General features: G+C 46.9%; 1 protein-coding gene and 1 pseudogene across 2 annotated transcripts; one reads left to right on the top strand and one right to left on the bottom strand.

Annotated features, from left to right (window-relative positions):
* The first annotated feature begins 527 nt into the window (after positions 1–527).
* Positions 528–44529, top strand: LOC121443838 (annotated as a pseudogene).
* On the bottom strand, positions 17299–90519 carry LOC121443839 (uncharacterized protein C12orf45 homolog). 2 transcript variants are annotated; one of them, XM_041645604.1, is made up of 5 exons: positions 90403–90519; positions 88467–88553; positions 87232–87368; positions 85393–85612; positions 17299–17390 (listed from the first exon to the last, which is right to left on the bottom strand). In XM_041645604.1, the coding sequence occupies exons 1-4, from the start codon at positions 90515–90517 to the stop codon at positions 85394–85396; spliced, it is 558 nt and encodes a 185-aa protein (XP_041501538.1). In that variant the 5' UTR covers positions 90518–90519; the 3' UTR covers positions 17299–17390; position 85393. The 2 variants fall into 2 exon arrangements, with proteins under 2 accessions (XP_041501538.1, XP_041501537.1); XM_041645603.1 differs by lacking the exon at positions 17299–17390 and having other exon boundaries at positions 84791–85612.
* Positions 90520–110223: the final 19704 nt, after the last annotated feature.

Raw genomic sequence — 110223 nt, 5'->3', positions numbered from 1 at the left:
AGTGGGGGGAGCGGGAGAAGGGTGGGAGGATGGGGAGGGAAATGGGAGGCTGGGAGGAAGAGGAAATTTGTTTTTTTTTCTCTTTTCTCAATAAAAAAAAAGTTAAAAAAAAGAAATATACCATCTAGGCAATCCCTTTTCCAGGCCAGTTTACCTTGTGCCAAGTTGTTAAAGAAGAGTAACCCTCGCAGGGTGTCCAATGGATCATTTTAAAGTGCATCTCTCTTCCTGACTCCGAGAGATCTGAAGGTCCCACCGCTGGTGAACACCTTGGTTATTCATGGAACAGAGGCGGAGTCCAGGCAGCTTCCAAGAGATGCCCGGGCAGCTGGGCACCAATTCGTTTCCAGACTGCTCCGGGTCACGTGGGAGGGCGCGGGAGCAGGAGCTCTGCCAGCTGAGGGGCGGGACCTGCCAGTTGAGGGGCAGGGCCGTGAGCAGAGCTTGGATTGAACATTCTGCAGCCCTGGTGCCCACTCCCAGCGCCTGCCTCCCGAGCCCGTGGCAATCGCGTGCTGCTCTTCATCATGCGGTGGCCGGGCAGCCAGGCGCTTCGGCACTTCTCCACCCGTCAGGTGAGTCCAACCAAAGCGAGCATCCACGTCCTGGTCTTGCTTTCCAGACCTCAGGGGCTTCAGGGTCAGCATGGCAGACGCTGGGGTGGGCAGTGATGCCCAGATCTTACAAGATGGGACCGCATCATTTTTCATATTGGGCGAATTCAGAGAAGACTGCTGCGGTATCCGGGATGGGGATTGTCAAGTGAGCCTTTGTCTCTTGCAGGGAATGAGTTGCAGACGAGGTTACTGAATGTGTCAGGTCTGGCTGGGATGACGAGCTGGGGAATGACAATGAGTAAAGGAACAGGAGCTAGCATCTGTTTTCTTCCGTTTTGCATTTCAACCGAGAGGTTCCCTGGCCCCGACGTGAACGGTATAAGATCGGGATGATGAATTAGAGTGAGCACTAGGCATCAGCCTTGCACGGTCTGTCAGATGCTACCGTGACTCAGGCAAGCTCAGCACTGCAAGCAGTGACTGCCTGGTGCTTCCCACCGAGTCACAGCGGCCAGATTTCCAGGATCACCCAGCACTGCTGGAGTAGCCACGCTGGAACGTTGTTAAACTGTGGGAGTAAGAATCACCGGCCATGGCCCAGCCCTCAGGCTTGAGATTGCATCAGCGCTTCTAGAAACTGAATGGGAGCCGACACGTTGCAAATGGCTCAGCCTTCAGCACTTGGGTGGGCCTTGGGAGAAGAGCCTTTCTGAGCCTAGACGGTTCAGGCTGTTCAGGCCAAGGAAAGCGGTTATCCTGTGTACATAATCTCTTTTGTAAGCAGTACGTCCTAGCTGTGTTATAAAGGATTTTGCCCCATTTGTTTTTCTCTGACAGTGCCATATGTAAAACAAGTATAAGGCAGAATCTTGAATCGTGCTAAGAATTTGTCCCTGGTTTTCATTCATTTCAAAGTTTTCTGTCTCCTAGATAAACTCAAATGGTCAGAATTCATCTTGCTCCTTAGAATGAACTCTAGTGATTTCGGGGAAGAGTCACAGTTACCTGCCTGCCCGGGGCTTTTCATTGCTCAGCTGGGCTGCCCTTGGACCCTTCCTTAGCTTCTTCAACCACTCACAAGACAGCAAGGGGCTGTCACCTCACCGGCCATTGTCACCACCTGTCAGTGAGCTGCTGGAAAGCTGAAGGGAAGGAGTTTCGAAGGATGAGGATTTCCATGTAGAGTTACAGAAGTTTTAAGTAATAAAAACTGAACAGACCAGTTGACAGCAGAAATAGAAACAAGGCTGGGGGAAGCAGCAGGCTGTCCCAGGGGACCACTGTCCCCAGGGGTACATGTGGGAAGGTGGCCATGGGGAGAGCTTAGAATCAGGCAGAATTCTGCATGGTCAAAAGGAAGATGGAGAAGAACTAGGGACATTTTACTCTAAAGATAATATAGATCACCTCCTTTGGACTTTGATCCGCTCCCTAAGAATTATTTTAAAATAAACACACACAGCTAATAAGAATACAAAATGGTACAACCACTTTAGAAGCTTGCCAGTTCCTTTTGCAAAATTTTTCAATCACATTTTTACTTGAGGCGGTGACATGCCGTAGCACACATGGAGAAGTCAGTGACTTGTTCTTTCCTTCCCTCTTGTTGGTCCCCAGGCTTGGCAGCAAGTGTCCCTACCAGACGAGCCTTCTTGCTGAGCCATTTTGTATAGTGCTAAATGGTATCTCCACCACAGGATGCTGCCTCCGCTCTATCAGGTCTTTGTTTGTTTTCATGGTGTTAGGGATGGGGCCGGAGCCTCCCACGGGCAAAGCACACCCTGCATCCCTGAGTTATAGGCTAAGCTCCACACTTCTAGGTACCTGTTTACCCACAGGAAATAAAACCTGTGTGCAGATATTTATAGGGTGTTTCTATAACCATCCCTAATTGGAAAGATCATTCTCATCGGGTGATAGGATAAACAAAATGTAACAAAACCACGATATAATGGATTTTACCTTGCATGGGGAGAAAAGAACCACAGGAGTCCACACTGGGAATGAAACTCAAATATGTATGTTAAGCATATGAACCCCCCCCCCAAAGGTCTGGATAGTCACAGATCTGACGTTTTTGAAAGAGGATCTAGAGACAGAAGAAGTCACTGGATCTCAGGATCACTAGTCGGATGGAGCAAGTATTGGTGGCATAGGGAAATGGTAGCGAGTGCTGGAATGTCTGCTGGTGTGGCAGTGCCTATGTGTTCTGAATTCATAGGCATGAACACGAGTACATAAGAAAGGGTATGTCTGGTTGCATTTAATGAGTTTGTGTTAGTCTGTTTGCTGTGGCTATTACAAAATGCAGGAGGCTAGGAACTGTATAAAAAGAGATTTCTCTAGCTCTCAGTTCTAGAAGCCCAGGAGCATGGTACCAGTATCAGCTGGGCTCTGGAGAGGCCTCAGATAGATGACATTACAACAATGGGGACACACTGGAGAGTGGAGATGATGCATTCCCCTTTCCTGAAAGTCAGAAATGTTAGCTCTCTCTCTCTCTCTCTTTGTCTGTCTCTCTCTCTCTCTCTCTCTCTCTCTCTCTCTCTCTCTCTTCCCTCCCCCATGCTAAGCATCCCTCTTCAGGCATCACCTCCTGACAGGCCTCTGTGTTGACATTGACATCTTGAGTTGAAAAAAAAAAACTATGATTTTTTTTTTGCGGCGGGCGTGGTGGGGTGTGTGACAGTAGTAAAGCATGCCTTTAATCCCAGCACTCAGGAGGCAGGGGCAGGTGGATCTCTGTGAGTTCGAGGCCAGCCTGGTCTACAGAGAGAGTTCCAGGACAGCCAGGGGCCAGGACAACAGGGGCCAGGACTACACAGAGAAACTCTGTCTGGGGTGACTGTGAGGAGGGAGGGGAGAAGGGGGAGACACAAACGTGTTGCGGGGTGCTTGGGAGCTGGCTCAGAGGATCAGAGCACTTGCTGCATTCACCGAGGATGGGAGTTGATTCCCAGCATCTGTGTGAGGGTCCATGCAGACTTCACAGCCAGTAGGGTGAAGAACAAAACTCTCATCAGTCTGATTTGGTAACCTGACCAAATCTAGGGCTTCTAGGGTCTGACACAGATCATTTGACTTCAGCCATGAGTAACCACGGCCCAGTTTTGGAGGAAAGCATTCAGATAACAATTAGCTCAGCCCTGTGAGTGAAATTGTTGACTTAGAAACAACTCTCAAGATGAGGTCTGGGAGACGAGTGAGGTAAACATAACGGCCGTGAGCCTCAGGACTTCCCGGCTCTAAGATGGCATAGAAATTACTTAGGCTGTAAAGTACAGTGACATCGCTCACAAAGATGAGTTTTATGGCCTAGAAGTAATGTTCAAGGGTTTTTTTGGGAAGCAGGGCAGCGGGGAGTCCGGGATAAACGAACAATATTCTGGGGGATACATGGGTAGCCTCTCCCAACATGTAGTACAGGATTACCAGGTTGTAAACCACATCCCCTCTTAACACCATTCCAGGAAAACAACTATGTATTTTGTTCCATGGAAGAGATAAGTTATGTGTTTAACTTTCTTGGCCTCTCCAGTGCTTTTCTGTGTACAAAAGGATTTTTTTTTTACCCTCTGCAAGTAGCCCTGTTCAGCAGCTCGCCACCAACTGTAACTCTGAGACCATCACAACACTCATGGCATAAACCCATGCAGTCACATACACATTAATAATGTGAAAATAACAACCCTTTGAAAAGCATTTTATTTTATTTTTTTAAAATTTATTTATTTATTATCTATAGAATATTCTGTCTGTGTATATGTCTGCAGGCCAGAAGAGGGCACCAGACATCATTACAGATGGTTGTGAGCCACCACGTGTTTGCCGGGAATTGAACTCAGGACCTTTGGAAGAGCAGGCAATGCTCTTAACCTCTGAGCCATCTCTCCAGACCCTGAAAAGCATTTTAAAAAGTGATGAGGGCTGGGGGTGTAGCTAGAGGCACTGGTCTGCCATGTATAGCAACTCAGCTTTGACCCCCCAGCACTGAGAAAAAAAAATCAGAATGACAATGGATATGAATGCCTTCTTTATGTTATGATGCAATAAGGAAACCGAGTTGCACAAGCTTGTCGCTGATGTCTTAGATCGTGCGTAGGTTCACCTCTATCTGAAGCGTGACACGCTGCTCCTGCTCAGGTGAGAGCTTGTCACACTAGCCAGAGCCTTTGCACACTCCAAATGCATCCTGGGAGCACACTGAAAAGCAGCTGTTATTTTCCCTCTCTGCTCCATTTTCAAGCACGAGAGGCACACCTCGGAGCCGGCTCATGCCTCGACAGAGCTGCCTCAGAGATGGGCTAACCCGGGGAGGAATCCACAGCACCCTCCTGCCCACAGTCACTCAGGGATTCCCACTGTCTTCATAATATGGTAAAAAAAAAAAAAAACTGGAATCGATAAAGCTCTCTGCCGCTCCTGTCTCGATTGCCGCTTGTCAGTACTCCATGGCTCCCCATTCTGGATGCTACCATTTCTTCATTTCCTTCTCCCGGGAACTCCCCCGGGGGTCTCAAGTAATCCTCCCTCCCAACTGATGAAGTCTCCGAGGACAGGGACCACTCTTTCTATGAATCTTGTAGTATGGGGTAGGGGGTCCGAAAGGGAAACGAGCACCGAGAACAAACGAGAGCATCTTCTTGGTGGATTCCGCCAGCACGGACAAGTCAGCACTCAGACTGTACTTGGAGACACAGAAGCAAGAAATATCTTAAGTTTAGTCTTCTGGAATCCTGCGAATTCACAAATAGACTTACAGTCCTGGAATCTGAGCGTTTCCCGGCATTAAAAACTCACGTTGGGCTTGGGTGTGTGTGGGGTGGCTCTGTAGTAAAATGCAAGCTTCAGGTTGAAGGCTGCGCGGTTGTTCACAGCATCAGAGAGGGGGATGGGGTGCGGAGTCACCCACCACGCTCAGAAAGCGGTCAGTGAATGCAACATGGTTGCTTTAGAGTCTTTCTCAGCTGATCTGGAACTGAACTCCAGCTAGCCAGATGACAGTCCAGTCAAATGTAGAAGCACACTGCATTGAAGGACGAGGACTCTTGACTTCTGTGTGCTTTGAAGTTGTCCACGCCCACCACACTTTGGTTGGTAATGTTGGTTGTCGGGCCAAGGGTCTTGCACATGGCGAACAGATGCTCCCCCAGAGAGCTACGGCCTGGCCCCTCTATGCATTTTGAAAGCAGAGTTTCAGATGCCTTAAAATATCTGGCATTAACAATTGTGTGGGGCGAAGTTGAAATTTTTGTAAGGTGGCCAATGGGAAGATTCTGTTTCTGCCCTAATTATAGGATACAGAGTTCAAATAGTTATGGAGCATTTTTAATTTTTCTTGGTGTGTGTGTGTGTGTGTGTGTGTGTGTGTGTGTGTGTGTGTGCTTGCCAGAGGTCAACTCTGGTTTGTTCCTTGGGTACTCTTTACTTTGGTCTGTCTGTCTGTCTTTCTTGCTTGCTTTCTTTTCTTTTTCTTTCTTTTTCGAGATAGGATTTCTCTGTGTAACGGTCCTGGTTGTCCAGGAACTCACTTAGTAGACCAGGCTGACCTCAAACTCACTAGAACCACCTGCCTCTGCCTCCCAAGTGCTAGGATTAACGGTATGTGCCACCACCACCTGGCTGGTTTTATTTCTTAATAAGTGTGTGCATGTGTGTCGTGTGTGTGTGTGTGTGTGTGTGTGTGTGTGTGTGTGTGTGTGTACCCATGGAGGTCAGAAGAGGATCCCCTGGAACTGGAGTTGCAGATGGTCCTGAGCCACCTAACACGGGAGCAGGGAATGGAATACAGGTCCCCTGGAGGAGCAGCAAGTGTGCTCTGAACGACCAAGCCATCAGCTCTTCAGTGCCCATTTACCTTGTTTTTGAGACAGGGTCTCTCATGGCCTGGAACTTGCCTATTCAGCTGGACTGGTGGGCTAGCAAGCTCTAGTAATCCCCCTGCTTCTGTTTCCTCCGCACTGAAATTACACATGCATGCCCCCACATCCAGCTTTTTCAGTATTAACTTTTTGAGCATTTCATACATGAGTACCTGCGTTTATAACACAGGTACTCCTCCTTCTCTCCCTCCAACTCTTCCCATGTGCCACTTCAACTATTATTGTTACATACATGTGTGTGTGTGTGTGTGTGTGTGTAAAACCTTCTGAGTCCATTCATGTGTATGTGTGTAAAACCTTCTGAGTCCATACATGTGTGTGTGTAAAAGTTTCTGAGTCCGTATGTGTGTGTATGCGTAAAACCTTCTGAGTCCATACGTGTGTGTGTGTGTGTTTGTGTGTGTGTGTGAAAACCTTCTGAGTCCATTTAGCATACATGCTTAGGGCTGGTCACTTGGGATTTGAGGTGCAGGCATTGTATTATAGTTGGGGCTAAGCATCCCATGGCCAGTTCTGCATTTTAACCAATCATGTGGCTTTCTATAGTTATCTCCATCCACTATGAATAGAAAGCTCCTTTGATGAGGGGTGAGAGCTACACTTATCTGTGGATACAAGGATGAGTATTTAGGATGCAGTTGGGACTCAGACTAGTTTAGTAAAGAGGCAGTGCTGTAGGGTCTTCTAAGGTTGACCACCTCACTAGCCATGGGGAGTTGGCTAGGTTTATCTTACCAACCATAAATTCCCTATTTAGAGGGTCTTAAGTCCTTGCCCAATCAAGCTGTTGGTTGCACCAAGATGTGAGCACAACCATTGCACCTTTAGGGATATCCTGACATAATGATTGTTGTGTATGCAAATGTCACAGCTGTTGTTGATTTTCTCCCCTGGCTGCTGGCAATGCCCCCTCTAGTGCTATAAAAGTTAGTCCTCAGGGAAGGGGCTGTACCTGGAGGTTTCTCTTCCGCCCGCCAGTTCCCAAATAAACACTCTGAGGATTAATATTAATTACAAACCGTTTAGCCGATGGCTTAGGTTTCTTACTGGCTAGCTCTACATATTTAAATGAACACATTTCTAATAATCCATGTGCCCTGTGACTTACTGGTAATGTTCTGGCATCTTAATCCTCCAGTGGCTGCTAGTGTCTCTCTTGACTCTACCTTCTTTCTCCCTATATTTGGATTGTCTTTCCCACATGGCTATATTCTGCCCTGCCATAGGCCGAAGTAGCTTTATTCATCAGCCAATAAAAGCAACACATATTCACAGCATACAGAAAGGTATCCTGTATCAAGAGGCGTTGCAGCCAAATCCAGCTTGATTTTTCTGAATCCTATATCTGAAGTACATGGCATTTTCAGCAATAAGGTCTGGCCTTCAGCTTCTGAGAGGCAATCAAGGGCACAGTAACAGTGTTGTTTTGGGAGTTTTTTGGACTCCCCTGAGCAACAACTTGACAGAAGGTTTCTCATGTCTGAAATGGTAGTTTTTGTTAGAGTCTAGTTTTCGAGAGCATTATTACCCCAATTGGCCAGCAGGACTGCAAGTCACTAAGTAACCCAGGCTGGTCTTGTACTAGCAACCCTCCAGTCCCCATAGCCACCAGACGAATCATTTTGTGTTGGAGGTCTTGGAACTTCTGGTCCTTGAGTCATCTTACGACGTTTCCTGCGATCTGTCATCCAGTGTTTTCTGCCCACGACGTCAGCTGCTGCCATTACCACATTCTTTCACAGGTCTATTTCAAAAACAAGCTGAAGTTGGCGCTTATTGGCCAGAGCCTCTTCAGAAAGGAAGTCTACAGCCACCTCCAGAAAGAGTGCCACCGAGTAGTGGGGGTGTTCACAGTTCCAGACAAGGATGGGAAGGCTGACCCTCTAGGTGAGTACACCTGGGAACACTGGGTCAAACCCTCCTGTCGTGGCTCCTGGAAATGACCTAGGATGGATATATAAAGGGCTGACATACATACACAGGTACACACACACACACACAACATATACACACACCAAATAAATGAATAAAAATGTAATGAAAGAGCCAGGTGATGGTGGCGCAGGCCTTTAATCCCAGCACTCGGGAGGCAGAGGCAGGCGGATCTTTGTGAGTTCAAGGCCAGCCTGGTCTACAAGAGCTAGTTCCAGGACAGGAACCAAAAAGCTACAGAGAAACCCTGCCTTGAAAATCCAAAAAAAAAAATGTAATGAAAGTCAGTATCTGAAAATATGATCTACTCATCAGCCTCTGAACGCATTATGCTTTTTTTTGTTTTTTTTTTTTTCAAGACAGTGTTTCTCTGTGGTTTTGGAGCCTGTCCTGGAACTAGCTCTTGTAGACCAGGCTGGTCTCGAACTCACAAAGATCCTCCTGCCTCTGCCTCCCAAGTGCTGGGATTAAAGGCGTGCGCCACCACCGCCCGGCCGCATTATGCTTTTAACATAAATGCACGCCAACACATAGATGATGCACGCCCCTCTAGAAAGACAGACGAGCCTGATACAAACGACATCCAACTCTAGTCACAGTCCAAGTTCCCCTCCGTGACGCTTAACCTGTCAAAGTTTTGTGAAACTCTGATATTACTGTGTGGGAATAGAAGAACATGACCTGAAAAAACAAAACTCTTCATTTATTTATTTATTTATTTTGTGCTCAGCTTTGGCTGGAGAGAAAGATGGGACCCCTGTGTTCAAGTTCCCTAGATGGAGAGTCAAGGGTAAAACCATCAAGGAGGTGGCGGAAGCCTACCAGTTAGTGGGCGCCGAGTTCAACGTGCTCCCCTTCTGCACACAGTTCATCCCCATGGATGTCATTGACAGCCCAAAGCATGGCTCCATCATCTACCACCCTTCGCTCCTTCCCAGGCACAGGGGCGCTTCTGCCATCAACTGGTAAGACTTGGAATAGCAGGAATGGTGGCTGTTCCCACAGGCTGTGTTATGTATTTCCTACATGATGCAGACACTGGGGGAGCTTGGGGCTGGAATGATGGCTAATTCAGCAAAGCGCTGTGTAGACAGACGTTTCTATCCCACCCGTCCTGAAATCATTCAGTCCCAAATAAACACACAGAGGCTTATACCAATTATAAACTATTTGGCCTACTGTTCAAGCTTATTACTAACTACTTCTTATGACTTAAATTAACCCATGTTCAGCCGTGTGACTTGGTATGTTTTCTCAACGAGGCACTATGCTTCTGTGGTCAGATGAATGAGATCAGTTTGATCATGCTGGCTTACAGCAGGATTTCTTTGCACTTTTGACATCTACTTTAACGGTCTTCACAGTGTGTGGTGCTCTCGGAAAATTTTTTCCTTTTTATGCAAAGGATCTCAAGTACACTTAGGAAGATGTGAGTCACTTTAATCTGCCTTCTTTATCATCCATCCCCTTCCTTTGACTCAAAGTTGCTCAAAGAGATGGTCCAACATCCTCATGTCTGTGTCGAGCACAGCTCCTGGCACTCCCTAAGCTCCTAACACCACAGCACCCCATGCCGAGGCTGAACTGGGTCTCCCCACCATGTCCACCTTCATTCTCATATCTGCAACCTTCCTGATAAGCTTGGCATTAGCTATCGAGTATATAAAAACATCTACGTGTGGATTAAATGGCTGAAAAAAAAAGAAAATACTTGTTTAAAAGTTGATGCCAGGAATTCATTTTCTTTTGGTCTTATAAATAATAGTAGTAGATACCTTTGCATTTGAATCTTTTCTTTTTCATTTTGAATTATTTCTATATGGAGAATCATTGGGAAAGAGCATATAAGTATTTTCAAGGCACCTGGCAGTGTAATGCTAATTTCTCAAGATTTCTGAAAACATTTAGCGCTTGCTTACTTGATCACTCAGAGAAATGCAGATGATTCAGAGAGGGGGCTAAGGCTGGGGAGACAGCTCAGAAGTTAAGATCACTTGCAGCTGTTACAGATGTCCAAAGTATGGTTCCAGCACCCACATCAGGTAGCTCTCAGCAGCCTGTGGCTTCAATCCCAGGAGATCTGATGTCCTCTTCTGGCCTCTGTGGTCATCTGCACAGACATGGCATGCACTCAGAGACATATGCATAAAAATTAGAATAAATCTAAAAAGACGATTTAGGGTAGTGCTGAACAGACAGTTTGCAACCTCTCTGTGTGTGCCTGTGCTCTGATATCAGCATTAGGCGTTTCCCACATATCCTGCGTATTGTTTTCATTATAAGCCACTATAGAGATAAGTATTTCTCTCAGTCTAGGCTGTATACAGCACGCAGTATGAACAGCTGATTTTATCAACTGACTTTTACTACAGTTTATGCAGCCAGCCTAGAGCTAATTCTAACCTTGAGTGACATTTTACTCTACGATGCAGCCTAAATCAACCACCGGTTTTCCTTTGCACGTTGTGCTGGGTGCCCTCTGTTTTAGTCTCCACTCTGTTCTAACACATGACCAAGCAGGACGTAGGAAGGACAGGCAGGGATGGAAATTACTCAGTCCCAAAGAAGAGGAAAACTGCCAGGGGTGGCAGTAAGGCCGGATTCTGAAGCCTTTTAAGAGGCACCACCAGCCATTACTGCAAGACATAATGCGAATGCATGGACAGCGACCGTGGGGGGTCGCCTGCTGTACCAGCCATTACTGCAATACACAATGCGGATGCATGGACAGCAACCGTGGGGGGATTGCCTGCTGTGAGCTCTGTTATCAACTTCTCGGGCCACTCACTCACTACCTGTTTTTTTCATTGCAATTCCCCTTTCCTTTAACGTGACGTATTAATTCTTGACTTGACACAAGCAACCACCATTTTAAGTTGAAACCTCTTCTTTTCGCAGGACTCTGATCTCGGGAGATAAGCAAGCTGGGTTTTCTGTTTTCTGGGCAGATGATGGTTTAGATACAGGACCTATCCTTCTTCAGAGAGCATGTGACGTCAAACCCAATGACACAGTGGATGCCCTTTATAACCGGTTCCTTTTTCCCGAGGGAATCAAGGCCATGGTCAGTATAATTACACCACCAACACCAACGTAGGAAACCTCTAAGGCTAGAGGGCTGTTTTTTTTTGTCGAGAGTTTGCTAAGCCGGGCATGCAGGCACACGCTTGTGACCCTTGGTGGCTCACGCCTGTAGTGTCAGTGTGAGCTTGAAACTCACTCTGTGATGCTGACAAGAAAGAAAGGGGACGGACGGGACGACAGCCAAAGTGTCCCATCCTTTTTCTTAAATACCTGAATCGTCAACCCTGTCGATAATGGCTGATTATAAGGAAGTATAAAGAATCTTTCAGTTTTTTTTTATCTGAGTAACAGACTTACTGTAAAGGTGTTTTACTTAGTCTACATAACAGAGTGAAATATGATGATTGATTTAATCATTCAGATGTGCTCAGGATGGAGGAGAAAAACTCCGAGCATACATATTGCCCATGAAGTAAAATATTTTGTCCATAAACATATCCAGAGATTCAGCAAGTCATTTGGTCATCCTCTCCCCCCCCCCCACCAACCAGAATTTGGTAGGGAAAGCAGCCAGGTTCTACTAAGTCACCACTGATGTGAGGGATAATTGAGACTTTGTTTATGTCACTTAGTGATCAATTCAGAGGGTCCTTGGTGTTACAGAGACTCATCTGCAATTCCTGTTCTACCACTTACACATGATGCTTTGAACAGACAGCCAGCGCCTCAGCCTCTATGGCCTTGGTTCCTTCCTATGTAGATTGTGGAAAACACTATCTGGCTTGTAGAAGTATTCTCAAAGTTAAACAACATCATTCGTGTAAAGAACCTAGCGCACAGCAGGTGCTCAAAACAGAACATAATAATCCAAACAGCACACAGGCACACGGGGACGTCCCAGTGAAGTGTCAGGAAAGAGAATATAGACACACCCCAAAGAAGTGAAGTCACAGTGGCGAGCATCACCATGACAACACAACAGCCCATTTCCTCCCGCCCTCGCCCTCCCGTCTTTCTGGGTTGAACTTGAGGCCTTGCAGATGCTAAGCATGAGCTTTGCTCCTGAGCTCCACCTCCAGCCCCAACAAGAGTCCATGCTTCAATGCAGGTTGATCTTGAGAGTGGGCATGCCTAGTGGGCACGACATCCTTCCATGCATGTCGAACCTTTCGCTGTTGTGAAATGACACTGAGATCTACAAAGTTCACACTCAAAAGATGTGCAGTTGTATTAGCAAAAAAGAAAAAAGAAATCAGCCAGATAGGGTGACACACGCCTTTACTGCCAGCACCGGGGAGGCTGAGGCAGGAGGATCTCTGAGATCAAAGCCAGCCTGGTTACAGAGAGGGTTCCAGGACAGCCAGAGCCACACAGAAAAACCTTTCTCAAAAACAAACAAACACACAAAAAACCCCAAAACTTTTGATGCTTTAAGCTAGTTTATGTATGAAGTCATGTTTGGTGGCATTCATAACTATCCCTAGCCAAATGTGGCTGGACCTAGAGTTAGTTCTCTGGCTCTTCCTGAGACTCCACAGCTTCCTCATTTGCAAACCAGGATAGTGGTACACACCTGTCAGATACCTGTGATGTCTCCAGGGGGTAACTTACATAAGTAGCCGTATGTGTGCCATGGAGGGCAGCTGTCATCACAGCCTGGCTGACTTCTGAGCAGTTCTGTGCAGTCAGTCTGTTGGACACAGATTTCCATGCCTTTGTGGATGACGGGGATGTAACACCAGCGATGCTCTCGGCTTTAGGTAGAAGCCGTGCAACTCATAGCTGATCGAAAAGCTCCTTGTGTTCCCCAGCCGGAAAAGGGGGCGACATATGAAGGGATCCAGAGGAAGGAAAATGCCAAGGTACCTACGTCAATAACGCACAGCCAGGTCACAGCCCTCTGCCTTTGAGAAGTTCCCAGTATACCATTTCCTGGCCTCCAAGCCAGCTGACCCTACATGTCCCCATGCCTGTCCCTGATGGAGAAAAAGGTTAGCTAGCCCTTGCAGTCTTTATTTGTGCCCACCTAGATTTCTTGGGACCAGCCTGCTGAAGTTTTGCATAACTGGATTCGAGGTCATGATAAGGTCCCTGGAGCCTGGGCAGAGATAAATGGACAGGTATGCGTTCACGGGATACATTTCCCCCATACAAGCTCTCTCTCTCTCTCTCTCTCTCTCTCTCTCTCTCTCTCTCTCTCTCTCTCTCTCTCTCTCTCTCTCTCATCTGTACTACTGGCATTTAAACCCAAGCCTCGCTCTGTTACGAAGGTTAAATGAGTTAATACATGTCCATTTCCTGATATGCAGGAAATACTCAATACATATAATCATTAGAGCTTAATAAATAACGGAATTTATAGAATGATTTTTTTTTTTTTAGTTTTTTGAGACAGGGTTTCTCTGTGGTTTTGGAGCCTGTCCTGGAACTAGCTCTTGTAGACCAGGCTGGTCTCAAACTCACAGAGATCCACCTGCCTCTGCCTCCCGAAGGCTGGGATTAAAGGCGTGTGCCACCACCGCCTGGCTAGAATGATAATTTAAAAAAAAATCAGTGTCCTTTGCTCTTGGTCACCATCCTTTTTTAGTCTTGTTTTCTTGAACTGATCCCCAGAACATCCTGCACAGCTCACCTCTCATCACCCTGCACTGGAAGGGTCCCCATGTTCCTGAGGGCTCAGTTGTAGAGTGACTGCCTAGCATATATGAAGCCCTTGAGTTCAGCCCTGTCTTAGTTAGGGAGATATTGCTGTGATAAAACATCGAGCAAAAGAAACCTGGGGAGGAAAGGGTTTATTTCATCTTACACCTCCAGGAACCGGTCCATCACTGAGGGCCAGGGCAGGAACCTGGAGGCAGGAGCTGAAGCAGAGGCCATGGAGGAGTGCTGCTGACCGGCTTGTTCCTCATGGATTACTCAGCCTGCTTTCTTATAGAACCCAGGACCACACACCCAGGGGTGGCGTGGTCCCTCCCATGGCAATCATCAATTAAGAAAATTCCCCATGACCATGGGAGAGGGGAGAAGGGAGGGGACCAGAGAAAAATATATAGCTCAATAAAAACAAAAAATTAAAAATAAAAATTTCCCCACAGATATACCTGTAGGCCAATCTGATGGAGACATTTCCTCAATTGAGGTTCCTCTTCTCAAATAACTTTGGCTTGTGCCAAGTTAACAAACAAATAAACAAAAAAGAACCAGGACAGTCCCCAGGACTACAGGCCACCCCCAGGGCCAACACCATGCGTGCACACACACATACACACACACACACACACACACACACACACACACCTTTATGATAAAAAGGCTCCACTTTTTCTCTTTTAATCTCAGTCAGTTTGAATGACACACCATATCACCTGGTTGTGCAACTGTTTGAACCTTTTCCTTGTATGTGTATATATGTACTCCTGTGTGTGTGTGTGCATGTGTGAGGGAGTATAGCATGTGAGGCCATATATGTGTGGGAACATGTGCATACATGTGCATAAGTGTGTCTGGAGGGCAGAGACTGGTGTTGATTTCCTCTCTGCTTTGGTTTTGAGATATTTTCTCACTGAGCCTGGACCTCAGCAATGGGCTAGACCGGCTGGCCACTGAGCCTCTGGGATCCTCCAGTCTCTGCCTCTCCAGCACTGGGATTGCAGGCCAGCACGATCACACCCCGCTTTTTACCTGGGTGTCAAACTCAGGTCCTCAAGCTTATGCAGCAAGTGCTTGTATAAACAGAGACTGCTTTTACGTTTTCCAGCCGCCCAGAACCAAATAATAACCCAGAAACTGTATTAATTACAACACTGTTTGGCCAATAGCTTAGGCATATTCCTAGCTAGCTTTTACATCTTAAATTAACCTATTTCTATTATTTTATATCTTACCGCAAGGCTTGTGGTTGTTACTTCTTGCTTCTTGGGCAGCTACACAGTGTCTCCCTAACTCTGCCTACTCTTTCTCTCTCTCTTTGGATTTCCTGCCTGGCTATATTCTGCCCCACCATAGGCCAAAGCAGCTTCTTTATTAACCAAGGGTAATAAAACATATTCATAGCATACAGAGGGGAATCCCACATCACACTTGAGCAGCTGAGAATTTCCCCAGCCCCATCTTTAAGACTTTAAAAAATTATTTATTCATTTTACTTGTACATATGTGCATGCCTGAGTGTGTGTGTGTTTATACCACATGCGTGTAGCAGCCCTCAGAGCCAGAAGGCATTGGATGCCCTAGAACTGGAGTTACGGTGGTTGTTAAGGGGTCACATGGGTGCTAACAGGCACTCTTGACCCTCGAGCTTCTCTCCAGGCATCTCTGAGACTTTGACCACACATTTGCAGAGATTCTCATTTGTCCCCTTTCTACCGATGCTTGGTTCATAAACACACACGACAAAACCGTGTCTCAACGTTACTACACAAATCTGAACTTCGGTGTTTGCACACACACACACACACACACACACACCGGGCAGTGGCTTTACCTCCCGAGTTCACGGGGTTTGATGTCTTCCTCAGATGGTGACATTCTACGGTTCATCGTTATTAACTAGCTCCGTGCCTGCTGGAGAGCCATTGGACATTAGAGGATCCGAGAAGCCTGGCCTTGTTACCAAAAATGGACTTGTTCTTTTTGGTAACAATGGAAAAGCAGTGAGTGTATAAAGTCACTTTTTCTGCCTTCCTTCTATAACCATAGCTCGCAGGGGATAACTCCTCCAGCTTTCACTGGGAGGTGGGAGGGTCACGGTGTGTGCCCTTCCTCCGGAGATGAGAGACCTTTGGATGCCCAAGGACAAGGTTCCTCAGGAAGACCCCATGGACCCTCACCTCTGCTCTTCCACCTGATGGCTTGGGAAGGATAGTTTCCCCTGCTGGTTCTCAGTTTCCCTATCTATAAAGCAAGGAGAGATCCATATTTGTCTCCCCCTGTCAGAGATTGAGATGATCCAGTGAAACTCAAGTGGCCTCTTTCATTGTCCACTACTATCCCCTCCCCAAGCCAGCCCCACCCATGTGGCTATCTCTGGGCCTTCTGGACAAGTTCCCATTAAAAGTATAACAGGGTATTTGTAGTTTACAGAGCTGTCCCCGCTTAACCATAAATATCGTTAGTTATCATTAAGGATAAATGAATTGTTAATGTTACAACATTTTAGTGCCAGCTACTGCTGGGTCTTTTTTATTTGTTTGTTTGGTTTTTGTTTTGTTTGGCTTTTGTCTTTCAAGACAGGGTTTCTTTGTGTGGCCCTGGCTGTCCTAGAACTAGCTCTGTAGACCAGGCTGGCCTCAGATTCACAGAGATTCACCTGCCTCTGCTTCCTGAATGCCGGGATTAAAGGTGTGTGCCACCACCTGGTCACTGGTAGATCTTAAACCAGCTCTGCTATTTACTACCCGGGTGACACTAGAGAATGAATTTCACTAAGCCTCCACTTCCGCAATAGCAAAGCAGGCACAACAGCATTCATCTCCGTCAGATCCCAGCACATGTGTCCACAGTGCACCACAATGACTGCGTGCTGGGAGCAGTGGAGTGTAGCATCCTGTAGGAGTCTTTGGTCCAGGCATCTGGAACCGCAATGCGAGTTTTCCATAGGTGTACCATTTATCCATTTTGAGATGCATCTGGCCCTAGAATTGACTCTATCCTTTTTTCCCGCCTCCATTAAGATGTCATTTGAGTCCTCTTAGACACAGGGAAGTAGTTCAACCATATGTTTGTATTATCCAAACAAGCTGGTTTCCACACCCATCTAACACATTAGACTCTGCCTCCCAAAAGCCTCCCTCTCAGAAGGTCCAGATGCTCAGCTCTTTCTCCTGCTGTCTCGTAGCTGGTGGTGAGAAATCTGCAGTTTGAGGATGGGAAGATGATCCCTGCCTCCCAGTACTTCTCGTCGGGTGAGACCTCAGTGGTAGAACTCACAGCCAAGGAGATGAAGGTGGCAGAGACCATCAAGGTGAACGTGCGTTGTCCATAATGAGACTCTTACCTGGGGAAAAAAGAGACCTGTTTGTAGCTGGTGTAATTATCCTTAGTGCAGTAGAAGCGTGACTTTTTCTCCTGGGATATGGAGGACAAAGGTCGAACCATTCAGAAACCCAGGCTGGAGGTCATTTTATGCTAACGAGAAGGACAAAACCTCACCTATAATTGCACGTCGTTTTTCACAGGACGAGACTGGTGGGGTGGAATGCTCCCGTCCTGTCACTTTTACTGGGCATCTGGGGCGAACAATACCTCCACGTTGCATCTTCATGTAAAGGTCAAAGAGGTCTCTGCCCCGGGATTCCATATGGTCCTTCTTCATGAATGTGGCCCTTTCTGTGCAGGTTATCTGGGCTCGGATTCTAAGCAACGTCCCTGTGATTGAAGACTCCACAGACTTCTTTAAATCTGGAGCCAGCTCAATGGATGTTGTGAGGTAAAGGCACTACCTCTGTGAGTACGCACGCATGCGTGCACACACATACATTTCCCTGGGAACGTGTCCATCATACTTCCCTCTTCTTTGTGGTTTTTGTTGTTGTTTCCATGGCCACACTCACAGGTCTGTTTTCACGTTTCTTTCATGATTCGAATTGTTTGCTATTTTAAAAAAATATATTATTTTTTGTTTATGTGTATGTGTACATGTGTGAGAGTGAGAGAGAGAAAGAGAGAGGGAGAGAGTGAATGCCAGTGTCAGTGTGTGCAGGTACCCAGAGAGTCCAGAAGAAGGCATTGGTCCTCTGAAGCTGGAGTTACAGGCAGTTATGAACTGTTCAAATGGTGCGGAAACCAAACAGGTCCTCTGCAGGAGGATGTGCCCTTCACTGCTGAGTCTCACTGCAGCCCCAGGACACTAATTCTTACACCTTACCTGCCCGTGTCCCAATATGACCGTTTCCCACTCTCTCCACTCCCGACACCTCTCTCTTATTCACAGAGTAACCAAAAAAGTATTCATTTCATGAGCATGTGACATCATCAAAGTCAAGAGGATTGGGCCTATAAACTATAATTTCGTGAGTTCTGAGGAAATTCTGATTAGCTTGGTAAGGATTCCAAGACCGTACTGTAGTTATTGTTGTCTACTGCTGACAAGATGCCTGCAGGAATTGCCCATCTCCTGTTGGTCTAACTTGATCATTCATTATTATCTTTATAAAAATCATGTATGTATTTGTGTTGGTGCACTGGGCAACCACATGCCATGTGGAAGTAGGAGAAAACCAGTGGGAGTCTGTTCTTGCCCTCTACCATTTGGGGTTTTGGGGTCAAACTCTTGGTTTATTGGTAAGAGCTTCTGTCTACTTTATCTTGCTAGCTCTGTTATGAACAATTTACAAGGTATGTCAGCTTCTTCAGGGAATAAATTATTAGAGGACTCTAAATAGCAGGCTTTCCACACTGGACTTGGTGGACCTTTCCCACTTAAGAAAGACTGATGAACAACAGCAGTTCCATGGAGAAGCGGAAGTGACAGAGAAGTACTTGTGAATGACACTGGCCTTCAGGGGTGCTATCTGCAAGGACTTGTGAATGACACTGGTCTTCTAGGGGTGCTATCTCGTACTTAAGTTAGACATGTAAGACAAACAAATTATTCTTATAGATAGTCTACAGAAAATATTCTCTACTTCATTCAGGTATCACGATCTTTCCAATTAGAAAGTTGCCTCTTTTTTTTTCTCATTTTCTGAGTTCATTTGAAAGGTTCAGACTTCTGTGCTCCTAACTATCCGCTGTAGCTAAAACATCTTTCCTTAACTTCCTAACTTACAGCTGCGGGTAAACTTAAAAGCAACAGAACTGTTCTCCAGACTGATTTGTGATTTTCTCATGCCACATTATATTTTAAATTTATGTTTATCTTATGTCTCTGTGCGTGCATGTGTGCATGTTTGTCTTACATGCATCACATGCAAGCAGCCCACAGAGGCCTGAAAGGGACTGAGTTACAGATGGTTGTGAACTGCCCTATGAGGGTGACGGGCATTGCACCCAGGTCCTCTGTGAGAGCAGAAAGTGTGTCTCTCCAGGATGTCCCCCATCTTATCATCATGGCATCTGTACCTGCCACGTGGACAATCTTGTATGATGCAAACAGGACTCATTCTTAAATCATTTGACCAAAATTAGCGAAAAGGCTGTGAGACTCTAACGTGAGCTGGTTCTCACTTTAAGGCTGGTGGAAGAGATCAGACAGAAGTGTGGTGGCCTTCAACTGCAGAACGAAGACGTCTACATGGCCACCAAGTTCGAAGATTTCATCTAGAAGGTCGTGCGGAAACTGAGAGGAGAGGACGAAGAGGTGGAGCTGGTGGTGGATTATGTAAGTGTCTCGTTGATGCTCAACTCCAAACACTTCCAATCCACTGCTACAGAGAGCATGCATATCTGCATTTATACTGATGGCCTTTAGGACTAGTTGTATTGAGATTCTATTCAGGTGTCACACAATTTACCCAGTTAAATTAGCCATTTGGTGATTTTTAGAACATTCACACATTTTGCAATCATCATCAACACTGCTATCTTATTTTGGAATATTTTTATCACTCCACAAGGAAAGACTGGACCCATTGGTGACCATCTTATGCTTCTCTGCTCACCTACTCTGTATCCAGGCCCTCAGAAACCACAGTTTCTTCTCTGTGTCTATGGATTTGCCATAAAGTAAATATTTTATATAGGTATATGTGGGCAGCATGTGGCCTTTTGTATCTGTTCTCTTCCACCTGACACCTGCTCAAGGTGCACCCGGTAGCAGTTATCATCACTTCAACTTTCTTTCTGGCCAATATTATCTCACTGTGTGCAGGTACACTTCCTTTTTAAAATCCATGCTCTCTTTTTATAAATCTATTCGTCAGACTACATGTGTTTAGACCATTTCCCTTGGGCAGCCGTTATTATTATACTGATATAAAACTTCAAGGCGTATGCTTTGACGTGAACACACATCTTCAGTTCTTTTGGGTGCCGTGCTGAGAGTGGAGCAGGGGACTCAGACTGTAACCCTGTGTTTAATCTTTTGAGGAATTGCCAACAGCAGTCATATCATCTAGGAATCCCGCCATCAGTGTAATGGAGAGATCTCACTTCTCCGAGCCCTTTCTCAAGCTCCATCGCTTGCCTCTCTCTCTTTACTTTCTCCACAGGTGTGTGAGAAAGCACCCCAGTATAATTTGGATTTTACACTCGCTAATGGACAGTAATATTAAGCATCTTTTCAAGTATTTGCTGTGCATTTGTTTATTTTTCTTTGTGAAAATGCTTATTCAAATCTTTGTCCATTTAAAAAATTGGCTTTTTTGATTTTTTAGAGTCAAAGTCCTCTGTCAATTCTGGACACTCAATTCTTATCACATAGGAATTTGTGAATATTTTCTTTTACCCTATGAATGGGTTCTCTCTCTCTCTCTCTCTCTCTCTCTCTCTCTGTGTGTGTGTGTGTGTGTGTGTGTGTGTGTGTGTGTGTGTGTGTGTGCACGCTGATTTGTTTTTTCCCTTTCTCGGTAACATCTTTTGACACAAAACAAACTTTTCTTCCAAGACAGGATCTCACTATGTAGCTCTGGCTGTCCTATAACTCGCTCTGTAAACCAGGCTAGCATCAAAATCACAGAGATCCACCTGCTTCTGCTTCCTAAGAGGAACTCCATTCAGTGCAGATGTTTATTTTTGTGAAACTCTTCGTCACTGCGCCTTCTATCTGTCTAGTCTGGTGTCTATTTCTCTTCGCCTGTCTTCCTTGATGTGTGAGCCTTTACCATCCTGCTTTGTTTGTCTTACTACTTTTTTAGTTATTTTCTTTCAATAAGCATTTTTTGCTTAAAAGCAATCTAGGTCAGATTAATACCAACTTAATACCAATTGTACAGGAAACCCCCACTGCCACACATCTCTGTTATATACTCCGCAATGTGGGCTATTATTTTTCATATGAATTCTTTCTGGATTTGCTATAAAACAGACCACAGGTTTTCAATTATTGCTTTATATAAATGTCTTTTTTCTGTTTTTAATTATGTGTATGCATGTGTATCTATTTGGCTTTTGTGTGTGTGTGTGTGTGTGTGTGTGTGTGTGTGTGTGTGTACATGAATGTAGGTATCCATGGAAACCACAAGAATGTGTCAGATCCTGCTGGAGCTAAAGTTACAGGCAGCTGAGCTGCCTCATGTGGTTGCTTGGAATTGAACACGGTTCTCTGCAAGAGTACCAAGTGCTCTTAACTACTGCACCATCTCCTCACAGGCTGATAGCGACTGTTTTTATAACTCAGGTTCTGAGCTTGACGGAAGCAAGTAGAGTGGTTTCAGTCTCTGCTCACCACCTGGCAGCAGAGAGAACCATGCGGTAGCTCATGTGTAACAGACAGAGCGTAAGGAGGAGAACTGGAGATGGTCCCAGATAAGAGAAAACTTTCCAAGGATGGAAGTGGTGCCACAGGGGCGCTGTTGCATCTGCTGCTACAGGGCGCTGTCTGTGGGTGTTTGAGGAATTTCTTCTGTCTGTAATAAAGAACATCTGAGCTAAGCCCAGGGCAGAACTGCCACCTGAGTGCATCACACCATGCCTGTCTCTGTCCCGTGACATCCCTGTGACTTGGCCTTTTTTCCACATCAGTGAAAATTTCTTTCTCTCTCTTCCTCCTTCTCCCTCTCTCTCTTCTGTCCTTCCCTCTCTCTCTCATTTTATGGGTTTTAAACTTCCTTTTTAAACTTGTTTATGTGTGTGCGTGTTTTGCCTGCATGTATGCCTGTGGACCATGTGTATACTTGGCCCCCTTACAGATGAAGAGAGGGAACCAGATGCCCTGGAACTTGCATTACAGAAAATCTGTGAGCTATGCAGGTGCTGGGAACCCAGCCTGGCTCCTCTGCAAGAACAAGTGCTCTTAACCACATGCAGTCTGTCCAGCCCTGGAAATACTTCTCCATCACCATCTACTATCAAGCTGATAAGCTCAGAAACACATTTGTTTTATTCTCAGGTCTCCTAGGAGGTACACAAAATGACCGTGAACATGCCATATCAATGTTTCATAAACGGGCAGTTTGTGGATGCCGAGGACGGGGAGACTTATGACACTGTGAACCCCACAGATGGATCTGTGAGTAATGACAGCCGCAGGGACCACCAGCCATGAGCTTTGGGCTCACAAGGCTGGTCACCAGGCAGGCTGAGGTCACTCAACTCTAGCTCTGCCCCCAAGCTCCTCAAATACATTTCGTGCATTTCTTACCCCTTCAGCTCTAACACTGGCTACTGTGACCCACAGAAACCTCGTTTTAAGGAGACTGAGTATTTATGATGAACTTAGACTGTTGTGCCTGCACACAGAAGATCTCTCTGTATCGAGCACCATGAGGGAGGGGGATACTTCAGACTCTGAGAACTCAGGGCAAACAATCCCACTTCCCTGAGGAAAAACGGAACAGCTGTCCTGAATGGGTTCTTCTGGAATAAGATGAGGCATAGGATGGACCATGATCAGGTTCAGTTTCACTGTCCTAACTTTGCCCTTTTCTTTGCCTCACGTGGATTGGTTTCCTGTCATGGATTTCTCCTGCCCACCCCCTGTGTGATAAGTCACACTCTACTTTTCCTAGTAATAGAATATTAATTCCAAGAGCCATACCGATAGATTCCTTAGGAGACCTATTTTTCGCTTGCCCTGAAATAGACGATCTGCAGAGTGTCCTACGCCTCTTTAGCGGATGTGGACAAAGCGGTGGCTGCAGCCAAGGACGCCTTTGAAAATGGTGAATGGGAAGAATGAATGCCAGAGAAAGAGGAAGGCTGATGTACAGGAACACTTTCTGTAAAAACAACTGTGTGATCTCTGGGTATCTGGGTATTGGAGAAAGAGGAAGGCTGATGTACAGGTACGCTTTCTATAAAAACAACTGTGTGATCTCTGGTATCTGGGTATTGGAGAAAGAGGAAGGCTGATGTACAGGTACACTTTCTGTAAAAACAACTGTGTGATGTCTGGGTATTGATTGATATTGTTAAGACTTTAAAAATTCTCACAAAACAAACATTCTATGTTGAATACACCTGCGGAAGATGTAATGTGTCTCTTGTTACTTGAGTCATATAAAATGCCACACATGTTCCTGATGTTTGCATTACTGCTCGTATCAGTCAGAGCTCATCAAGGATTAAGTAAGATGTGGAGAACATCATGGAACCCCCACAAAGACCAGGGGAAGATAGGGCTGGTGGCAAAGAAAGTTGGTGCTTCCCCGAGGTCTGAAGAGATAGAGGAGTAGATTGTGGCTAGAACCTGGCAAGGTCTATAGTTGCAGAATAGGGCTCTAGTACCTTCTTTAGCTGCAGAAGAGTGTTCTAGAGTCCTCTGTAGCTGCATAATAGCACTCTAGAGTCTCTGTAGCTGCACACACTTCACCATCGTTACAAATGTCCTGAGGTGTCCTAGTCACCAGGTAATAAATAGGATACACAGGTCATTCTCCAAGGTCATGGACAAGAGTAGAGAAAATGGACAAAAGTGCACATGGGGACATGATACGCCTTGTTTTTTAAGACAAAGAAGTAAGGAGGATAGCCGGGTGGTGGTGACACATGCCTTTAATCCCAAGACAGGCAGAGGAAGATGGATCTCTGTGAGTTCGAGGACAGCCTGGTCTATAAAAGCTAGTTCCAGGACAGCTAGGACTATTACACAAAGAAACACTGTCTCAAAAAAAAAGGAAGGAGGAAAAATATCAACACTCTGGAAGAATATTAAAAATGAGAGAGTATTCTAGAAGTAGTTCCAATAATTTATCCTGATTTTTGCTTACACACAGCTAAACGTTTGGCCTGAATTGACAGACCTCTTAGATCTGGATTTAGTAGAAGCATGGAGGCTCCTGTGCAGCCAGACTCCTGAATGTCCAGAACCACCCCAGGGAGGGAAGGATGGAGAGTGGGAGAGGAATGGGGGAATCAGGGTGGGGCATTGATGGAGGAAGGTCATTGGCTAATAAAGGAACTGCCTTGGCTCATTTTATTGGTTAGAAGATAGGTGGGAGGAGTAGACAGAACAGAACGCTGGGAGGAAGAGGAAGTGAGGTCAGACTCGACAGCTCTCCTCTCGGGAGCAGACGCCTGAGAGAGACGCCATGCCCCACTCCCGGGATGAAGCTCCGACCCAGGATGGACATAGGCTAGAATCTTCCTGGTAAGCGCACCTTGGGGTGCCATACACAGATGATTAGAAATGGTCTAAATTACTATGTGAGAATTAGCCTAGAAGAGAATGGGCCAAGCAGTAATTAAATGAATACAGTTTGTGTGTTGTTGTTTCGGGGCATAAGCTAAGCTAGCCGAGCAGGCGGCTGGGTGTTGGGGAAGCAGCCCCGCCACCAGCTCATATTACTACAGATTGGCGCTCCACGTGATGGACTAAACCCACTTAAAAAACCTGAGAAGGCTTAAAAATAAGGGAAAGAGAGTTTAACACAGATGTTTGCTGTTTGTTGGTGGCATGCTGTAGAGAGATTTCCTGATTCGGCAACAGTAGCAGAAAAAATGCTGTGTCATTTTAAAGTGCGACTTCCTGGGGCTGTGCCGCCATTGCGATCTCTGTCTGGCTCCTGCGGGAGGCAGAGCTTTTGAATAGAGCATTTGGAGTAAAGTGCTACAATTTGTTTGATGGCAACTAGACTCGCTGTGTTCTCGGGTCTGCTCTGCTTGTTAGAGGCAAGCATGCGCTTTCTTCTAAGAGAAGCTTCCTGACTCAGCTTTAGCTGCAAAGCCTGCAGCTCATTAAGAGGTCCTGCCACGAAACACTTAAACGGTGTTGACGAAAAGCTGAACGCATGCTTTTCGGTTTTCAGCCGTAGCAGGAAAAAAGCTGCGCTGTTTAAAAATGCCAGCTTTCTGGGCTATCCTGCCAGGACAAACTCTGACTCTTTTATGCAGGCGGTTTGTGCGGTTTGCAAGCACAGGCTGCTGAAGCTCGCTTGCTGGTTACAGCCAGTACCTCAGCCACGAGGCTGGAAAGCTAAGGAATGGGCTGGATCTAGCCGGCAAAGCCACGCCTTTAATCCTACTGATATTGCTTGGTAAATTAAAGACTCGTGTGGTCAGAAAAAGAGAGATATACAGTAAAGAGAGATTCAAAGACAAAGAAAATTTCTAAATGGTTTGAGGTGTGTTAAAAATATATGCAGACTAAAATTTAAAGTTCTTAAAGTAACAAAAAAAAGGAAGAGAGTTGTTGTGTGAGGTACACACCTTTAATCCCAACACTTGGTAAGCAGAGGGAGATAGACCTCTGTGACTTCAAGGTGTGGTAGCACACGCCTTTAATCCCAATGCCTGGGAGGCAGAGACAGGCAGATCTCTGAGAGTTCAAAGACAGCCTGGTCTACAGAGTTACTTCAGGTCAAAGATACAGAGAACCTGTCTCAAAAAGCAAAGAGTTAAAAGTAAAAATAAACAAAATAGAGGTTAAAACAAAGCTGCACAAAGATGGAAAATACACAGAGAATTTTGATACTGTATGCTATTATGCTCTCTTTGAATTGTTTGAATGCTGAGGAAAGAGCAAAAGCTACTAAAAGATATTTATTTATAAATGCTGCTGAACTAATCCAACATAGATATTTTGAATTTGGATCTAAGGATATGATACTTTGGAAAGGAGAATCTTATTTTGTTTTCACAGAGGATGAGACGCTGTTCATTTCTTCTATTCCGATTTGGTATGATGGACCACGCCCTCCTGAAGGATTGGTGTGAACACCTTCAGAAAATTGCTTTGCTCAACTGCCAACTCAGATGAAACTAGCACACAGGTTATACCATGAAAGACCTAATTAATGATGCCCCCATTCAGCAGGAAGCAGTTTGGAGAGAAATAACTGCGCCCATATTCCCCAAAAATGTTTATAAATGTTCTTTTACATTTAAAGGGGGATATGATATAGGTATGAATAATTTGCATTAGTATAGATTTTGCTTTATTGATAGAGATTTAAGGTCAATTTTGTTATATGTATATGTATTTCTGATATTGATTAAGGTATTGTGATTGTGTAGTTCATTAAAAAATGTAATGTATAATTAGGAAATATAAGTTGTTAATAGATAATCATAAATAATAGTCAAGTTTGTAGTCATGTTAGTTAATATTTTCTAGATGTGCATAGATATATTTTAGATAGACATTCTTCATGTCTTTCAAAGATTACAGAATAGGACATTTAATGTTTTAATAACTGAGGACTTTTCATGACAATGAGACACTCTGCTCCTGGCAGCACCAATGTACTTCAAGAGGAAGATGGGCATCAAAGAGGCACCTTATGGAGTTTGATAGCCATTTGGGCAAGAAACTGCTCTTGCCTGGACTATTGCATAAACTGGACACAGAGAACCTGCAGAGAGAGGACTACTGAACTTGCCTAAGGTGAGATGATCTTTCGGGGTTCCTGATTCATTTTGAAAGAGTCTGCAAGACATTCTGCAGGACACAACAGATAGTGACTGAACTGACTTTGAATTTTCCTGCTTTATGGAAATGTCTGCTGGATACCATGGGCCTGAAGGCTGAAGATGAATGCCCCAACGGTACAGAGAAACTTTGGATGACTCTCCAGGCAGCGAGATGTCTTTGTCATTTCTAGAGTTTGAAGTTTCTTAATTCTTGTTTACTTAGGTAATATTATATCTTTCTGGAGTCTTTGATGGAGTTAAGAATAGCTAGTTATAGTTTTCCTTAGTTATGATACAGATTATTGTAACTTTTACTTGATAACTGTTTTGTTATATGTAATTTTGCTATGTTAAAGTTAAAGCCTTTTTTTTGTTTAAATCAAAAATGGGGAAATGATGGAGGAAGGTCATTGGCTAATAAAGGAACTGCCTTGGCCCATTTTATTGGTTAGAAGATAGGTGGGAGGAGTAGACAGAACAGAACGCTGGGAGGAAGAGGAAGTGAGGTCAGACTCGACAGCTCTCCTCTCGGGAGCAGACGCCTGAGAGAGACGCCATGCCCCGCTCCCGGGATGAAGCTCCGACCCAGGATGGACACAGGCTAGAATCTTCCTGGTAAGCGCACCTTGGGGGGCCATACACAGATGATTAGAAATGGGCTAAATTACTATGTGAGAATTAGCCTAGAAGAGAATGGGCCAAGCAGTAATTAAATGAATACAGTTTATGTGTTGTTATTTCGGGGCATAAGCTAAGCTAGCCGTTCGGGCGGCTGGGGTGCTGGGGACGCAGCCCCGCCGCCCTTATTACTACAGGGCATGAGTACAAATGGCTCTTTTGACTATTCCCAACAATCCCACAGGCCCCATTCATGTTTCTGAGGAAACTGGCAGCTTGAAGAATCTGCTGTGGGGTTTGGGATCCACTCCACATGCCTGCTTTGTCCTCTGCAGTTAGTTTTGAAACATTTCTGTACCAACCAAAAAGCCACAAGTGTTCACGGTCCTGAGTGGGGTGCGGTTTGTGTTCTGACCCCTCCCTGTGTGATAATGAACTACTCACTTGCTGCTGGTTCCTTTGACCCGCCACCTCCTATCTGTGGCTGCTCTGGCTCCGCCACCACGCCACTGCTTATACCTAGGAGGCCAGGTTGGCTTTTCCCTGCAGCTTAGTGGTAAAGCACTTACCTAGCATGTGAGGTCTGGGGTTTGATCCATAGCACTGCAAAATTTGTATTAATAACCTGCTGAATTACACCATTTATACAATGATTTATTTAATTGCTGCCTTCCTAGACTATGCTCTCCATAGGGGGAGGTATGTTGCTCTGGATCAGTCTCTGGAATTGCAGAGATAGCATGTAGAACTAGCGCTAGCATGTACAACTAGCGCTAGCATGTACAACTAGCGCTAGCATGTACAACTGACTAGTGCTAGCATATCCAGCTAGTGCTAGCATGTCCAACTAGTGTTAGCATGTACAACTAGTCCTAGCATGTACAACTAGCGCTAGCATGTCCAACTAGTCCTAGCATGGACAACTAGACTAGCACATACAACTAGTTCTAGCATGTACAACTAGACTAGCACATACAACTAGTCCTAGCATGTACAACTAGCGCTGGCGTGTACAACTAATGCTAGCATGTACAAGTAGTGATAGCATGTACAACTAGACTAGCATGTACAACTAGCGCTAGCATGTACAACTAATGCTAGCATGTACAAGTAGTGATAGCATGTACAACTAGACTAGCATGTACAACTAGCGCTAGCATGTACAACTAGTGCTAGCATGTAAGTGCTGAGTGGATTCCTCCCACTGTGCACACAGACTCGCTGATCTGATGGAAGAAAACCAAGAGGAGCTGGCGACCATAGAAGCACTGGATTCCAGGGCTGTCTACACCCTGGCTCTGAAGACTCACATCGGAATGTCTGTGCAGACATTCAGATACTTCGCAGGCTGGTGTGACAAAATTCAGGTAGGCACACACGCTCCTCATCCCTAGAGGGAGGTGGCCTCAAGAGCACTGGTTTGTGGCAGGGCTGGCCTCTAGCTCTGTGGCATCACTTCATTTCCCGTCCTCTGGGGGGGGGGGAGCAGTGTTGGATCCCCGTGCTGCAGAAAAGCAGGCAAACCCACTAGGAGCCTCCTTTAAGAATTTTTCTTTCTTGATCTGTGTGTATACATGTGTTCATGCGTGCAGTGTGCATGCATGCATGCGTGTGTGTGTGTTTGGTGGATGTTGGGTGTCTCTTCCTCAATTGCTCTCCACCTATTTTTTGAGACAGGGTCTCTCATTGAACCTGGAGCTTGTGGATTCGGTTAGACTGTCTGATCCGAGATCTCCAGAAGTCTGCCTGTCCTGCCTCTCCAGTTCTGGGATTATAGACATGTGCCATTTCATGTTTTATACGTAGATGCTGGGGATCTGAACTCAGGTCATCAAGCTGACAGCATTCACTTTCCCGAGCAGGGTCATCTCCCCAGTCCTATCATAGTTCATTTGAAAAAGAAACAGCAATTCATTCTAACACAGGAATTTATTTCCTAGACGTTGAACAGGAGAGAGCATAAAAGCATATTATCTGCGATTAAGGTTAGTAATTTAAGTTAATAAAATATCAACCTCCGTTTCCTTTAGGGCTCTACAATCCTAATAAACCAGGCCCGTCCAAATCACAACCTAACCTTCACCAAGAAGGAGCCACTTGGGTAAGAGGAGAACCTCTGGGTGACGTGGACGCTGCGCCAGCATGGCGGGGGGGCACTAAGGGCGTGGGCCTTTGAGCCTGGGGTGACGTGGACACTGTGCCAGTGTGGTGGGGGGCACTAATGGCGTGGGCCTTCGAGCCTCTGGGTGGCGTGGACGCTGCGCCAGCGTGGGGGGTCTAACGGTGTGGAGCTTCGAGCCTCGGGATGACATGGACGTTATGTCAGCGTGGGGGGGGCACTAAGGGCGTTGGTCGTCTCCCCGGAGCGCCTGCGCCATCATCATCCCCTGGAACTACCCACTGATGATGCTGGCCTGGAAGAGTGCAGCATGCCTGGCGGCGGGCAACACCCTGGTCCTCAAGCCGGCACAGGTGAGCCTCACCAGCGGGCACAGGGCTCCGCTTGCCTGTAAACTTAACACAGACACACATCTGTGAACAGCACACCTCCAAGCTTCCCACGGTTCACAGACAACGCTTCATATGTTATTTGTAAATTCTCATTTTTAGAAATCGCAGGTTGGGGAGGAGCGTGTGCGTGCGTGGGCGCAGAGCTCAGGGGACGAGTCTGAGGAATTTGTTCTCTCCCTGTAAGATCTGGGAATCGAACTTGGGTCACAGGGTTTGGTGCCAAGGGCATTGTCTATGCACCATCTTACTGACCCCATTCACATTTAATTACCAAAAATCTCGCAAATGGATGGAAGATGGGGGAAAGTACATAAGATTAACGTAGAAATTGGGCAACTGTGTAAGGTCCGGGGGTGTACAAACTTCGACTCTGTGATGTAACTCGGTCATATGCACAGTCATCCAGTGAGACAAATGACGGAAGGGCCACAGGTTGAACACGCCTGAAATCATGTACACGCATGGACAACAAGGGAATGCTTAAGAACACACCTCAGGCACTTCTCCGAGAAGCCTACTGATGCTGCAATAGTTTCTGTATGTGTTAAGAACACCTCATGTGACTCAGGCTGATCTTGAACTTCCCTGCACCTGAAGCTGGCCTGAAACCAAAACATCTGGTCCTTCTGCCTCCACCACCCCAGGGCTATGATCACAGGCAGAGGCCATACCCAGCTTTGGGAGTGGGTATAAGCGTTATTCTACCCATGGTGGCTTCATTCCAGGGCATAATAACACACCGTGGATCAGTCCCCTCTTCAACGACAGTGCTGTGGTAGACTAAACAACAGGCTGGCACAGTAGGCTTCTTGGCACTGCAGCAACTGCGGCCGGCTTCTCAAGAGTTTCTCCAGGCGGCCCTGTCTAAGCCTCTCTGTGTAGCTAAGGAACCTGTCACTAGAAGAGGGAGCAGGTGCCCTTTCTCCACGTGGGCTGCGGTATTTGTCATGCAGGTTCCACGCCGGGTCTTTTGGCTACTTGTCCATTCTGTGAAGGTTGCTTAATTTAAAATAATAATACGATCTGTGATTCCATGTAGCCAGGCCTGTTGACTGCACACAGGGCAACTTTCAGGGCAGAGGAACAACTGAGTGGGCCAGTGGCACAGACACACAAAGCGAATGCGGGGACTATGGTGATCTCCCACTCCTTCCCCACCCTCCCACAGGGAGAGAGGGAGAGGGAGAGACGGACAGATGGAGGGAGGGCAGGTCCCCCTTGATTCTGCGTGTGCTTCATTCACAGGACACTGACACCCTCTGTGATCTCCCACCCCACTTCCATTACACTGAACACTACTGTCCAGCCCTAAACGTGAGTCACAGATGGTTTACTGTGTACCTGCCGGTGGAAACAGAAGCTCAGATATTCTCCATACCTCCCTGGGATCTTCCGCCTACCCCACTGTTAGAGGTCAAACGAGAAAAAGAAGCACTCGTTTAATCAGCGTTAGCATAGAGAAAAATAAAAGGATAGAGAGAACAAGAAAGAAACGCAGTGAAGACTTCATATTTGGGTGGCCAGGGTGAACAAGGAATTCTCTGGACTATTTTAGAAACTTTACCATAAGTCTGAAGTTATCTTCAAATTAAAAACATAACAATAGAGAAATGTAAGATACAAAGAGAATGAACTCCCAGGGGCAGGGAAATGGCTCACTGGGCGGGAGGACAAGCTTTGCCAGCATGTACACCTGTGTCTGGATTCTCAGAAGCTGTGTGGTGAGCTGGACACAGATGGATGTGTCTGTAGCCCGTGCAGTGATGGGGAACACGTGGATGCAGCCAGATTGATTATAACCAGCTTGGCTGAAACGCCATGCTTCTGATTCAGTGACAGGCCGCGTCTCAGGGCAATAAGGTGGACGACACCAACATCCAGCCCTGGTTTCCATAAGTGTGCATACCCACACTCCTGTGCACATACCTCAAGTGTGCACCACACCCACAAACGAGGGAATCAGGGCCCTGGTAAGGACAGGACAGGTCTGAGGAAGGCAACGACTGTCTTCACTTCCAGGTCACGCCCTTGACAGCCCTGAAGTTTGCAGAGCTGACAGTGAGAGCTGGGTTTCCAAAGGGGGTAATCAACATCGTGCCAGGCTCAGGTAAGTCAGCAGGGGACCAACGGGTACCTCAGGAAGCTGAATGCTGTTTTCCACTGCAGTCTTGGCCTGAATGAACTGCGTTACAACTGAATACAGTTCACGAAGCGTAATACATTTATGGTGCAATGGAAATATAGAGTTGAAATCTAATGTGTGTGGAGTGTGGGGAGGAATGGCATTGTAAAACCGCCCTAAGGGGGCCATATTGACTTTGGAAGGTAACATCTGGGGCTTCTCCATCAATGGGCACCGCTGCATGGAGGACACTGTTTAAATCCATTTGTAATTAACACAGAAAATGTAACTGCGGGTTCGAATCTAAGCTTAGAAACCTACTTGAGCAAACGCAAACCCACACTCCCTGCACGATCTGAGTCGTGTCTTCCCCTCACTGAATTCTGCAGGCGGAGTCGCAGGACAGTGGCTGTCTCAGCATCTGGACACCCGCAAGCTTGGCTTCACCAGCTCCACGTCTGTGGGCAAACAGATCATGAGCAGGTACTGGCTTTCTGTGGGAAGCCCACTCAATCAGGCTTCGACCTGACATCTAACAGAGTGTGTTGGAACAAAGAAAAGGCTGGGGATAAGGCTCAGCTGGCAGATTGATTGCCGAGGTTGCACAATGCCCTGGATTTGATTCCTATGGCTGCAGAGAGAGGATGTGATGGTCCACACTGCAATGCCAGCACTCTGGAGGTGGAGGTGGGGGGTCAGAAGGGAAAGGTTAACTGGGGTGTGTGAGATGCTGTCTCAGGAAACAAAATAAGCAACAACAATAAAACAAGAAATAAGAGAAACAGTAACGAACGGAGAAACTGCCTTTATCACTGACAAATACTGAGACACACAAATGTAAGACAAAACTCTCCACAGTTGAAACCAGGGCCCTGGGCTGGAGACAGAGCTGCACCAAGACACGGGAGAATTCTGTGGGCTATTTTTTTTCCTATCAATAATTCTATCCACTCAGCATAAGAGTGCTTAGGAAGGCTGGGAAGGCTTTCTCGTGGGTTGTCTCCATCACCATTCAAAAAGCAAACCAACAAAAAGCTACGTAATAAGGAGTGAAGAACTAAGTGTACCTGAACCATTGCTATCCCGCCTGTGGCGGTCTCGCAGGCTGTCTAGTAGCGGATTTGCCTGCAGACCTTGATATACAAAATCCCTAAAGGTGAATTTCCCTTATTTCATTATTTCATTATTAGACCACCGGATTTCTCAAACATTACAGAACACCTCTGAAGTATGCAAACCATGGGAAAAACCACATGAACCTCCCACATTTACCGCCCAGCCGCCATATCGGGTTTCTTTTCTCTTCCCCTCTCCTCTCTGAGACATGGTTTCTCTGTGCAGCAGGGCAGGCCTTGCACTCGCCATCCTCCTGCCTCCACGCTCTGAATGTGGGAGCTACAGGCATGCACTCCATGCCCTCATAAATGAGGTTCTTAATGTTTCTGACGCTCAGTTGTATTTTGCATGTCAAGTACGAACATGGTTAGGAGAGAGAGAGACACACAGACAGACAGATGGACGGACGGACGGACAGAATAACTGCTTGTTCCTATTTGTTCTCCTCTAGCTGCGCTGTGAGCAACCTGAAGAAAGTCTCCCTTGAGCTGGGCGGCAAATCCCCACTTATAATATTCAATGACTGTGAACTTGACAAGGCTGTGAGGATGGTAAGGGGGCCCAGACCAGGCAGAAGGCGCCTAGATCTACAACACGCTTCCCTTCCTTTATTGGAGGACTTCAGATGGGATCTAGTTGAGCTACTCAGAAGCAAATGCCATCTTTGTGTTTATCCTAAGGATGCTTAATTGCTTTAAATGGCTTTTTATAATAGCTCCCTCCTGTCTGCTAGCACCTTGTCTCCTTCATCCCTCTTCTGGTCTAGAAACCAGGCTCTGGCTAAACTCTTTAAAGAAACTCAGCAAAGGGTTTGCCTCCATGCCTGACACCCAAGTTCCATCCGCAGACTCACGAAGTGGAAGAAAAAAAACACTTCCTGCAAGTTGACCTCTGACCTCCATACACATGTTAGAATATTTATGCACCTGCCTCCAAAATTTAACATGTAAAATATTTCTAAAATAAGGAGAAAAATAGTTAGCAGGGCTTGCCTTTGCCTGCAATGGAAGTCAGGGTTTGACTCCCAGCACATCATAACCGGGCATGGCGGTACTCATCTATAAACCCTGCACAGGATCATCTTAGGTGTATCCTCATTGTCACACATTTTAAATAAGTGCTCACGAGCTGCAACTGGGAAAAGTCAAAACAACGATCTCCCAGCAGTCGCTAAGAGTCACTAACAATCTACAGGACTGTCTCCAGTCTCTTGTTACCATGACACTTGCATAAAAACAGGTGAGGCCAGGGCAGAGGGTTCAGTCAGTACAGCAAGTGCAAGGACCAGCATCTGGATTCGTAGCACCCATATAACATAGGGCAGTGTGCACCTGGAGTCCCGGCACTGGGAGAGGGGAGCATCCCTGGAGTTCACTAGCCAGTCAGTCCAGCTAAACAAGAGACTCTGACAAGAAAAAAAAATTAAAACATGGAGAGCAACTGAGAAACACATGTGGTGTTGACCTCATCTCCATGTGCACACACACATGAACATGTTCTTACACGGAGTGCCGCCCTCTCTCTGTGATGGGATGACCGGCTGACCTGAGCAATACTAACGTGGCTTTCTCCTCTGTTGCTGAAGGGCATGGGTGCAGTGTTTTTCAATAAAGGAGAGAACTGCATTGCAGCAGGACGGCTGTTTGTGGAAGAGTCCATCCACGACGAATTCGTAACCAGGGTGGTAAGGCATCTTAGATCTGCTGCAGGTTGTACACGAATAGTTCTCTGGAAAAGCACTTCTGGGATTATTCCTGAATTTCAGATGTGAGATAGCAATGGCAGAGTTGTGATAGTTGAGGTGGCCAGGGGTGCAGATGGTTCAGTGACTACTTAACACACACATGGCCTTGTGTTCCAAGACACACACACACTTAATACACACACATACACACATACTTAATACACACATACATACACACACACTTAATACACACACATACACACTTAATACACACATACATACACACACAATACACACACATACATGCACATGCATACATACACACACACACACACACCGTGCACTGGCACATACCTGTAATCCCAGTGCTGGACAGGCAGTAAACACAAACAGAGGCCAGGGACTGGCTGACCAAACACCATAGACTGACCAGCAGGCTTCGGGCAAAGGAGAAACTCAGCCTCAAAACACAGGTGGAGAACACGTCCGGGGAAAACAGCCATGTTGTTCTCTGGCCTCCGCCTGTGTGCGCACTCACACACATTCACCTGCACCAATACAGACACATAAACAAACACACAAAAGCCGAGGCATCCTTTCTTCACAGAGAGCACGACAGTTTTTCAAAGGCAGTTCGTGGGGAATCAGCAGGCAGTAGTCACTGACTCCTCAGGCTTACAGAGTAATTTACTTTGTGTCTCATTAGAATCCAGTCCGCAGTATAGCCATAGAGAGGCTCATAGGATCTGACACATGAGACATTTCCAAAGCAGAGACCAGAAATGTCAAGCACTTGCTGTATTGGTCCAGCACAGGCCTGTTTTCTAAATGGGCAATTTTTGTATTCATTTATCCTGTTTCCTTTTTTAAGACTTGGATGAGCAGGCTTTCACTGTGCAACTTGCATAACTGGAAGCTTGCTAGGTAGACCAGGCTGCCCTCAAACTCAAGAGATCTTCCTGCTTCTGAGTCCTAAATGCTGGGATTAAAGACACGCACCACCAAAACTAGATGAGATTTATTTGCAACTGTGTGTGTGTGTGTGTGCATGCGTGCACCCTGTAGGTCAGAGGTGGTTGTGAACACCTGATGTAAATACTAAAAACCAAACAGGTCTTTTGAAAAGACAATATGCATTCCTATCCTCTGATCCATCTCTCCAGCCCCTCAACAGCTAAGTGCTGAGCACCCAGCAATGTCATTTGCTGGGCATTGACAATACAGAACAGGCAGGCAGCCAGGGTCACCATCTTCTGGGCGTTGACAATACAGAACAGGCAGGCAGCCAGGGTCATCATCATGCAGAGTATCTCTCCAGCACAGGGTTTGCAAGACACCAAGAGATCAGTAGCAGATCTATATTCAAACTGACGGGGCCATGGGGGCTTCTGTCCTTTCTCCTCATTGAGCTGGAGTTACAGCCAGAAAACAACACAGAGGACGACCAGGATGAGAAGCAGCACACACAGTTGTGCCAGGGAGGAGTAGTGCGACACTTCTCACCAGAACATTCCATCCCGGTTACGGGTCAGGTCGGCCCTGGTTACACAGGGGATTCTAAGACAGCCTGGGCTACATGGGGTCTGTCTCAAAAATACAAAACCCAAAAAACAAAACAAAACAAAAAAACCCAAAACAACAACAAAAAATTTCCAGCAATTCTTCCAACCTGGCAATCTCATGAGAATCTCACAAGGCCGCTCTACCACACTTAAAGAAGAAAAAACACTAGAAATTCTTTTCCCATCAAGAGTCTAAGACGTTAATGAAAACTCCAGAATGTCACTTTGCTCTTCATGGGTTAACCTTCAGGACTTGGATACACAGCACCGGGCTTGTATTGTGACAATATAGTACTTGGGGACTTGACCTTTAAAGTCACAGTGTAAACTGACTGTGTGTGAGAAGACAAACCCATTTAACCCCTTCGGGGCCTCGGTTTCTCCTTCTGTAACATGGAAACATTGAAGACTTGCTTCCAGTGCAGCTGGAAAGAGCCAACCACACATCTGTCAACCGCTCATGACACCACGACACAAATATACACATAGAACACGTTACTGGTAACACTGCTACTACTAACGGCGATGGTGTTTTGTGGATTGGGTAAAATACAGGTGGAAGAGATTAAGAAGATGAAGATTGGTGATCCGCTGGACAGATCTACAGACCACGGGCCCCAAAACCACAAAGCCCATCTAGAAAAGCTGCTGCAGTACTGTGAAACTGGGGTGAAGGAAGGGGCCACCCTGGTATACGGAGGACGACAGGTGCAGTGGTCAGGTAAGAACGTCTCTGGGGAAGTGCCTGGTGCCTGCCCCACCCCCAAAACCCAGAATGGATGGTAATGAACTATGCTTCAGTGCCTCCCCTGCAGAAGAGTGGTGTGTCTGTGTGCACACACACGTGTGCATGTGTGCTTATATGTGTATATGTGCAGTGTGTGCATGTGTGTGTGTGCACACACGTGTGTGCATGTATGCTTATGGATACAGGTGTGGCATATGCGCCAATGTGTGTGTATGTATGTGTGTGTATGTGCAGTGTGTGTATGTGTGTGTGCACATCCATGTGTGCCTATATGGGTGAATATGTATATGTGCAGTGTATGTATATACATGTGTATGTGTGTGTGCATATGGGTGCATATGCGTGTAGGTGCGGCATGTGTGTGTGCATATGTGTGTGTATATGTGCAGCGTATGGATATACATGTGTGTGTGCACATGTGTTTGTGCACATAGGTGCATATGCGTGTAGGTGCAGTGTGTGTGTGTACTTATGTGTGTGAATATGTATCTGTGCAGCGTATGTATTTACGTGTGTGTGTACGTGTTTGTGCACATGGGTGCATATGCGTGGAGGTGCAGTGTGTGCATGCAGGCTTCACCTGCTGACAAGACGGGGCTTGATATGTTGATCTTCAAAACCAGACAAGTACTGATTGGACGGTTACTGTACACAGGCTCTTCATTTTAAATAATGGTGAAAGCAAGGAAAATCAAAGTATTTATCCTGTGTTCCCTGGATGAGCTGAGTTTCCAGAAGTCTGAATAGGTGGTACAGGGACATTTCCAGAAAAGAGCTGATGTAAATCAAAAGAATAAAAAAGCCGGGTGGTGGTGGTGCACGCCTTTAATCCTAGCACTAGGCAGGCAGAGGCAGGCAGATCTCTGAGTTGTAGGCCAGCCTGGTCAACAGAGTGAGTTCTAGGACAGTCAGGGCTACATAGAAAAAAAACTCGTCTTGGGAGAAGGAAAAAAAAAAGACAGAGTAGAAAAATCACTGCTCCGCAATTCTCTAGATGAAAATCACTGATTCAGGGAGAAAATGGTGGTCCATGGAGACTGGAGTCCTTAGACCAAGGAACTGGGAGCTGGAGAGGGATAAGGCATCTACATCACTGCTGCTCCTGCAGAAGACCTGGGTTGATTCCCAGCACCTACATGGGAGCTCACAGCTGTGACTCCAGTTCCAGAGGACTTCTGGTATCTGTGGGCACCGAGCGAGAGCACAGTGGGCACGCATGCAGGCGAACATATAATTATTTTTTAAAAAACTTACTGTTTTTTTTTATTGAGAAAAAGAAAAAAAAACAAGTTTCCACCTCCTCCCAGCCTCCCATTTCCCTCCCCCTCCTCCCACCCTACGCTCCCTCCTCCCACCTTTCTCCCCCTCCCCCCACTCCTTTCCCCCTCCCTCTCCAGTCCAAAGAGCAGTCAGGGTTTTCTGCCCTGTGGTAAGACCTAGGACCTCCCACCTCCGTCCATATCTAGGAAGGTGAACATCCAAACTGGCTCGGCTCCCACAAAGCCATCACATTACATAGGATCAAACCCCCATGCCATTGTCCTTTGCGTCTCATCAGCCCTCATTGTTCGCCATGTTCAGAGAGTCCAGTTTTATCCCATGCTTTTTCAGTCACAGGCCAGCTGGTCTTGGTGAGCTCTCAATAGATCAGCTCCACTGTCTCAGTGGGTGGGTGCATCCCTCGTGGTCCCGACTTCTTTGCTCATGTTCTCCCTCCTTCTGCTCCTCATTGGGACCTTGGGAGCTCAATCCAGTGCTCCAGTGTGGGTCTCTGTCTCTATCTCCATCCATCACCAGATGAAGGTTCTATGATGATATGCAAGGTATTCGTCAGTATTGCTCTAGGATAGGGTCATTTCAGGTTCCCTATCCTCAACTGCCCAAGGAACTAACTGGGGACCTCAGCTTGGGCACCTGGGAGCCCCTCTAGGGTCAGGTCTCTTGCCAACCCTAAAGTGGCTCCCTTAACTAAGAATTGTGGTTCTGTGCTCCCCTGTCCAACCTTCCTTTATCCCAATCCTCCTGTTTTCCCAAGGCCCGACCTCCTTCCCTTCTAACTTTTCTCTCCCCATCTCCCCTTACCCCCATCCCACCCCACCCCCAAGATCCCAATTTTCTCCCTGGCAATTTTGTCTACTTCCCTTAGCCAAGAGGATAACTATATGTTTTTCCTTGGGTTCCCCTTCTTACTTAGCTTCTTTAGATTCACCTATTGTAGACTCCGTGACCCTTATTTATGGCTAGAAACCAATTATGAGTGAGTACATCCCATGTTCATCTTTTTGAGTCTGGGATACCTCACTCAGGATAGTGTTTTCTATTTCCATCCATTTGCATGCAAAATTCGAGAAGTCATTGTTTTTTACCGCAGCGTAGTACTCTAATGTGTAGATATTCCATACTTTCTTCATCCATTCTTCCATTGAAGGGCATCTAGGTGGTTTCCAGGTTCTGGCTATTACAAATAATACTGCTATGAACATAGTTGAACAAATGCTTTTGTCATATGATAGGGCATCTCTTGGGTATATTCCCAAGAGTGGTATTGCTGGGTCCAGGGGAAGGTTGATCCCGAATTTCCTGAGAAACCGAAACACTGACTTCCACAGTGGTTGCACAAGATTGCATTCCCACCAGCAATGGATGAGGGTACCCCTTCCTCCACAGCCTCTCCAGCAAAGGTTATCGTTGGTGTTTTTGACTTTAGCCATTCTGACAGGTGTAAGATGATATCTCAAAGTTGTTTTGATTTGCATTTCCCTGATTGCTAAGGAAGTTGAGCATGACCTTAAGTGTCTTTTGGCCATTTGAACTTCTTCTGTTGAGAATTCTCTGTTCACATCAGTGCCCCATTTTTTAATTGATTCATGCAATCCCCATCAAGATCCCATCAAAATTCTTCATAGATCTGGAGAGGACAATAATCAACTTTATATGGAAAAACAAAAAACCCAGGATAGCCAAAACAATCCTATACAATAAAGGATCTTCTGGAGGCATTACCATCCCTGACTTCAAACTCTATTACAGAGCTACAGTAATGAAAACAGTGTGGTACTGGCATAAAAACAGAGAAGTTGACCAATGGAATCGTATAGAAGACCCGAATTTTAACCCACAAACCTATGAACACCTCATTTTTGATAAAGGAGCTAAAAGTATACAATGGAAGAAAGAAAGCATCTTCAACAAATGGTGCTGGCACAACTGGATGTCAACCTGTAGAAGAATGAAAATAGACCCATATCTATCACCGTGCACAAAACTCAAGTCCAAATGGATTAAAGACCTCAATATCAGCCCGAACACACTGAAAAGGATAGAAGAGAAAGTGGGAAATACCCTACAACAGATGGGCACAGGAGATCGCTTCCTATGTATAACCCCAGAAGCACAGACATTAAGGGCAACATTGAATAAATGGGACCTACTAAAACTGAGAAGCTTCTGCAAAGCAAAGGACACTGTCACTAAGACACAAAGGCAACCTACTGACTGGGAGAAGATCTTCACCAACCCCGCAACAGACAAAGGTCTGATCTCCAAAATATATAGAGAACTCAAGAAACTAGACTTTAAAATGCTAATTAACCCAATTAAAAAATGGGGCACTGATCTGTTTTTATTTTATATGTATGTGTGTTGAACCTGTATGTGGGTCTGTGTATCACATGCTCGCTTGGTTATGTGTGTGTTGAGCCTGTATGTGGACTTGTGTATCACATGCTTGGTTATGTGTGTGTTGAGCCTGTATGTGGGTCTGTGTATCACATGCTTGCTTGGGGTCTGTGACAGTCAAGAGAGGGTCTCAATCTCCAGGGTCTGCAGTTCCAGGTACCTGTGAGTTGCCACGTGGAGCTGGGAATCAAACCCGGGTCTTCTGGAAGAGCAAGTGCTCTTCACCACTGAGCCATCTCACCAGGCCCCAGTTATTTTTTTAAAGGAATAGACAATATAGAAAAACAAATATCACCTAACAAAGCAATGGCAAATTAAAAATTCTAAGATATTCAATGGTACAGCCAGGTAGGGCAGCATACACCTTAACTCCAGCACTTGAGAACCTGAGGCAGGATGGAGGTTCAAAACACGTCAGTGGGGAAAAACAACAACTCAAAGGAGCTGAACTATGAATATATATTAAATACATACTCTTTTACATCCTTAAACTTTCCACAATAGTCATGTAAAAAAATGAGCATCCAGAAAGGCCCCTGCTACACAGAAGACAGTTCTCTTCTTCTTTAGATAAGCCTGGGGTGGGGGCTGGACTACCTCAGTAAACTGGGGATGAAAACAACATCTTCTGTGGCTGATGCTTCTATTCTTCCTCCCAGGCTTCTTCATGGAACCAACTGTGTTCACAGACGTCGAGGACCACAACAGGTACCTCGCCAAGGAGGAATCCTTCGGGCCTATCATGGTCATTTCTAAGTTTCCAAATGGGTGTGTTCCCTACGCACACTGTGTAACATGGGTTTCAGCGAGATGACTCCTCTACCTGGTGCTGTCCCTAGAGCATGCAATCAATGGATGTGCAATTCTCCACCCTAAGAGTAAACCAACGGGTTAATAAGTTAGAAGCACCTGGTGGCTGGGAAATAGCTCACTGGATGAAGGGCTTCCTGGGCAAAGGGGAGGGCCGGAGTGCAGATCCTAGCACCCACTTACGAGGGAGGTGTGGCATCATGGCAGATGCAAACTCAGAACTGAGCAGAGAGAGGAACATCATCCCACAAGCCAATCCAGCCTGACTGGTGAGCTACAGGTTTAATGAGAGACCCTGTCTCAAAAGCTAAGGAGACAGAGTAGCTGCGTTTGGGGAAGAAAGGAGAGCTTTGAGGCTGGACAGTTCTGAAGAGGGGTGAACACAAGAAAAAAGGCTCCGAAAACTGGCAGAGGAAGCACACACATGATCCCTGCAGACTAAAAAAGATGATGCTGGTGAAATGGGAAGAGATACTCCCTGACCTGTGTGGAGAGTGGAATACTCTCCCTGCACATTTAATGGTGTTTTCTGCTTCTGGAAACATCTCACAGGGACATCGATGGAGTTCTGCGCCGAGCAAATAACACCGAATATGGTTTGGCCTCTGGGGTTTTCACCAGAGACATCAACAAGGCCATGTACGTGAGTGACAAGCTAGAGGCGGGAACGGTTTTCATCAACACCTACAACAAGACAGACGTGGCCGCCCCTTTCGGCGGAGTGAAGCAGTCTGGCTTTGGGAAGGACTTAGGTGAGTGTGGCTTATTTTGCTCCTGGACATTCACACTGCACCACACAGAAACATTATTTCCAGGCCACTGCACTCCCTTATTATTTTAAACGGGATCTCCTACACAGCAGTTTACAAAGGACACTGGAATTCTAAAAACCATTAAGTACATTGTAAGACAACCACAACTGTTTGTTTCCATGCATGGGTACGTGTGTCACGTCGCACATGTGCTCGGAGGAAAACTGTCCATGTTGGTTCTCTCCTTTCACCCCATGGATCCTGGAGATTTAACACAGGCCATGGGGCTTGCTTGAGAAGGGCCTTTCCCTACTCAGAAATCTCTTGGGTCAATTGTTTTAGCTAAAACATGTTTTTAAATCTGACTTTCAGTATGAAGTTGGTTTTGTGGAACTCAGTGGAACCAAGACGACAGTCTGGGGGGGTCAAAGTAGCTCTGGGGTTGGTCCTCTCTGTGAGTCTTGCAGAGTCACGGAGATAAGCAGGGTCTCCTGGGCACGTAGGGCTTCTAGGCACAGAGAACACACGATGCTGGACTCAGTTCATGGTGAGCGGTTTTCCTGCCATCTCTCAAGACACAGCTCACTCTGGATGCTGAGGTTGTGCTGGGCCCTCATGGAAGACATTACCTGATGAGCACAACTGAGGAAACCCAGCAGGAAGCTGCTAGGATGCCATTGTTCCGATCAGGGGAAACCAGGCCCAGAACAGGGGGATGAGGTGCAAAGTTCCACACCCACAGGTGCAGACAGAGAAGTAAAAGTCAGCCAGTCCGCCTGCAGATCTCACCTCCTACTCTGTAGTCCTCCATGGCTTAAAAATATCAAGTGTAAAAATACACCTTAGGAAGGGAGAGCATGGTATGGTGGTTCGTGCCGACAATCCAGCACTTAGGAGCACAGGAGACAGGAGGACCAGTTCAAGAGCATCGTTGGCCAAATAGCAAATTTGAAAGCAGCCTATACTTTGTGAATCTCAAAACACTCTGAAATAAAAATACTTGATTTGCTGAAACTTCCCTGCAAATTTGGCTCATTTAAGGCATTAGATTCTGTTTCCTAGAGATTTTTGACAATGTATTTATAGGAATAAAAAGTGGTTTGGGTCTAAGACACAGTTGCAGGTTTTCTTGGAAAGTTTTTGTCACAGAAGAAGCCAATTCTGTTTGTTCTCTGACACTGTAACCTACAGCTAAAGGCTTGTTTGACTATAAAACAAAACAAAATTCCTCATGGTACCAACACGACTGAAGGCTCCTTGGCTCAGTGTAGTCTCAATCTCGGCAATCGTGGGTTATACTTACCTAGGGGCTGTAAAATATCTGATCTGATTGCTCTGGAGAAGGCTGGGAACAAGTTTGCTCTAATGAGGGAACAAGTTTGACAGCTCTCTCTCCAATAAGCAAAGGAAGCTGCACTTCCATTCCCCTCTCAGTGACTGCCCCCAAGCTTCCGTCCCTGTACTCAACTCTGCTTTATTAAATGCAACTGAACAGACAGCACCCTGGTCACAGGACCGCAAAACAAAGAATCAGTTCATAAAGCAGGGAACAGGAGGAAGGTTAGGGCTGAAGCTCACCAACGCGCCAATCCCTGAAGGGCCTGGTAGGCTACTCTAGCCCTCACTACTCATAACAGTCTATGATCTGCTAGCATCCGCACTGTGAGGACTGTTAGCGATGCCTAATGTCAGGGTCTTCCCCTAACTTACTTCAAAGCTCTCGAACATCTCGTGTGAACCTGAGGAGCACAGGTCTAGGCCACAAGTTCTTACCTATCCTTGTGTGTGTTCTACTGCCTAATCTCTTCCCCCAGGTGAGGAAGCCCTGAATGAATACCTCAAAACCAAAACAGTGACACTGGAGTATTAGAGCAACGCTAGCATCAGGAAGCCATTGACCAACAGTCGCTGATGAACAAGGAACGATCTGGGAGCCACAAAAATATACAGAAGGACCAAAGAAAACCAAAAAGAAGATTGCACCACTTGTGCGGCCATTTGCCTGAGTGTTGGGTCTCTTGGGGAGCATTTGCACAAGGACCTCAGTAAATTCCAGTACACATCTTTCTTATCACCGAATGTCTTACCTCCGTCAGGTTTTAACAACGTTGGTTATTGTTGGTATTTCTAAGTGTGGGAGTCTGCTATCTCTCGGGAAGAACTATTCTCTTCAAGGCCTTCCTTCCTCACTCAGCGATAATATATAGGACTTCTGGGTCTCTAATCTCTGAGCCATACATACGGGATACCTACAATTATTTCTTTACTTCTGCTATCAAAGAACAGGCTATCCCCATAGAAAGTGATGGCTGTCCTTTTCATTCCCATAGTAAAGTGATTTTGGTGCCTTTGACTATTCTGTTGCCCATCATGACATGACAGATGAGCACCCAGGAAAACGTCCTCCAGAACTACCAGCCTGGTACAAAGTTAAGTTCTGAGGACACCAAAATTACTGACATTGTCTTTGGTCCTATAATTTAAACCCCAGTAAACATCTTTCTAAGCGAATTTTGGGAGGTGAACAGCGTGAGACAGCCAATCTTACTCGTAATAGACTGCCTTACTGTCTGGCTTGGAAAAAATGACCCACCTTCTCTGAGCTTTCTATGTCTTCCTTGTAAAGAGGGGATCACAGTGCCTTCTCACAGCTCTGCCTACAAGGACTCCGTGCAATAAGCAATGCCCCACCACGGTGCTTCACTGGAAATACTCAATTGAAGTCTTTCTTTCTGTCACTATTTTAGTAGTAAGTTAACTGGCAGCATGAGGGAACTTCTTAGAAGGCTCACTAATCAGTGAAGCTAACTGGTGGGTAAATGAACTACCTACACTTCTCAGTCATCAGTGCTTGGACTCCTCTTCCCGCCCATTCTCCTCACCTATGGAGTACAACACGTCACATACAGCACAATGTGACAACTGTCGTGCTGTAAAAAACGGTGCTCATTTGCAATAGTCCACGTCTGTAACGCCAGACTCAGGAGGCCAGGACAGGATGACCGCTGTCACTTGAGGTCATCTGGACTATGCAGAAAGCTCGAGGCCAGTCTGGGTATCAAAAACAGTAACAAAAGCCAGTCTTTAAAATGTCAATGGCACCAGGGAAAGCATCACCCTCTCCGTGGCTTTCCTCCTAGCTGCCTACTCACCCCCGCACAGGACACTCGAGTCCCACTCTTCTACCTGCTGGCTCTGCTGCTCGCTGGCTGTGGGATGTCAGGCAGGTTGGCGACCTCAAGTCTCTATGGCTTCATTTGGTGTATGAAAGACGGTGATGAACGAACGCCATGACTTATTTGGATAGTGATGGCCTGCATTTGCCCAGCATCTGCATGACATCGTTTAAGAGCTGGCCGCTGCTGCTGTGTGGTGCTCACGTTGTATCCCGCTGTGACACGGGTTAAACTACTGCTTCTGACATGTAACCAGATGATGGGAGACTTCCTGGTCACAGAAGGTGGCCACATCAGTTAGCTTCACTTACATCTTTCTTTTGAAGTGCAACTTCAATGAACACTCCTTCTCCAGCATGGCAGACACTCCTGAGAAGTGCTCGCTCCTTTGAAGACTATACAGGGGTGTGTACGAATAACACGAGAGGCAGAAAACGTTCCCAAGGAAAGACCCTAGCTTGACCAACGCAGCAAATACTGCCTTCCAGCACGTTTTATTACACTACATTCCATTATAGCAGTTAACCCATTCAATCTTGCCAGATGATGGTGAACGAAGCCGTTCTTTACCTGCGCCCATACACGACATCATCTTACAGAATATTGTGTCTCTGCTCCTACCACATGTGGTCCTTTTCAAAGTCTGTCAGCCTTGAATCTCTCCTCAGAACCTAAAGGTTTGTTTAAAATAAAACTCAGTGTACTTACTACATCCATGCATCTCAGTCCTCTGACTTCACCTCTGTTGACTTCTCTATGTTCTGTCTGTCCTGGATGCTCTGATGTTCCTGACACACCAAACCTGCCCACCTCGGGGCTGCTGAAGACATTGCTTCCTTATGCTACCACGGTGATGGTAATAGTTTTTTTTTTTTAATATTTGTTTATTTATTATGCATACAATATTCTGTCTGTGTGTATGCTTGAAGGCCAGAAGAGGGCACCAGACCTCATTACAGATGGTTGTGAGCCACCATTTGCTGGGAATTGAACTCAGGACCTTTGGAAAAGCAGGCAGTGATCTGAACCACTGAGCCATCTCTCCAGCCCCGATGGTATAAGTATTTGTTGGGGGGTGAGCACATGGCCCTCGACGTATAAATATCCTCTTAGAGCTGACTTTGACTTACCAGGTTGCTTCAATGAACGTGGAGCTGGGAAGAAAAGCAATTGAAAAGTCAGGCCTACAGCAGCACACCTCTGCCTCCTGCAGAAGTCTTCTGGCTGGTCATAGCTTCCTGCTGCCTCAGACTGAGGTTTGGACAATAACCGTGTTCCATGACAGCTCTTACCGCTCTGTCATCCTGTGCTTCCCTCTGTGTTCCTTCTAAAGCGCTCGGCACAACCGGGTCTGTACCAACCAGCTCAGTGCAGACAACCTCCGAGAACAAGTGCCGGCTTTGTTCAGTGCTGTATCTCCTGTGCCTAAGATGTTGGAGAGTTCAAGAAACATCTGCTTTCCAGCTGAGGGGTCAGGTGACCTGCCTAAAACACACAGCTGTTGAGTATTTGTGCAGTGACCTCATGATCTTAACCATGGGATTTTTACTCCCAATGCCTGCAATAGGGCATGGAGACTGGAGAGAGGAATACAAATAATGACTTCACAAACTAAAAAAAACCACAAGAGCTTTTCCAGAAGTGGTTAGGATGAGGGGGAATGAGCCGAACCTGCTGCTCCATACTAACGTCCCATGAGAGTGGGAGACGGGGGAAGCCCAGGGTTCACGGAGCAGTGGAAGGCAGGTAAGAATGGCTCATGGGAGGGGCACTATTACTGCTCTTGTGAGGACACTCTAAAAATTCACTTCCGTATCAAATGATGTTTTTTTAGAAAAGACGCAATTTTCTTCCCAATCAGGTTCCAAAAACACAAAAGGAGCTAAGAGCGACTGAGAAGTTAGATAAGGTGGCTCATGCCTTTAATCCCAGCCCTTTAGGAGGCAGGGGTAGGCCTGGGCTAGTAGGGGCTGCAAGGTCAGCCAAGACTACACAGTGGGACCCTGACTCAAAGACAAAATTAAAAAAAAAGGGGGGGGGCATAGTGATTGTGAGGGATTTTCATCCTGACATAAATACTCAAGTGAACCTTCAATAGTATATAATCATGTGAAAACCACACGAAGCTCACTCAACATCAGTTCCTTTTCACAGAAATGAACACACACCTGAGACTGCTGTGTTCACTGATACACTTGTCAATTGAACGTTAACTGATCACGTCCATTTTCAATCAGCGAGGCCATAATCACTCATGTCAATAAACACGTCTTTGTACGGTTTGGTGACTGTAATCCAAGATGTCGACTCATTGTAAAATTGCTTGTGTGATGGATGTCACAACACATCCTACTGAGTAACTTGCTTTAGGAGCCAATGATATGGCTCTAGAGACAAAAGCTCTTGGTGTCAAACTTAACATCCTAAGTTCCAGCCCTGGAGTCCACATGACTGAGAAAGAGAACTGACTCCTACATGTTGACCTTCCTTTGACCTCTGCCCTGCACTTTGTATCTATACGCACAATGAAGAAATAATATTCTTTTTTATTTTCTGTTTTGTTTTTCGAGAAGGGTTTCTAGCTGTCCTGGAACTCACTCTGTAGCCAAGGCTGGCCTTGAACTCTCAGAGATCCTCCTGCCTCCGCCTCCTGAAAGCTGGGACTAAAGGTATGCGCCACCACAACCTGGCTAAGAAATACGATTTTTTAAAGAATTTGTGTCCTTAGGACTGGAGAGACTGAGGGACAAAGGTCTTGAGTTCAAGGCCACTAAAAAATACGTAATGCTACAAATACACAAATAAAAACTCGTGGCCAAAGTTATACTGACGAGGAAATTTCCTAAGAAGGCAAGTCTTGGGTCAAATACACAATGACCGTGTTTCCCAAGACGTCTGCTGCTGTTCTGTAATATTCATCACACAGGACCCAACAACTCAGCTTTTACCGAGCGCTGCTCTACGCACCATGCCTAGAGACCCTAAGTTCTTACAGTACCTCTACAGGGGAACAGATCCCAGGTGATCACTGGCAACAGTGGAGCGGCTGGGCTGGAATTGGGTCAGAGTTTGTGTTCATGGCATAGTGATGCCAAGGCCTCATGGCTCACGTTAAATGTGGAAAAACTGCCGGCAGGGACAGTGAGGAAACGCAACCCACTGCCAGGCCGGGAGTCAGAGCAGCAGGCCGTCCTGTGCAGGGCCACTCGAGGCAGCAACGTTTGACTTGCCCTCCTCTCCCTCCCTCCCTCCCTCCCTCCCTCCCTCCCTCCCTCCCTCCCTCCCTCCCTCCCTCCCTCCCTCCGTCACCTGCTGGGTCTCCCTGCCACCTCTTAGTTCCAGGAAAGACCCTAAGACACTACAGTATCCCTGCACCTCCTGCTTGGAAGGTTCATCTCACACACCCTGTTCTAACACTAATGGACATGAAGGCTCTGTGACAAGATGGAGGGGAATCCACAGATGAGAGTCTCCTAGCAATGCGTTCTGTTTTCTTCAGAACTGTGAGTCAGGAAATGAACCAATGTTTAAGTTCAAGTAATTTATTGACACAAAATTGAAAGAAGAGTTTATTGACACGATATATTCCAAATAAAGGCTCTGTACCAGGCACTGGGAGACACAGAGAGGGCCTCATAACAGCAGTGGACACACAGGATTACACTCCAATACAGCAATACAAACAATATGCGGTCTGGTTACACAATTAAATTAACAATTGAACATGACAATTCGGTACAAAAGTCATTGACCTGCTGTTTTCTAACTCCCTTTCCACAGACCACAGAACAGTTCAAAAAGCACTTTAAAAAAAAAAAAAAAACAGTGCAACCTTCCTTTATCCCAATCCTCCTGGAACCACAATTCTTAGTTAAGGGAGCCACTTTAGGGTGGGCAAGAGACTTGACCCTAGAGGGGCTCCCAGGTGCCCAAGCTGAGGTCCCCAGTTAGTTCCTTGGGCAGCTGAGGATAGGGAACCTGAAATGACGCTATCCTAGAGCAACGCTAATGAATATCTTGCATATCATCATAGAGCCTTCATCTGGTGATGGATGGAGATAGAGACAGAGACCCACACTGGAGCACTGGACTGAGCTCCCAAGGTCCCAATGAGGAGCAGGAGGAGGGAGAACATGAGCAAAGAAGTCGGGACCACGAGGGGTGCACCCACCCACTGAGACAGTGGAGCTGATCTACTGGGAGCTCACCAAGGCCAGCTGGACTGTGACTGAAAAAGCATGGGATAAAACTGGACTCTCTGAACATGGCGAACAATGGCACGGGGTTTTGTTCCTACGCAATGTGCTGGCTTTGTGGGAGCCCAGCCAGTTTGAATGTTCACCTTCCTAGATATGGACAGAGGGGGGAGGACCTAGGACTTACCACAGGGCAGGGAACCCTGACTGCTCTTTGGACTGGAGAGGGAGGGGGAGAGGAGTGGGAGGAGGGGGAGAAGGATGGAAGGAGGGGGAGAAGGATGGAAGGAGGGGGAGAAGGGTGGGAGGAGGGGGAGGGAAATGGGAGGCTGGGAGGAGGTGGAAACTTGTTTTTTTTTTCTTCTCCTTTTCTCAATAAAAAAAAAAATCAAACATATAAAAAAATTAAAAAAAAAAACAAAAAAAAACAGTGCAACAACCACCACACAGTAATATACACAAATATGAAATTAATAACTGAAGAAGGGTTTGTACACATGCGCAGTGAAAGCACTTTGGGCAGTAACTAATACAGGATGGACTGGGGGAGAATGAGCCAGTCTCTTCTACCAAGTCCGAAGGAAATGCAAACAGCTTTTGAGCTGACGACACAGAAACTCACTGCAAACTAATGCTCCCCGATCTCCAAGATGCAGGATATGGCTTTCATGTCCAAGTTCCTGTTTCCACTGATGTCTGATACATCATCGAGTAATGTGGACCTTCACATTTTCAAGTTTCGAACGTGTACCCTGGGTTTTCTAGACTTTTGAAGTCTCTTTCTGTGAAGTTTTACTTTTTTTCCTTTCTGATTTCAGACTTATATGGGGGGGGGAGGTGTTCTCAATTGTTATTTAAACGTGATAACAATTTAGTACTATGCCCTTATAATTTTATTCTTGTGCATTGAAAATTTTCAAGGTGTATATACACATCAAAAGTTAAATACATACACATACATATATAAACATACATACATACATACGACTATGACCTTTGTATAACAGGATGTTAAATATAACGTTTTAGAAACAGCCTGTCCTGAAGAGTCCACTCACATTCACACTGACTTGGGGTAACATAGCCATCATAGCGAGTTTTCACTTTCCCTGACCCATGCACATGTAGGCAGCACTAACTGGATTCAACAGGCTACATATACAGAAATACAAATCAAATGTTAGAGAAGGGAGGACGATCTGGGGTTGGATATAATCTAAATAATTTGTATACATGAAATTGTCAATGATGAAAAATATTCTAAAGTTTCTTTATTATTTCCCCCCTCATCTCTTACAAGACAGTACATTTAACTGGTGGACACCATTATTATGGAGGAAGCAGCCCAGGCAGGGTAATGGAACAATGACAACCTAAGACACAAGTCCAGGCATACCTCGGCTAACAGGACAACAGAAGATCCTCTGCTGGACATACCACAGGCAAAGACGTGGAAATACGAACTGGAGAAACAATAGCAAATGTTGTAAGAGGAAAACATTAGCTCACACACAAAGGCAGGAAAATCAGAGGAAGAAGCACCTCCACCTTCCTTCTTTCCTGGTTTGGACCCGGTGTCTGTGTTCTTCTACTGTTTAGAATGGGGGGTGTTTGTGGTTATTTCTTCTGAAACACTGGCTGCGACCGTGTATGCCCAGGGTAAGGGAGAGGACCACTGGATAAAAACCCACAAAACTACAAACCGAGTGATCAGAAGGGCACTTTTTAGTACAAGAGCTCCTAAGCAATTTTTCTCTACTCCAACCACCAAACTGCATTTTATCTTCATTAATAGAAGGCTACCATCTAGTGGTTTCTGGGCATGCAGAATGACCTTGGTAACTCTGAATGTCCGTGTCTTAGGTTTTCGATTGCTGTGAAGAGAAACCATGACCACGGTGACTTACACAGGAAAACTAAGTGGGACTGTCTTACAGTCTGGAGGTTCAGTCCATTACGAAGCATGGTAAGTGTGCAGGCATGAGATGCTGGAGAAAGAGCAGAGATCCACAGACACTGGAAGAGGAGAAAAACTGGACCGAGTGTGAGCATGTAAGACCTCAAAGCCCACACCCACAGAGACACACTTCCTCCAACAAGGGCACACGTCCTGATCGTACCACACCCTATGAGCCAGCTGTACAATATTTTCTGGTGGTTAACATTGTTTTAAGTCCTTGAATTACTAAATGACAGCAAAAACCACCTTTTGCTTGTGAGCCTCCAGTTTATGGAAATATACCGTCAGCTAATTTGACTAAGATGGAATGAATGTTCCTTCCTGGAACATTGGGGCTATTCTTCAAAGTGTCTACTGTTGCAAAAAATTTTATCTGCCTCTGCTGATCATGAAAAAAAAAAAAAGGTCACGAGACAAAGAGCTGATGCACTACTGTACAAACATCCTTGCATGCTTAGGATAACCAAGTTACCTTCAAGACATCTATTGCAAATGTTAAGCTCTTCTTAAACAAAGACCTCCAAAACGTAATTTTACTTGGCTCATCCCAACATTCACCTGATCTACTGATGGGGAATCTTTGTCAACCAATTATCTCTAACAGGTGGGACCAAGCCAGGTGGCGGTGGTGCACGCCTTTAATCCCAGCACTCGGTAGGCAGATGTAGTCGAATCTCTGTGAATTCGAGGCCAACTTGGCCTACAGCAGCTGGCCATAAGACAGGATCTAAAGCTACAGAGAAACCTTGTGTTGAAAAACCACATACACAAAAAAAGAGGTGGGACTAAGGGTGTGGCTTTTTGAAACGCGGAGAAAAAAAACCAGCACTATGTACCATCTCTCTGTGTGTTTCCCTCGCCACACAGCTGAGCTTGGACTTCTCACTCCTGTTTCATGAGTTTCCCCCTCATAATGAATAAAAATACAATTGTTTTATCTTTTAGCTAGCCTGGTTATTGCAAGGACCAAGATAATTCAACAGTTGGTGAGCAATGTGGGGCTTGGGTCTCCAGCTGACGTGAGGCTCCGCATGGTGCATTTAAAGACAGAATTGCTGTGTGGCGGCCCTGAAAAGCGCTAGACGCGGACACATCTACAACCTATGCCACCAGCAACTGAGCGGCTGGCTTCTGGGTCCAGGTTTCCCGGCCCACCAGCTTCCCTGTCAGCATTGCTGCCTTGCTGTCCTTGTATGCCTGCTGACCAGTCAGGGACCTCCGCAGAGCGCATTCTCAGTGACTAACACTGAATAACTGTTTTTAGTCTGAGCATCTTTCAGTATTTACTGCTAAAACCAGGTTTGAGCCAGCCACGTGGCTTCAGCTGTGTCGTGACACCTACTGGCTGGTAACTGGTACTGGTTCGGGGGATAAGAGCACTAACTTCTCTGTCAGAAAGTCCGGCACAGACACCGCCCAACAGGTACCAGCCACAGTGGCCAGGGGGTGAGTCTCGGAGACGGCCATGGTGATGGTCTCAGGGAAGCGAGCCAGGCTCTGCAGAATCTCTGGACACGGACGGGGAGTAGCGCCACACAGGCGCCGATGTCCTGGAAGGCCAGGCAGAAGCCCTTCCAGGTGAGCGGCCTCGCCGATGCGCTCCACCATGTTCAGCTTGACATTGCGAGCCTCAAAGTCGCTGCTGACTGTGATTTCATCTGGGGCTATGGTGTCGATCTTGGTGAACTGGTGCTTCTGGAAATTGGTGCCATAGTCCACATCCGACTCGGCGTAGTAGAGGTTAAATGTCTCTTTGCAGGAGCTGGCGCCTCCCGGGAAGCTGTTGCAGTCTCGCACAGTGAACTTGAACTCAATGAAGATACGTTCAGCTTAAGTCCCACCCTTTGCCATAAGGGTGTGTGAGCCAGCCGAGTTCTCCTTCCATTGCTGTGAAGTCCAACAAAACAACTTCCTTTCCCTGTGTCGCTGTGACTGCCATCGCGCCACCCCACAGCAGTGCAAGGCAGAAGCCGGTTGCCCGGAGCTCCATGCCGCGCCTCTCGTTCCCCGCAATCTCTGCTCTACCGCTGGTCCGTTATGTGCCTCCTGGAAAAGAAGTTTCTTCATCTTTCGATCTTGAGGGATTTTCTGGAGGCAAGAATCTACAAAGTTGTGAAAATAATCAGACCAGTGATGCCGTTGGTATGGTTGCGTGATGGGACACTTGAGGTGGAGACGGTGGATCCGAAGCTCTTGTTCTCGGATAACAGAACTATTAGACATCATTGTATGGTCTCCCTCCATCGTGTCAAGCTCACTCTTGTCATTCGAGGTATCTGGAAGACTGTTAACACTTGCCCACTTCAGTTTCGCAGGCCCCAGCTGAACCTGTTTGACACTTGGCGTGTAGTGTTTTCACCATCTGGCACTTTTGAACATTGCTCAGAGGGTAACACACTGGTGGATTCCTTTGGGGCAACAAGCTCAGTTTGGCTCTTGCAGGCCTCCTCAGTCCCTACTTTGAGGGGGGCTATTCCTTCCCCCTCAGAGCTGTGTGCTCAGCCTCTCCTTCGTCTTGACTTTCCGGAGAGACGACCTTTTGGTGGTGGGCTTGACTTGAGGGGGTGGTTCCATGACAGTGAGAAGCTCCCCCCTTTTTTGTTTTTTTGTTTGGGATGTATAATCTGCCCTAGACTAAAATGCTGCCCCCGAGCTCACATTTCAAGAGAAGGTTGCGGTTTTACAAGCATTAGCCACTTTGGAGAATGGCGATTCACCCCAAGTATAGTTATCTGTCCTAAAAGGCCAGTAGGTTTGTTCCTTGCATAGCCTTTGCACTCTCAGGGAGAAATTCTCCATTGCACTGAGGAAGGTATGCATTTTTTACTCTGAGTACTGCCTTTGCAACTCCCAGGAGTTTATTCCATTGCACGGGAGAAGGAGGACCAGGAGTTTTGGGCCTCCTTTGATCGGTCCTCGCATCATGAGGTGAGGACCTGAACAGGAGTAAGACCTTCTCACTGGCCTACAGAGAAAGACAGAAAAGGGGAACTGCTGGGAGCCGATTTGAATAGCTGCCATTACAAGATGGCATTTGGCCCCAGCCTCGCTTGATAGATAACTCCATATTAGGGTTGCAGTTCTTCCACCGGAAAACAGGGTGAGTTGTTGTGATCTAGCTGCCCACACTTCCCCTGACAGGCAGGGGAACATCCTGGTCTGTAATTGACAGGGATGTTCCCCTGCTTTCTTTCCTGCCGGTGGGTCTCCAGAAAAATAGTGAAAGTATCAAAGTATCAAAAGTTGCTAGGCAGACTCCCTATATAAGCAGCTATAGTTCAGCGCCCCTTGCCCCTTGCTTTCTGCTCTCCCTACAACCAAGAGGCTCCAATAAAGCGTGATTTGAGAAGAATCCTCGTCTGGTGGCTGTTCCTTCCTGCTGGTCAGGGAGCTCGCCGCAATAACAGAAAGCAGAAAATTCCAGGGTCGCCTGGAAAAGGAAGCTGGTATTTCTGTTGTACCCCGAAGATTTTGGGTTGAGGCTTGGCCTGTTCATGAATCTAGCATAGCTCTCCAAGGTGTAGGCACTGAGCACGCTCCATTGCCAAGTTTGTATCTGCTCCCCTGGAAGGATGAGGGAGACATTCCAGCCTCTTTCAGCCGTACGTATTGCCTCACATCCTATTACCCCATGGAAGAGGAATGTGCTGGAAGGCATGGGGGCGATGCTCACCACTCAGCTAGTGAGAAGATGCTAGAAAAACCCAGTGATTTTTGCCACAACGAAGGCCTAGGGAGGAGATTACAGGGTATTCTCAACCTGTGACAGAAAAGACTCATGTGGCTCGCCAGTCAGGAAATCACGTGTGACTGGGGCATTTTTAGCAGGGGCCATTGCTAAGCAGCCTTCGACCATTACACCCATTCCTATCTCATGGCGGGGTGGTGGACCCGTCTAGGTTGAGCAGGGACTCTTCCTGAAGCTCGTCGCCAGTGCACTAACTGAACAATCCTTGCAGAAAACACCTGTCAACTACGTAGACTGCTCTCAGCCTTTAAGGCTACTCACCTTCCCCACGGACCCACAGGGCATTCTGGCGAGTGGGGCCCATACTCTGGGTACACTCGCAGGCTTCACCCTCCAACAGTAGTGGCTTCCCTAAGGCTCTCATTGTCCTTCTGTTTACAGCGACCAAACTCAGTGTCCAGCAGTTTGGCAAGGAGCCTGATGTAATAGTGACAACTTTTAACAGCTCAACGACTATCCTGGCTTCAGCATAATGGTGATGATTAAACCATATCCCTCAGTGCTGCGATGAGTCATCTGACAAACCCCCCCCCCCCAACAAATACATTGACTCTTTCAGAATGCGCCCTGTGATTGATACTAAAATTGTTAAGGCTCAACCTACACCAGGAGGACGGGTCGTTTTTATAGATGGGTCCTCCTCCAGGCCAAGCAGCCGTAGTGTCCCTTCCCACAGTACAAAAGGCTATAGTGGAGAGCAAATCTGCTCAGGTCACTGAATTGATACCTCTCATCCCAGCTTTGCAGCTCTCCCCGGAGGAGGCACTCAATATTTATACTGATCATCGCTATGTGGCCAGAATAGTTGGCCCTTTGTAAACTGCCGCACGTGACACTCCGGTCTCCAAGATTCAGAAATACCTTCTTCAGCAGCATGAACAGGACAGAGAAAACTTTGCCTTCACAGTGCCAACTTATAGTAACTCTTAACCTACTAGGAGATACCAATGGATCATCCTTCCATGGTGAAAGCTCAATAGCCCCACACTGTGCCAATACTTTGTAAATCTGTCATTGGAGATACTATGTAAGAAATTTCCTAAATCTGTAATTTACCATTGCATGGATGACATTTTGCTGTCTGATTCAAACATAGATACTATAGAAAGTATTATTTAAGAAGTAAACTTTGCAACAACAAAAAAAAATTGCTCCTGAAAAAAATAGAGAGAAACTTCTGTCAATCCTACATTATAAAATAGGTCTACAGAAAATTAGAACATAATGGATGTGTTCTGCTTTCAGATTTTAAAAAATTGAAATATGTATACCATACCATTGACACTTATTCAGGTTTTTAAGGAACTGGGCCAGGGAGGGGAAGATGTTTATCCCTAAACCCAGGACTAAAGACATATGCCCTGACTCTGAAACTAGTGTCAAAGAAACACACTTTGTCCCTAGAATCAGAGCCAGTGAAAGAAATATGCCCTCACACCTGTGAAAGGAATATGCCCTGGTAGTAACATTAGAGTCAAAAAGTTAAGAAGTTCAGCGAAATAAATACACTTTTCCAAGAAGTCAGAGTCATCTGGGCCCCTGACCAGATAAAGACCAATCCCTGAGCAGAATAAAACTAACAAGTCCTCCTCCCCCTGGGAAATCTCCACCCCTAAGAAGCCCTATAAATAAAGGCCTCTCTGGCCCTTCAGGTAAAGGCTGCCCTAAGGTCGACAGGGTACTGCAGTTCATCCATCTCTGGCAGAGGCAGCCACACTGCTGGACTCTTCCTTTCCAAATACATCTTTCTCCAAACAGTCTTTGGTGATGGCCTTGATTCACCTGCCCAGCCCAGACTACAAGAACCTGGCTGGGACGTCCCTTAGGGGACTGAGCTACGAAACCTTGCTGTGAAGCTCCTCAGGTGGCTTCAGAAAGGTGGAGCAGAACAGGAGAACTTGATAGGATGCTGGGGGGGGGGGTGTTTGTGCAAGGCGCAGAGTACAACGTTGCCCGCTGGACCCAGAACACCACTTTTCCCAGGAGCACATGCATCCAACGTCCAACGCAAAGGCCCCTGCAAGCAGGTGCAGGATGCATCGTTTGACTCACGTGCGTGGGGATCCCCTTTAAAAGCCGAAAAGCCGTTCATTCACTCTCTTTCCCCTTTCCTCCCTTCACTGTCGGACACGCTCCACCCACCCCGCAATAAAACCTCTCCATGTGGGTCCATTGTACCTCGTGTCTCATTTCGACTCCGAAGAAAAACAACAACGGTAGAAGAAGAACATTTTGAACTTTTTATAGACGAAAAACAAGGGTTTGCAAAGGGGGCCCTCACTAAAAAATTGGGGCCCTGGAGGAGGCCTATAGCCTACCGATCTAAGAAACTGGATCCGGCGGCCTCAGGATGGCCCCCTTGTTTGAGGATGATAGCTGCCATAGCTATGCTCCTAAAGGACGCTGGAAAACCACCTCTGGGTCAGCCCCTCACCATTTTAGCCCCTCATTCGCCAGCCACCGAGCCGCTGGCTCTCCAATGCCCGAATGACTCATTATCAGTCACTCCTGCTGGGTAAGGACAGGGTCCGCTTCAGCCCAGCAGTCATCCTGAATCCTACCATGCTGCGCCCCACTCCGGATTGCCAACAAACCCTTGAGGAAATACATGGAACCTGGCCAGACCTGACGGACCAACCCCTGAAAAAGGCTGACCTGACCTGGTACACCAACGAAAGCAGTTACCTGCTCAACGGAGAAAGGAAGGCCGGAAGCAGCAATAGTGGACGGAAAGCAGTTAATCCGGGCCAGCGCCCTGCCACCCGGAACTTCAGCTCAGCGGACAGAGCTCATTGCGCTCACCCAAGCCCGATAGCGGTCAGAAGGTAATGCACTCAATGTCTATACCGACAGCCGCTATGCTTTTGCCACGGCTCACGTTCATGGGGAAATATATCAGAGGAGGGAGGAGCCCTCTAACCTCAGAAGGACATTAAAAACAAGGCTGAGTTTTGTGGATGGAGGTGGGTGGTCCTTGGACTTCCCACAGGGCAGGGAACCCTGATTGCTCTTTGGGCTGATGAGGGAGGGGGACTCGATTGGAGGAGGGGGATGGAAATGGCAGTCGGTGGCAGGGAAGAGATAGAAATCTTTAATAAATTAAAAAAAAAAAACAAGGCTGAAATCTTGGCCCTGCTTAAAGCCTTGTTTCTCGCTAAGAGACTAAGTATTATTCATTGCCCTGGACATCAGAAAGGGGAGACTGAGATAATTAAAGGAAACCGCCTGGCAGATGAAACGGCCAAGCAGGCGGCCCTAGGCCCTCAGCTCGACAACAACAATATTAACTGGACAGGAAGGCCCGGAAAGAGACATGGACATGATTGACTACACCAATGAAGATCTGGATATAGTCCAGAAATTAGGGGCAGAGACAACGATGGATGTGCCAAGGAAAGACTGTAATGTCGGTACAGGTAGCCAGAGAGATCATTTCCTACTGGCATAAATTGAACCACCTGAGCACCAAAAAGATGAACATCATGCTCAGCAGACAGGAAATGGGTAGCTATATACCCAAGAAAGAAACCCTGATACAACAAATCGTCAGCAATTGCAAAGCCTGTGCCCAAGTGAATGCTGGCAAAACAAATAGGCCGCCTGGACTCAGACTCAGGTGGCATAGGCCTGGGATCCACTGGGAAATAGATCTAACTGAACTTAAGCCTGGCATGTATGGTTATCGGTATCTGCTAGTTTTTATAGACACCTTTTCAGGATGGGTCGAAGCCTTTCCTACCAAAAAGGAAACCGCACAGACCGCTGTTAAGTTCTAGGAAGAAATCCTCCCAAGGTATGGACTACCCAAGGTACTTGGGACTGATAATTGTCCTGAGTTTATCTCCCAGATAAGTCAGTTAGTGGCCAAGTTACTGGGGATTGATTAGAAATTGCATTGTGCCTATAGACCCCAGAGCTCAGGGCAGGTAGAAAGAATGAAGAGAACAATCAAGGAGGTTTTAACTAAATTAACGCTCGAGACAGGCGCTAGGGACTGGGCACAGCTCCTACCCCTGGCATTGTATCGAGCCAGGAACACCCCTGGCACACATTAACTCCTTTTGAAATCTTACATGGAGGTCCCCCTCCAGCTATAGCCTTTTTTGATTCTGATATTGCTAATTATGCAACCTCCGCCACTTTGCAGGCTCACTTGCAAGCCCTCCAGCTGGTACAACAGGAGATCTGGAAGCCCTTAGCAGCAGCCTACAAAGACTCAGACCAGTCTCCTGCCCTCATGGTCTGTCTCCATTAGGGGCTATAGGAGCCGCTGCTCATGCGGATGTGATTGGATAATTCCCTTTCCACTTCCTTAAAGACTTTCTACGTGGCATTCTGTAAGGAAATAATCTGTTCCTACTTGACTTAGCTCCCCACTGTGTCCGAAACCTGGGGGCTGCATGGTGATACTTCCCCTCCTCAGTCAAAGTCAGTTGCGGGTGGCTGGCTCAATTTAATTTGTTTACAGACGGGCCCCTGCACCATTTCTCTAGGGCTGAGCTGTTCTCCTTAGGCTCCAGCCTCCGGAGCGGTCCTATCACAGTCCTAGCCTGCAGAGCTGTGCTACTGCAGATTTAGGCTGCTGGGGGAAGCTATGTCAACCAAACACCTCTAAGTGGAACCTAGTTAAGGCATGGCTACCTGAGACCCAAGAAGAAAATTGGGGTGGACCAGGTGCTCGTGTGCTCTAGGTGATTCCCATGGGACACGGCAGAACTCGGACTTCCCATTCTTGTGGTGTGAGTTTTCCCTTATAACAATCAAAAATATAATTGTTTATCTTTAAGCTGGCCTGGTTATTTCCCAAATTGAGGGAACAGTTAAGGTTGGCGCCCAGTTCGTGGGGCCACTTGAGTCTCTGGCAGCTCTGGCCAATGGTGGCTATGCCACACTCATTCAGGCATAGATATCTGGCATAGCGGTCCTGACAGCTACCAGCCGACTTCAGGTCCATCCAGCCTTTTCTGCGCTCGCAAAAGCTCAGGCATGGCTTCTGGTCTGCATTCTGTGTCTGATTTGTTAGTCTATTTGTGTTTGTTTGTTTCCCTCCGCTTTCTGTCACAGGGCAGGGACTAACTGGTAGGAAGTCGTGGGCCGAGGCAACAACCAGCGGTGGAGGTCAAAAACAAATATCAGACTCTTTGAAAGACCCCAATCCTAGTCTCTAGTCTCCATCATAAGATGTTTTTGTGAACAACTGGGCCAGGGTAAAACAGATATCTGTGGGCAGAACCTGTCTTGAGAATCCGGGACCTTCAAGGCAGTAGACCAAGGCCAACACCCCAGTGGGTCTGGGCAAGAATCTAGGACCTCCCAAGAACTAGGCCTGAGCCAGGACCTCTGCCAGCTTTGGCGTAAGTAAACCTGGGTCCTCTGAAGGAAAAGGCAGGTACCAGAGATCTCGGGGGGGGGGGGGCATGAGTCTGGGACCTCCGAGAGAGTAGTCCTGAGCCAGGACCTCTGTGAGTTTGGGCATTGGTCTGGGACCTGCAGGTCACAGTGTGAGTCTGGGACCTCTGAGGGAGTAAGCAGGTCCTCTGTCAGTCCGGATGCACCTGAGCCTGAGACCTTTGAGGCAGCAGACTGTAACCAGAAACCCTCCCAGGTCCAACTCCAACCCAGGGATTTCTGCAGGAGGGAATCCCGACCAGGATTTACATATACAGGTCAAAGCCGGTAACCATGAGGAATAACCATCTGAGCTTCAGATTTACTAGCACCTAGGAGATTATTCAACAGAATCTCAGCCAATATTTTGAGTGGGAAGAAGAAAGTAAAAAAAAAAAAAAAGAAAAAAAGAAAAAGAAAAAAGGATCTCCTTAGTAAATTGGGAGCATGGGGACCTTGGGGAAGGCTTAAAGGGGGGAGGGGAAGAGTCAGGGAGGGGAGGAGAGAAAAATTTAGAACTCAATAAATATCAATAAAAAAGTAAACGTTGAGCCATCTCTCCAATCCCATTTTTTTTTTTAAATTAAACTGAGAGTGGTGGAGAGGCGCGGCACACAGTAGCGGCAGAGAGGCGCTGCAATCAGGAATAGGCTTTGGGGGACCGGAGCGGCGGCAGACGCAAGCGGCGCTGATGGGCACGCAATAACAAGAGCACATCGCCCCACAAGTAAATCAAAGAGAAACCCCGAGGGGGGACCGGCGCGGCAGACCCAGGCAGACCCAAGCGGCGGGGACCACAAGGCAGCAGACGCATGAGCGGGGACGGGCATGAGGCGGGGACGGGCGCGCAATAACAAGAGCAGATCGCCCCACTACAATTAAATCAAAGAGGTAGACCTTTTGTAGGCGAGGTCACTGGCAAACGGGGAGCCTGGTCCTGATCCTGAAGACCCTTCGGAGGGGTGAGAGGATTCTTAGCCTGTGGCAGGAACCAGGAAACAGCAAGGGCAGTTGGTAAGCGGAACCCTTGGCCAGCAGGGAAACCTGATCCGATTTTAAAAGACCCATTAGATAGGATCAATAGGAAGAGATGGGCAGGCGCCAAGGCAAAAACTCACCCAATAATCTAAATTAAACTGAGAGTTGCCGAGAAGCTTTCTGGCACTGAAGCTCCAATTTTATAGGACAAAGTGATATGGCTCAGAAGTAGAAAAAAAAAAGTTTAATTGATTATGTCAAATATTATTTATAACAAAATATATATTATAATTGAAAAAATAAACAAGGCAATCCCATACCATCGGGAATCGCTATGGGAAGCCTCTCGCAGGCCCCATGACAAATGTGGTCCAGTCATTGCAAGTTACTGTGGAGAATGTGTCTCGACAGGAAAATTAAAAATTCCAATGCCTGCTGTCAAAAGCACTAATGGTCTGAATGATGGGATAAATGTGGAGGATGAGTCAAGAACTCTGGTGAAGCCGGGCAATAGCACACACCTTTAATCCCAGCACTCGGGAGGCAGAGGCAGGCGGATCTCTGTGAGTTCAAGACCAGCCTGGTCTACAGAGCTAGTTCCATGACAGGCTCCAAAGCCACAGAGAAACCCTGTTTTTAACCCCCACCCCCACCCCCCAAAAAAACCAAAAAAAAAACCTCTGGTGAGAGAGGAAACATATATTCTGGCAGATTTCTAAAAATGAAATTTTAATTGAAGGCTTATTAGACACAGCTGAGTATGTAAGTATCATTACTCCAGAATCTTGGCATCCAAATTGGGCTCTTCAGGAGGTAGATGTTCAGTTCCTGGGAATTGAAACCCTATCTCGTGTAAAACAAAGCATGAGATGGGCTGAATGCAAAGGGCCAGAAGGGCAAAAAGAAAACTAAGGCCTTACGTAGCCAATGTTACAGTGAATTTATGGGGTCGTGGCCTATTGCAGCAATGGAATAGCCAGATTAACATTCTTGCAGCCCCCAAAACTTATGTTTCTGAGGAAAATATTAGAAGATATTACAGGCGACAGACACCAGCCATTTGGGCTGTATAAGAATACAGAGCAATTAATAACCCTTCAGATGTACCAACAGTCCTACCTTTAAAGTGGTTGACTGAGGAACCAAGACGGGTTAAGCAATGGCCCCTAGCTGAGGAAAACGTTGCAGGCTTGAAAGCAGCTGGTACAGAAGCGATTAGATGCTCGACATATAAAAAAATCTACGAGCCCTTGAAATTCTCCCGTATTTGTTGTTAAGCAAACATCTAAAATTCAATTCGTAAGCAATTTGCTAAGTCTATAACTTACCATTATATGAATAACATTTTGTTACCTGATTCAAATACAGATACTTTACAAAGCATGCTTCAGCAGACTTATTTAACCATGGGAAAAGTTATTGGCCCTCCCAGCACCAAGGTATTCCCATCTGTTCACAGTGGCATCTCATGCTCATCTCTGATTGGCTAGGTACAATCAGGAACTCGGAGAGCACAGTCACTATGTCATAGACTCTGTGTGCCTGCAGTCATTGGCCACGTGTTACTGTGCTACCAGCAGGTGTCAAGCTGCTGTGCTGTCAACAGCCACCTTGCTGTTGAGCCCCTCGTGGTCTTTGGAAAATGTGACTCTGAGCATGTGGCCCAATGCACAGCCTCAAAAGAGCACAAGGCGGCTTCGGTGAAGGCTACAGGTGAGGGGACAAGGCAGTATGAATGCTCCTACAGAGGCTTCAGGGAAGAAGCATAGACACTATTGGGGGACGGAGCACTGCAGACTCAATGTGACCACCACTGTCAGCCCTAGCTGGACTGGACCAATACAATGCAGGAATCCTAAGAGCTTGACTAATCTGCCTTTGTAATAAGGCATGGACCAAATACCCCTTAGGTAATCAGTCAAAATGTTATACAGAACCATTGCAACTCCTGCCAGCAGTCAAGTAATTAGCTTGATTCAAGAAATAATCCAAGATGTGGCACAGACGCATACTTCTATTTTTTGATGGTCCAAGCTTGAAACAGTGAAGCCCACACTGAGAGCATATCGTTTCACTACAACTAATTCAAGTAAGGTGTTTTGGTGGCTGGCCTACAGAATGGTAGGCCTTTTGTTGGCAAGATCCCTGGTGAACAGGGAGCATGGTCCTGTTACTGTAGACCCTGCTGAGTGGTGAGAGGGATCTTGGCCCGTGGCAGGAGCCAGGAAACGGATCGGGGGCATTTTGTAAGCGGGGGCCCCTGGCCAGCAGGGAAATCTGATCCTGTTTTAGAAGACCCAATAGATAGCATTGGTAGGAGATGGGCAGGCACCAAGGCAAGAACTCACCCAACAATCTGAAAAACAACATGAAAACACCAGAACCCAACGATCTTATAACAGAAGGACTTGAACACCCTAGCACAGAGGTGGAAAAAATTGACTTTATGAAAGCAATAGAGTCCCTCAAACAATATGTAAAAAATGCCATTATAGAAATGGATGAGAAGTATAACAAGAAATAATCCAGCTAGCTAAATGATAAACAATTGTATTTTTATTTATTATGAGGGGAAAACTCATGAAACAGGAACAAGCTCACCAGTGCCAAACGGTAATCACAGAAAAAGAGCCCACCTAGACCTTGCACCCATTTTCTCTGGGTCCCAGAAAGCCGTAAGTTAAGCAATACCTTAACCAGGACCAACCTCTTAAAGATAATAGGCTAGCAAGGCATCCCCATGAAGGCACTATGTAAAGGTAAATATGCTAGCCTGGCCTGGCACCTGGATACCCTGTTCCTCTAAAGACAAGGCATGCCTACTCCCAATCTCCAGCTTCCAGGAAAGGTAAGTGGATCTCCTGCCTCCTAGTCAGCCTACTTACTTTCTGTCTGCCCTTCCTCTGGATGGAGAGGTAGCTTCTACCTCTCTCCCTTCTCCCCCCAATACCCTTTCTTCTCTTTCCCTCTTTCTCCACCACCCCCCACTAAAGTCAGCCTATACCCAAGCTCTTTCCACATAGCATATCTGTATGCCTCTAACTAGCCAGGAAAACTGCGCGGCCTTGGGTTGCCTGGGTCATGAATAACACTGGTGCATGGCTCTGCCAGTCTCTCCTACGCATTCCGCAAGCCAGCAGCCTGAGCTATGTGAGGATCCTGAACTCAGACCATTTTCCAACTTCCTGTGCCTGCTCCATTGCAGCACCCGTCCAGGTCAGCTTTCATGAACATTCATCTCTATTGACTCCCCGCGGCTGAGGACTGACATCTGGTTACCTGCCCAATCACTGACACTCTGTCCACAGAAGCCTGGAAAAACCCAGTTGGTCTTACCTCGCTCATGTTCTTGACAACATCACCCTCCATAACCGACTAAATAAATATCCAACCTCACTCTGCACGGTGTGCCTATCCACGTCTCTGTCTCGTACCCGCCCATTGCTCCCTGCCCAGAAGCAGCCACTTTCGGAGACCTGTGGCACGGTATCGTGGCGTATCCACTTGTCTGTCTCTCCTCGTGAAACTGGTGGCCCCATTGACGTCTCTCACCCACAACCAGCTCCCTGTCTGAGACTTTGGGCCGCTGTAGCCAATCGCGGAACTGCATTGTCCCTCCCTGGACTGGCTGCTCTCCACACTCACTGCAATCTCAACCAGAGGAACCCTCCTCTACTCTGGACTGAGATAACGAACACACGATGTAGGTTCGTTCTAACAGCCCAACTCTGGTACCTACTTTCACCTGTCCTGTGACTTGATTCCAGTCCGCTACGGGACCATTTTCATCTCTTTCTACCAAGTAAAATGGAGCCACCATTCTACCTCTGCAAGAGGTCACTGGAGTGGATAAACTGCTTAGACTACTTCCCCTTTTTGTTAGGTGAACAATCTTAAACAGTAAAAGACTGAGATCATATATAACTACCTCGTCTTCCTTCATTAAAGCACTCCAATATTCAAATCAATCGTACAGCCTCAATATGTATACCTCATACCTAACATTTTACTTCCTGGGTAACACAGGTGAGTTTGCGAGAACTCCAGACCACATGCAGATGAAATCCACAAAAACAACACAGCACCCTGATGGAGGAAGGTCATTGGTTAAATAAAAAGAAACTGCTTGGCCCTCATTGGTTAGAAGATAGGTGGGAGGAGTAAACAGAATAGAACGCTGGGAGGAAGAGGAAGTGAGCTCAGACTCCACAGCTCTCCTCTTGGGAGCAGACGCCTCAGAGAGACGCCAGGCTCCCAGCTCTCAGGCAGACGCACGCGATGAAGCTCCGACCCAGGATGGACATAGGCTAGAATCTTCCCGGTAAGCGCACCTAGGGGCGCAACACAGATGATTAGAAATGGGCTAAATTAATATGTGATAATTAGCCTAGAAGAGGCTAGAAATGGGCCAAGCAGTGATTAAATGAATACAGTTCGTGTGTTGTTATTTCGGGCATAAGCTAGCCAGGCAGCCGGGGTGCTGGGGATGCAGCCCCGCCGCCCCTATTTACTACAGCACCCCTGGCCAAGAAGGAAGCAGTCCCTGACTAAATCCGCTTGACCTATAATAAACAAGGAAGAATTCTAGTTAGAAGTCAGTTTACAACCTGCCTCCCAGCAATTGTAGGAAGATGAAGCCCTGAGGCCGAGACGATCCAACCTGGATTCTGTCTGAAGGCCTAACAACAGGTATTGTCAGAGGTCATGATCGTGGCTACACAATGAGTGGTAATCATGCCACATCATCACACTGATGAGGAAGCCTGGGCGCTGGGAGGCAAGTATATAAGGCTTTCCCCACTGGTGAGGAAGGCTGGGTGCTGGGAGGCAGGTATATAAGGCTCTCCCCATTGCTGCGAAGGCTGGGCGCTGGGAGGCAGGTGTATATGGCTCTCCCCATTGCTGAGAAGCCTGGGTGCTGGGAGGCAGGTATATAAGGCTCTCCCTATTGCTGAGAAGGCTGGGTGCTGGGAGGCAGGTATATAAGGCTCTCCCTATTGCTGCGAAGGTTGGGTGCTGGGAGGCAGGTGTATATGGCTCTCCCAGTTGCTGTAGAAGCCTGGGTGCTGGGAGGCAGGTATATAAGGCTCTCCCCATTGCTGAGAAGGTTGGGTGCTGGGAGGCAGTTGTATAAGGCTCTCCCCATTGCAGAGGAAGCCTGGGTGCTGGGAGGCAGGTATATAAGGCTCTCCCCGTTGCTGAGAAGGTTGGGTGCTGGGAGGTAGGTATATAAGGCGATCCCCACTGCTGAACAAGTCTACTATTTGCCTTTCACTTGACTCCCGGTGTCTGCACTGGTAAATCTGAACTTTCTTACCCCTCCCCTGTAGGAGCTAACAGGACTGAGACTTCCGCCCTATGTTTAGAGTTTGGCTTACCAGGGTCCTTTTTATACATTGAGCCTGTAACTTTTGGCATTTTTATTGATTCTTATCGAGCTCTAAATTTTTCTCTGCTCCCCTCCCTGCCTCCCCCCCTCAAGGTCCCCATGCTCCCAATTTACTCAGGAGCTCTTGTCTTCTTCTACTTCCCATGTAGATGAGATCTATCTAAGTCTCTCTGAATGTCCTCATTGTTGTCTAAGTTCTCTGGGATTATCATTTGTAGGCTGGTTTCCTTTGCTTTTTGTTTAAAAATCACTTATGAGTGAGTACATGTGATAATTGTCTTTCTGTGTCTGGGTTACCTCACACACAGGGGAGGACATCTCCATATTAACAGAAATGGAGGCACTCCAATTACCCCACGGGAAATTTAGGCCTCACCTACCATTGGTGGATGAGGAAGCCAAGAAGATTAAAAGTTCACCACTCACCAGGTCCGTTCAAAAGACCTTAAATTGGAAATGAAGCAATTGTACCCTCAGAATTCCAACAATCATGGGGAACGGCTATTGTCATTCACGACCAGGAGAAGAGACACCGATCTCATCAGTGGGGGGCCCACCTGCCCGTCCATCCAGCTGAGATTGATTTTACTACAGAGGGTTGTGGCCATCCGAGCTACCCCTAGACCCAGGCTACCCCACACAGCTGGCTTCAAATAATCTCAGCAGGTCCTAGAAGATGGACCTCAGCTGCTTTGAAGGTGTTATTGAACAGAAGGGGCAAAAATTTTTGAACAGCAAGGAAAAGTAAGACTTAAGATTTCCCAAGATCAAATTCTTGATGAGGGACATTACACTGATCTCTAGGATCAGGCTTTTTACGATGAACACATCTTGTCCCTATGTATCCCAGCAGCTTTAAATGCTTGAGACAGGATTCAGGAACAACAACAAAAAAAAATATTAAATCATATATTAGACTTTAACAGGTCAAACCCTACAGGAGCTACGGCCCCATGCCTTACATATACAGGACGACACATTGCCTTAGGCCATCTATACCTGGTGTAAAGACAGCAGCTCCTTCTTAAATGAGGGAACCAACCGAAAAGCAAGCTATACCATAATGCCAGAAACTGGGTGGTTGAGGCATAGCACTCCCCACCCACACCACTAACCAGCAGGCTGAGATAATAGCTCCCCCTGTACCTTAAATTGGCACAAGAAAATCTATGGTGATGTTTTATTTCTATATTAATAATTAAAGCTTGACTGAGAAATCAGAGTGCAAAGACAGGCCCTAGATGCTAGGGAGTGGTAGCACACACCTTTCATCCCAGGACACTGGAGACAGATGCTAGGGAGTGGTAGCACACACCTTTCATCCCAGGACACAGGAGACAGACAGAGATCAATCTTTCTGAGTTCAGGGTTACCCTAGGGTATGCAGTATCTATCCAGAAATACATCCAGGTGGTGCTGGCTCACACCTGTAATTACCATGTTTCAGAGTCACAAACCTTTAATCCCAGCAGCAGGGAGGTGGAGACAGGCGCAACACAGCTGAGCAAAGAGAGGAGAATAAAGGAGAAGACACAGGAGTCTGAGGTTTGGTGGAAACACAGAGCAGTCTCAGTCTGAAGACTTGTTAAGGTAGGATTGCCCATTTCAGTCTGAGGTAGAGTTAAGAACTAGTGCCTGGCTGCTTTTCTTTTTATTATTCATGCTACAAAAATCCCTAAGTGTTCACACAAACTCCAAATATGTTTTGTTTTTCACAGAAACCGGGTTTCTCTTTAACTTTGCAGCCTGTCCTGGAAACACCTCTAGTTGACCAGGCTGAACTTAAACTCAGAGATCCGACTGCAACTGCCTCTGGAGTGCTGGAATTAAACGCATGTGCCACCAGCACCATGCCCAAATATGCTTTTCAAAGCCTCCTGTCCCATAATGCCATCAGGAAAGAGCGTGGGCTACCCGCAACAAAAGGAAGAGCCACGCCCAAAACAATTACAGCAGCGATCACCCTGCCCTCTCTTATTCGTTATTCAAACAGGAGCTACGGTCAATACCGTACAAACAGCTCATAGAACATTACCTGTGCCCCTCAGTACAGAACAGTTAACGCTCACGTTCATTTGTCTGCTATGAATTTAAAACAACAGACTGATTTACTGGATGAAGAAATACAAACCTTGCATTACCTAGTGAGAGCCAACAGTGATCATCATTCCAGTCTGTACCAAACATCCAGTATGTCCTTGTACAGTGTCCATTAAGAGACAGCCAATTGGAACCATGGCATAAGAAGTTTATTAGACTGATGTGGCAACCTACAAATGACATCATGCAACTTAACTAGACATCAATTGAGCCACTGGGTTTGTCTACCACGTTCTTTGGCCAAGTGTGCAATCACATAAAATTCCTTAAACTTGTTGCATGGTGCCTTATGAAAGGGGTGGTGGGGGCCCTAATGCTTCTGCTTAAGTGTCTCCTACAACAACAACAAAAAAGGCAACCCTTCAAATACCAATGGCATTAGAGGACACAGGGCCAAAACATCCACAAGAGGTGGTCCATGAGTGGTTAATACAAATACAGGAGTCCACAGAGACCCTAAACCTCATAGTAAGTCGCTGCTTCATTTTGTGAGGACCTCCTGGGGACCTAAGCCTTGGAGTGCTAGAAATCAATGACAGGTAAGACCTGGCTTGGCAGGTCAACCTAAAACAGGCATAATCCAAAATGTTGATGCGCTTCCGAGGCGGAAACACAGCACGGCAAGGTAAGTCTACCAGGCCTCCAGTCAACATCAAAATGGTGAGACAAGGCAGAGCAACAGCCCAAGCACAAGCAAGTGCAGCAAACACGCAGGAATAAGCAGTTTGGGCAGCAGCATCCTGTTAGTGAGCCACTTACATAGAAACCAAATGCGCACCAGCGTAAGCCAATGACAACAGGCCAGCGGCGACGACCAGCTCTGAAAAGGACCAACCAACAATGTCCTCTGACATCCTAACTGGCCTTGCTCAACTGTAATAAGGAGCTTCTGCATTGAGATCTCCCGGAGTCTCTGTCATTGCTTCTCATCTCCGCACTCCCAGGACGGGGAGCAGTAACAGTGGGAAGCAACAAGTCACTACTGAGCTTCTTCTACGAGAGATTTTTTTCCCTCCAGTCAGACGATGGTCCTAAATTCACCTAATTTCTCAAACCTTATGTAAAGTAGCAGCATTCCTTACGATTTTCACATCCCATACCACCCCAGTCTTAAAGAAAGAGAGAATGAACAAACAAAGAGCTGCTTAAAAAACACCCTTGCTAAAACGTCACAGGAACTGTACCTTGACCGGGTAAAGTTCACACCTCTGGACCTTTTGGGGCATGATATGAGGTACTGTAAGTATAGATGGAAGGTAGATCTTTTAGTTCGATTTGGTTTCAAGCTTCCAGTGCAAACAGAGAACAGCAGATCTGTCCTTACTGGGAGTTTTATTCCCAAATAAACAAACCTTTGACATGCTCCATTGTGGACTACATTAACACGTCTGTACTTTAGCGCCCACATGGACACAGTCCAGCTACTGCTGCTCCCTGCTGCAGAACCCCATGCCTTTGGCCTGCCCACCACCACAGTCCATGCCCACATGGCTCAGGTAAGCTACCTGCCAACCGCATGGATCCCATCCCCCATACCTTACCACAACCACACAACTTCCCAGAGCAGCACACAATCCTGAGGGTACTCTGGCCCGTATTCCATGAGGTCCATTATCGCCACCCAAGCAAGGATCTGTTGTTGAGGACCAGCTACCACCAGGCATGCTCAGATCAGGCCAAGCTCTAACCCCGGAAGCTCTAAGCCTGCATCTGGAACACAGGCTTGCGTGCCACACTCTAATCCGCAAGTGATAGGATCTACTGGCCCTAGCTCTGTTAGTAACCTTGCGGCTCACAGGTGCAGGCAAGTTCTCGGTCCCCTGAGCTTTTGCCCAACCAAGCCTGCTCCATGTGAGAAAATACTGTTTTTAATAAAATTTGTTAGCACCTATTCTAGATCGTATAGATAATTCAGGTCTTGATCTGGGACCTCCCTTAGTGCAACAACTGTGACATCTGCTGGCCAACATCCTTATTACACCTTAACTCTCAACAACCACAAGAACCAGCCAGCCAAACTGCCTCCACTTGCTGGCCAATCAACTTTATTACACTGTCACAAATTTTCAGAAAACTACAACTCAAGCGCGTTAGTTTAGTAATAAATACTAGATTTATTAAGGAATATATTTGAAATTGTAAACCAACCCCAAGGCAATTGCATAAAGTATCACCATCCAGAAATTTAACCTTTTCATTTCTACCATGGATGGATTTCTGGAAGAGCTGTATGACTTACGTGGTACATATGCATTCCTAGCCATAGTGTAAGCTAAAAGGGACAACAGGAGCAAGAAACCAACCAATCACTGAGCACCCTGACTAGGAACCCAGAGCCAGAAAAAGAAGCACATCCTGAATCTGAGACCTGAGCCAGGGGGGAAAAAAACGTCTTTATCCCTGAACCCAGGACCAAAGAAACACGTCCTGATCCTAAAACCACTGGCAAATACACTTTATCCCGAGAATCAGAGTCAGTGAAAGAAATATGTCCTGGTCCCAAGATTAGAATCAAAAGGCTAAAATGTACCAATGAAAGAAACAATTTGGCCATGAAATCAGAGTCATATCTACCACTGACCAATTAAACTGACCAATCCTCAGTGGGGAAAAACTAACCAATCCATCTTCTCCCTGGGAAAACTCTGCCCCTAAGAAGCGCTATATAAGCCTCTCTGTGTGTATAGCTGAAGGTTTCCTTTTAGAACCTTGACAGAGGCAGACACTCACTTAGATTCTGCCTTCCCAAATTAGCAAGTTTCTCAAGAGTTTCGGGTGATGATCTTCATTTGCCAGTGCAGAGTATCAGAACCTGGCTGGGACATCCCAATGCCCTATGTGCCAGCAACTTGCACACTGGAAATCACAATGACCCTCTGCATGCTTCTCCTCTATGCCACGCCACAGAGGTCCGGCCTTACCAACATCAACAAGTGAAACTGTGCCAGCCTTCGAACTACTCAGCCTTGCAGAGGATTGATGCTGCCCATACTTGGTATATCCCGTAACACTATCTGAGCCTAAGGTAAAGCTGCAGGTAGCGGTAACTCCATTACTTTTCTATTGGACACAGGAGCTACTTATCATGTTCTAGCATTTCACTTGGGCCTTACGTTCCTCTCACCAATTTCAGTTATGGTGGTAGACGGGACCCGTTCCTTCCCACTTAAAACTTTGACATTACCCTGCATTCTTGCAGGACAATTTTTCTCATTCTTTCTTACTGATGCCTGCTTGTCCAGCACCTGTCTTACTGGGTCGAAATATCCTTAGCTAACTCCTAGGTCTCCCGAACCTCAATGGACAGGACCTCACAGGACACCTACCCTCTCACCTCCCGTAAGAAACACGTGCCTTGTGTTGATGTGATGACAGTACCCAGGATTCCTTTCCATACTGCTGAGCGCAGACCCACTAACACTCAGCTCTCCCCTCCCCCACGTGCCCCATGCCCAAAGAAGCCAGACATGAGACAACACCCTTTTTCCTAAGAGAGCTGCTGTGGAAGCCCATTCTGCTCCTTCAGCAAATTGCCCCTAAGATACCAGCCCACTTGGGCTTTAAAAAGCTGCAGTATGCTCCTTGCTCCTTCTCTTGCTTCTGACTCCGCTTTGCTAGACCATTCCTGTTCACTCAGAGGACTGCTGTCTAGGACAGTGAACTGGAAGCTTTACCCTTAAACAAACAACCCTTGTTGTCCCCTGCCCTAGCCACGCCCACTCCTTTTTAACCTCTGACCTCGCCCGCCATTGCTGTTTTCTCTCCCAGTGTACACACAGGGCTTTGCCTCTCTCCTCCTCTCTCTCCCTCCTTCTCTCCCTCTCTTTCTTTTCTCTCTCTCCCCCTTTTTCTCCTTCCCTCTTTCTTAATAAATGTTTATGGCTATTTTCTGTGTTTATATGTCTGTTACTGCCTGCCACCGCCAGTGTGGCTCGTGCCCTCCCGCTGGTGGGAAGCTGTAGCCGCTTTTCTCATGGCGGGCTCCAGCAGCCCGCCCAGGTATATTTTTTAAGAATAACACTTGTATTAATCATAATTCCAAAATCGTGTGGGATTGTTTTGTGACTTATGCCTTCAGAGAGCCTAACTGTTAGTCAAGGTATCTCCTCAGTTTCCTGTCATCCCTTATACAATCAGACTGGAATGCAAGTCCTGGTCTCTGGCCTCCATCTTTAGAGCCCCCACCCCTCTGCCCGCCAAACCTTGAGCCTTCACCTGAGAAGGGGAAGGCAGACTTCCAAACCTTGACCACTCCCCCGGTCTATTTAAATTGCTCCCTGGAAAGTCCCTTTGTGGCGTCTTCTCCCCCGCCCCAGTGGTGGAATTCGTGGCTTCCCTGTTACCCATTAAACCTGGATATCCTTTAATTGGGCTTGCTTGTGATTCGGCCTGATTGGGATTTTTGAGTCAGCCAAGAGCTGGAGTTAGGAAAATTCTTAACAGGAGAACTTCAGTGAGAGACAGATACTTAATGATATTCCTCACAGGTCGAGCTGAGTGAGCGCTGTCCCCCAACAGATACTAGTACTTCTCAAGGGTCACCCTTCTAAATTTTCTTTTTAAACAAATGAATAGAGCATTATTCATGTTGGAAGTAGAAGCAAAAAGCTTTAGAATTTGAGTAAGAAGAGCACAAAGTCAGACTCAGTCACTTGAGACTTGTTCCTTGGTGGTCAAATCACACTACTACCCAGTAGCTGAGCTTCCTTATTCACAGCACTCAGTGCTGGGAAAGGCAGTCCCAGTTGCCCCTAGGAATAGTCCCTGGCTTTGCAACACTGTTGAAGGATAGAGAGCAGGCAAGGCATGCTGTCATCTTAGTCTTGGCTCCGGTCTTTTCTTCTGGCTAGCTCAGGGCCGCCTCCTTTTGCTCCACCTAGATGTGAGGGACATGGAACCTGGTCTATTGTGACTCCAGGCAAAGTCCACATATTTGATTGCTCCATTCTGGCTGCTGCTCGGCAAACCAACTCTACCTAAGTGACTCCATTTGGGGGCTTGGTTGTATTTCAGTTTTTGACTCTAAGGTACAAGGGGTGAAATTGGCTTCCATTTCTGGTTACAGGCATCGTTGTTGTTCTTCTGTTGTTGTTCTTCTTGAGAGTCGAAATGAGACACGAGGTGCAACAAACCCACGTGGAGAGGTTTATTGCGGGGAGGGTGGAGCGTGCCAGACAGTGAAGGGAGGAAAGGCAAGGGTGAACTAACGGCCTTTCGGCTTTTAAAGGAGATCCCCATGCACTGCACGCAGGGGCCTTTGTGTCAGACGCTGGTTGCGTGTGCTCCTGGGAAAAGTGGTCTTCTGGGTCTGGCTGGCGATGCTGTACTCTGCGCCTGCGCACAGGAGCTTCCTGGGGAATAGCAGGCATAGCAAAGATCTTCGCTGTCTTTCAAGTGGTGAGAGTCCTCCCTTGGGCTGGGAACGAGTGCTCGGTAACTGGTCTACAATTGGCAACTGGAGCATAGTGATTGCTTAATCTTCACATGAGGATCAAATCCCCCCTCCCCCCCAGTTTCTCTGTAGATCTGGAGCCTTCCTGGAACTCTCGGTAGACTAGGCCCGTCTTCAACTCACAGAAATCCACCTGCCTCTGCCTCCCTCACTGGTGGTACGAAAGGCTTGCCACCACCGCCAGGCCCTTTGGCTAAATTTTACTGTTGTGTAATTTAATGAATTCCAAATACGATCACTGGTCTCTATGATATCAGATGTGATGTCATTACTGACATGCGCTCTTTCCTCAGGTCTGCAGAGCCTCATCCCAGCTGTTTCTTCTGCTCTTCCGCTTCACCTCTTCCCTGGATCTTTCCCTTTTTTCACAGAAGCATTGGTAGATCTCCTTCTCTGTCAGGCTAGAACCAAATGACAGTGAAAAACAGCCACGCACTGGGGGGCGTTTTCTTCATTGAAATTTTGCCCACATTGAAATTTTGCCCACAGAGTGTCCATGAATGGTGTGCTGACCGGCTTCTTGGGACTCAGCTCCTGGTTTTTCCGTTGGGCTTGTTTCTTTGGTTTCCCGTTTTTCTCCTGTCCTTCCTGCACTCTGCTCCTACTGCATCGTTCCCAGTGTTGTTGCAGGAGGTGTGTGACTGGTTTTTATTGATTTTTACTGAGCTCTAAATTTTTCTCTGCTCCCCTCCCTGCCTCTCCTCTCCCCCCACTTCAATCCTCCCCCAAGGTCCCCATGCTCCCAATTTACTCAGGAGATCTATGTAAGTCTCTCTTAGTGTCCTCATTGTTGTCCAAGTTCTCTGGGATTGTGGCTTGTAGGCTGGGTTTCTCCATGTTTAAAAATCACCTATGAGTGAATACATGTGATAATTGTCTTTCTGTGTCTGGGTGATGTCACTCAAAATGTTTTCTATCTCCATCCATTTTCCTGCAAAATTCAAGATGTCATTTTTTTCTGCTGTGTAGTACCCCATTATGTAAATGTACCACAATTTCTTCATTCTTCAGTCAAGGGGCATTTAGGTTGCTTTCAGGTTCTGGCTATGTCAAGCAATGCTGCTATGAACATAGTTGAGCACATGTCCTTGTGCCACGATTGAGCATCCTTTGGATATATACCCAAAAGTGGCATTACTGGGTCTTGAAGGAGGGTATTTCCTAATTTCCTAAGAAATCGCCACACTGACATCCAAAGGGGTTTTACCAGCTTGCACTCCCACCAGCAATGCAGGAGTGTTCCCTTTTCCCCACAACCTCTCCAGCATAAGCTGTCATCAATGTTTTTGATCTTGGTCATTCTTACAGGTGTAAGACAGAATCTCAGTGTTGTTTTGATTTGTATTTCTCTGATGACTAAGGATGTTGAATATTCCCTTAAGTGTCTTTCAGCCATTTTAGATTATTCTGTTCAGAGTTCTCAGTTTAGGTCGGTACTCCATTTTTTTATTCGATTACATGTTGTTTTGATGACCAATTTCTTGAGTCCTTTGTATATTTTGGGCCTGAGGAAGCAAGCTCCACGAGAGGAAAAGCCAGGTTGCTTTTTTTTTTAAAACAAGATTCCAATTTTTTGGTTTTGTGACCTTCTTGATGCTCATACTTGAATACACTTTCAGATCAGTCCTTGAATGCTTTTGGAAGTCCAGGGTCAGAAGACTCCCAAAGATGATGTTCTCTCTGGAGAGTCCCCGAAGCCACATGAAGGTCCCCTTTCTAAACTTCAGCTAGGAACAACTGCATAGTCTTGCAGACTCCATCATCCATTGGCTTTCAGAGGACACTGCACAACTGCTGTGCCTGTAATTCCAGAACAATGAGCTTCACCCAAAAGCCATGCTGAACTCTACTGGACTGGGAATCCCATATGAAAGAGGATTATCTTTTTGTAAACTAAAAACCCTCCTGTGAGGTCTGGGGAGACAACTTAGGTGCACCTGGACGAGGTCAGATGCACTGTCAAGATGCACCCCAGATAAGTACTGGCAATCGACAGACCAAGTTTCACACTTTCGACTCCCCTTCCTCAACTCCCAGAACCTAAGAAAACTTTTCTCCCTTAAGTCAACTTATCATCTGCTCTCGATATCTTGCCAGGTCCCACAGGGCCTGCACAGCGGAGTGAAAGAAACAGCCAACTATCTCAGCTTTCTCAGGGCCCCTAAGAAGGCAGGAATGGGTGTTCAGGGCTCGGCACCCTCATTCCACCTCACCTGCTACTCAAAGTTCCTCATCTAATTATAACCCACAAAAGGGAGGAAGGCTATTGGTTAGAATTACGCTGTCCTGCGCGCTTGCAGATCTAGCAGAATGTCACCAGTCAAAATCACTCCCTACAAACAGATGACTTATAGCGTTTAAGGCACATTGGTGTGCCCAGGGGACACAGCTGAACCCACTGACAACATCTCCGCAGACAGGCGTTGTCAGCATTCAGGCAGATACCCGGCCAGTCCAAGGTCCTACTGCCACTATGTCACTAACAGTCTGTTCGAATGCACTCCATTACAGTGTAGTCTCTGGGTATGCACCTAGCCCTCATTAAAAGTGAGTTCCACCCGTTCCCCTGTACCTTTTCCAACACTCCTCCAAAGAGGCAGGAAGACCTCAGTGCCTCTCCCTTTCAACTCCCTCCCTTTTTAAAAAAAAAAAAAAAACAAAACTTATTATGTATACAGGGTTCTTCCTGCACACATGCCTTCAGGCCAGAAGAGGGCACCAGATCTCATTACTGATGGTTGTGAGCCGCCTTGTAGATGCTAGGAATTGAACTCAGAACCTGTGGAAGAGCAGTCAGTGCTTTTAACCTCTAGGTCATCTCTCCAGCCTCCTCCCTTTTCAACAATAAACCTCCAACAAGAGTTTTTTGTACAGTGTGATTTGTCCTCACAACATCTAATGAACAGCAGCAATGCTGAGACGGTCACTGAAGTTAAGTCTTAAATCAAGGGCAGTACACATGAGTTACTCAGGAGGACCCACACAGAGAGGTACAGAAAGGGAACAGAAGAAGGCTTGCAGAGATTCACAGCCTTTTCTATCTGGGAAGGTGGAGCAAGGGTTGATGCTCTGTTGCTTCCTTAGCCTATCAGGTTTGTACCCCAGTACCTGATTACCAACCCACTGCCCATCAAAACAGCCCCCAAACCATCACTGTAGCTAGCTGCCCCTTCTAAAAGCTCAATGCTGCAGACAGTGCTGTAGACAAACTGGTAAGGCATTCAACAGACAATGTGCTGAAGTTTAGGATGGTGATCTCTAAGTTTTCCCCTTAAATAAATAACCCTTTCATTATCCTAATTCTGAACTGGTTTGAGATTATTTTACAGCATCAAGTGGTGCCCAACGTTTTGTTTCAGAATCCCCCGGCTGTGCTGCCTGCAGCCAGCTTGGAGTGTGCTAAGCTTGGCGGCGAGCCCGCCCTTCCTCAGCAGGCCGTGGCCTGTGCATAGAGCCAGCAGTTCAATAGAGAATCTCACACAGCTGCCTTTCTTGCTAAGAAGCAGCTGCAGATCACTGTATTTTCTCTTTACACACCTTGTATTGGCTTCAAGTCCCCATGCACTGTAATGTTTGCCTCCCGCAAGGACACAGCACAGACATTTGGGTGAGACGGGGCTTCCTGGTCTGAGGCAGCCATTCCGCTGGTGGGTATCCCACCCACCACTTCCCTGAATTACCCACAGTGTGGCCTGCAGCAAGCCTCAGGGAAATGAGCCGTTTAACCGTAACATTCAAGTTCTGTGACTTGACCAGACTGTTATGACTTTCATCTCTTTAAGAGGCAACCCCCCCCCCCCCGCCACCTTAGCTTCTCTGTGTTCCTTTCAGAGCACACATTCCCTGCAATCCCTATCTCTGTCCTCTTCTCTCTTCCCTTTCTCCCCCTGCCCCTCCTCTAAGTAGTAAATATCCAATTCTAGTCTGTATGATGTATCTGTCCATGTGCCTTCTACCCACCACCTGCTCACATCCCCAGGCTCACTGGGACCACCCTGCCCGGGACCAGCCACCGATACTCTCTGCCTGGGACTAGCTGCTCGGTGGGCCCGCTGCCTACTGCCGCCGGGGATCTTGCAGCATTTTTAACAGACTCTCTCCATGTTCCTTCCCGTGCACAGGCGGGCCAGCTGGGGATACATGGAACCTGGGGGTCACCTGAGCGCCGACCTCTAAGCACACCAGCAGCTTCGTTGGTGAGTTTTCCCCTTCCAGTCAGCTAAACCATTTCTCTGAACCCAAGGAACTGACACTGAGCTCCCAGCAATCCTATGGTGTTCCTACAAACGAGGGGGAGGGGATGGGAATCCGCTCCAACCACAGCCTTCACTGCTACAGTAAAGCCCTGTGCTGACATTCATCTCTAGTTGCTTTCCATAGCAGGGTAGTGCTCCCACGTTAGCTTTCCATACCTAAAAGTTTTAGGACAATCAAGGGTAGTGCTCCTGCGTTAGCTCCGCATACATGGAGCAGTGCTTTTTTACTGTGGGGCACGGAATCCTTGGCATTTTTATCTTTTCTATTTGCCCACTCCTAAGTGGTCCCTGCTATGAGAGCATCCAGGACTGACTCAAGCCTCTTGCTTCAAGTCACCCAGATGGGTGACAGTCGGCTTCATCAACACCCCGCCTGCAGAGAGAAGATCTCCTATAGGCCTTGCGGTGTTGCAGTTTTTGCAGGTTTTCGTGTTTTCAGCTATGGAATGAATATAAAGCCTCACACTATCAGCCACTGACCCGTGAGTGCTCTGCCAGTGTCCCACCGGCTCTGCTTTCCCTCAAACTATCGGTCACCAATCTGTAACGTTCTGCTGGTGTCCGCTGGTGCCACTTTCCCTTTTGCTGAGCAGCCCCTACCCCACGCACGTCAAAATGCTCTTTTCCTCTCACTCCCCCAATCAAGTCCCCCTCCCTCGGCAGCCTAAAGAGCAATCAGGGTTCCTTGCCCTGTGGGAAGTCCAAGGACCACCCATCTCCATCCAGGTCTAGTAATGTGAGCATCCAAACTGCCTAGGCTCCCACAAAGCCAGAACATGTAGTAGGATCAAAAACCCAGTGCCATTGTTCTTGACTTCTCAGTAGTCCTCACTGTCCACGATGTTCAGCGAGTCCGGTTTTATCCCAGGCTTTTTCAGACCCTGCACTTCTGGCTTCTAAAGGCAGGCACAGGTGATTGGACCCTTGGTCACGCCCAGCGTGATCCACGTGACACTCAACTAAAGCCCTTGTGTGCATGTGCAGGTCGCGTGTGACAGTCATGCCAACCCCCTATGTGCATGCGCTAGGCGTGGGACGCCTGTCATCTGTGTCATCAGCGTGTGACAGACATGCTAAACCCTGTAGGCATGTGCCAGGCGTGGGTCGCTCGTCATCAGTGTGTGACGTAGCCAGGCCAACCCCCTGTACACATGTGCCTGGCGTGGGACGCCTGTCATCTGTGTCATCAGCGTGTGACAGTCATGCTAAACCCTGTGCACATGTGCCAGGCGTGGGTCGTCCATCATCAGCGCATGACAGTCACGCCAACCCCAGCATTTAAAAGCTGGACACACCACCTTTGCTCTCTCTGTACACCGTTTCCCAGGCGTGTGCACGTTCCCTCCTAATAAACTCCTAAGTGGGTTTTGTTCGTGTCCCGTGTTTTCTTCTCACCTGCATCTGATCATTTCACCCCCATCTTTCACCCAGGGCTCGGCACAGTGACGCTGCCTTTATTCCCAGCACTTAGAAAGCCAAGAGTGCGTATGAGATCACAGCCAGCCCAGTCTACAGCTGACTCGAGATAAGCCTCAGCTACAGTGAAGGACTCTGTGCCCAGAAGTAATTAGGAAAGCAATGCACAGCAGACCGAAGACCTTCATTTAAAACCTGAGGCTGATCCAGGAAAACACATCTCTTTAAGATGTTTAGTGTAGGGGCTGGAGAGATAGCTCAGTGCTTAAGAGCACTGACTGCTCTTCCAGAGGTCTTGAGTTCAATTCCCAGCAACCACATGGTGGCTCACAGCCATCTATAATGAGACCTGGCGCCCCCTTCTGGCATGCGGGCACACATGGAAGGAATACTGTATAAATAAATAAATCTTAAAAGAAAAAGATGTTTAGTGTATGGAAGAACTTTCTAAACATTATTCCAGAAACACAAAAAACAGCCTTGATAACAAATGGCAGGAACTACATGAAACTAAATTTTCTTTATATCAAAAGACATCAACAGCCCACAAAATGGGAGAAAATCTTTACCAAGTATACTCAGAAGGCTAATATCTAGAACTTAAAAACAACTAAGACAAATTAAAAGCAATTCTGACAAACGAATGGGCTAATACAATGAGTTCTCTAGAGCAGAAACACATGTCCCCCAAGTATTTTTTTGTAAAACGTTCAGGTGGGCAGTGGTGATGCACACCTTTAATCCCACCACCTAGGAGGCAGAGGCTGGTGGATCTGAATTCCAGACCAGCCTAGTCTACAGAGTTCCAGGATAGTCAGAGCTACAGAGAAGCCTGTGCAGGTGTCGGGGGGGAGGGAGGGGTAGAGATCATTATCCTAGCCACATCCATTATGGAAATCATGGAGGTATTTCAAAAAATTAAAACCAGATCTACCACCACCCAGCTCTACCACTCCTGGGTCTAGACCTAAAGGGCTCCATATACAGGAAACAGACATTTGCACATCGGTATTTCTGCTTCCAAAGTAGCAAGGACATGTAACCAATCTAGTTGTCTATCAACAGTGAACAGATAACAAAAATGTGATAATATACACACACCAGAACACACTTTAGTTTTGAATAAAAAGAAAATAAAATTTGCAAAAACCTGGGCATAAAAGAAGAAAATCTTCCCATTTTCCCTCATGTAGAGATCCCAACCTATAATGTGTGAAGGGGAAGCCCCAGCCAATCACCTTGTTTGTAGGTCGGGTACCCCTTATGCCAATATTTACCTATAAATCTGGCAGGTCTGCTCCCCACCTTTTCTTTCTTTGCCGCTCTTCGCTGGAACCCTGGCTTTGTAAGCTCCCCCCCTTTTGTCCCCTTATTAAAGCGGAATATTTTAAATTAAAACTAGTCTGATTAATTCTATTTGCCGGTTGTTTACGCCCCTTCAAATATGACATAAGCAAACCGGTGCGGTCTTAAAAGTCAGTAATAACCAGTGGTGAGGACAGACAGATGGGACAAAAGGACAAGGGAGCGGAAAGGAGTTTGAAGGATAGGGCCACACAAGATCAGGTCTCTAGGGCCTACCCCTCCTCAACAGTTTTCAGTGGGCTTCATTTCACTGGCAGACAGGGGTATTAAGCCCAATATCCACAATAATGGAGCAACTGCTGGCCAAAGAGGGAAAGCCTGAAGCAGGTGGGTCCAGCAGGGTGCACTGAGAGTAAAATCAGCATATCCAACAGGGGACGTTGGAGGGCCTTCTGCCAAGTCTCTAAGGTGTCACAGAATCAGACTGCAGAAATGGCACGAATGTGTAAATGGCAGCCAACATTTAAATAAAGACACCACGTGCACATAAATGGTGCTTCCAGCAACCACAAGGCTGTTGAATAAAAACTCCAATGGCAGGGGTGGTCTACCTTCCTAGCTGTTGCTTGCCAGAGAGATGGATCCCAGAGGTTCCCACACTAGACCTGGTGTGTAGCTGAGAGAAGTGGTTATCTACCCATTGCTAACGACAACACAGGATATGCCTTCAGGAGACTAGAACACCAACCCGGGACTGAACCAGGATACACTGCATCCCCAGTGGAGGATCAGTGTCAGCATCAGGGGGCGCTGTTCAGGCCATACAGCCTCATTTGGCTATGGACCCCAAAAACCCCATTACCTGCTTATTACACAGGTAACAGCAGGTTCAGCTGTGGTGCCATCAGCACAAGTACAGTCAACAGTCTTCCAGTTTATGTCCAGGCCCCTCCCCGTTAGAACGCTCATTAGGTAACGAACAGAAACGTACATCCAGAGACAGCCACCACTTTGCTAAACAAAACATATACCCAATTACTGTGGCAGTTCAAAAGAGAACGGTCCTAGTTGGTGGACCTTTGCGGGCGGTGGTGGCGCACGCCTTTAATCCCAGCACTTGGGAGGCAGAGACAGGCAGATATTTGTGAGTTCGAGACCAGCCTGGTCTACACGAGCTAGTTCCAGGACAGGCTCCAAAGCCAGAGAAACCCTGTCTCGAAAAAAAAAAAAAAAAAAGAGAAAGATTAGGAGGTGGGGCTTCTTGGAAAAGGTGTGTCACTAGGGGTGCGCTTTTCAAGTTTCAAAAGCTCAGCCAGGCCCAGTCTCATTCTCTGCCTCCGGCTTGGGTAAGAGATGTGCTGCTAAGGAGCTCTGCCTGCCACCCCCCTCCCCCACGAGGATCACAGACTCACCCTCTGAAACTGTCAGGAAGAAACCAACTGAAGTCTCGGTTTTACAAGTTGCCTTGGTCATGGTGCCTCTTCATAGAAATAGGAGAATAAACTAAGACAATTATCCTCTGAGTATTTGTGCACTGGAGTCAGACTGTAGCTGCCTCTTCTTGCACCGGGCGGCAGCCACTATAAACCATGGTGACGACAAACCGACATCTGCACACATGACGGACTCTCTAGTCAGGTAGGTGTGCCACGGAACACGCTTCTTTCTGGGCATCATGAAACTGGACCGAAATGGGCATTAGATGATCCTGATCCACTATGCCCAGGAGTGAGACACTACTTCCAGTGGGTGCAGTGGCTGCCTCCTTTAAGTTGCAAAAGGGCACCAGGTAAACAAACAGCAGTCATGTGTGGGGCTTTCTATTCCCATGCGAGGGGACACACCTAGAGCCACTCCTAGGCCCTCTCTGAGCTGTCAGTCACCTCCTATAACCTAGCTATCCCAGGTCAGCCGCTGACCACCCTCCACCTGTCTTTACAACATAGGCAATCCCTAAGGATGTTCCTGCCACCTTTCCTCTCTGAGATACAACTGTAACCAAGTACGCAGAGGGAAATGGATCGGCCTCCAACACGCCTTCCCTCTGTAATTATGCACAAACTTCCCAAATACAGAGTCCAGCGTTCGTTGGGGAGCATGTCCAGTTTGAAAACTATACAATCTGTTTTCCTGCACATGGTAAAAAAGAACGCTTTACTCTTTTACGCCTGTGCTGTGGCTATGCAGCTTGGCACTCACCAAGGTGTGAAGCCATTATCTGTCACAGGAATACCCAGTCCCTAAGCAAGGGCCCTATGCTGGCAATATAAGCAAAGCCCTGGCTAAGCTTATTACCAAACTCAGAACTACACCCATCAGATGTCTCTTCAGTCTAAAATTCTGGTAAATGGAAAAACACCACACAGCTGTGGTCAGGATGTGTGCAGTCACTGGATAATAGAGAACCCAATTAAGATACAATACTTGGTCATGCAAGATGCTTTTGACCACTGGCTCAGGAGTGTGTGCCCTTCTGACAGCCTGGATCGCTTTCGGAGGAAGGCTCCACAATTGTCTGCTCCTGGTTTGGTACAGCAGCCCAATGGCTCAGTTCTCAGGGGAAATAGTATCTCTAAGGCTCAGGGACGAGAAAGGAAGAAGATGCATGAAAGCGCCAAGAGCTGGAGGGGGGGGGGGGGACTGGGTTCAGGGCTGATGCCCTAACCTGTCCTTACTGTGGAGGAGCAGCAGCTGCCAGAGGACCAACTAGAGACCCAGGGTCAGAGGAGGCATCAGCACAGAATGTCAAGCCACCTAGGTAGGTGAGAGCTGTTGCTATGCCCTCCAGGTAGCCAGGACCTGCCTGGTCCTACACTCAAGTCGCCTGGCGGGGGGGGGGGGGGGGGCGGTACCTCCTCTTCTCACCTCGGGCACTAGTCCTCATAAATCAGTACCGCTGAGTCAGAACAGCTACCCAAGTCACAGGAGAACTGGAGTCATTCTTTAGGCTGCGGCACCGTTACAGTTTGAAGACAACGTTTACATGAATTCATACACCAACATATACACAGTGATATAGCAGGTATTTGTAAACACTAAACCTCTTCACGGCAAGAGCAAAGGTCAGTCTACCCTCACGGGATGTCAATCACATGCTGTCCATTACAGAACTTTAAAAGGCAGCTTTGGTTTTTGTGAATAAAATAAAATAAAAACACCTTCAATGGCAGGGGGCCATTATCCTGGGCTGGTCTCCAGTACCCGGTTCCTATATAACAAACTGGAACCTGCTTTGGTACACGAACAAACCAAACTCTAATTTGGAAGTGGGAATTTTGTAACCAATACCCTGATTTTAGCATGAATGAGCGTCAATGAGTCCCAGACCTCACAGTTCAGACCATACCAACTTGGGCAAATATCTGCATGTAGCCAACCCAGTGATTTCTTCCATATTTCCCTTCTCAGTTTCCAAGGGCACGACCCTCCCTGCAGTCTGAACACTTTCTATGTACAACACCCCCAAATTTGTGAATTTTCCTTTTTGACAGTTAAGGCGCCATAGGGACCTTGAAGCCCAGGACCCCGGGGGCCGCCCTCCCCACAGGTCGCAGGTGTGGCTCCTGCCTCTCTCCATCCCTCTACCTCACTGCTTCTTCTTTTTACTTGCCGGACTGTCTAGCACTTCAATATTGCCTCTGCCACCTTCTGCACTCGGAAGCTTTATGTTGTCCACAGTGACTTCGGAGGGGGTGCAGTCTTCATCTTCGTACTCTGAGCTGTCCGCGGAGCTGTCAGGGGAGCTCTCTTCGGAGCTGTCCTCTTCCTTTGAATCTGACCGATTAATCTCGAATAAGGCCACATCCTGCAGAAAGTGTCACGTTGAGAACTCTACTTCAGGGCAGTTCTGTAACATTTTCTAATAAAGTGGCAGGGTTGGCTCAGTGGATCAGGGTGCTTACTGATCTTCCAGAGGACCCAGTCCAGGTCCCAGCACCCATTACCAAGCTTCAGAAAATCTAACCCTTTCTTCTAGTTCTTCTGACCCTCACAGCCACGCACATTGGTAACAGACACACACACTGACATGCACACAAAAAATAGTAATTCTTAAATGAAAGCAGAAGAAATTACTAATATTTATTATAGATTCTTGAGCACGGGTTGGGCTGTGAGCTTTACATGAACAACAGGTAAACGCTTTCGGTGGCCAGAAGACATCAGAGCAAAGTCAGGGTTGGTTTGAAGGGTTTATTTTACTTATGTTGTTAAAAAGGCTCCTCCTGGCGGGAGAGATGGCTCAGCGCTTGAATGCACGAGCTGCTTTTTCAGAGGACCTGGGTTCAATTCCCAGCAACCATCTGGCTCACAACTGTCTTTAACCCCAGGGGATATCACACCCTCATACAGACATGCCGGGGAGACACCAATGCACATGGAAAAAGAAGTCGCTCCTGCCTAGTACATACCCAACACCATTCTCAATAAAAACAGACTAGAGCGGTGGGCCTCAGCCTTCCTAATGCTGTGACCTTTAATACAGTTCCTCGTGCTGTAGTGACCCCCCAGCCATAAAACTATTTCATTTCTACTCCATAACCTTAGTTATGCTATTGTTAGAATCATAATGTAGGGGCTGGAAAAATGACTCAGAGTTTAATGGAACTGGCTGCTTATAGGTTCTGAGTTCCAGTCCCTCACAATTACCTATAATGGGGAGGGGTCACAACGTAAGTGTCTGTGTTTTCTGATGACCTTAAGCAGGTGGAGGCCCACAGATTGAGAACCACCAGGCATCCCATCAAACACCTCAGACTTAACAAGAGATAGGAACATTGGCCATGGTAACACAGCTACAATCCCAACCTCTAACCCCAGCAATGGGGAGATTGACAGAACAGTTTGAGGCCAACCTAGGCCTCAGGTAAGGCCTGGACACCCAACTCCACTCCCTCAAGAACACCCTACAGCTCCTACATTAATTAATGAGGTTTACATTTCTGAGCAAGGACCAGCAAATTATACCCAGCAGGCTGGATCCCACCTGCTCCCTGGTTCTGTCCAGCTCCTGAACTAAAAATGGTTCCTATGCCCCCAGAAAGTGGCTGAAAAGGGGAAAAATTTAAATACTGAATGAAATACAAAATTGTAGCCTACTGCAAGCTTCTGCCACCAGAGAGCCCCAGGCACAACATCCTACCATGAAAAAAACACTCCCCTTGAACTTCGAGTCAAATGCATAGCCTCTTGCCTTAAAAAGGCTTTAGTGGCCATAACATACAATGTCCCGCTTTCTTGTTAATGTCAACAGCTGTGCCTGGCACTGAACAGCACGTGAAACAGGGCAACAGAGACAGCACAGCCTATGAGAAATGTTCGACAATTTAAAAACCACATTTTACTTTAGAGTAAAATTTCCCATTATCTTCCCCCATTTCGTGGCAAGTACACTAATCCCATCACGTGAGTCAACAGGGCAGTTACCATCTGTACGATGTTCCCGGATGTCCCCTCGGTGTTTTCAATATCGAAGCGATCCGCTGGAGCAACCGCCATTTCCTTCCGAAGCTTTTCATTGGCCTGGGCCAGCTGTGGGAGGAACGCCTGCACTTGGTCTAACACTAGAGAGCAAACACAGAATGCAGCCATGTTAGTCATGTCCAGACTCCACAACTCCTGGTGAACACTTCGGAGGAGTGCAGCAATGAACCCATCAACAACTCAGGCCCAGCTTCTGAGCTGCCTCGTGTGGGAGGGTCAGAGGGGTCAGCTCAGATGGCTGGGGACTGAACCAGGGCCTTGCTTTTGCCAGGCCAAGGGCTCTACAGTCCCAGCCCCTCTTTGGGACTCCCAAAGCAACAAGCCCGCACGACTCAGCAATTATTATTCAAATGTTCTGTTTCTCTTTCACCCTGAAATTATAAAATTCTAGAAGGTTGGCATTCCACGAAGGGACTGAGAAAACAGGCAGAATGACCTAATGGATCTAAGAGCGCCTGATCCTTACAGTAAGGCTTACAGGGAGTTCAGGGCCAACCTGAGCAACATAGACCCTGAGTCGGAGAATTCTGCCAGGCGGTGGTGCTGCACACCTGTAATCCCTGCACTCAGGAGGCAGAGGCACAAAGATCTCAAGTTCAAGACGAGCCTGGTCTACAGACTGAGTTCCAGACCAGGCTGGGATTAAAGGTGTGCTCCACCACCACCCGGTTTACTTATCTTAAGAGCCTTATGTCATTTAAGAAAATGTTTTATTTTAGGAGGGAATGCTTCAGTTCTGAGGACACTTCTGTAACACAGGCTACACAGGGGCTACACAAGCTGCATCAAAGCAAAGCCGTTAACAATAGTGTTCCCCAGAACCGTATTTAATATTCCAGATCATGTGAACGGTAAGTGCTTTTCCAAACAAGTGAGTCTTGAGTACTGTTCAAGCTGGTCTCCAACATGCTACCATTCTCCTGCCTCAGCCTTCCCACTGCATCGCAGCCAGCAACAGTACTTTCAGTTTCAAAAAGGAAAAAGAAATGTATTTTGAAAAAATCTTCAGGCAGATTACGATGAGAAATTTTACTCCTTAGACAAGGATTTACACAATACAAGACTTGCGGTGTCTGACTCTGTGGTCTGATATGAGCCACGACGTCCAATCCCATCAAATGTGAGTTAATTGGCCTAAACTGGGGGAGCGCCCCCTAGAGTGGAAAGGCTGTACTTACAAGGGCTCCTCTGCATCTGAACTGTTTGAACAGTAGAGGTCTTCCTGGGCTGGGGCTTAGAGCTGATGAGCAACTGGTCCCAGATACCTGAAAATACATACAATTGACACCATGAATGCAGCCAAGCCAGGAGTGCCACTCAGCCACGGATGAAGAATGAGAGGGGACCATCAGTAACAGCTCCTGGGACTGTCTTCAACCTGGACCATTCCAAACCCGGGGGTAGAAAGGACAAACACTCTACAACATTGTGATTCTTCATGTACAAACCAACTGTCCATCCCATACACTGACCGCTCAAGCCTTTTCACACACAGGAAAATCTCTTTACTTTCTAAATCAAAAATCCCGTCACTCTCAATGGAGAGATGACCCGGGAGACTTGGAATGCTCCTTAAAGCCTAGTGCTTTGATTAGTGTTACGTTCGGAGCAAAGCCAGAGCTTGGGGTCAATAGCTTTGCTGTTCCCAGCCAGTGACTACCACCATGCCGGTTTTTTACTACATAAAGCGGGGTCCTCAGGATACTTCCGCAGGCGTCGGGGATGCAGGGAGGCTTGAGCTGGTTAATTTCTGACACTACCACTCTCTACACAAGCTTTGGCAATCAGGAGTGCAACTCCCTCAGATACACTTCGTTCTTAAAAGGTTCCCACTATACTTAATACGCAGACACAAGAACTTTTATGTTTTTATGCGTTCGATAAAGTTCTATGGGTAGCCCCACCTGTTTGAAACAAAATGTGAAAACGGAGGCCTAAAGAAGGCTACTTTTATAAAAAGTCCCACTGCGGAGTAGGGATTTGAACCTACAATTTCCATTCTGTATCCCTCCGCCCGCCTCTGGCTCCCAAATGCTGGATTTAGGTGTGAGCCCCCACGCCCGGCTGAACCCATGCTTTTCTCTTCTGTACCACACTATCTGAAATGCTGAGTGCATTTCCCGCACACGCATCTCCCTCCACCAAGGTGACAATGAGGAGGGCGCGCCTAAGACAAATATTAAAAATGGTACCTACCATCCTGGCCAAGCTATCCCAGGTCCTCCCTGTAGCATTCCCTAAGAACTACCCGGCCTGTATCACCAACAAACCCCAGCGACCCCTAACAGTGTTCCGGTCTCCTCGGAACACTCCCCCCGCCCCCGGGCCAAGTGTCCCCGCCCCCGGAGCATCTCTGACTCCTCAGCATCCCCGCCCCCCAACATCCAGGGCTCTACAGTATCCCCGCCTACCCGCGACCCGGGAGCGCCCCGTGCTCCTCAGCATGCCCATCCGCCCCCCCTCAACGCCTCAGGCTTCTCAGAATCCAGGGCTCCGCAACAACTCCGGCACCATAGCGTCCCGGGCTCCGAGGCATCCCTGGCCGCGGAGCCCGGGCTCCACAGTACCCCGGCCTCCGGAGCCTCCCGGGCTCCTAGACATCCCCGCCTCCCCGCGCCCCGGAGCATTCCCGGTCCCCCGGAGCACCCCGGTCTCCCAGGCATCCCCGGCCTCCTAGGCACCCCTGGCCCCGGAACCCCGGGCTCCGCAGTACCACGGCCTCCGGAGCGTCGCGGGCTCCACAATACCAAGGCCTCCGGAGCGTCCCAGGCTCCGCAGCATCCCCGCCTCCGGAAACATTCCCGGTCCCCAAGAGCGCCCCGGCCCCACAGGGTCCCGGGCTCCTAGGCATCTCCGGGCCCGGAATGCCCCGGCCTCTTAGGCATCCCTGGCCCCGGAGCCCCAGGCTCCACAGTGCCCCGCCCTCCGGAGCGTCCCGGGCTCCGCAGCATCCCCGCCATCCGAAGCATTCCCGATCCCCCGGAGCGCCCCGGTGTCCTAGGCATCCCAGGCCCCGGAGCCCTGGGCGCCACAGTACCCCACCCTCCGGAGCGTCCCGGGCCCCGCGGAATAACCGAGCCCCGCCAACCCAGAGGTCCCTCCGCCGCCGCTCACCCCGCGAACCCGAGCTCCCCGCGGTCAGCAGCTCCCTGGACACCGTGACCTGCGAGCGATCCCCAGAAGACGACGAAGCTGCGGGAGCAGAGATGCGCTCACCGTGCAGCTCCATGCTAGCAAGACAGCAGGAGAGAAATAAACCCGGATGGAGAAAGGCACGGGTCGAGGGGCGGGGGCGGGAGGCGGGGCCAAGGCGGCAATTGGCGGAAACCGGGAGTTGGGCGGGGACAGTGGGAGGAGCGGGGCGAGACCTCGTGCAGGAGGCGGGGCTGAAGCGTGGGCAGCTGGGGACAGGAAGCGGGATGGGGGGGAGGCAGCGTGGGCGAGCGCCAGGGAAGCACGCATAGGGCTTGATCCGCCCCCGCCGAGGGTTGGGCAAAAACAATCTTCCTTGTTTTTGTTGGTAGAGACTCAGCCGCGCTCGGTTTAGCCCAACGAGGCCTCTGTCTTTCTATTTTTGTTGTTGTTTGGGGAGGAGGTTTCTGTGGTCTTGAGTTTGCGGAAATCCCGCTTTAGTCTCCAAAGGCCAGAATTATGGGTGGGAGACACCACGCCCAGCTTCTCTATCCTGTTCTTAAACTATATATAATTTTGTCATCCTGGCCTAGGTTGATCTCAGACTAACCATTTTCCCGCTTCAGTTCCTGTGTGCTTAAATCTACCAGCGCTAATCATCATACTTGGTTTCAAATATTTGTAAAATGAAATCTTGCCAGGTTACTCAGGTTGGTCTGGTAATCAAGGTCCCCCTATGTCACTCAGCCTCCTAAATAGTTTAGATTACAGACCTGGACTTGCGGACCCAGCTAAATTTACTATAGAATTGCAAACACGAAGTTCAGCATCTCGACTACAGTTTTTACATTTGCCATGCGACAAGCCTTTCGAGCATTTTCCATCTCGACGTCCTACAAGATTGTTCCAGGTGATAGTTAAATGGTAAAATATGAATAGTTAAATGGTAAAATATGAAGGGGACCCTGAGGTTGGTCTCCAGCACCAAAACAATTTTTTTTTTTTGGTTTTTCGAGACAGGGTTTCTCTGTAGCTTTAAAGGTTGTCCTGGAACTAGCTCTTGGTGGAGTGCCCACCAACGTGCGCCACCACCGCCCCGCACCAAAACAATTTTTAAGAAAGCTGAAACTGGTGGCACATACCTTTAATCCCAGCACTCGGGGACGCAGAAGCAGGTGGATCTCTGTGAGTTAGGCCAGCCTGGTCTAAAGAGCAAGTTCCAGGGCCACACAGAGAAAGCCTGTCTCAAAAAATCAAAAGAAAAAAAAAAGAAACTGAAACTAGACCCATTGAACACCAAACCCCCCATTCCTCCTTTCTTCCCGCCCCTGACACCAAGGCTCTCCTGTCTCTTTTCATAGAAACAGAATCGTAAGCCACTTGTTTTTGTGACTACTTTATTTCACTGAAAATAATACCTTTAAGGTTTACCAGAAAGGATTCCTTTCTATTTTGATGCTGAATAATATGTCATTGGATTACGTACCACATCTGCTTTTGTGGAGGAAGGGATTTGTTTGGGAGGACAGGGTCTCACTATATAGCCCAGGCTCTGTAGTTGAACTCCAGGCTATCCTCAAACATTCCCAAAGTGTTCAGATTACAGACAGGCTTTGTACCAGGACTAGTTCAACAGCACGCTTTCTTTGATCTTAGATACTTGAGTTCCTTCCACCTCATGGCTGCTGTGAACAAGGAGCTGCTGCAAATGTTGCTTCAACCTAAGAATAGTAACACAAACCTTTAGTCCCAGTACTCAGAAGGCTAGGAGGCCAGTGTGAAAGATCCCCACAGTATAGACAAACAGCTAAGCAGCAGCAATGCCAGGCTTAAACTTTGGAGCAACACAAGTAACATTAGAGCAGGGAAGTTCGACTTGAGAACAAGGGCGGAGAAGCCAGGCAAGATATCTGCGGTCAGCCGGTCAGCCATCTGGCCCCAAGCGATAAGGAACCCGCAGCTGGCCTGCTCTAATGAGAACATCCCGTTTGCTTAGGGAAACAGGATGCCTATAGTCAGCACATGTGCCCAACTTAGAATATCAGTAATTCACAGAAGAGACAACTCCCCCTATGAAAGATCCCAGCTTAGCTGCTGTAACGTCATTTCACAAAGCTTTTGACGAACGACTGTAAGTGCAGAGTAAGGTCAGGGTCCCTGGCTGCAAAACAGGATATTTATATCCATAGATTCGGACAGGACATCAATTAACAGGATATCTGTTCCCATACATCTGTGCTGGGAGAGGAAAAACCACCTGTGCCCCTTGCCCCATTCCAACTGACCACTAACGATGCATTTGCTTCTGTAATCTGCTTCTGCTGCCCTCTTTCCTATAAAAAGACCTTCCCCCAGTCTGCAGGCGCGCTTGTCTCCCGAGAGACTAAGTCGCCCCAGGTACCTGTGTACTGAATAAAGCCTCTTGCTATTTGCATCCGAAGAGTGACTCGCTGTTCCTTGGGAGGGTCTCCTCAGCCTGAAAGACTGCCCACCACTGGGGTCTTTCAAGTGGTTCTTTGTGAGTTCAAGGCCAGCCTGGTCCACAGAGCAAGATATAAACCTGTAAGAACTACACAGTCAATCTATATTTCAAAACAACTTTGTGTGTTTGGGGGTCGGGGACCACATGCCATGACATGGGTGTGGAAGCCTGGACAACTTTAGGGAGTCAGTTCTTTCCTTCCACTTTGCTGATTCTATGAATCAGAAAATTATAACTGCAGACAACTTTACCTGATGAGCTATCAGTCAGCCCAGATAACACAAAATATGGTCCAAGGACTTGAATACATATTTCTTATTTTTTGAAAGTGCACGAGCTTTTTTCGTTGGACACGTCTTGCATTCAAAGTACCCTTCAGTGACATCTTTAGCCTGAGGTTATTTGCTACAGTCCTTTGTCACTCCAGAACTGCAAGCAGTCACTTGAACATTCGTCCTTGACCACATCTGAGCTCACACACACCATACACACAGACACATGCAAGTCCAGGACCGTCTCCAAGCAAACTGAGGGACTGGAGACTATGTTATAGTCCCTGAAAGGAGCACACACAGGACAGGCTTCTAAGTGGGCCGTGGTGGCAGCTGCCTGACTGTGCTGCAGCAGAAGAGGCAGCAAGTGAGTCTGAGCCATCTGCCAAGAACTGCACCAGGAAAGTCGCGGCCATTCCCCTGCACCAGGAAAGTCACAGCCACTCCACTGCACAGTGACCTGTGATCCAGCTGGGAAGTGGAAAGGGGCAAGAGGAGCCAGGACTCTAGACCGAACTGGCCTCAGACTTGTGTCAGCTCCCTGCTTCTGCCTCCTGGTTGCTGGGATTCCGGGCTCTTGCCACCAAGTAACCCAGGCTGGCCTCAAACTCACCCTGTAGCCAAAGATGTCCTGATACTCCTGTCTCTCCTCATCACAGCTGGTTTGTGTAGTTCTGGGGATCAAACAAACGCCTTGTGCTTGCATGCTAGGCACGTACTCTGTCAATTAAGCTACATCCACAAACACTGCATTTTTTTTAAGTCAAAACTATTGTAGTTATTTCCATACCTTTAAATTTTTTCTCCTGGGTTAAGTTTCTAGGATCTTGCTCTAGAACAACAATGCATCTAACACTAGCTTTTCAGCCTCTGCTCTAAAGTATTTTAAAAAATACATTCAGAATTAGGTAGGACACTAGCTAGCCTGGCTTTCTGATAGAAATGTTTACTACAAAGCAGATGCGTGTAAAGGATGGAACAGACCTCTAGGTGGAGACCCTTGTTTCCTCCTTAAAGGGTTAATCCAGGTGAGGACTAGGCTAGCTGACCCCTAGGAAGGTTGGTTCATCTTTGCTTTCCCTGTTCTGAATTCCCAGCCCCTAACATTGTCCTCACCAGCTGCGCTGCCTCGCGATGCCTACAAGTCAGCCTGCCTTTCTTAGACCTATTTCTTCTAGTCTTTTTCAGATATTGACCAGAGGATGTTTTTCAGACTCCAGAACTAATTCTTAGGCTTCCTTATTTTTTACAAAGCTCTCCTCCACAGGGCACTTGGCTGTGTGCCTCTGTGTGACAGACCTCCACAAGGCCTTATCTCAGGCCAACTGGGTTTTGTTCCTTCTCCGTTCTCCTCCTCCCATTGCAGGCTTAGGAGTTTGCCTGGAGTTTGCCTTTTAAACCCAATAAATTGTCCCCACGCTTTTGTTTGTGTCCATCCTTAAATTATTCTACTAACAAAACTAAGAACCCCAAGAACGGTCCCTGATTTCTCAGGTATTCTATAACAGCTCTGCGGGGTTCCCCAAAGTTTCAGTAACGGTCCTTTCCTGGCCTTTAATTCTTCCACTGACAGAGAAGACGAAGCTGTTCCTGTGACTGTGGATAGCATCAATACAACACAGCAGAGCTCAAGAGGGGGCACAGTCGAGAGCTAAACTGTGGGAGAGGACCAGCTAAAACGCTTGTTCTCCCAGGTTGACAAACCATGTACAGCTTGTACCTTTTCCTCTCCTCGTCCTGCAGCTGCAATCTTCTTCCATCTATTTCCTGTTGAGAATGTTTTACAAGTTTACACATTCTGATTACAAATGGGGATAGGCGCTCCCAGGACCCTATCCAGGACAGAGAGGTCTTCGTTATCATAAAATAAATACGTTCATGTGGTCATAATATCCGCTATTCCCTTTGAAATGGCCCAAACAGAACACTACACAGTGGGCACAAACTTCAGATGTATTTAGCAGAGAACATGGGAAGGACAAGGCCAGAGATGGCTGCAGGACCTGATGTGGACACAGCACATACACTTTGTACCTCTTTGCTTGCAGAAACTCAGCAGAATGCAGTGTATTGGCTAAGTCCCTGGTCTCCCATTCTTGTTTTTGCTGTTGTATTGCTATAATTTCTCTTATAGATAAGTTGTAAAAGCAATGCTATATACCTGTTATGCAGATTCCAAGACAAGTACATTCTGCCTCTCTTTTTTTTTATTTTTCTTTTTTTGGTTTTTTGAGACAAGGTTTACTCTGTAGCATTGGAGCCAGTCCTGGAACTAGCTCTTGTAGACCAGGCTGGCCTTGAACTCACAAAGATCCGCCTGCCTCTGCATCCCGAGTGCGCCACCACACTCCTGGCTTAATTTTTCTTTCTGGATGAGGCAGGAAGGGTACACTAGGGACTCAAGAGTATTTTTTTGTTAGATGGAATATCACTGTGTTGTCCTGGCTAGCCTTGAACTCACTACGTAGAGTTGCAGAATATTTTATAATACTGAGAACCCCAAGACTGAGTTATTTACTGAAAAAACCTGCTTCTAGCTGTGGTATGGCTCAACCCTAGCACATACCTTTAATCCAAGAGCTTTCTACTTGAATATTGTAAACAGGATTAAATGAAGCCAACCCCATAGGTCAAGAGGCAAAACAGCCAATCAGTTGACAGAAAAAAAAAACTATAGAGAGTAAGAGGTGCTGGGCCTGGTCGCACAGGTTTGCAATTCCAGTTACAGAGAAACAGGGCCATTACCCAAAGTCTGTGTCCTAGCAAAAAACTCCACCAACGCAGCTTAAAGCATACAGTATGCAGTTAAATTCTTTTTTTTTAAATAAATATCTTTATTTATATTGTATGAATGTTTTGCCTGCAAGTATATCTGCTTGCCATGTGCCTAGTCCCTTAGAAGAGGGAATCAGATCACCTGGAACTGGATGTAAGCGGTTGTGAGCCACTGTGTGGGTGCTGGGAATTAAACCTATGTCCTCTGTGAGAGCAACCAGTGCTCTTAACCGTTAGGCCATCGCTCCAGCCTCCTACAGTTAAAAATTCTACATTAAGTAATATCCAGGATGATGGTGTAAGCCTGTAATCCAAAATACTTGAAGGTCAAACAGACAGATTTTAAGTTTGAGGCCAGCTGGAGCCATCTAGCTCATTTTTTTTAATTAATAAATTATTCTGCTAGGAATAGAACCAGAATCAAAACCCAAATTGCAAATAAAAACAGAAGAATTCGGGCCGGGCGGTGGTGGCGCACGCCATTAATCCCAGCACTCGGGAGGCAGAGGCAGGCAGATCTCTGTGAGTTCGAGGCCAGCCTGGTCTACAAGAGCTAGTTCCAGGACAGGAACCAAAAAGCTACGGAGAAACCCTGTCTCGAAAATATATATATATAAAAAAAAAGAATTCTAGATGTGTTCATTCATTCATTTCAAGTGGATAATTATAGAATATTCCCTTAGGGTTGGCAAAGTCAAGTGAGTATGAACTCCGAGAGGTGGACAAGTGGTAAATCTTCACAACTGGGTGGCTTTGGGTGCTATTGAAACCTTAAGGAATGGTTACTGTGGAAACAACAAACAGACACTCAGTCTGTCTGGTGGGTGTAGATCAGGGCAGATTTCTGGTAGAATGGAGTCTTCCTCATTAAAAAGAACAAGGAGCTTAAAGGTCTGGAGGCCAAGAACTCAGTGGTCCAGGTTGATAGAGATCTAACAGGGCAGAGCACCTTCTAAAGACACTGGGGGCAGGGACAGCTCAGAGACACTCCCAGCTGCCAAACAGAAATGCCCCTGGCCACTCTGGGTGCTCTGGCAGCACTGCAGGAGTTCATTTTGCTTTTCCCAGGATGTGTGTGCATGCATGTCTGTGTGCGGATGCAAGCATGGTGATGTGGGAGTCCCCTCCGTATGCTGTGAATACCATTGGTTAATAAAGGAACTGCTTTGGTTCTATAGAAGGGCTATAGGGGAACAGAGCTAGGTGGGTAAAACTAAACTGAATGTTGGGAGAAAGAAGGGTGGAGTCAGAGAGAAGCCAGCTGCCGCCGGAGACAGATGTGTTGAAACTTAGCTGGTAGGCCACAACCTTGTGGTGATGCACAGATCAATGGAGATGGATTAAATTGAGATGTCAGAGTTAGCCAATAAGAAGCTAGGGCTAATGAGCCAAGCAGTGATTTAAATAATACAGTTTCTGTGTGGTCATTTTGGGGCTAAGCGGTGGGAACCAACAAGCGGCGTGGGTGCCTCACAACCATGTAGTAGAGGTCAAAGGACAACCTTGGTGTTGGGTACCACCTTCTACCTGATCTGAGAGAGAGTCTCTTGTTCACCATTGTGGATGAAGGACTAGCTGGTCTTCGAGTCTGTGGGAGTTCTCCCTTCTCATCCCCCATCGTGAAGCAGGAGTGTTGGGAATACAAACACAAGCTACCACACCCAGCTTTGTGTGGGTTCTGGGGGGAGCAGAACTCAAGTTCTTAGGCATGCAAAGCAACCGCTTTTGCCCCCAGGCCATCTCTCTAGCCCCTTTCCTTCCTTTCTTATGCCCCATTCCTAAAATTTATCTTTCCATGACTATCGATGCTTCTTATTTCAATCTAATATTATGTCCTCTTATAAGTCTTCATTGACTCCCGCCCCACCCCCAACTTCCAAAGGTTCTTAAGATGCTTCTGCTCCATACACTATGGCCTCTCAAATTTCCCCAGGCTTCGTAGCTGTAGGCATTGTATTGTGTGTTAAATTGTTTGTCTTCTCTGATATTAAGGCAGTAGTAAACTTGGAGTGTTTTTCATTGTATTTTTTTCTTTTTTTTTGTTTGTTTTGTTTTGTTTTGTTTTGGGGGGGGCTGCTGGGGAAGAAGCCCAGGACCTCAAGCTCACTAAGCACCTGTTCTGTTAGCGCTCTACACGCCAGTTCTAAACTCAGGAGGTTATTAATCTGTCCAAGGGATGTGGAGAATGAGAGTAAATACTCAATTTATTGTAGGTTCCAGCCATGACAAATTCAATAACTTCTCAGTAGTTTTCCCTAAAGCAATATGTGGTTCCAAGAAAGACCACAAACTGGGACCACCTAAGGAAATTCCTAAAGTTCCAATCACCCTAGATAGGATCACCTGCCAGCACACACTGGCGCCTTTCACCAGGACACTCCTGACAAACATCAGCCAATCTGGGGTCCTACACCTGAGAAATCCCTCACCCCCTACCTTTGCTACTATGAAAACCCAACCCCAATTGAGCACTGGGCTCTCCAATCACTCCAATACGTTGGACACACGAAGAGTCTGAGTTTGCAAACTTGTATAAAAATAAAGACTCTTTGCTTTTTACATACAGGACTCGGTCTCCTACCTGGTTTTGGGGGAACTCCGTGATCTGGACATAACACTTATAAGGTATAACTCAGAGCAGCACCTCTACTGCAAGACCAACATGGCTGTCTCATTGGCTCTCATGAATCCCCAGATCCATCCACCCTCCAGCCACAGAATTCTACTCTTCTAGTTGCTCCCTTTATCGCCTTCCCCTCATTTCCATGAGCAAATCCTGTCTTTATGAGCAAATCCTGTCTTTCGCATCTGCTCCCAGACAGACACATCCAGAGCCCAGCACCTCTTCCCGTTTCCTGTTTGACCACCCAGGGCTGGGCCATCATCTCTCTCACCTGAGGAACCGTCTTAGGGGTTAGAGGTGGTCTGCCTGTGCTCCCCACAACAATCCCACTGAAACCAAACAGATAGTGGGCTACTTCTCAAATTCTTCCAGGGCTCTTTCTCACTTCATTCTCGACACAAGATTGCGACCTGGTCTCTGCTTCTACCCCCGCCCCCAGCACCATGCTGTCTGCAGGTGGGACAATCATTCTAGACACAGGATTATACCCCTGTCTCTGTTTCTACCCTTGCCCCCAGCACCAGCCGTCTGAGTGCTGGGCAATCATTCTAGACACAGGATTGAGCCCCCTGTCTCTGTACCCTCCCCAGCACCATGCCCTCTGCAGGTGGGACAATCATTCTAGACACAGGATTGCGCCTCTGTTTCTACCCCTACCCCCAGCACAACGCCGTCTGCAGGCTGGGAAATCATCCTATCCTCCCAGTTACATCCCTAGCCTATTGACATCTCCGGAATACAATGCATTCATTTCCGTCTCAGGACTTCTCTGTTTGCTGTATCTCCCCCCACATACCATAACTGCTTTCCTATTTCTTACTGCTCAAACTCTTAATTTTTCTCTGATTATATTATGATTACTATAAACTATGTTTATTCCGAATGAAACAAAGCCCCTCCTCCTATGATCTCCTCATCCCAACTCCAAAACTCTTCTTTTGGGGGTGGGGAGATGACAAGGTCTCACTGTGTAGTCCTGGAACTCACTCTGTAGACCAGGCTGGTCTGGAACTCCCAGAGATCCGCCTGCCTTCTGCACACCTGGTGGACTAATTTCTTTGCCATTATCACTATCTGGCTAGATATAATTAAAATTCATATTTCATCTATGGTGTGTGCATGGGTGTGGATGCGCCATAGAACATGCGTGGAGATCAGAGGACAGCTTGAAGAAGCTCATTCTCTCTTTCTACCAAGTATGTCCTGCCTGGGGACTGAACTCAGGTTGTCAGACTTGGTGACAAGCATCTTTACTGGCCATCCCACAGGTAAATATTTTTTTATTTATTTGTTTATTATATATACAGTATTCTTCCTGCGGGCCTCATTACAGATGGTTGTGAGCCACCATGTGGTTGCTGGGAATTGAACTCAGGACCTTTGGAAGAGCAGGCAATGCTCTTAACCGCGAGCCATCTCTCCAGCCCCCCAGGTAAATATTTTTTAACTGTTTGTCTTTTCTCACTTGAACGGGAATCCTGGGAGATAGACACTAACTTGTTTTTCCATGAGTGAAACCAGAGCTGTAGTCCTAGAGCAGAGGATGGAAAATCACATTTAATTAAGTACTTAATAAAGACCTGTAGATGGATGAATGATGGCATGTGCTTGGCAAACAGGAGTCTTGTAGTACCAACCTGTTGTATACTTGTTGAACACTGTTGGGTCTTAAACCCTGGACAGATGACTAAATGAGATGCCCGTTAACATATCAAAGCAGATGCTGGCTGATGGAGGAAGGTCATTGGCCAATAAAGAAACTGCTTGGCCCTGTGGGTGGAGTAAACAGAACAAAATGCAGGGAGGAAGAGAAAGTGAGGTCAGAGTCTCGACAGCTCTGCTCTCCGGGGCAGACACCTCAGAGAGAGACGCCATGCCCCGCTCCCGGGATGAAGCTCCGACCCAGGATGGACATAGGCTAGAATCTTCCTGGTAAGCGCACCTTGGGGTGCCATACACAGATGATTAGAAATGGGCTAAATTAATATGTGAGAATTAGCCTAGAAGAGAATGGGCCAAGCAGTGTTTAAAAGAATACAGTGTCCGTGTAATTATTTTGGGTAAAGCTAGCCGTAGGGGCGGCCGGGTGCTGGGGATGCAGCCCTGCCATCCCTATTATTACATATGGCGCCCACGTGGACAACTGCTTCCACATAAAGCCTGAGACAGCTTGGGAAGTAATTCTAGAACAAAATGAAAGCATTGTGCCTGGTTTCTTGGTAGCAGCAATTTCTCGGTTCTACTCTGCTTGCTAGACGCAAGCAAGCGCCTCATCTAAAGAGGCTTCCTGACTCAGCTTTAGCTGCAAAGCCTGCAGCTCATTAAGAGGTCCTGCCACGAAACACTTAAACGGTGTTGACGAAAAGCTGAATGCATGCTTTTCAGTTTTCAGCCGTAGCAGGAAAAAAGCTGCGCCGTTTAAAAATGCCGGCTTTCTGGGCTGTCCTGCCAGGGCAAACTCTGACTGTTTGAGGCAGGAGGGCCGGCTACCGAGAGAGGACTTGAGTATTGTCTGTTGTAGCTCACTTGCTGGCAGGGACCTTGAAATGCCATACAGTTGTGGCAGTAAACATGGCTACAGCCTGTATATCCGCCATGAGGCTGGAAAGCTAAGGAATGGACTGGATCTAGCTGGCAAAGCCACGCCTTTAATCCTACTGATATTGCTTGGTAAATTAAAGACTCGTGTGGTCAGAAAAAGAGAGATATACAGTAAAGAGAGCTTCAAAGACAAAGAAAATTTCTAAATGGTTTGAAGTGTGTTAAAAATATATGCAGACTAAAATTTAAAGTTCTTAAAAAAAAAAGGAAGAGAGTTGTTGTGTGTGGTACACACCTTTAATCCCAACACTTGGTAGGCAGAGGGAGATAGACCTCTGTGACTTCAAGGTGTGGTAGCACACGCCTTTAATCCCAATGCCTGGGAGGCAGAGACAGGCGGATCTCTGAGAGTTCAAAGACAGCCTGGTCTACAGAGTTACTTCAGGTCAAAGATACAGAGAACCTGTCTCAAAAAGCAAAAAGTTAAAAGTAAAAATAAATGAAATAGAGGTTAAAACAAAGGTGTACAAAGATGGAAAATAAACAGAGAATTTTGATACTGTATGCTATTGTGCTCTCTTTGAATTGTTTGAATGCTGAGGAAAGAGCAAAAGCTACTAAAAGATATTTGTTTATAAATGCTTCTGAACTAATCCAACATAGATATTTTGAATTTGTATCTAAGGATATGATACTTTGGAAAGGAGTTTCTTATTTTGTTTTCACAGAGGATGAGACACTGTTCATTTCTTCTATTCCGATTTGGTATGATGGACCACGCCCTCCTGAAGGGTTGCAGTGAACATCTTCAGAAAATTGCTTCGCTCAACTGCCAACTGAGATGAAACTAGCACACAGGTTATACTATGAAAGACCTAATTAACGACGCCCCCATTCAGCAGGAAGCAGTTTGGAGAGAAAAAACTGTGCCCATGTTCCCAAATATGGTTTATAAGCGTCCTTTTACATTTAAAGGGGGATATGATATAGATATGAATAATTTGCATTAGTATAGATTTTGCTTTATTGATAGAGATTTAAGGTCAATTTTGTTATATGTATAAGTGTTTCTGATTTTGATTAAGGTATTGTGATTGTGTAGTTCATTTAAATATGTACTGTATAATTAAGAAATATAGGTTGTTAATGGATAATCATCAATAAAAGTAAAGCTTGTAGTCATGTTAGTTAGATTTTCTAGATATATAGAGATATATTTTAGATAGACATTCTTCATGTCTTTCAAAGATTACAGAATAGGACATTTAATGTTTTAATAACTGAGGACTTTTCATGACAATGAGACACTCTGCTCCTGGCAGCACCAATCTACTTCAAGAGGAAGATGGGCATCGAAGAGGATCCTTATGGAGTTTGATAGCCATTTGGGCAAAAAACTGCTCTTGCCTGGACTATTGCATAAACTGGACACAGAGAACCCGCAGAGAGAGGACTACTGAACTTGCCTAAGGCGAGATGATCTTTCGGGGTTCCTGATTCATGAAAGAGTCTGCAAGACATTCTGCAGGACACAACAGATAGTGACTGAACTGACTTTGAATTTTCCTGCTTTATGGAAATGTCTGCTGGATACCATGGGCCTGAAGGCTGAAGATGGATGCCCCAACGGTACAGAGGAACTTTGGGTGACTGTCCAGACAGCGAGATGTCTCTGTCATTTCTAGAGTTTTAAAAGTTGCTTTTTTCTTGTTTGCTTAGGTAGTATTGTATCTTTCTGGAGTCTTTGATGGAGTTAAGAATAGTTAGTTATAGTTTTCCTTAGTTATGATAAAGATTTATTGTAACTTTTACTTGATAACTGTTTTGTTATATGTAATTTTGCTATGTTAAAGCCTTTTTTTTGTTTAAACCGAAAAAGGGGAAATGATGGAGGAAGGTCATTGGCCAATAAAGAAACTGCTTGGCCCTGTGGGTGGAGTAAACAGAACAAAATGCAGGGAGGAAGAGAAAGTGAGGTCAGAGTCTCGACAGCTCTGCTCTCCGGGGCAGACACCTCAGAGAGAGACGCCATGCCCCGCTCCCGGGATGAAGCTCCGACCCAGGATGGACATAGGCTAGAATCTTCCTGGTAAGCGCACCTTGGGGTGCCATACACAGATGATTAGAAATGGGCTAAATTAATATGTGAGAATTAGCCTAGAAGAGAATGGGCCAAGCAGTGTTTAAAAGAATACAGTGTCCGTGTAATTATTTTGGGTAAAGCTAGCCGTAGGGGCGGCCGGGTGCTGGGGATGCAGCCCTGCCATCCCTATTATTACAGCTGGCCACCAAGTTCATCCAGCATCCCCCAGTCCCTACCTGTGACAGGGTATGGCTGGCATACCCTGCTCCCTACCCTAAACGTATCCAGCTGAGGGGCTGGGCTGCCCTTCCCCCAGCTGCCCTTCACTATATAATCCAGCCATTTTGGTTACCTGGCCCTTTGGTCTAACTTTTACCCTCTTGACCCAGGCCAGCCTCTTGGTCCGCAGCTCCTTTCCCCTCTCCTAGCATGGCCTGGGTCAGTGTGGCCATGTCTACTCTGGACTCTCCCAGATGTCCCTGCTTCTGATTATGTCTCCCTTTGTCTGCAATAAACCTTCTCCTCTACCGTACCTAGGAGCAGTCATGTCCTTTACTTTTTTATTTCTTCTTCTTTTTTCCCCATTAATCTGGTGCCATAACCTGGGGGAGTATCATAAATGAGTTCCCTCCCAAGGAGCCCAGCCATTCCGAATCAAGCTGTTCATCTGACTCTCTGAGGGTGTGAACAGATCATTTGTTTCTGCTGGCTTCTGCCACCCAAGAGACTGGACTCCAGATTCTAGCGCCCGAAGCTTCTGCTTCCTTCCTCCTGTTTTCTAACCATTTGTCTCAAGTCTGCTCCTTGAAAGCATCTCTCTGGGCTCTGGCCTGCTGCCCTCCTCGTGGGTACCACTGCCCTTCTCGTGGGTACCGCTGCCCTCCTTGTGGGTACTGCTGCCCTCCTCGTGGGTCCCGCTGCCTTCCTCGTGGGTACCGTTACACTCTGTATGTTTCTCTGGCTCCTGCAGCCTGCTGCTCCTCAGATCTACTGTGCCCCTGTGAGCATCTCCCTTTTCCCCAGCTCTCACCCCTCTTCTCTTCTGGATAAGTGTCACCCCAAACCGCCTTGGCTTACTGCTAATACAAAAGCCACTTCAGTGTGCCAGAAAGCTCCTGTGGTCCTCACCGGGCTCCGGTTACAAGGACAAGGGACGCTTTTCCTCTGTGATTTGGAACATTTTTCTCTCTGACAAGTTCCCCATTCTGCTTGGGGATGCCCTGAAATTCTTTTTCTTTTATTTCCATTTATTTATTTATTTGTTTGTTTGTTTGTTTTTCGAGACAGGGTTTCTCTGTGGCTTTGGAACCTGTCCTGGAACTAGCTCTGTAGACCAGCCTGGTCTTGAAATCACAGAGATTTTTATTCCCCTTTACTTTTATTTTTTTTAGATTTATTTATTATGTATTCAGTGTTCTGTCATGTAAGCCTATGCACCAGAAGAGGGCACCAAATGCCATTACAGATGGTTGTGGATCACCTTGTGGTTGCTGGGAATTGAACTCAGGACCTCTGGAAGAGCAGCCAGTGCTCTTAACCTCTGAGCCAACTCTCCAGTCCTACACCCCCCCACCCCCCCCCACCCCATGGAAATCTTGTCACAATAACACTTTATCCACTTCAGCTCTCCTCCAGGAGCTGTGTCAGGCCTACAGTAGCCTGGGACCCTTTTCCTTGCTTCCTCCCATTCTGAGCTCCTTGCTCTTCCTCTCTGGGTGCCTTCCTGCGCCCCATACATTCACGAGTTTCCTTACCTCTTCCCTCTAGAACCTGCAGGCCCACAACTTCTCAACTCTCTCCTAAAGCTTCTGCGGGCCCTTTAGAGCTTTTTTTTTTCTTTTCCTTTATAGCTTTTTTGATTCTCTCCTAACTCACCCCCTCCCACCTTTCCCCCATTCCCCTCCCCCCCAGGCAGCTTCTATTCTTAGCTCCCTCTTGGAGCTTTTACAAGAATCACCTCCACATTCTCTCTTCCCCTTCTGACTCAGGTTTTATTACTACATCTTGGCCTCAGTACAGATTAGTGGCCCAAAACTGGCAGACTTGATTTCTGAGTTCTCACAAATCATAACTCGGCACAAATGATCTCCAAATGTATTATACCTAAACTCACTCTGCTCCACACTCCCAAAGTCTCTTGTTGCTAAGATTCTGCTTCCTGCTGTTTGTTTGTTTCTCTGTGAAGCCCTGACTGTCCTGGAACTCACTCTGTAGACCAGGCTGGCCTCAAACTCAGAGATACGCCTGCCTCTGCCTCCTGAGTGCTGGAATTAAAGGTGTGTGCCACCACCACCCAACATAAAAAAATCTCTTAAGACTATGTGTAAACTCTATCTCAACATTTTCAAATTCTTTTGGGATGGTTTAAAATCTACAAAATCTGTAACAAAATTTGGATTTAAACTCGTAACAAAAGGTTTATAATTAAAAATCTAAAACCGGGCGATAGTGGTGCACGCCTTTAATCCCAGCATTCAGGAGGCAGAGGCAGGCAGATCTTTGTGAGTTCGAGGCCAGCTTGGTCTACAAGAGTTAGTTCCAGGACAGGCTCCAAAGCTACAGAGAAACCCTCTCTTGAAAAACCAAAATAAATAAATAATAAAAATCTATACTTTTGTATATATGTGATTCAACTCTTGCCTGGAATACACTGTGTATATAACTTAGATTCTACTCCTGTTTAGGAAATCAGATGTTTTTAAATAGCAACCATGTGGCTTGCTGGCATCTTGGCTGGCGACCTCATCAGTATGGAAGCAACCATGTTCCTGTCAGCCACCTTTACTAAAGGTTAAAGAGTGAGGGGATTCTGCAGGTGTCGGGCAGGGAAGTGAACTGCTCAAAGAGATGAGGATGAAAACCTTTTGCAGGTTGTCTTTATCAGTCTTGATCAGATTTGGGGGAGCCTAATACCAGGCAGTTTATTGTAGGCATATTTAAATTCAATATAATTTGGAAAAGGGTCTCCATGCAACAAATTTCCCATAATCCCAATTCCAGGTGTACAATAAGGCTTCAGGTACGACTACACAGAAACTCTTTAACAAAGTACATGTGACCATGAGGGTGGGCTCCACAGCTAAAAAACCTAGACTCTACTGTGGTCTCTGACGACAGCACAGAGGTCACAGAGGTCAGCAGGCCATAGAGGGTGGTGACAACTCCTCTAAGGATGGATAAAGGTCTAGGGAGGGAAGAGTCTGGGATAATCAACTGGGGAATTAGGGTGAGGTCTGTCCCTTCAGATAGCAAAAAAGTCACCAGGTACTTAACAATCTCCACTCTAGCTTTCTGGACAGTATACAGCAGGTATTTGATTTTATCTCCTCTATTGACATTTAAATTCCCGGTTCACTCCACGCTTCTCTGTGAGCACAAGACCCTCATGCACTCTACAAAAAATGTGCCGCGTGACATCACCGTCTTTCTTTCTTTTCTTTTTCTTTTTTTTTTTCGGTTTTTCGAGACAGGGTTTCTCTGTAGCTTTGGAACCTGTCCTGGAACTAGCTCTTGTAGACCAGGCTGGCCTTGAACTCACAGAGATCCGCCTGCCTCTGCCTCCGAGTGCTGGGATTAAAGGCAGGTGCCACTACCACCAGGCTAGGAATTAAAACTTAAAATGTAAGTTTGTTTATCACATAAACTTCAGGGAGTCAAATTGGGTCCAACTCTCACAGGTCAAATGGACTCCAGATAAGAATTCCTGTTAGCCAAAAGCCTGCATTTCCTTACATACAGCCTATTCCTGAGGGTAGGATGGCTCTTCCTTTCCCTGGTCTTGGGACTCCCCTTCCCCAACTACCAGGCCCATGGGCTGAAACATTTCAAATGTACATGCAAGACAAAAAGTTTCGGCTAACCTCCTTAACCACATCTGTCCGTGGTCATCAGTCCCAGCAGCTTTCAGATCAACCACAGACTGTACCGGCCACATGCCAGTTCTCCATGTTCCCACGGAATCTGCATCTCAGATGGCTCCAAAGTGTCTAGCCCCAGGAAGTCCAGCCTCACAAACTGCTCCAACACCGCCTGCACTTCCCTAGCCCAGTTAGTCCTGCAGAGCCTGGACAGCAAGCAAAGAAGCCTCCACTCCTCCCTCTCTCTTTCCAGCCTTGGCCAGCATTCTGGCTTTCTTGTACCCCCAACAACAACACCCTGGTGTTGGCAGGAAGCAGTTATAAAAGATGTCATCGCCCCATACCCTTTATCATCAACAAGAAGGCTGGGATGTTAGGTCTCAAACTGCGGACAAATGGCTGAGATGGTCATTAACATATCAAAGCAGACACTGGCCACCAAGTTCTCCCAGCATCCCTCAGTCCCTACCTGTGACAGGTATGGCTGGCCCCTACCCTAAACTTCTCCAGCCCAGAGACTGGGCTGTCCTTCCCCATGCTGCCCTTACCTATATAATCCAGTCATTTTGGTTACCTGGCCCTTTCGGTCTACACTCTACTCTCTTGGCCCAGGCCACCTCTCTTGGTCAGGGGTTCCTCTCCCCTCCCCCTTTTCTAGCAATGGCCCAGCTCAGTCTGGCCGTGTCCACTCCGGACTCTCCCAGATGTCCCTGCCTCTGATTAGGCTCTCCTTTTCATCCACAGTAAACCTTCTCCACCTCATCTAGGAGCAATCATGTCCTTCCTTTTCTGATTTCTTTTTCTTAAATTGGGAGCATAGTCCCCAGCCCCTGGCCTGGGAGTTGCTTTGCTCTGGACTTCAAATCCCAGCATGCCCCGCCCCCAGGGAAGGGTCAGGACTACTCCCACAGGGTATTTAAGTGAGCTCCCAGAGGAGAAACACCTGGTTTTAGGTCTGCATGTGCTCTTTGGTGTCCTGTCTCCCCGCCATGTGCTCGGCCACTTGAGAGCGTCTTAATAAAACGATGGGCATTTTGATTTTGTTTTATTCGACCTATTTGGGTTTCTTGTGCTGGCAGAACTGCCCTTTTCTTATCACTTTTTTCATTCAAACACCCACGTAAATACTAGAAAGCTCCAGGAACAGTAGTGATAATGGGGGCAGAAAGTTTGGGTCTTTTGCTGCATGGGCTGTGTGACGTTTGAATGATAGTGTTCCCTAATGTTTCTGCTTCGGGGGTATTTTGCATAGTTTGGGGATCACTCTCAAGTTGTTCACCCCAGTTCTTTGTGTGCAAACACATGGCACATGTGTGCACATGGAGGGCAGAGTCCAGCCTCAGGTGACATGTCTTGGACACCTTCCACTTTTTGCATGAGTCAGAGTCTCACGTTGGCTTGGAGCTTTGCCAAGTGAGCTAAACTGCCTGCCTGTTGAGCTTTTGGTGCTCTACCTATCTCTACCTCCCAGCTTACTGGCACTGGAGGCAGAAGTGCATGCTACAGGTGTCCAGCTTTCTTTAAAAAAAAGAAAAAAAGAAGGTTTACTTAATGTGATTGTATGTGTCTGAATGCTTGACCAACATGAATGTATGTGTACCACTGCCCAGCTTTTCACTTGGGTTCTGGGTATCCTGGCTCAGGTCCTGACACTTGGGTGGGAATCGTCGGGCCAGCTGGGCCATCCGTTTCCCCTGCTGCACATTATAGTTCTAGACTCGGTGAGCATCAGAGCTATTCACAGACATCTCAGGGGAAGATCAAGAATTTGTCTTTCAACGCTGGGTGGTGCTGGCACACGCCTTTAATCCCAGCACTCGGGAGGCAGAGGCAGGCGGATCTCTGTGAGTTCGAGGCCAGCCTGGTCTACAAGAGCTAGTTCCAGGATAGGCACCAAAGCTACAGCGAAACCTTGTCTTGAAAAACAAAAAACAAAACAAAACAAAACAAAACAAAACAAAAAAGAATATGTCTTTGAGCAAGTATTTACTCCTAACTCTTCTCTTTATAACATCATCTTCATAGGGTGGACAAAACAGTTTCTTCCCAGTATCTAATTCTGTGAGTCTCAGTGCTCCCTTGCTCAGGCCTTCTCTAAAGTTTAGAAGTCCGTCTTCACAGGCAAGTCCCCGTACCTGCCCTCTTTAAAGATTACTCCATCTCAGGCTGACTCTCTTCTGGGAGTCGAGCTCAGCAGATCACTAGCTAGTGTCATGAAGACTTTGAGTCCCAGGCTCACCATCCAAACACATATTCAACACTTGGACTTTAGTGACATTAAACTCAGCACACCCAAAGCAACTCAAATTGTCCTGCTGACTTCCTAGTGAACAAAAGTTCTCTGAAGATGCTATCTCCAAAGTAACATTCCTGTAGAAGGCTTGGCCTTGGTTGCTAGAACGTCACAATTCCTGTGATTCCAAAGAGAAGCAACATTGTAAGACAAAAGTCAAACTTATCTTGAGATGTCTTAGCCTTTTAATAGCCAATTATCTTTTTTTTATTTTACTTTATGTGAATTGGTGTGAAGGTATCAGATCTCCTAGAACTGGAGTTACAGACAGTTGTAAGCTCCCATGTGGTTGCTGGGAACTGAACCCAGTTCTAGCCAGGGCTCTTAACTGCTGAGTCATCTCTCCAGCCCCAATAGCCACTGATCTTAATTCTGTATCTCATCTAAGATTCTGAGTATGAAACTTTTCATGGGCCAGCCATTGTAGTTCTCATCTGTGATCCCAGTATCTGGGAGGTTGAAGCAGGAGGATTGCCACAAGTTTAAGACAAGCCTAGTATATGTATGATACATATAGAAACCCTACCCCAAAACGACAAAACAAGGGGCTAAGGAGATGGCTCAGTTGGTCAATCGTGCTAAGCATGTGAAAGCAAAAGGACCCATGTTCAAATCCTCAGCACCCACATAGAAACCAGCCAGCCATTGCAGCGTGTCCCTCTTGGGGTCCCAGGCTCTGAATCAACACAAGGTTCCTGAAAAGCAAGGTTTAATGCAGGGCAGCACAAAAGGGGGAGTGGGGAGGAGGGACTGATCAATCAGGGTCACAGAACAGACTTGGGAGTTGATCTGTGATTCCAAATGCCAGTTGAAGCAAGTATTTAAGCATAAAAAAATCATAAATGGGGCTGTAGAGATGGCTCAGAGGTTAAGAGAA

This window comes from Microtus oregoni, unplaced genomic scaffold, assembly GCF_018167655.1.
Source record: "Microtus oregoni isolate MIOR12 unplaced genomic scaffold, Mior012 000113F_ref0000058, whole genome shotgun sequence".
Lineage (NCBI taxonomy): Eukaryota > Metazoa > Chordata > Mammalia > Rodentia > Cricetidae > Microtus > Microtus oregoni.
This window is presented reverse-complemented; position numbering and strand designations above follow the sequence as displayed.

Bases quoted from the DNA above. Each gene is read 5' to 3' on its own strand.
- LOC121443839 (XM_041645604.1), bottom strand. From the start codon at position 90,517: ATGGAGCTGCACGGTGAGCGCATCTCTGCTCCCGCAGCTTCGTCGTCT. The intron at 87,369-88,466 runs GTAAGTACAGCC...TTTGCTCTCTAG, and splicing joins TCAGATGCAGAGGAGCCCTT to TGTTAGACCAAGTGCAGGCG. The intron at 85,613-87,231 runs GTAACTGCCCTG...CACTTTCTGCAG, and splicing joins CCGGGAACATCGTACAGATG to GATGTGGCCTTATTCGAGAT.